Genomic DNA, 106673 nt, shown 5'->3' with positions numbered 1-106673 from the left:
GTCATATGAGGAACTAAAAGATCAAAGTCAGAAGTAAAGAGTAACCACTCTTTCCACTGAAAAATAACTAACTCTTGGTCAGCCGGGGGACACAGGCAGGAAAATGAATAAAAATTAGAACCTTGGAAAAACAGAACAAAATAGAACAAAAATATATGGCTGGAAGCTTCTAATTGCCAGCTGCTAATTTTCTGCTCTACTTATGCCATAGTTGCAAAAATAAAAACTACTTAGGGTGCTAGAATCTTCTCCTGTTGCTTTTTGAGTAACAATTAGGAAAAGAGCTGTTAAGAAATATGAATTCGCAATAGACAATTTTCATCATACACAGAAATACATGTGAAGGAAAATGTGGCAGCAAGAAAAGAACATGAATCATTCCAAAAAATCAAATTTCAATTCCCAAAATAATTTTTCTATATTCTGAGTTTTAAATGGTTAATCTTAAAGAATACTCAGTAAGACTGATATTGTGTGATATTTTGTTTTTGACCCTAAAGCAAATCAGTCCACAAAAGACACATGCTAATAAAAACAAACACTTTTTTTAATATTTGAGAAATACAGTCTATGAGAAAGGAAGTAATAAATATTCAAGACTAAATAATAGCATTAAGAAAGATAAATTTACTAAGATGAAGTCAACCACAATTTGGGTTTTCACACTTTGTCCTCCATTCCATCAGAGACTTTGATTTCATTAAGTTTGAATGAAGGTTTGATGCATCTTAGGATCATTTAGTGGAAAAAACACACTTGCTTTGATAATGGCAGAAACAGCTAGTTAACATGTCACAGCATGGTCACCTAGGCATCAGCAAGACCAGCAGTTGGCAATACACTGGGAATGGGCATTGCTGGGAACACCAGAGAAATGATAGTCAGTCACATTTGGCATTCCCTCATCTTGTCTTGAACGGTGTCCTCCATTTAGGAATGCTTCTTCTTCTTCATAGTTTCTGCCTTGACAGCCAAGCTCTTTGCACAGATGGTCAAGACCACAATTAGGATTCCAACCAGGAATGTGACCACTGGCCAAAGGAAGCAGTGCAAAAGAACAGATTCATCATGTGTACGTTGTAGCAATACATCATCTGGTCTGCAATAGGAAAGACAGCAGAATTGTGAGTAGAGAGTTAGAATCAGCCATCTATGAACCTTAAAAGATATGTTGTTTGCAACATCTCAGAAACAATGTACTGTAGTGATTTCTCTACATTTTTACAACAATCAGATTTGCAGAGAAGAAGCTAAATGAAATACAATTGATCTTGATATGTTCTTGGATATGTTAATATGGTTTGGAGCCCTGGTGGTGCAGTGATTAGGAGGCATTATTGCAGGCTGACTGTCCACTGCCAAGAGTTCAATCCTGATGGCTCAAGGTTGACTCAGCCTTCCATCTTCTGAGGTCAGTAAAATGGGAGCCGAGAATGTTGGAGGCGCTATGCTGACTCTATAAACCACTTAGAGAGTGCTCTGAAGCACTATGAAGTGGTTATAAGTCTAAGAACTATTGCTTTGCTACTGAATACAGTTCTAATTCTCATGAAATAAAAATACTCGCATGTTTTTTTAATTTAATTCCTTATTTTTAACAAATTCACAGATTAAAAACAAACTATTTCAGAAATACCACTGCAGTATATGCAATAGCTATAGTATGCAACATATAGCATAGTATGTAGAAGTATCTACTGCAATATACTTGCTGGCACCCACTGAACACAGTGCATATTCCAGGATGCATGCACACAGTTCCTAACAAAGTACAAAGTTAAATACAATATATTTCTGCAAATCAAAGTGCATGTTTAACTATTTATATGTAGCTGCTTGTATATTTAAAAATAAGAAAACAATGAATATAACAAGCATGGGAGACTGAATGTCCTTCCAAGGCATACTATGTAGCACATCATTTGGCAGAAATAAACATTTCTAAGGTGTTTAGAAACAGAATCCGAAAGAAGGATGGATATCTTAGAAACACGCTTCCAAATTAAGTATGGGGGGCCGGGAAGAGAAAATAATTTAAAATTGCCTTCATAGACCCCAAACTTGAAGATTATTGAAAAAATAAAAAACATGTGGAAATCTTAAACATGTAATGAATGCAAGAAAGATAAGGATATTTCCGAGCTAGAAGAGCAGGAAACAGTTCCAAAAACAAGAACAGAAGGGCTCCTAGCTGGGTACAGAAAACATTCAGAAGCTACAGATTCAGGTTCTACCATAAATTTATGCTGCTTCTGTCACAAATGAGAGCATCACAGTTTTTCAACTACTTATGTCAACAAGGATTTCCGCCTAGACACATTTTCCACTGTGGAAGACTTTGGGGAGAAATACTGTATCATTTTGCCCATGTATAAGTAAATATTGCTTGGAATAGTTCCAGATGCTGCGTGTCACTTGCTCTCAGCGCTACAATCCCTATGTAGCAGGACTTGGCGGAGATTGATAAGACTTGTGCTTTCTTCCTCTGTCCGCTTAGGCTCTTTCTAACCAGGAGATTATTGATCTTCTGGAAGACCACCATCCTTATAATTTGTAAATAAATAAAAATCTTGCCTGCTAGGCAAACAAAGTACATGGAATGAAGCTGAAGGAAGCTCTGATTATGTGCCTGCAAATTCATTCCTGGTCCATCCTCTATCTTCCTTAACCCCATCAACTTGCTAGTCAGGCTATTTCTTCTGGAAATAGTACTAGCACTAGATATTTAGTTTTAGTACTAGCAGCAGTTATTTATTAATATCTAACAAATCAATAGAGCATAGCTGGGCCATGAGATAAAGCAGGAGTTGCTGGTGTACTTGTAAGCTCATTTCCTCTTCCACCCCATCAACTTGTTAGACAGATATTTCTGGACATGGGAATATTGATCTTCTGAAAGACTGGCGTTCCCTAATCAGAAATTCCAGTAACTCTAAATTCAGTCAGAACATGGTTAATTAAACTTTCCATTTCAAGCATATGCCCAGGGAGCCTCAACCCTGCCCTGCCATGTTATGAAGACAAATTGATGGCTGTTTTTCTAATGGCAGATAGTGCTGGATAAAGAGACAAAATAAAAAAGTAGTCAAGGAATCAACCAATCACTGCTTTGAAACATTTCCTTATTAAAGCTGTAAGTCGGTACAATGTGCCAGCCTTATTCCAGAGACACATGAAGCTCAGTTGAGTGAGTGATCTGTGGAAACAGTGCAATTTATGCTGATATGCCTTTCCTGGTTGACTCAAGAATGGAAGAAATGCATATTAATCTTGCTACTTGAAAGTGTCTTTAGTATATCTTTTTTATGACTAAACTAGAATCTGCTCACTTCTTTAAGCAACAATACAATGTGTGTAGTTTATAACCATAGAGAGACAGCCAAGTTAAAGAGGGTTTGTGATCTTTTCACCCAGAGGCTCTCAGTCTGTATTTGAATTCAGCAGTTGGTCACCATTCAAAAGAGAAAACAACCAACTAAGATGACAAAATAAAGGTTGGCAGATGTTCTATTCTCTAAAAGCAGAACATTCTATTCTCTGAAAGCCCTTATTACAGAGGGTTCCTTTGCTGCAACAAAGTAATTATCCTAAGATGAATGACTCTGAAATGCAACATAGTGCTCTGCAGATGGTTATTATCTATTGCATTCTTTCATTTAGTAACTCTAAACAAATATTTGGGCACAGCATTTATCCTGACATAGAATAAAAGATATCAGTGAGCTATAGTACAGCTGCCAAGTCACAATGGAAAATAAACACTAGACTTAATTTGGCATAATGAGTGAAGAGATACATACCTGTCGAACTATAGTGTTGCAGAGAATGAGATAGAGAGATACAATACAAGTCTACTGGATGTGTATACAGTGGTAACTATATACTGTATGGCAAGGGTGAAAACATATTGCACTATAAGTAACCCTGTGTGAAGACTTCTCCCTCCTCCTATGAAATCTGTGCCAAGAGGCCATGCTACCTATGGTAGAGTCTCCAACCTTTTTGAGCTATAGGGTTGCTGTTGAATTCTGCATCTGTTGTGAGTGTTTTGAGGGATTGCCTGTCAACAGAAAAGCTGCAAAAATGGTCAGTCACAAAATGACCATTGTCTGAAAGACAGTCTGGCCAGGCTGTATTTGGCCAGGCTGTATTTCCAACTCAACTATGTCTAGTACATTTTCAATTATGATTTTTCTCCTGCTTCCCTTTTATAAGTTATTGTTCAGTAAAGAGGCAAAAGACTCAAATGTCATTGCCAGCAGAATTTAGATCATGAATATAAAACACAAGGAGTTCAAGACCAAACTAACCAGAAGCCTATGCAATCAATTCCAACATTGAGATCACAAAGTAATTAAGACCAAGACAATAAGCCAGCTCTACAACCAAAACTTTGTTGCAGATCATCTGTCAGCATTGTATCCTTGTTGGCTGTTTGCTTTTGAAACTGAATATTCCTGAAGGGGCTCCAAGTTCAGGAGCTTTTTTTGGGGGGGGCGGGAGAAACAGATAAATCAACATAAGGAGCACCAAAGTATACTATATACTGAGAATTATTTCAGGAAAACGCCTCATCCAGAAAAGAATGTTATTATTTGGCAAATCCTTTGACCTAAGCACAATGGAGATTCTGGTCATCTGAAAGGTTCTCCTGGATCTCTTTGTGAGTCTCAATCTCAGGACAGGAGTAGGAAAGCAACAATGGGCGTAGTTTGCATGTTGAGATTCTGTACCTGTCAACAGTGGTGTCCCCCAAGGCAGTGTTCTAGGACCAACTCTCTTCATATTCTAACTAAATGACATCTGTGATCATATCAAGAGCAACTGCGTTCTCTTCGCTGATGATGTAAAGCTATTCAACACCACAGACAATACTGCCACCCTTCAAAAAGACCTCAACTATGTATCAGAATGGTCAATCAAATGGCAACTTCAAATCTCAACAAATAAATGTTCTGTCTTACATATTGGCAAAACAAATCAGAAAATAAAATACAAGCTATAGTTAATATCTTGTTGAAGATACAAACTCTGTCAAGGACCTTGGAGTACTCATCTCTAATTATCTAAGTGCTAGATCCCACTGTAACTACATAGCCAAAAAGGCATTAAGAGTTGTTAATCTAAACCTACGTAGCTTCTTCTCTGGTAATATCACACTACTAACTAGAGTATACAAAACATTTGCTAGACCTATACTTGAATACAGCTCATCAATCTGGAACCCATATCATGTATCTGATATTAACACAATTGAAAAAGTTCAGAAATATTTCACAAGAAGAGTTCTCCGCTCCTCTACTCATTGCAGAATACCTTATGCCACCAGACTTGAAACTCTAGACCTAGAAAACCTAGAACTATGCTGCCTCCGGTCCGATCTAAATATAGTATATAAAATCATACATTGCAATGTCCTACCTGCAAATGAATACTTCAGCTTCAATCATAACAATACAAGAGCACACAATAAATACAAACTCAAGGTTAACCGCACCAAACTTGACTGCAGAGAATACGACTTCAGCAACAGTCAATATTTGGAATACTCTACCTGACTCTGGGGTTTCTTCCCCAAACCCCCAAAACTTTAACTTTAGACTGTCTACTATTGACCTCACCCCCTTCCTAAGAGGCCTGTAGGGGGCGTGCATAAGCGCACCAATCGTGCCTACCGTCCCTGTCCTATTGTTTCTTTTTATTTTTCTTATAAGTATCTATCTCATGTATCAGAAACTATGTTTATTCTTATACCTGTATCTTGTAAGCAATTGACAAATAAATAAATAAAGTATGTTGTGGGCACTGTCACAAAACAGCTAGCAAGTGGGAGGCCACCTCCATTAGTCTGTAGTGGCAAAAATCAAGAGACTCTGGTAATATCTTTTCTGACTAGCAAATGTTATTAAAAAGCATACAGTTTCATGAACTGCAGCTTGATTGATTGATTGATTGATTGATTGATTGATTGATTGATTGCCATCAAGTCAGTCTTGACTCTTAACAACCAAATAGAGTTTCTCCATGATGATCTATTCCTAATCCGATAGGTTTTCCATTGTTGCATAGTACTATAACTGAGTCCATCCTCCTTGCTGCTAGCTATCCTCCTTCTCTTTCCTTCCATCTTTCCTAGAATTACAGCTTTCTTTAGGAAGCCAGATCTTTGCATAATGGGTTCAAAGTAGGATAATTTGAGCCTGGTCATTGGCACCTTGAGTGAGAATTCTGGATTGATTTGTTTGATGATTCATTTGTTTTATTTCTTGGCTGTCCTTGGTATTCTCATGAGTCTCCTCCAACACAATACTCTTCCTATCCTGCTTCTTCAATGCCCAACTTTCACTTTCATAAGAAGTCACAGGAAGTACAGGTAATCCCTGGATTACGAGCGTTCACTTAGCAAACATTCGAAGTTACGTGGTAAGCACCCCCTAGTGTTTACAAACGAGTCCCAAAACTATGGCAACACCAAGGAAGTTGTTTACCCTTACAAACAACCATAGGGGCTCTGCAACATTCGTCTTGCACATTGCAGGCCAAAATGGAGCTTCCAATGGGCAGATCCACCCCTCCGAAGCTCCATTTGAGCCTCTGCGGGCCTCCCCTGGCATGTTGCAGGCTGGGGAGCTCCTGAGGGGAATTATTTTAGTGGGTCAAGGAGTGGGTGGTCTTAGCCAGGTGGCCTGTTCCATCACTAGACGCCCTCCATGGCCTTCCCCACCATGAAATTTATTTTATTTTATTTTATTTATTTGATTTGTCAATCGCTTACAAGATAATAGGTTTAAGTATAAACATGAGTAAGAATACAGGAAATAGATATAAATAACTGGGGACAATAGGACAGGGACAATAAGCATGATTGTGCACTTATGTGCCCCTTACGGACCTCTTAGGAAAGGGGTAAGGTCAATACCTCGTGTACACTTAACAAACCTCACGTTCGATTAGCGAATGTGTGGGCAAAAGGAGGGAATTCAAGGTACGAGATTCACTCCCATGAATCTTTGGGTTGCGAATGGAATGGGAAGTCTCTATTACATTCATAACTCAAGGACCATTACAGTCTGGAGTTGTGACCAAATTTGTTCAGCAACTGTATGAAGTTGCAACTGAATGAAATGAATGTATGCCTTGTCCTTGAAGTTACAGTTCCATAGTCTATGCAGTGCCTCCATAGTCACCTGATCAAAATGCAGGCACTTGGCAACCTGCCCACACTTACAACTGCCAGAGCTCTTTAACTGCTCCCCTCCCCTCCCCATCCCTGTCTTTTTATTATCCTGCTGAGTGGCACTCCTCGGCAGCAGTGGCAGTACTGGAGCTGAAGTAGAGGCCTAAGACTTTACATAGTTTCATCCAGCCACCACCAACCCCAGGCTTCTACTTCAGCCCCAGGGCCACTGAGCAGTCTCATCCTTTATGAGCATAGGACAAAACCCCAACCATTCGTTCCACCCTCACTGCCCTACACTCCACTCACCCTGCTACCTTGCTGCCTACCAATACTTTGCTATTTTTCTCCTATTGCTGGTGAGATGTATCCAAGCCTGGTCCTATGTAAAGCTGATGCTGGCTGGGTTAGGCCTTCTTCCCAAGGCTCCTCACACCATTCTTCAAATAACACAGACCACTGTCACAACGTTTCGGAGGCTTTCTAAAACGTCACTGGAAGGCTGCATCAAAACATGGTGGCCATTCTACAGTTTTTTCTGACAGTGTTCAAAAAGCTTCTGAACTAAATCAACATTTGATGATCCATTACCACAGCAAATTATTGAACCTACAATTAGACTTCCAGAATTTTAACTGCCTACTTCACAGGTGTGCTGTCATTCTATTGTCTGGATATCACAAGAAGGTCTTTCATGTCTCTGAATGTTCCCAAAACAATGTTTGAGGAATGTAACACAAAAGGGTGAGCCAAGTCAGGTCCTTTTAATACACAGTGTGGGTTTTCCCCCAGTTTTCAGAGCAACTGGAGATCCAGTTGACTCATCAAGTCAATTAATAGTTACACTTCTGCAAATTGAAGCAATCATAATGCTGCACCAATTCTAGAATCATCTAACTCTAGCTTGATGCTATACTTCAGATTTTGCATTGGATATTTAGTTTCTGCCAGGTCACTGCATGTCCTTTCTAAGTCTTGCCAATGCTGGCTTTTTCCAAGGCTAGCAGGTGCTCTGGGCTTCTGTAAGATTTGCCAGGGATATAAGCTGTTTCCCGCATTTCCATCTTCCCCCCAATCTGTCGTGTGGCTTCTAATGCTGCAACTGAGTCACACTGACCACCACCTTTTCCAGATGCTATTACTGCAGCCACTGCCAAGTTCTTTGACAATGATCTCATTGCAAACCTCTTCCTTTGGATATTCTTCAGTCAAGCCACTCTAACCTATCTTTTGTCAACAGTGTGTGCTGCATATGGTGCACCCAGCACTCACCAAACCTCTCTAGCTTCTTCCTCTTCTTCATGGACATTCCCTCCACCATTCCCAGCATACTAATGTCCTTCATGTCACCACTTCATGCACAGCAGTGTAGGTGGCAAACCCATTTACAGAAATGCATCCATTTTAAAGACATAAATTCAAACATTTCCCCTTTGTTCTGTATTTCCTCTTTCCAGATTTGCAAGTGACCGTTTTATTCTGGGACATTCTAATTGGAGCACAGGAACATTCTAAATAAATAAAATGTTGGTTAGAAGTTGATGCTTTACCAAGCAGTAGACTGTTTCCTCTCTTTTTTAACTTTACAAATCTTTACTTGAAATTAAAATCAGGAAAGACAAGCACTAACAAATATTGAGAAAGATGAATTATGCCTGTGAAAAAGTTGCTGTCTTTGTGTTAACCAAATTGAGGTTTGGGAGCAGAAATATCATCAATTCCTGTTGAGTTGCTAGGTTCCCCCCACCCCCACCCCAAATCTTCAAATGATAAAGGCGATGTTATGAGGAAACAGTATAGATTATGATGATGACAATGGTAATTTATTAAATTTGTATGCTGGCTGATGTTTCCAGGGTATGTTTATGTTCTTGGTTAGAGGAAAGTTGGGAAAGACCATAAATCTTAATGTAAATTTCATCCTAGGGACTTGCCATTCATTCTAGATGAATGGCATACTCATTCCAAGGAGTATATGCTGTAATCAATTAAGATTATGGTTTAGACCTCTGGAGTCCTTAAGATGCTTGTGGCTATGATCTATAATTCCACAACAGTTAGCTACAAAGAAATATAGGAACTTCTGTATCTATCTCTGTATCTATACTGAAATGGTACAGGTAGTCCTCAATTTATGAGTTCAAAATTTCCATTGCTAAATGAGATATCTGTTAAGTAGATTTTGTCCCATTTCACAACCTTTCTTGCCACAGTTGTTAAATGAATCGCTGCAGTTGTTAAATGAGCAACACAGTTGTTAGGTGAATCTGGCTTCCCCATTGATTTTGCTTATCAGAAGATCACAAAAGGTGATCACATGACCCCAGGACACTGCAACTGTCATAAATATGAGTCGGTTGCGAAGCACCTGAATTTTGACCATGTGATTATGAGGATGTTGCAATGGTCCTAAGTGTGAAAAATGGTCAGAGCTGTTGTAACTTTGAACGGTCACTAATCGAACTGTTGTAAGTTGAAGACTTCCTGTACATGGTCTCCTGCAGGGGATTGGACTAAAAGACTCCCAAAGTCCCTTTGAACTCTGTTATTCTACTCTATTCTACTCTACTCTATTCATTTTCATCTTTGTTTACATTAGCAACATCCTGCTCTTCAAGCTGTTCATTATAACTTCTTGGCCAATAGGGAAATAAGAACGTTTCTGTTTTCATTATTGTTACTAATAGAAGTATTTTAATATGTCTGGAAGACAAACTGTTGTTTGTTTTTACTACAAAATTCTGTTCCCAAAGGTCAGAAATCAATCAAGATTTATAAGGGAGGAAATGTTCTACACTCAGGATACTAACCAGGAATATACCTTCATCTATGCAAAATGTAGTTTGACTTCTAAGGAGCCAAGGTTGTATTTAGACCTCAGCCCTGATTCAGCTCAACTTTATCCTTAAATTATGTGCACAACCAGCAAAGGTACCAAAAAATAGCAGGAGTATAGAGATAATATATACAAGTCAACTCATAGATGTGTGAAGATACTTACCTGAGGTGCTGATTAAAGTAGCAAGTGAAAGGCTGAGATCCTACTTCATCTTCCCAATAAATTTGCCAGTGCATTACAATATCAGAGTTCTTCTCATTTTCCCGTTCGCAGGGGGGAATGTATGAACACTGTGGAAATAAAAGGTCATTAAATGGCGTCTTCTTAGTATGCAGCTTTTCAACTTGGCTCTTCCTTAACAGTTTTCATAATTAAATTTAAACCATATGGCTCAGAAATTCAGCAAAAAGACAAGTGAGAGATTTAAATGAATACTGTTGTGAATATTACTATTCAAGAATGGTCACCGAACACTGAAATTCTCCTATTCAAAGGAGCTGAATTTTCTCTATCTCTCCGTGGGTATATCTCTCCAGCCTCTAATTTTAGACAGTTACATAAAAAGGGGTATGACACAATAGAATAAATCTGTTAAGAACATAAGAAGAGCTCCACTATTGAGACTAAAGCCTTTCTAGGCACAAATTGAATTTTTATGAGAAACTCATAAAAACAAGGACAAAAGCTTAGTAATTACTTCCCTTACTGCATCTTAGAGCTAGGTTATGTTGTGAGTATATGCAATACAAGTAGTCCTCAACTTACGATCACAATTGAGCCCAAAATTTACGTTGCTAAATGAGAAATTTGTTAAGTGAGTTTTGCCCCATTTTATGACTTTTCTTGCTACATTTGTGAATCTGGCTTCCCCATTGACTTTTTCAGAAAGTCGCAAAAGGGGATCACTTGACCCCAGGACACTGCAACCGTCATACATGTGAGTCAGTGGTCAAGCATCTGAATGTAAATCACATGACCATGGGGAAGCTGCAACAGTCATAAGTGTGAAAAATAGTCATAAATAACTTTTTTCAGTGCCATTATAACTTTGAACAGTCACTAAGCGAATTGTAAATTGAGGACTACCCATACATTTGGTGAATAGGATTTTCTAGCATTTCCCCACATGGCCGATATAAAATAATATTGTATTCACTAAGGAACCTTCCCATTCAGTCCAGAATCTGCCTCAGATAGACAATCCTGGAGATAGACTTTCCTCTCCTAAAAATTAGTTCCTCCAGATACACAAATCTTCCCAAACAGGAACACCGTTGCTTTTTAGTAAGTCATGCCTGACAACATGTAAATCGGAGGGCTGACTGTCACCCCTTCCTGTTGGTTGGGAAGAACAAACATTTCAAGCAAAAGGTGTTAGGGAAATCTTTTGCTCCAAAGAGGACTTTTTAATCAGAGTTGTTGATTTATTTTTGTTTTAAATTGATTTATTATCTCTAGTATCTTGATGACTCTGGTAACTGTCTAGTTACTTTTTTTGTCAACATGTGCTGCAAACTCAAGTTTTGTGTTTATTTCTACTTCAAGCTCTGAGCTACAATTTCACTATGGATCTCTGACCAGTCTTCTTGCTCGTTTTTATTGCAGGCTGATGTTTAAAGAATCATTTGTGATTTTGTGCTGCTCAGTGCCTTATTTACTTGCTTGTAAAGGTTTTGATAGCTTGACTACTTAAGATTATGAGGATGTTTTCTATTGTTCTTATTTTTAATACTTTTTTTTTTAATTTTACCTTATGCTTTTCCACCTCCATTCAAAAAAAAGGAAGGGGAAGCTCTTTTCCATGGTCACCTGACTCGAAGGTATAAAAGGCAGGAGCTATAGATTTTAATTTCCTTTTTCATTACTATTAACACAATAACTATTATTCCCAGTCTACTAACTAGTATGTGTTCAGGGGTCCCTATTTGTCCCATATCTAAGGGTTAATGAGCGGGGTAGAAGATAAAGCTATCCCTTAAACATTAATGTGGTTGGTGCAATAATTATCAAGAAGCTCCACCAAAGGAGGAAAGTAAGCCTGGGAATGTAAAACATAGTAGATTTCTGAGAGAGGAAGATTGAATTCAATTTTTCAACCTAGAGGCTCAGCCTCTGGCTGATATAAATATGTATAAATATAAAACATGCCATTTTTATTTCTAATCAAAATTAGAAATTAGATTCAGAATGTGCATTAAATCTAAGAGTTGTCTTATGAAATATAATAGATAACAGATAATCAGAGTTGGAAGGGACCTTGTAGGTCATCTAGTCCAACCCCCCGCCCAAGCAGGAGATCCTACACCATTTCTGACAGATGGCAGTCCAATCTCTTCTTGAAAGTCTCAAGTGATGGCGCTCCCACAACTTCTGAGGGCAAGCTGTTCCATTGGTTGATTGTTCTCACTGTCAGAAAGTTTCTCCTTATTTCCAGGTTAAATCTCTCCTTGTTCAGTTTCCATCCATTATTCCTTGTCTGGCCTACAGGCGCTTTAGAAAATAGCTTGACCCCCACCTCTCTGTGGCAGCCCCTCAAATATTGGAAGACTGCTAACATGTCTCCCCTGGTCCTTCTCTTCACTAGACTAGCCAAGCCCAGTTCCTGTAACTGTTCTTCATGTGTCTTAGTCTCCAGTCCCCTAGCGAAGTGATATATAGTCTATATAGAGACTATATAGTGAAGTCTGGCATTATCACTCTGGCCATTTTCTGACTGAGGCCAATGAGGAATTAGCAACACTGAAGGGTTAAGACAAGGAAACCGATCTGCCACCATTTTGGGATAGTTATCATCTCTCAGTACGTCTAAGAAATAGAAAGAAAGTTGGGATGGCTGTGCAAAGAACAAACAACACATGGCACAAACCTATAGATTTAATATTTGACTTATCTGTTAACTCCCCATTAATTATAATTATCACAATAATTCCTCTGAGAACTTTTCCGCCTCATCATTAAGAATTGCTGATAAAGATGAACAACTCAAATAAAACTAGAATGCAGAGATTTTTCAGGAGCTCATCAACAAAGAGCACTCCAGAATGTCTCTTCCTTTCTATTTATCAGATGAGGAAGATTCTTGAGATTGAACATTCTGGATACAGCACAAGAAGTTGCAAATAGACAAGGCAGTGAAAAATTATATACTTTCATAGCAGACAGCTGCCTGGAACTTTCTTTATCTGGTCTCAACACCTCCACTCCAACCACCTAACAGCCAGGCCAGTCAAAGTGGCGGGCCACGGACCAGATATGTCACACGCAGGCCACGCTCACCTTGGTTCCGCAAAGGCAAAAAACGTTGCAATATGTCACGATCTGGTCCATGACGTGATTGAGTTTGACACCCATGCCTAACTGAATGAATACACTTTGTGCTTTTTGGGAGATAGTCATAGGCACCTGTGGCTGTTTAGCAGAACCAATGCCCAGTTGACTGTAACCACATGCAGCAGGCATCAGTACCGATAAACATTTATAGTGCTTATACCATATCAGTCTAGCTCAGCATTCTCTACGCTGATGAGTATGAATTGCCCTGTAAAACTGGAGGTCTGTTCCAACCCAGAAAGGTGAAATACTTTACAGTAAATGAAAATAGTAAAAATGAAAATCAATGCAAACCAAAAGATGTTCAACCCTTTGCACTCGTATACAAAGGTCACAATGGTTATTTTAATTTATCTTCAGAACTGAAGCTTTTTAATTGTACTGATTTTAAAAAAAAAGCTTTTAGGATTTTTTTTTCTACAGTATGTAGTTTAATTTTTTTAACAAGTAATATATATTGAGGACCTTGTACCCATGACAAGAGTCCAATGATGCAAGGATCAAGAAATAGCCTATAATTCTGTGATACTTGCAGGACTATATGACTAGAGTTATGATGTTGAATCAGACTACGATACTATAGAAACTGGAAGATATTTTTATTGCTCCAAGCAGTGTTTTGGAAAGATTTCAAAAGGCAGTTAATTTGGTGTTCTGTGTAGGTACACATTGTGCACAATATTAATTTAAGAGATGGTAGATAACTCCGTTGAAGAATAAAAGGGTAAGAAGATTTTTAGTATATTTTTTAGTTTTCAGATAAAGATTCCAATAAGAATTCAAACCTTTTGTTTTTTTTGTTTTTCAATCTATCCAGCTGAATAACACACAGTGTTTCTCAACTTGGCAACTTTCCTATGTGCGGACTTCAGCTTAAGGTGTATGGACTTCAGCTTAAAGCAACTTTCCGATGTGTGGACACATCATAATATGGCCAAGGCTGGGAAACACTGACATACTAGAGTAGTGGTCTTCAGTTTTCCCTAATCATACACTATGTGAACTGAACATATTTGGAGAAAGTCAACATATTTAGAGAAAACATTACTGATGATTAATGGCATATTTAGAGAAATAGGCAGCTGATTCACAAATGCATGTCTCTCACTTGACTTGCAAGTGTAAATGAATCTCACCTTGGAATTTGTTTTTAAACAATGAAAAGTGAGCACATTTTAATGAATAAATGAACTATTATACATCTAACAATGAAACAACATTCATATTATCAATACCACTAACATTTCAAACCCAGTACCTTTTAGGGGACAGTTAGTGGTGAACTGGAATGCATCCTTCTTTAGGAAGCAGAATGATCAAGATTACAGTTACTATGTCTGGTTTAGAAGCCCAAAGTTGTTGTTGTTTTTTTTGATAGTCAACAAAGCTATAATTCTAGTATCTTTCAATATAGGCTGAATACATGTGAAAAGTTCTATGTGAAAAGAATGCTGACAACGCATCAAATTGGAAGCTGGAAGTATTTGTCCCTTCACAATTCAGTGTTACATGCTGGGATGGAGGCTTATTCTTGCCCCTGAAACAAATTCTTCTATATACATGAGTGTCCCCAGAAATATACTCTACAGGCTGGGCGGAAATTTGTCACTCTGAACATTCTTCCTTGCCACCATTAAAGGTTAGCTACTAGCGTATATGCTATTAAACACATTTATGAAAAATAGTAACTTAGTCACATCAACAGAAATTTGCAATGTGAAATAACATAGCTTTGGGTCATATATTATTTTGAATTTAGATTGCAATCCTATGCTTTCATACGGGGAAATAACATAAAAGAAAGCATGCAGATGACAACATGACTAAATAGTAATAATCAGAATATAGTTTATTTTTCGAGGATTTGCCTAATTGAATTATCCCCAATGACCTTTATTTAAACAAATATAGCCTCTATTCTATAGTTAGTCTCATCCAATTAATTAGGGCAGCACAAGCCAACAGGACTACTATTTCTCTCTAACACAGGAAAAGGTAACTATTTTCAGTTCAAGGACTACACCTTCTCTTTGGATGCATTTGTTTTTGAGGTGAACTCAAAAAGTAGGAACAAATAGAACAGAAAAGTAGAGAAGGCACTTTAAAAAAATCTTTTTAAAATCCTTTCCTCCAAAAACAGGAAGGAAGGAACAGGCATGCATACTTTAAAATACTGATATATATATATATATATATATATATATATATATATATATATATATATATATATATATATATATATATATATATATATATATATATATATATATATATATATGGTTTAAAAAAACCCTTCAATGCCTCCAAGTCCTTGCCAAAAACTGGGTGAATACAATGGGAATCTCTTGGATTTGCACAAGAAAATTGCAGGGCCTCATATGGCCAGAAATGGTTCATCCCCCTTTTAGCACATATTGTCTTGTTCATGCATATGAAAACTCTTGCAGTTTATTTTCTATCAGTGCTGCCTTCTGAAAGCTTTTATTCTCCTTGCCTTTTTACTTTATTCTTCAAAGTCAACTCATGCACCTCTTAAGCTATTATTTTGCAGCCAGAACTACTTGATAAATGTAGTTCCAAGGAATGAGATCCAAGAGGCACTTGTTAATTTTTCTATTCTTTTTGTTTAGGATCATCTTTCATAATGGAAAAGGAAACCTTGACCTTAAGCTCTCATATCTCTATAAGTTTCAACTCATAATACATCTTTTTGAGGCTTTTAGATTTTACATCTTTAACTTGGCAACATAAAGAACTTCACTGGGCACTGGAAGAAAAAAGCATTATCTCCAGCAAAGAAATATTTAAAACACAAAATAATCTTTTCTTCCTCTGCTACAGATCAGAAAAGAACAACTTTGCTGGAAGGAATTTAGGATTATTATGTGTTAAATAATATCAAAGATAAAAGTGCCCATGTGAGTTGAATTTAATATTTGTTAGACAGAAATATTTGGCTGAAAATAGATTTTACTGTAGAATGTGTTATGTGGTCTTGAGATGATTCTGCTGGACCAGCAGAAGTGGAAGAAGAAATTAAGTCCTTGAAAAAAAGGGCAATCATGTTAGTCTTGTTTTAGCATTTTGAAGATTATCCACCATCTTTCCACCAGTATTTACATATATAAAAATTCTCATTTCCCCATATTTCCTAACACACACACCCTTATTATCAATCATATCCCATACATGATTCTGAAAATACATGAAACTACCAATCGCACTTCCTTATCTTACTCTCTATTTAGTGTGGTACATTCACTAAGCATTATATTTATTATCACACATGTATTATTTAGTTATTTTAGTAGTAATAATTATAAGAATACCCAATTCAGCAGTGTCTTCAGCAGTGCTACCTCTATCATATGCTCAGTAGGTAACCCTAAATCTCATTCTTTAGTACCTTTCCTTTTCTTTGATGTCCATTTTTTTCAGATCCAGTCTTGACACTCTCAAATAATACAGTCCTCCATTCAAACCGTCTCATCATCATCATTATACTCTTCACTAACCCTCTCACAACACAAATAATCAAATCAACTGAGCTCACAATTCATTCTTTTTCCATGAACGTGCATGAATTTGGGGGTCTAAGAGCCAGTAACTTTTCTGCACTTTCCTGTCTTATTCTTCTCATGTCACCTACCAGACATAAAAGGTTTTCCCTGATTACAACTGTAGCTGCTTTCTGAAAATTGATTTCTTTCTTCTATTAATATTATTGCCTGTACCACAAGATGCATTTCTAACCAAGGTAAGAATTTAACAACAATCTAGATGACACCAATTCATACTTTACAGCGTATATTTCAGCCCTTTCATTCATAACTAAACCTTTACAATCACTAGTCCATTCCAAAAAACCAAACCCTTTTCAGTCAGACCTACTATAGGCAACATATCTGTCTTCTTTTCTTTCCTTGTTCATACATTCATGCTCTTTAGTATTTCTTCCTTTAAATTCCAAGTCACGGTCTTGAACAATCAATATTTTCGCATCATTGTTTTTAGTAAGATAGAGAAGAGGTAGACTTAGTTATGTCCATGCTACTTACTTGTTTCTCCACTAGTAAAGACAGGAGCAATCAACTTGGGACCATATGGGGTAATATATCACACGACAGTCAAAGCCCAATTTTGCCCAAACAGGTTCACTTTGTTCTGTACAAACTTGGATAGCTTACTAAAGCATCTCTTGCAAGCCAAAATAATTTTTCTACCAAGAGGAAAGTATAGTGATTAATCATTTCTATTCATGTTTAGGAAAGTTTGTTGGTTTCCTGCCTTAAAATTATGCTAATGATTGTTGGTGGTGATGACAGAAGGAGACCAAATGCCCTCAGTTTCAGGATACTTACCCTTGGACTAACCCTATTATTTTCTCCTTACTTTATTTAGAGTAAACATATGTATAGGCAAATGAATTTACATTTTTATTGCAGCATTTTATGAATGCCTGATTTCTAGGCATATCAGCATTGAGGGGACACTCTGTAAGGAGGAATACACCTTAGTAGCTAGTTGCTACTGTACTTAAGGACTTCCCCCTTTAAGTAGCAACAAGCCACAGTACATAGGATAATAGATGGGGTTGGTGTCATTGTAGGCTGCTGCGTATTCTCTCTGATCATTGTCCTCTGCATTCTGCTTTGAGAAATGCAGATCTTTCAAACAGGCTTTCCTCTCTGCAAGCCATGTTCCAATCTCAATCCTTGTGTCAGATCCCTGGATCATGCCAATGATGTCAGAAGGGGGAACTGCATAGTGGATAAGAAGAGAAACAGAGGTTTGGAGAGTAAAAAGAGCCTCTACTTACCCTTCACTTGCTGCCTCTCCTAGCCTGAGTGCTTATCCAAAGGCTGGAAGAAGCGTAGTGGCAAGGGAGGTTAAGTTCTGACACCAGGTGCCCAAATGAATTTCATTAACTTGAACTGATTTTCTGTGATATCATAAGCCTATTAACCCCATTCTAGCTGCAAACAGTAACAGATCGTACTTATTTCTGGTTACAATCAGTTATAATCCCAAAGTAACCCCTTTGAATCAGGCTCTACTCAGCCTTCAGTACAGAGCTGAAACAAAACTGTTAGTGTTGCTCAGTTAGAGAGGAAAACAGAGGCAAAGGAGAAGAAATTAGTATTCAGGAATATTGTAGAAAATAGACCAGAAGAAAAGGGAAAGGTTTCTTAGAAACTGTCAATGAATACTTCAGCTTCAACCATAACAACACAAGAGCAAACAATAGATACAAACTCAAGGTTACTCATACCTAACTTGATTGCAGGAAATATGACTTCAGCAACAGAGTCGTCAATGTCTGGAATACTCTACCTGACTCTGTGGTTTCTTCCCCAAACCCCCAAAACTTTAACCTTAGACAGTCTACTGTTGACTTCACCCCTTTCCTAAGAGGTCTGTAGGGGGCGTGCATAAGAGCACCAACGTGCCTACCATCCCTGTCCTATTGTCTCTTTTATATATTTTTTAATTTTTCTTATATGTATCCATATATTCATAACTATATTTTTACTTATACCTATTATCTTGTAAGCAATTACAAATAAAAACAAAACAAAACTAAAATCAATCAATCAATCGTAGCCCGGGTGATGGACGCGTGGAAAGCCGCTCTGCAACTCCAGAAGCCCCGCAAGTTCCAAGCAGCTTTTGACCTAGGACTGCTATGCCGTTCCTTGGGGCGGGTGTGGGGAGGGGGGAAAAATACAAGTGGTTCACCCACCAACTCTAGCGAGAGTTCCGAAATTCGGGGCGTCGAGTGCCAGAAGGTGGCTTCCCTGAACTCCAGAAGTCTCCACCTGAGCCCGCTGCTAGCATAGTCCAACCCAGCAGGCTCGCGAGATCCCATCCTGGCAGCTTCTGCACCCTCCGGTACCTTAACGGGCCGCGCTGTCTGCTCCCCGAAGAGCGCCAGGTCTTTCATTCCGACCTTTTTGCCCAAGATCAGCAGACATTTGGCCAGCCCTGCTTCCCTAAGCCCGGGTCTGAGCTAAGAATACAGGGTTATCCTTTGAGATATGCCGAGAGGCAGTCCGGCCGGCCGGCGCTTGCTCCGCGCCGGGTTCGAGCGGCTTACCTTCGGGTTGCTGAGGAGCTGATGCTCGTCCGGGTGCAGGAGCGCCCGGGCGTTGGATTCGGAGTTGTTGACGTAGATCTGGAGGCAGGGGTACAGGGAGGTGCCCTTGCAGTCGCCGCCACACGTGAACGTGCACTCGAAAACCTCGCTGATCCGTTGCACCGACAGCACGGTGCAGTTGGCCGCCTTTCCTTGCAAGTCCTGCAGGGCCGGGTTGAGCCAACAGAAGCCCAAGATGAAAAGTGACAAGATCCCAGAAACGATGAGAAACAAGCCCAGCCGGATGGTTTTGTCTTCCGCTTCGGTGTATTCGTAAGCCACTCGGATCTTGGCCATCGCCCCGCCTAAGAGCCTGGAAAGCAGCGGAGCGGGGAGGGGGGGGCGTGATTGGGGACGGGGAGAGAGACTGGAAGCAATCGCAGCAATGCCTGGAGGTTGCTTTCCGCCCACCAGGAGACAAGAGGAAAACCAGCAGACCGAGGAAGAGCTGGAGCGCCCGTCGAAGAAACTCCGGCCGCTCCTTAGCGGCCGAGCCCACCTGCAGGGCTCGCTCCGGCTGGAAGGCGGCCCGGGAAGCGATGCCAGCCAGGAGCTGGCGCTCAGATCCGTTTGCGAGGCGGGCGGGCGGGCGACTGGGGAGAGAAAAAGTCAAGGCAGGGTGCGAATCGCCAAGGAAACGGCCCCTGGCCGCACCTCCTTCCTAGCGAGGCGAGGGGGCTTTCCGGCTGTCGGCCTCCTCCTCCCACCAAGCGATCGGGGCTGGCCGGGAGCCCGCCAACATCTGCCACGAGGTAAGCTTCTTAGCGGAGGCGGGGAGCTGAGCGGGCTCCGAGCTTGATCTTCTGCCCCCACCCATGGATTGCCTCGTGGGGCTGCCCATTGACAAGGCGAGAGGGTGAGCCGAGGGATCCGCTGGCGGGCCGCGACGCTCCGGCCAGCCTTCCAACGTCCGCCTCCCTCCCCACCACCCACCCTCGGTTTAGAGCGAGGGAGCAGCTTGGCTCGGGATTATCTGCTCCGGCGATTTAAGCTCCGGAAGAAGCAGTCGATTGCTTGTTTGGGTTAGGAGCCGCGAAAGGGAGGGTCCCGCAATCCTGAACGGGGCAGTGCCACCGCCACGTGAGAGCTGGCAAAGCGAGGCTGCCCGCGCACGCCGGCAGCGCGGCTCTTTTGAAGAGGTGGAAGAGGGCGGGTTAAACCTCAGGGAGACACGCGGTATTATTATTATTATTATTATTATTATTATTATTATTATTATTATTATTATTATTATTACTATTACTATTATTACTATTATTTTCTTTTCCCGCCTGCCCTGAACGGCCTCGGCCTCGCCCCCGAATCTGCAGAAGAGATCAGAACAAATGTACTTGACGCCGCTGAGTGACGGTTGCTTTCTGCCCATTTTTGCTGCTCGCAAGATGGAGTCATAAATCGTCAGACCCCCGTTTATCACCAGGCACCAAAGGTCAGGCACAAGTTATGCCACGCAGAGATGTTTTGCGAAGACTCAGCTCCCTAGCCAAGACCCTCACCTGGGAATGGTGGCATGAAAGACAGAGGACAATCAGTAGCAGAGGAGATCGGTTACCGCAATGTTGTGCCCACGACGGACCAAAGATCTCAAAGGCTTGTTTGGGAACAGATCCTCCTGGAGAAAATCTAATTGTTAAGAAGTGACAGTGACTTGATGGCCCATAATCAATCATCGTTACATGAATTGGAAATAGAACCGTTGTTGCAAAATGTCAGTGCTCAGCTCTGGGTTCAGCCAATATGCACAGCTCTAGCAATAAGTGAATACAATTAAACAAGCAAAGGTAGCTCAGGACAGAATGCCTTCAAGGCAAAAAAATTTTTTAAAGTTCAAAGGGCATGGAATCAACAGAGTAGTATAGTCAGGGAGACAGAATGTAATCCTTTCAACCCTTTGGGGGGCTCATACAAAAACCTACTTCCTCTGAAGCTTGCATTTACTTGGAAGGTAAAGCCAGAGTGAGGCTTAGGTTTTACTTACTCCTTTTTTTAGAAATGAACACTTCCTTTGCTTCTTATAAATTAAAACAAAATGGCTCTTTTGTATTGCTTCAATGATTTCACTTTAGTTTTTATTATGCCACCCCCTCTCCTGAAAAATATGGGGGCAGGGAATCACATATTTTTCTTCCAGTATCACTGTTCAATCCTGTGGAAATGTAGGCAAATTGTTTAAAAAGAAAAGCAGGAATATTCAAAGCCCATCAAGTACTTCTTTACATAACACCTAATTACATGTGGCAAGTGCTGCCATCAGAGGAGATGAATGGAAATTGTTTTCACAAGGAGCTAGACAAATTCCTGAAAGATTGGACTGTTAAAATCCCACCAGTCTTGGATTACAAAGTGTGGGTGGGCAATGGCTCAGATGTTAAAGAAGCTGAGTTTATCAGCTGGAGAGCTGACAGTTCAGGTTCCAGACCTGAGTTTACCAGCTAACCTAACAGTTCAAAAGCATGTAAAAGCAAGTACCGTGTTTCTCATAAAATAAGGCCGGGTCTTGTTTTGGTTTTTTTTTGAGCCCCCCCAAAACAGCTAGGACGTCTTTTCGGAGGGTGACTTAATTCTCCCCCCTTGTATCCTCGCCTAGAACATGCCCACTCCTAATGGGCGATCATGGTGGAGCGCGGAGAGTTCCCTACTCCCGTCAAGCACCTTTGCTGCAGACCCAAGACCGCTGCTGCTCCAAATGCACTCCAAACGGCAGTGGCTCTCCAAACATGGAAGCTGCAGCTCTAAACATGGTGGCAGTGCTCCAAACATGGAAGAGGCAGCTCCAAATGCAGCAGCTGTGCTCCAAGCGGTGGTGGTGCTCCAAACGGCGGCAGTGCTCCAAACACAGAAGCGGCAGCTCCAAACGCGGCGGCGGCATGGGCAGAAGGGAAAGCAACTGCGGCAGGTGCCGAAGGTCTTGGGTCTGCAGCAAAGGTGCTTGACAGGAGTAGGGAGCTCTCCACGCTCCACCATGATCACCCATTAGGAGCGGCTGGTGGTGAGGCATGGCTGTCCATGGGGTGCTCCTAACGGCAAGTCCCCCCTGCCCTTCCCCCCCATTTTGCATGTTTTAAAATAGGCCTAAATTTGGGGGGAGGAGCTTAATTTCATTTTATGCCAAGAAAACATGCTGGGTCTTCATATTGAGAGGGGGCGTATTGTTGGATAAACACAGTAGATTAATAGCACTTCAGAGGGTAATAGCATTCTGTGTGGTTTTGATGTATAGCCATGCTGGACACATGAGCACAGAAATTGTCTTCGGTCAAGTCTCGCTCCCTTGGCCAAGAAACAGATGAGCACCATGCCCTAGAATCAGATATTATAGATAATGAAACCTTTACCTTTACCTTGGACTACCAGCAACCTAGCTTGATACATTCCTAGATTCTACTCTTGGGCCTTGGTCTAATCCAAAAACACTGTCCTGAAGGGGAGGTAAGTTGAGAGTGTCCAACATAATGCCATGCAGTTATGGAAAAGACTATGTTCCTCATGTTTTCCTGTAATAGCAATAGCATGGTTAAAATTGGGGGAGACCTGAGCAGGATCTGCCTCCTATTGCCTTTCTCTTTATGCATTGTTGTTGTTTCCAATACTTTTTATCTTCTTTACTCACAATATTCATTCTTTTTTCATCACACATCTTCCTTTTATGCTGAGGCTGTAAAGAAAGAGTGACTTGATAAGAGAGGTATTGGGGAAAGGAATAGGAACAAAAAGCAACAGGCAGCTAGGAGGTCTCTGATTTTCTTCTTGACAACATCACTCTGATCATTGATAGCTACAGCCTACATTAAAAATTTGCAATCACTCCTCTCTCTCTCTCTCTTTCTCTCTCTCTCTCCTTTTTGCTTTCATGGGCAATGGTCCATCTGCAAAAGGAAAAAATTGCATTTGGTGGGCATTAATTGATAGATGACTTTTGAAATTATAAGCAAGAATTGCAAATCAGTTTCCTCCTACTTACTCTAACCCAGGGATGTCAAACTCATAGCGTCACGTCACAGTATCCTCATGTGATGTATCACAACTGTTTTCCCCTTTGCTTAACTGGGCATGGGCGTGGCCAGTGTGTGACGCATCTAGCCCCCGGGCCACAAGTTTGATCCCTCTGCTCTAACCTATAGAACAATCAAACAGCATCTATAGCAAATGCAGTAGTGGCAAAATTATAATACAGTGGTGTCATCATATATGGGACATATTTATGTATTTAGATATCACAGCTGGATATGACAACTTAAGTAAAACATTTGCTAAGTGAAATTGCAACTGGGCTTATCTTACTTTAGCTATCCTTTGCTTTACAAGCCTGTGAAGATTGTAAGTGTGTGTGTGTATGGGGCAGGGTGGGGGGAGAGGAAGAGAGAGAGTGGATAGCACAAACCAGACAGGAAATGATATCCTCCAGTGAGATAACAGGGTAAGTTTAACTTTGGGGGTGGGGGGAGAGAATTGAGTGGAATATGATAGCACTTTTAAGTACTTAGTGGAGTGCCACACAAAAAGTGAAAACTTCTGTCAGTTTAGAAGGCAGAATAATGGTCTTGAGTTGTAGGAAAGCAGATTCTGGTTAAATGTCAGAAAAAAACTTCTAAGGATAAGAATAGCTTGAACATGGGATCAGTTATCGAGCTAGTCAGTTTCCTTTTGCTTAATGTGTTCAAGCAGAAGCTGGATAGAAATATTTTGGGAATCCAATCCCGTACTGACCAGTGGAGTTAATTTGAACTGTCCCAGCTTAAATATTCTGTGAAATATTCTGCAGGAGTTCAACAACAGCAAGAGAGAAAAACTTAAGAATGATCAAGGGAGGAGTAGAGAGAAAGTGTCAGAATGTAGTCAGTGAAAATAATGATTTCAATGCACACATCGTTGTACTTTTTCACTGTTATAAAAAAAAATGCATAACAGTAAAATAAACTGCTTATATTAACTGTTGTTAAGTTTGATAAATGGTCAGATATTTACCTCAACTAAAATAGTCATTTATTTATATATTTATTAATATGAACCTCCTGCCAAACTGCAATTTCAAATGTGACAGGAATGCTATTAAATACATGATTGGCAATTAATGATTAATTAATGTAGTTGTAAATGAAATGAAAAAAACATTTTCCCTCCTGGAGCACACTCAGCATGCCACTCAAAGGTTATTCAAGTTCACAAGAAAAAATTGCATATTCCTATTCTAAATATTCAGTGATTCAATGATTGGTGAAAAATCATCCCGATAATATCAGACTTTAACTTTGGACTGCCATGTTTCTAATTCAGCACATTTAAATATTTAAAAGTACAACATTTAAAAAAAAACTAAGTAAAATATATTCCTTTGGTATGCATTCAGAAGACTCATTTAAAAAAAGGCCACTACAAGAGAATCCACAAGTTGCAAGATGTTAAACTTTTTACTTTAATTTACTTTTTAATCAAAGTGATTTAAACAATTCAAAGTTATTTTTAAGAATCGCTCAGCAATGCATCAATCAGTTACACTAAAGAGTTTTGATCTCAGTTGATAAATTTATTTTCTAAGACTATTCCCAGAAAAGTGCTTTACAGATAAATTGTATTAAGTCTTACTGCTAAATTAAGCTCAGTCCAAATATAGTTTGTATAGTGTACAATATTGATACTGGATGAGCACACATTAATGCTCAGAAATTGAAACTATACAAAAAATTAAGCATCCAAAATATGTGAATTGGAAAGAATTACAAATAAATATTTGATATTGCCATTTTTAATACTGGTATATTTTAAAATATGTATTTGTATTCATGCTTAAATACTTTGCTGAATGAATTACTTGTTTTGAAATTAAAACATTTTCCAGTGGTATTGTTGCCAAATAGTGACCTGAAATGTTATTTTTAATTTGCATTTTAACATCTACATTCTTGTTTTAAACCATTTTGAACCTACAAGAGTATTTTTATTTAAAAATGCTAAAAATGAAAGAAAAAAATGCTAAAAATGTATTTTAGCTTATTTAAAATATTATTTTTAAAACTGAGCCAATGATAAGGATGTTGAGTATTCACCATGTACAAAAATTTACAGTGGGCCCATTATGCAGTATTTATAAAAACTGCAGCAGCACATAGGTAAGAGCCTTGCAGTACTGCCATTGATTGGGTTTAAAGATTTGCATATTTTTTTAAAAAAATACAACCCCGTTTCCAAATTTAAGTGGGTCCATTCCAAATATACTAAGTCTATATTCAAGGCAATTTGCTTTGGTTGGTTAGAACTGTTTGAGTAGGGACGGTATTAGATGACATGTGAATCAATGGTAAATACAGCTAACTCTTTCTCGTGCTTTTATCCACAGTGGTGACTGTAAGTTTTGTCTTGGCCTGTCTGATTAAAGTGCTCACATGGAAATCAGATGATACCTCCATTAGGCATGAAGACCAGCTGGGCCAGTCACTGGGCCAGTCACTCTCTTAATCCAACCCTCCTCATGGAGTTTTTGTGGGGAAAATAGGAAAAGGAGTGTTAGGTATGCTCACATCCTTATGTATATATAAAATAGCAAGATAGAAATCTAACCCAAAAAATCATCCTATGTATTTATTGTGTTCTTTGTATAGGCATCTGCTATAACTGACTGGGTTAGGGAAAGAGAGCATGCCCTTACTTGACTAATAGGGGAGTGTTCTGCATTTCAAGAGGGTTTCAGGGATCCTGGTCTGAGATATGCTTTTATAATTATATAAAAGTGCCCATCATTTTACCTGTGAATGTTTTGTCCTTTTGATATTCCAGGGATGGTGCAGAAATGCAAGGTACCTAAAAACAATCCATGAAAAGAAGTGTTATGGCTGTTTCTTATTTTATTTGGCCCCTTAGTATTGATACAATGTTCACACCATCCAAATCCATGTCTTCAATCTTCAACACAAAAGGAAAAAGTAATATAGCTACGGTGTATAACTACACTTGATATGCAGGTGGTTGTCTTCCTGGAGTCTTCTCAATCTTCTGTTTGATCATTGGTCCTTGTTTACTTCTAACAGGTAGCAAATCATCACCTAACTGGTCTTTAAAAGTAGAGATATATAGCAATGAATCTGGAATGTACAGACTGAGCTATGTATTTTATATACTTCAATGTCATCTCATTGGGATTTAGGACAGCTGTGAGGGGGTGACTGAATCTCTCTGAACTCAAATAAATGAACTTTGGTAATATCATAATATGGCAACAACAAAGGGAGACTTACAAATAAATTCTCTTACCATTTAGACAATATAACTATGGAAAGCTGTGTAATAATGCAGAGCATTACTAAAATACTTTACTGAGTCCCACTGAATTCAGTAAGTTACCTAGAAAGTTCCTCCAGATTTAAATGAATAAGTTTCTATAGCAGAAAAGTACCAAAAGGAAATTGAGTTGACCCAAAGAATATTATAAATGCAAAGGTCTAAGTATGTGCCTTTAAGTCAGTGATGAAGCCTAGTAACTGCCTGGACAAGCCCTGGAGTTTCTTTGGCAAAAATGCAGAAGTGGTTTGTCCTTGCCTGCTTTCCACAGCTAAAATAGAGTGACTGATCCAAAGTCACCCACTGGCTCCATTCCTAAGGCAGGACTAGAACTCATGGTCTGTAAGTTTCTGCTCTGAAGACTTAGCCATTACACCAAACTAGCTCTTAAATACAAATAATATATACAAAATTATGCAAGCAGAAATTTTCTTTTTTTTTTAAGTAAAATTTTATTAATTTTCCCAAGCAGAAATTTTCAAAGGGCTCCCTCTTCCATTTTCCCTGAAATCCCCAGTATCTGCCATTTTTGAATTGAATAGGCCTGTTGGTTAGCTAACATGTTGGTATGTCTTCCATACATTCCTATGAAGAACATGAGTGTGAATATCCTGTTTTAAGAAACATGTTATTTAGATCAACTCAGCAAGTTGTAAAGATTTTATATTATGGAACAACCATTTTAAGTTTGCCAATCACATAACACTGTAAGTTATATTAAAAACTTCTAGTTTTTGTTGGTTTTATTGTGACCAGTTAAAAATGTTCTGCTTTGAGGAATATTTAAAATCAGTTTTAGAATGACACCCTTCCTGAAAATACTGATTCTGTATCTGTCTTATGACATCCCTGAGTGGAGTCCAGAGAAATGAAATATATTTAAATCCTACATAAATCAATGAGATAAGTCAACTACCAATTGACCAGAAACAATTTAGAATTAGACTGTTTCCATCAACTACAGCAATTCTTAATATGTTCTACCCAAAAGGCAACATTACAAGTAGTCTTCAACTTATGGCTGGTTTATAATAACTGTTCAAAATCATGACAGACTTTTAACAAGCTAATTTTGACTCATCCTAAACTTAGGATGCCCAGAGTCACATGATCATATTTCAAATACTTGCAACCAGTTAGGATTTATGACTGGTTGCAATGTTCCACAGTCACATGACTCTGTGTTTTTTTGGAAGGGGGGGCATTTTTCCAGCAGAAAACAGAAGACACTCATCTACTGAAAAGGCTGAATTAAAGATCAGATGGTTCACTTAAGAATCCTGTAATTCGCATAACAACCATCGTGTTTTGTTTTACCACCATAAAAATGATCAAAAAAATCAAGTCCACTCATGTGGTATCTCGACTTATGACCAAAATTCTGGGCTCTATTGTTGAGGAGAACCTGTATTAACTCCTGTATAAAATATTTAGTTTCCCATTATCTCAGTTATACTTGCTTTGTGAATCACAGCAATTAGTTGTTTTACTGCAATAAACCTCTATGAGATTTACCATATACATTATTGAGGTTTTGAATATAATAAGAGAAAATCTTCTGTTTGAAAAAAATGATAAATCAATAAGGTTTGATATTGTTCAAGTAATTTTATTCAAAATTGGTTCTCAAAAGTGCTGTTTTGGTTCAAACGTTTTTTAAGAAAAATAAATACTGAAATACAGTATTTTGCATTGCCTCATGAGTACTTTAAGAATCCAGAGAATATAGTTCTCTCAAATAGCTTTAGTTCCTAAGTGACATTGTTTATGAGGGAGTATTTTCAGAACATTGTTTATTGCATACAGCCTCTTCATTTATATTATAAATGACATTGAAACATGAAGATCTTATTCTATAGCTCTTAAGTGCAAAAGACAGGTGTGTTTCCATTGATAAAACATGTTTAGTGTAGAACAGGGGTGTCAAACTCAATTTCATTGAGGGCCGCATCAGGATTGAGTTTGACCTTGAAGGGGAAGGGAGGACATGGCCAGGGTGGTCATGGCCAGCTTGATGTCACTTGTATCAGGAGCGCTTGTGGCAGCCCGAGTACTCTGCCAGTGAAAATGGGTTCCTGAGCAGCCTCCTGCAACCCTCTGCCAGAAAAAACAGCACTCGGGGGGGAGCATGTGGCCCTTGCGAGCTCTATTTTCAACTAGGATGGCCTCCTGCAATCCTTTGCCAGCAAAAACAGAGCTGGGAGGGGGAAGCACGTGGCCCTTGCGAGCTCTATTTTCGACAAGGATGGCCTCCTGTAACCCTCTGCCAATGAAAACGGAGCCTGCGGCCCACCCAACCTCCATTTTTGCAGGCAGAGACACTGCAGGCCAGTTCTTTCATTTCCAGGGCGACCCCGCAGGCCAGATCTAAGCACCCTGCAGGCCAGAACCAGGCAGAGCATAATAGTCTAACAGCTGATTTCTTACCAAGCCTTTGGGTAAGATGTATATTCTTCTACTGTCGTTCCTATAACTGATATAACTATAATTTGGAGAACTGCCTTGTCCAGCTCTTGGTAGTTTTACTCTCTATCAAATCCTTTTAAACCCAACCATTTTATGAACATTATTCCATTTTATGGTAATGAAGAATACCTTGTTTCCTGAATTTATTTTAATCATTTTAATTTCCACCCTGAGCAAAATAAATATGGCCTATCTCTAGTTTACATATTCCCTTCAGGAAAAGCATATGTAAAATGTTAACTGCTGCAATTACTACATCATCCTTAAGCCTCTTTTTAACTTCTTTTTTATTTAACAGCCCACCTATTTTCCTGAAATTAAAAGTTTTGAAGTTCTCATTGCTTCCCTCTTTTTTGGCCGTATGCTTCTTGTTTTTCATTCCACTGTGACACCTCACACTATTCCATCAATGCTCTTTGTTCTCCTTGTTAGAACTGGTTTTCTTGGGAAGGGCTTAATATTTATAACCGCTTTTAAGAATTGGGAGCTAAGCCTCTTACAAACTTAACATCCTTTCTTACACTGTATTGTGGTTTTCAGTATTTTCCAGGTACTCTGGAAAAAAACGGCCCTTTTTCATTATTTTCTGACATAAAATGTGACTATGTTGAACTCTGCTAGCATTTTTCTCTTGAAAATAAGCTAAAATGTTAATAGCGTTATGCAGTTGCGATTCTACAATTTTTACATCTTACATTAGATGATAGATAATTCATCCCTAGATCTAATGTATATTTGTCACTGGATATTACCAATTGTAGATGTTATACTCTCCTTTATAAAGAGAAACAAAGCTGCCAGTGTGCTCTTCTCTGTCCCAGAATGAGGCAACTCATCACAACCAACTCACTGTGACTTACTTTGCCATGGCCAACTTGTTGCAGGACAATCAACCTTTCAGTTTTATTTGAAATCTTTTAAAAATATTTTAATTTTTGCCATTCATATTTCATTCTGTTCCTCCTTTTGCATCCTTACTTTAATGATTCTATTCCACCATTTCTTTGATAATGTAACTCTTGTCCTGCAGCGAGCTGGTAGCAGCGAGTTGCCCTAGACCCTCTATGATGGAAGCAGAGTAGAAAACACTAAGATCAATACTAAATTGATAATGGAGATCATACAGTGCAGTAATTTGGTGTAGCAATTATCTCTAACCACCGTTTGCAGGGCTGCTACTATCAGGATAAAATGAGGGAACACTTAGAAGAATCAATCTCTAGCCAATGAAATGCAAGATATAATGTATAAATATGGCATTAACTTATATTTTTCAAAGAACAGGAGCAGATTAAGTAAGCACAGATTGAAATAAAGGACCATACATACAAAACCAGGAGACCCAAATGTTTTATCTGTCCCAACATGTGTTAACCTATCCAAAATACCATTAAAAAACAAAAACAAAACTCTTATAAAGACAACAATCTAGAACAAGCGGCAAGCGCACTTCCTATTTTGACTCAAATATAATTTCAGACCTTAGGCATAATCAAAAACTACAATCTGGGAGGTATGCCCCCACAAACTCAAATGGAACTGATTTATGCAGACCTTCAAAATCAGTCCTATTAAAATCAAGGATCTAATAAACCCAGTTAGTTTAAATGGCCTTAAAGCCTACGTTTAGACTGTTTCTGAACACTACACCATCACCAACAAGCAATCTATCGAAGGATCAAACTATAGGCTAATTGTGTTTATAATTTCCAGATTCAGCCCAAATTGAGAAGGAAGAATTAACCTTTTTCCCTTGGTATTTTGATTTTCAAAATATTAAGTCTTTCCCATAAATACTGAAAGAGGGGGAAAATGTGTTATCTGAACCAAGTATTTTCATTAGATATAGGTTCTGGGTCTGACTTCCAAACACTGGGCTGGACTCCTCTACATTAATTAAAAATATAGGAAGGCACATGAATACTTCTCAAAACATAAACACAAACATACTTTTTAAAATCTTCAAATTATTATCTCTATTAGAAAGCACTGTAGACTAAAATATACAATTTAAAGAGGCTATGTGAATATCTTAGCAATTCTATCCTGAATATATGCCAACTAAAGTATCTCTGGAAAAAGGTGTTAAGAAAAACCAGCTTGCAAAATACTCTGTAATTCTTTTAAACAGTAGAGATAAATGACATCCACCCCTCTATGCTACATAAGTATGAGGATAATAAAAAAGAGATTGCAAGGATGGAGAGCAATATTTTTTTAAAAAACAACTACAGGATTTCTTCAGAAGCCATGGAATTAAAATACACTCCCCTGGACAGTGTCACTGGCAAACTAGTATATATAATGACTCCTCTGCATCAGATTTAATGTCACATTAAAAATAGACTACATGTAAATTTCCTACTGAAAAATGTTTTTATCTGTATTTTTCAAAAATTGTTTATGTACAGAATGAAATAAAAACATAAGGGGATATTAGAATGAACTGGAAATAAAATTAGTTTACTATTCTGAGAATATATATTTTAGAAAACTTATTTAGGGTATTTCAACTTAAGTGAAATTATATTAAACAGTAATATTAACCATCATACCACTACTCACTTGGATTACTACAATGCAGCCTTTACGGGGATGACAGAAGACTGCTCAGAAATTGCAACTGTTATAAAATGTATCAGGTCCTAGATTAAATCAATTGTATTCTTACAACATCCATTTTATGGTCATCACAATGTTTACCAATGTATTTCCTGTTGCTATTCAAAGTGATGGTTTTAACATATAAGCATTGCAGCAAGGGAGAACCATTTTCTTCACACAGAAGCAGCATAACTTACCCTTTGCACACATTCTTTCACCATCTTTTAATGACGCTTCAAATACACGAAGGGGCAAGACTGCAGGTAACATTTTTTGCTTAGAACTCTCATGTTCCGGTCTTCTTCTGGAAATTAGGCTGATGCCTTCTTTGGCAGCTTTCTGGAAGCTATTAAAGACTAAACCTGTTCCAGAGTGGCTTTGGGTAATGAATTGCAACCTCTGTGCCTAAAGTATTATGATATATTTGTGTTTTATTTAGATACCAGGTTTTTACTATGTTTTATGTTTTATGATGTAAGCTGTCTTAAGTTGCTTTTTCAGTCCAGGGGATACAAATGCAATACATTATTAAAGAAATATTAACTCGTATAAAGTTAAGGAACCATGGAAATCACTATATAATTATTACATATTTGCTGTAGGATGCAGTTTTGGTATAGCCTATTGATGCTATTAGAGCTATTCAATAATAAATAGATTGTAAACACTCTCTTACTTCAGTAAAAAGGATTAGTTTAATTAATATGGCTTTATCAAATGCTTCCAGTTTTAATTGTATTTTTCATGCAAAAACCTACTATTTTTGAAATTTTCATAAAAGATTGCTGGAACAGCTCAGTAAATACTATTTTTCTCATACATACATATTATTCACAAAATATGAAATTCAATGTTAAGTAGATCGCATGTAATAAGTTGCATGGTTGTTTGGTAAATCACTACTGTCAATTCTTGATTCCATATTAATGACAATCTAGGTAGAATTTCTTTAATTGACAGCATGTAATGCTTTATTTTGTTAGCATTAACATATGATGGATCCTGTTTTTGTTTTATTTAACCAAAAGGTTTGTAAATGTACAATATTGCAAATTAGACCACAATAAAGTGCATCTAAAGTTGTATTTTTTAAAAACCCATGGCCTTTTGAAACAGCAACATTCTTAATTAAGACACATTGCTTACTTGGACATGAACTTGTCCTGCAATCATCCCGTAACTTTAATTTTAAATAGCACTTGACTACATGAATTAAGCACACAATGGAGAAATCAATTTAAGAGATCACAGCTGTATTAATAGAATTTTTATGACTTATGTTTCTAGGTCAAGGTTGTAAATATTATGAAATTGTGAATATTTTCAGTTATTCTTTTTGAAAAGCTTGTAAATAGTAAAATGTATTTAAATAATGGAGCAACGAATATTCGCATGGTATATGTTATCAGAAATAACTGCTCAGACTAAGGAAGTGCTTTGTGTTAAATAATAAAATGACAGTTGTCTTTTTTATATTTTTATGTCTGCCAGTTAACCCAAAATACATATAAAATGTAGAATTTTATTTGCTGTACACCTGATATAGAAATATAATACTAGCAGCTGATTTCCCAAAGTTTTTTTTTTAAAAAAGCCAACAATTTTCTTTTACACTACATAGAAAAAAAAATAAAATTAAAACATTTCACTGACATTATTCTGCTGTATTTTCTTACTTTGGTAATTTCAGATAAATTGCACCAACTTTTAAGATCTGATTGCAATATAATAGCTGAGTTAAATTTGCAACAGTAAAGGGTTATACACTTTCTTCTACTCACAGTCTAAATAATATAGTTACAGTGCCTTTCACAAATAGAATGTGTTCACGTTGGTTTGGTTTTGAACCTCCAGGAAAAAAAAATCAAGCATCAAATGAAATGTTTCTCTCCTCTCAAAAGTTTAAAACATACTGACACAAAGTTATTTCAATGTGAATTTTTGGACCACCTTCCTTGATTGCCCAGCTAATCCATCCCAACTGCTTAACATACATTATTTTATTATGCTAATCTGTTTGGACATGACAACATGTTTAATCAAGCATTTAGGCTACAGTGGAAACGTATGTAACTCTTATTCATGAAATGTCTGCAGCAAAACTATTCTTCATATTAAGTGCCACAATCATTCTTATAGCTTTGCATTTTTAATACTTCAACTTTTTATATATTTTCATTGTTGAAGAAATGATATCACAATTTCAAATCAAAGTCAACACTGCAGTGAGGAGAGCTTTTCTACTTTATTACAAAGAGAAGAAGCCTTTATGTGGTCAGAAAATACAAGATTGATCTTTTTTTTTTTCTCTTCCTATGAAACGCTGCTTTTCAAACAGCCAGTGTGAATTGTCTCAGTTCACTTCGTTAAGTCCCATCACATTCACTTGGGTATGGATGTCCTTGGCTGCTGAAATCTGGCCCTTTAGTGCACAGGGCGGCATAGATGTCCCCTGACCAGCAGTTCCAGAATGTCCCGTTTTCATATATTGCATCCATGCACACCTCCTAAAAATGAGGTACAGCAGGGCAAACATTTTCCAAAATAGATGTCATATATATAATATATACACATTCGTACATACATACCTTTATTCATGTGATGTCCAAAAATTTAAAAAAAATGTACACATTTATTACAAAATCGTAACAAAGACTGGACAGTGTTTTGCTCATTCTGGAAAGATGAAGCTCAGTTAACACACAACTTTGGAAATGAACCATAAGTTGTGGCAATATCTTTCTTCTAAACAGATATTCTTGCATTAAGTTGGCGAAAACTGCCTTTTCAGAAACTGAAGGGGAAGTAAAATGAAGGAAGCAGACCTTGCTCATCTTTCCAAATGAAATACGAGAAGGATCTTCACATAAAAATGCACAAACATTTTTTTTTATTACCAAGAGTGCTACAATGAACAATGCAAATTTTATTGTCTATTTTGTTTCTTTTTTCCTTTTTTTTACATTTTGGAAACTAAGTAGTAAACTTTTGTCAGTGTACTTGCTTGTCTTTACAGACCCAAGCTTGTCTGCTGGCAAAAAAATAAAAATAATATAAAAAAAAAATCCGACCCTGCTCAAACTAAAGGAAAACGAATTATAAATTTAGTTGTTGGGCAGCACATAATTAGTAAGGCAGGACTTCAAATGGTGACCCTTTTGCATGAACCAATTGCCAGATCCTCAAAAGGAATTAAAACCGGGATGCCTGAGCCACTTCAGTTTTGCAGTTATGTTGAGTATTGTGCTGAGACAGCCATACCCCAAGACAAGAGGGAAGTCTTCAGAAGGCTTGCTGAGCAGGGTTGTAGTTGAAAGTGGATGGCAGATGAGGCCGTTCTTCTAGTTTATCATATTCCAGATGGAACTCCTACAAACCCAAATAATGATAATTATTCTACTATCAGCTAACAGGTCATTAGAATTAATGGTTCGTTATTAGTGCACATTTAACCTAAAGAAAGCATTGTTTCTTTCAAATAAACAAACATTCCCTTAGGACAGCCTTTTAGAAACTAAATTTAATGTTTAAAAAGTCACTATTTCCCTAAGTTTGCAATATGTCTTACATTTACTTTATACCAACAAACATGAGATCTAACTGCAGCTAGATTTAAAAATGAAGAATTCAAAATAGAGATTTGTGTTAATATTATAAAAATACAATTATGTGAGAATGCATTTGATTCCTGTCAGATTTTCTGAATTTCTGCATATTTTTGTCAATGACTGTTATGAGCACTTAATGTGGGACTTATAAAGACAAAATGTTTGGAGCTTATTTCAAAATTAGATAATCCAATATGATTTGTATGAAAAGTAATCACATCTTTATATTAACTAATTGGTTACACCATCTTTAGCTGTAAATATAAACAGCCAATTGCTTCCTGAAATTGGTGATCAGTCTCTCACATCACTATGTCCTATTGGCCTGGTTTTTATTTTTTATTTTATAGAGAAATATCTTAAATCAGTGACATGAGAAAATTCTAACATGAACTCCTGTTTCAGACCATGTCACTGCATTTCTATGAGGCTGAGGACTGGATTTTGACTTCACCATTCCAAACCACTGAATTTATTCTCTATTCCATTGCATTGTAGCCTTGCTTATTTATTAGGGATCACTGTCTTCTTACATGACCCAACTAACCTTCAGCTAGTGCACAGAATTCTTTGTGGAATTTTCCACAAATTTAAACTTACAATAAATTCTTCAACTTCTGAGGCAGTAAAATATATTCAAACAATGCAAGTCAACTTTCATACTTGACAATTGTGATATTTTTTATTATAGAATATAATATTTCATTTCTGCAAACTGTAACTATATTGACCAAACCAAGAAGGCAATTATTTTTCACATCTGAAATGCATATTGGATTATTTTATTTATGAAATAACTAAAATCAGCAACAAACAACCTTTACTTATCAATATATCCCCCGTGAAGCTTGGATAATATTTAGAAGATATGCAACCATTTATAAAATCCAAGATGGATGAATATTTTCTCACATAATTGTATTTATAGCTCCAATCATTTAAAAACTACTTGAAAAAAAACCAATAAAAATATTAATTGCTAGAAATTAGACAGAAGATGGTACTCTCTAAATGTAAACTTTTCTCTCTTCATTTCGGTATCCGAGATGAATCTCAATAGAAGATAATATATGTAGCTTAGAGTTGCTGAAGGCAGACGGCTCTGGTAAGAGATTTATTTTTAAAAAAATCTCAGGTTCAAGAAAAAGAATGCCTCCCTATCTTCAGTGACCCTTGTGATAGATCAGTCAATAAGAATGGTAGATATTCTGCAAGTAACTATTTATAGTATTGTTTTTACACAATCGTTATGCAAACAAAATCAATCTCCATCTTTTCCCCCTAAAAGTATTGTAAAACATTTATCTTAAGTCATACATGAAGAAGCAGAGAAAGATACAAATTGAATGATAATTAAGTAAAATGGTTTTCACTACTAAGTTGTTTCAAGAATATTACTAGCTTTTTTCCCATTGACAATATAATATTTCTATTACTTACACACAATAAGGACAATTTATTCATTTTATTAGCACAACTTATATGCCTTTATATTTCCAGAAACCGAATGGCATACTGTAGTAAGTAATAAGATTAAAAACAGAATTAAATTAATACAATCACAATAATTCAATCCAATGGACCATTATTTGGGGGTAGCCTGATTTATTAATTTCCAAATTGTTTTTAAAGAGCCATGTTTTTACAATTCTTCAAAAATGTAGTAAGAATGCAGTGGACCAATATCCCTCAGAAGGGAGGAGGCCTTCATCAAGAATCCAAATTCCCTGAAGGTGTCATTCCTTTTCTCCCAGATATTGCCAGAATAGCAAATTCAGAGATATCCTAGGCCCTAAGCAATATAAGGCTTTGTGACAATTAAGCATATTAACTTTCATCCAGAAAGTAACTGATAGCAACACAGCTCTCACAATACTGATGTGGCATGGGCACTCATAACTACTTAGTACAAATAGTTTTCAAGGTAGCTATATCTACAGTAAATTGCAACAATCCAGATGGTCACAAAGTGGCTACAAGAAATACCAACTGAGGAGGGACTACAATCAATACACAAGATGAAATTGTGCAATGTTTCTCTTAGCCCTAAAATCCACCTGCTGTTCAATAAGATTACTAGAAGCTATGACTCCAAAAGGACCCTAACTTGCAAGCCAGTTCTATCAAAGACATTCCAGAGTAAAAGATGAACTATTTCTATAATCAGCAATAACCACCCTTTGTAGGTCCTAGCCTATTTAGTCCTAACCTATTTTTCCTCCTATTTTTCCCCTAAAAATCCTCAAGCATTGGGTCTGAGTCCTTAGTTACTACATCTCTTGCCTGACTAAGGGGGAGACCCATAATGGCATATTATCAATATGCTGCTTATATATCACTCTATGCCAGCAGATGAGTTCTTCTAGTAGTTTAACGTAGATGTTATGTTGCAGGAAAGCAAGGACCAAATAATAAATTAAAAATGGCTGAAAAGTGACCTCCCTTCACTCATCATCACTAACTGGAATTGGCTACTTAGGAAGGAGGATACCCAGTGAAAGGCATGATAAATGATACCGAAAGCTGCTAAAAGGCCCATCAAGACAAATCAAACCCCTCTATCCTTATCCCATCAAAGGCCATCAATGAGAGTAAATATGGTTTCAGTCTCACATGGCAGACTGGTTTGAATCCTGTTTCTGATTCTGAATCCTGATATTGACTGAAAGAATTCTGATTGAAATCAGTTGATTTGATCTAGCCAGGTTCTTTGTAACCATGATTCAACCACTTCTAATAAATGTCCCTAAAAAGAGAAGTGTCTGAGAATGGCTAATTGCTAATTTGAGCAATGGTTTCTTGAGATGTATCCCCTTTTTCAAGTGGGAGGCATCACTTCTTCACTCAGGGATGCATTTCTCCAGCATCTTCTCATTTTCCTACACTTTAATAGATACAGCAAGAAATTAATCTATAGGTACGAGCTAATAGCACAAAGGATCCTGTTTACTTCTTCAGGGCTCACAGATGTAAATCAATCCCTGATAACTTCACAACACAAAGCTTATATTACCTCAGCTGAGTCTGCTCATCCAGTTATCTGTTTAATTAAAAAAAGCAAATTGAAAACAAAAAAATAAGCTTCATTTAGTAAGGAGTCAGGATATGTTGCTGACCCATAGAAATAAAAGATCAGTGACAATTGAAATAAAAACACAATATATGGAAACTGACCCAATAATAAATTTAAAATATTTTTCTTCCACCATATATACACCTTAATTCACCTGGTACATTTTTTTAGAACTGTAGCCGCAGACAGCGTTGCATTTTAAACTAGTACTAGTCAGCATGTCTCAGTAAATAGAGAAGCCCGCTGAATAGCAGTAATTTCTTGCAAATATCTGTAATGTGTTTTCTAAACTCCAAGCATGTTTACTAATCCAAAAGATTCCATACTCCCAAATAAGAATCTGTGATGAAATAGAGAACATGAATTTTAAAGATTTATCTTAAAAAAATACCTTCGCTACTTTTCTCCAGTTAAGACAGTCAAAGAAATAATAGGTTCCTCTCTCATATGTATTGGTTTTCATTGTTGGCTCCATGCCTGGTGCTCTGGTAATCCATACCCTCTCTTCTTTGTGGTATCTCCAGTCTCGGTTAAATCTTTCATCGTCGAATCAGGAAAAAGAAGATTCAATTAGATGGACTGATTTAAATTTCTTAAAAAGTAAAATTAGAATTATCAAAATACCTTTATCTATACAACTACATTAAGTATGTTCTATGTGAAACAATAACATATAAAAATTATACTATAACTTTCCTTGCAGCACTTAACCTAAATAAAATGGTAGGTTAACTGAAGGAAATATTTAAATATTTAAAGTGGAGTTGCTAGCCTTACAGTATATGAGAGTTTTATAGAAAAAAGAAACACTTATCAAAACTGACCATAGTGGAGTCCACTGAATAGCAGTCATTTTTTGTGAGTATCCATAATGTGTTTTCTAAACTCCAGGCATGTTTACTAATCTAATCTAAAAGATTCCATACGCCTGACATAAGAGTTCTGCACCATGTAAAGCATGAAAGAAGAAAGTCTACAAGTGGAAGGGTGTTTTTTTAATTGCATAGTCTTTGCTTGAACTTCCCATTCACATGGCAGACTACAGTAATTGGTTTTTTTAAAAGAAAAGCTATTCAAAATTTTAAAAAACATCTAAATATCTTTTATGACAAAATTCATTAAAATGTGACATACAGCTCTACTGCTGCTAATAGTTGTAATACATCTCCTCCATTCATATAATAGAGATAAAAGAGTAGATCTTCCCCGTAGCGACCAAGCTTTATTGCAGCCAACTGTAAAGGAAAAAAAGACTTTCAAAATCCAATTTAAGTTTTCCTTATGTATATTACTAAGATATGATTAAAAAATAAAAGATCTTAGAAATGAACTTATTCTTTGATATTACACATATACATCCATGTAGTTGGTAAGAGATAGAAAGGCTGCCAGAACTTCTAATTGGCTTCCCTAAATTTCCCAAATCTTTATTCTGGTACCTATATCCAATAAGAATGGTAAAACACACCAAGGAAACTCGGTCATTAGCATTAAACCTAAACCTATTTCTCAATAAACCAGAATCATGACCACCCACATAATTTAAAATTCTTGATAGTTAGGAGAGATTGAAACCAAACCTCTTAGGACTGATCTGACAGACAAACCAGTGGTAAAGACTTTCCAGTCTCTTTGACTATTCTTCTGTCACGCATTGCTAAGTAGAGATGACTAGCAACATCCATACTTGTATTATATTTGAACAGGATCTAAGACAACATTGATTATGAACCATTGTCCAAGTATATATTTTTCTTTACTGCAATAATAGAGTATGAAGTATCCTACTATAATTTACCTATTTAGGAGAATTGAATGAAGAATTAGAATTTTTTTTTACTTTAGAACTAGCTTTCTATCATATCCTTATAATTCTGTATTCCGCCTGTAGGTAATTATAATTCTGTCCTTTGATAAAATAAATCTTCTGCAAATGTAATTGTTTTGAATATTCCATTAGATTGCCATTTTTTTATATATACGCACATTCCGAAAACACAATAACACTTTTTCAGTGGAAATAGCAAAACTGTACAATATATAGATTGATTATACTATTAAAGTAGAATTTATTATGTTAATAAAAATGTCTATTCTCCCAAAATATAAACTAAGAGCAAATGAAGTGATTTTATTTAATAAAACATTTTAAAAATATAAAACTATTAAGATCCTTATATTTAAAAAAACTTCTCTAAAGTATAGAATAAATGCATACTATAATAAGAAAATGTGTTTCAGTAGGAATAATATTTAGCAATTATATATAGATTTTTCTTTAGCATTGGAAACATTTTACAATATTCATCTGAAAAATAGCTCATTAAATTAATAGTACTGTAGAATGATACTTTATTCAGGCCATTTGATATTAATACCACTATATTTACAGATTGTAAAAAACATAATTGCCTGAGTTTTTTTTATTCTACTTTATTCTGTTATAAGGGACCATAAAGTATACTCACCTTATCCCTAATGTGAATATTTGTTAAGTATTCAGAAGGAACATGGAAGTCTGAATAAGGGAATGAGATGTGATTTAATTCTTAATCCATGATACTAATTTTCAAGAATATTAAGAGTATATTAAGTTAAAAATACATGTATTAATTGATCAACCTTACCTATGTCTTGAGGTCGACAGGGTGAAGAAGCCCAAGGTGATGCAAATTTGGGGTAAAGATTTCTGTACAGAAAAAAAGATACTTAATTGCTAAAGATTATTCCTTCTCAAAATGCTGTGACTTCGAATACAAAAACAGACTATCTGTTGCACACTATCTAGCTTAAATAGATTATCTGGATCTACATTAATATGAACAATTATATAATACAATAACACGAAACTCTGATTAGAAATAGTGAGAAACTATTTAATAATATCCAATATTAGAAGAAATTTGTGAATTTTAAACAATATAGCAATATTTACCATATTTTTTGGTGTATAAGATGCACTCCCCCCCCCCCCAGTGGGTGGAAATGTCTGTGTGTCTTCTACAGTGAATGTTGCTGAAGCCCCACCTGCCCACTGGCCCCCATCCTTCGGCCTCTGCATCCCAACAATTTCCCTCTGCAACAAACAGGCTGGTCAGCTTCAGCACAGCCTGATTAGCATAAGCAGCTGATTGTGGGTTGGATCGGCCTCCCAACGATTGGCTGTTTCAGACTGCAGGGATGGTGCTACCCGGAACAGGCCGAAAAATGGGGCGTGCAGAGGCTGAAAATGGGACACTGAGGCTGAAAACGGGATGCGGAGGCTGAGAATGGGCCACATGGAGGTGGCAATAGGCAATGACAATCATTTCAGCCTGAAACAGGTGATCACCGGGAGGCCAACCCAACCGACAATCAGCTGCTTGTGCTAATCAGGCTGTGATGAAGCTGACCAGGCTGTTTGCTGCAACGAGACAAATTGCTGGGAGGCAGAGGCAGATTTTTGTTTCCTTGTTTTCCTCCCCAAAATCTAGCTGTGTCATATACTTTGGAGTGTCTTATACTCCCAAAAATATGGTACATAACATTAAATTAGAATCTAATTCTCAGTATAAAAAGAGGTGCTAACATGACTTAATTATTTTCACTAATTATATACTATAATCCTCTCTTATAATACTACCAACACTTTATTGATAATAACAAGTAACTTTGTTAGATCCAAATTAGCCAGATGAAGCAATTAAATATAATTCTACTTTGTGGTTTAATATTGTCATTTAAATTTGCCATTATGTCAATGCAACATAATATCAACTTTTGGCAATCATAATCATCACAAATAATGCAACTCATAATTTATTTTGAATTAATAAATGTACTTCTGTCATTTGACTCTTATATCTTTGAAAGAATTGAAATATTATAGACAATTCCTTCCCAAAATGAATGTATTAAGTTGATATTTCACCGTGTTACTGTTTTGTCATTAATGGTCATTACATTTTTTCCATTGTTACAACAATCAATTATTAACATACGCTATCAACAAAATATCACTCTTCTTTCATCATATTATTTTTTGATGTGTGACATTAATCATATTAGTTTTTGATTGTGACTAAATCAACATTATTTCAATATTTCAAAAAGGTATATGCTTGGAATAATTTAAAACATGAATGAAAATTTTGTCTATTAATCTGATATAAACTTAATTGGATCAAAGAAATAGTGCAAACCTACCATACCTTTGCAAAGCCTTTGATAGTCTCATGTTATTTATAAAGTAAAATATGAGCACAATAATTTTTGTTGAACTCACAGTTGGCTGAGAAATTACACACAGAAAATGCCCATTAATAATTTCATTTCAACTTGGAAGAAAGTCTCATTGGAGTGCTACAGGACTATTGCTTGGGTCCTGTACTATTCAACATTTCTATCAATTAACTTGGATAAGGGAGATGGGAAAATACTTAGCATGTTTGTAGATCATACAAAGCTAGGATGACCAGAACCAGAGGGTGAAAACTGCAATTCAGATGCAATGTAACAAATAATTTCCTAACTGAATATATTGCCAGCTAGTGAAAAAGGCTATATATATTAAGTGATTTTGTTTTTATTACTGGTCTTTACTCAGAGGCTACATAATCAATTGTTAAAAAATGTTCTAGTGCAGGGGTGTCAAACTCACGATGACGTGTTGTCATCAACATATCACAACTTTTTCCCCTTTGCTAAACTGAGTGGGCATGGCCAGCGTATAATGCATTTGGTTTGTGGGCCGCGAATTTAACCCTCCTGCTCTAGTGGATTATGAATTGAGTAAGGGGATACACTGTTTCTATGGTTAGAATGGAAGCTTCATGATTAGCAAGCCTGAGTTTGAGATCTGAATACTACAGGGCAGGGTTAGCTCCCACCACCTGCTCCAGCTTCTGCCCAGTTAGCAGTTCAAAAGCATATAAAAATGTGAATAGATAAATAGGTGCTATTTTGGTGAGGACCCATGTGGCGAAGGGAGAGGAGCCTCCATTTGGGCATCCTGCAGGCAATGGGGAAATCAATGGCCAATAAAATCAATGGCAGTCCTGGTAGCTGCTTCTAAGTCCCATTGGCTGCCAAACATCTACTACAGGGGTTTCGAACTCACATTGTCACGGCGGCATCATGTGACGTATTGCAACTCCCCCCCTTCACTGAATTGGCCGTGGGCGTGACCAGCACATAACGTATCTGGCCTGCAGGCCGAGTTTGACAATCCTGATTTACTGTCTCAGATGCAGTAGGCTCCAGGCTTTTCGTAAAATTGCCTATGCTAAGTAATGCACTGAGTAGAAAGTTGAGCTAGATCAGTGGTTCTTAACCTGGGCGATATCAGTTTTCAGGGGGGGCGATGGAATGAAAAGGGGCCACATGGGGATGAAGGAATTGAAGGGGGGCGATATGGGGGCAATGGAGCGAGAAGTTTTGGGGCACTTTTGAGACTTTTTTCGTACAGTGAACCGCTGCATATCTGTCGTACAAAAACATCAGATCGCTCGCTATTAGTGGATTGAACTGTGTTTTAAAATGTTCCTCCAGCTAGCTTCAGTACAGAATGCCATACATATGTGAATACACATCACTCATCTTCATGTGCGTTGCGCAGCAGCCACTCTACCCATTAAATTTGTCTCTCTGATTTTTGTTGCTTTCCTTCTGTAAAAATTTTGTCTTTTTAACCCTTTTTACACTGTGCATGAATATATATTTACCTTGAATCTTAATTTAGTTTCAGAGTTTTCGTCTTAAAATTCTTAGTTCCTGCATTGAGCTTTGTTCTTATGCCCTTTTTGTATTTCATTTTGCGTCTTAAAATTCACTTGTAATTAAATCATTAAATGTTACTTTTTTTCTGGGCATTTCATTTTCTTGCAATTGAATTTTGTTTTCAGTGGTCATTGCATTTAAGTGTCTTGAATAAATAAGATAATAATGAAATACGTGTATCACAAATTTTGGGAATAAAATGATGGGTGGCATCAGAATTTTTCACACAGTTGAAATATGGAAAAGACTGGAAATAATTACTTGCATTGATATGGCCTGATGACAATTTTAAAGAAAACAAAAAATGTGTTTACATAAATTGAAGAATTATTTCCCTGTGTTGTGATTGAGAGGTTATGTTGGGGAAGGGGGACGATGATAACATCCTCAATGGCTCAAGGGGGTGATTCTTTCAAAAAGATTAAGAATCACTGAGCTAGATGACTGTAAGTTCCCCACCAAACCTTTTGGTTTTACATTTTGGGGATTTAGCAATCTTTCTGTAACCAGGAATTACATGGCTGAAAAATCACAGAAAATGTAATAAAGATGAAAAGCAATATTACTGTGATTGAATTCCCACCTTCCCCATATCTGTCAATTTATTTGAGTTTTGAAAAATGAAAAGCCGATTTTTTAAAACTTCTCTGGGCTCCAACCTGCAAAAAACTTGTGCTATTGGTCAGTTAACCATTGAATATCAATTGCACAAAGCTGGAGACTACATGTGACTTGTGAAATATGAACTGTCCCCATTATACGTAAATTAGACTATATAAGCACTCTTCTCTCAAAATAATGATAAACTAAGCATTTAATCATGGTGCTGCAGTGGTTAGAATGCCGTATCGCAGGCTAATTATGCTGACTGCCAGCAGTTCAGCAGTTCGATTCTCACCAGCTCAAAGTTGACTTAACCTTCCATCCTTCTGAAGTCGGTAAAATGAGGACCCAGATTGTTGGGGGCAATATGGTGACTCTGTAAACCTCTTTGAGAGGGCTGTAAAGCACTGTGAAGTGGTATATAAGTCTAAGTGCTATTATTGTTGCTATTTGTATAGAAATATGATAGAAGACTGATTACTTTTTCATTCCACAACAGCTTATTTAACTACACTGCTCAAAAAATAAAGGGAACACTTAAACAACACAATGTAACTCCAAGTCAATCACACTTCTGTGACTGTCCACTTAGGTAGCAACACTGATTGTCAATCAATTTCACATGCTGTTGTGCAAATGAAATAGAAAACAGGTGGAAAGCATAGGCAGTTAGCAAGACATCCCCAATAAAGGAGTGGTTCTGCAGGTGGTGACCACAAACCACTTCTCAGTTCCTATGCTTTCTGGCTGATGGTTTGGTCACTTTTGAATGCTGGCGGTGCTTTCACTCTAGTGGTAGCATGAGACAGAGTCTACAACCCACACAAGTGGCTCAGGTAGCGCAGCTCATCCAGGATGGCACATCAATGCGAGCTGTGGCAAGAAGATTTGCTGTGTCTGTCAGAGTAGTGTCCAGAGCATGGAGGCGCTACCAGGAGACAGGCCAGTACATCAGGAGACATGGAGGAGGCGTAGGACAGCAACAACCCAGCATCAGGACCGCTACCTACGCCTTTGTGCAAGGAGGGACAGGAGGAGCACTGCTAGAGCCCTGCAAAACGACCTCCAGCAGGCCACAAATGTGCATGTGGCTGCTCAAATGGTCAGAAACAGACTCCATGAGGGTGGTATGAGGGCCCAACGTCCACAGGTGGGGGTTGTGCTTACAGCCCAACACCGTGCAGGATGTTTGGCATTTGCCAGATAACACCAAGATTGGCAAATTCGCCACTAGCGCCCTTTGCTCTTCACAGATGAAAGCAGGTTCACACTGAGCACATGTGACAGACGTGACAGGGTCTGGAGACACCGTGGAGAATATTCTGTTGCCTGCAACATCCTCCAGCATGACTGGTTTGGCAGTGGGTCAGTAATGGTGTGGGGTGGCCTTTCTTTAAGGGGCCACACAGCCCTCCATGTGCTTGCCAGAGGTAGCCTGACTGCCATTAGGTATCGAGATGAGATCCTCAGACCCCTTGTGAGACCATATGCTAGTGCGGTTGGCCCTGGGTTCCTCCTAATGCAAGACAATGCTAGACCTCATGTGGCTGGAGTGTGTCAGCAGTTCCTGCAAGACAAAAGCATTGATGCTATGGACTGGCCCGCCTGTTCCCCAGACCTGAATCCAATTGAGCACATCTGGGACATCATGTCCCGCTCCATCCACCAATGCCATGTTGCACCAGAGACTGTCCAGGAGTTGGGGAATGCTTTAGTCCAGGTGTGGGTGGAGATCCCTCAGGAGACCATCCGCCACCTCATCAGGAGCATGCCCAGGCATTGTAGGGAGGTCATATAGGCACGTGGAGGCACACCACTGAGCCTCATTTTGACTTGTTTTAAGGACATTACATCAAAGTTAGATCAGCCTATAGTGTGTTTTTCCACTTTAATTTTGAGTGTAACTCCAAATCCAGACCTTCATGGGTTACTAAATTTGATTTCCATTGATAATTTTTGTGTGATTTTGTTGTCAGCACATTCAACTATGTAATGAACAAAGTATTTAACAACAATATTTCATTCATTCAGATCTAGGATGTCTTATTTTTGTGTTTCCTTTATTTTTTTGAGCAGTGGATATAAACTGCTTTTTCCCAATATGGTTAGGCAATTCATACTGTCATCTGATAGGTAATATTAAATTCAGTGTAAACCAATAAAAAAAGAAATATTGAAACTATACATGAAAAATATAAGGCTTTATAAACTTTTTCTGCAATGCAAATAATAAGCATAGAATATCCTGTCAACAGCTGCAGAAATATATCATAAATTTGTGTTTTTTCTGAAGTGCTAGTTTTTTTTATGAATACTATCCCTGATTTATTACAATCTTGTTGAATTACATATTAACATCCTGAAGCATGAATGCATATTTTACACTAATTGTATTTTTAGTTCATCTTAGTAAATATTTTAGAAGTGTGGTTATTCAAGAATAAGTAACTATAGCTAGTAATTTACATTAAATAATGATATATTAATTTGAAAACACTTACTCAGGAGAATTGAGGTTGAGACCTAAAGTTGTCAAGTCACTTCCTAATGCAAGATGTACCATACCAGGGTCTGTCTCTGCTGCCCTGATGAATGTTAACAAACCGATCATTCCAAACTGGTCTGTCACCATCCCTTGTGGAATGTTGGTAACCCGACCTAGAAAAACATAAATAAGAGTATTATCTAATAATAGAGAACCAGTGTCATCTGAAACATTAGTAAAAAAAACAAAAAACCAAGTTTAGCAAGCATACCATCGGGTAACACCTGAATCCCCTTTTTCTGCTGGTTATTGTTTTGCGTTGTTGAACTTTTATCTCCAGGAAATTTTGGACCATCTGCACTAGAAGATGTTTTGCCTGATGTATTCAAATTCTGTTAAGAGATATAAAAAAAATCAATATAAAAATTGTAAAAAAGATACATGACTATCTAATTTAGTTATCAGGTGTTTACAAAATACCACACTCCAGAAGTTTCTCTCAACTCTTATGTTTGTATATTTATATAAGCTTATGAAATAAAATTATCAATGTATCAACACATTGTTAGTAACAAACAGTTTGCCCATTATGTACAATTCAAAGATGACAATAGATAACATATTGTCTGGGATCATTAGTATTTTTAATGACAATAAATTAAACTTCAGTCCTCCCAATATTAGTTCTGATCAGAGAGACTGTGTTCAGCCATTTGACATATAGGTTTCTAATCTAGGTTCTGTGCAAAGCCACGTGCATTTTACTAGCTAAGATAGACGTGCCAAACAGACAGAGACTATGACTAACCACTTTAAATTAGTAAGTATGATTGAGGACTCCAAACACCTTACATTTACATGTTTTATATGTACTGTATTAGAACTTTAAATTGAGAAATATTAATACATTTATTTATTTATTTGCAGACTCCCTGAAAGGATCTTGGGGACTCACAGAAGTCCCCAGTCCACAGTATGAGAACTGCTACCCTAAAGCATTTCTCTGAATGCTTCCCTTTAATCAGAAGTGAAGCAAATGGAAATTGGGCAAATTTCCATTAACAAACACAGCACTGCATTTGAAGAATGTTGTCCCCAACTTTGTTAATTACTTCTGTTATTCAATATGGTTAGACAAGGACTAGTTCGCTTTGTTTGTTTCCCATCATTTTTACAAATAACTCAAGGTGGCAAACAAATCCACACACCTTCCTCCTCCCATTTTCTCCACAACCCTCTGAGATGGGTTGGACTAAGACAGTGTCAATGGCCCAGTTCCCCAGCCAACTTTTATGACTAAGGCTTTCACCCATGATGTAACTGCCTTCTTAAAGAAGCATGCGTGGATACATGTGTGTGCATGTGTGAATTGTTCTCTCTGTAAATTAAGACAAACTTACAGGTTTACTGTCATCATTACTTGATGTTGGATCTTTGTAGTTGGAGCCTGGTAATGCTGGAAAATCTTCATTGTGTATTGAAAAGTCCTGGGTTTGCTCATTTGCTGGTTTTGTTACCATCCCAACTATATTGGGAGATAAATACATCATACTGAATTATTTAAATTGTAATTGCTATAATTTCCATTTTATTTCAATTTATTTGTACTATTTTATTATTATGGATTTTAATTTTCATGTTGAAAGTAAGGCTTAAAACATTTGAAAATTAAAAAGATAGAAACTGAGTAAATGAAATTGTACAATTTGATAATTAAAATTTTCTCTAGCATATGATTTTACTTTAACAAATATAGAAAAAGTAAAATATCCATTTCAAACCTTCTATTTGTAGAAACAATAATGAATTTAGAGGAATATATTGATACTATTCAGATTTTGAGTTCTTTAAACATTATTATAATGTTTAGCTATGAAGCTAACAAAAATTTTAAAGAAAAATATACAATTAATGTAAATGTGTAAATTAGGTTTTAAAAGGCACTAGCAGTTGATTATTTTTCAAAACTGTTTGGTTACATTATTACAATATACCAAATTGTACTAATGATTTACAATAACTAAATGAAGGTATAAAACTGTAAGAAGAAAATACAGTATATGATTGAACCACTAAAACTAATTGTATCTAAGATCAAAGGTATAGTTTATGCATGCACACGGGATATACAAGATAGAGGCAAATGGCTATATTAGCCCAGTCCCCACATGCGGAACCTCAAGAGGATTGTGTGAAAGAATCTTTTCTTATTCTAAAATTAGCTTGTCTTGATTCTAAATCTTTGCCTTCTGTTACTGTTGCTTGTGGAGAACAAGAAAAACTATATTTACAGTACCTTTTAGTATTTCATATGCATTACAATAATCTATTAATAATCTTAATCTATTCTGGCCTCCTATATTTATCACCACCAGTCAATACAGCTATACCATGATAACTAGGACATCTAGACTTGCCTCCTATTGCCTTTCTGACAAGTTCCTGCATTTTATTTTATTTGTTTTGTTTTGTTTTGCAAAGAAAACTTTTGCTTTTCCACTGTCTCCTTCCTCAGGCTGAAAGAGTGACTGCCTCAAAGTCACCCAGCTGGCTTTGGCCCTAAGGTGGGAACAGAACTCAATGTTCTGTTTCTAGTTTTGTGCCGTAACTAGAACACCAAACTAGTTTTCTTGGTGCTGGTGTCACCTTTAAAGTTGTTGTTGACGACCTTTAAAGCCCCAAATGGTTTGTGGGGATTATTGACAGAACCACCTTTTCTCACTCATTTCTATGTGTCCTGCATTCTGGCAGGAAAGACATGCTGTGAGCACCATCGGCCAAGGAGTATCAGACAGCAAGATCTTGAAGAAGATCCTTTTATGTCATTGCATCTGATTTCTGGAACATCATTTCTTATAAGATTAAGTTGGCCTCCATCCTGCTGGCCATTTGTAAGGCCCTGAAGATCTGGTTCTATGTTCAAGCCTTAGGTACCAGATATGTGAAAGAGCCCTTATAGTGGTTGTGTTGAAAGATTTTTATGATTCTTGGACATCTGTATGTTTTATTTTTGATACATTTTAGAAATGTATATACACTATTTTTATTTATTTAAAAATTGGACACCACCCAGAGGCATGTGAGATGGGAAACTGTATGAATCAAATAAATAATTGGGTGATAGAAAATTGTGAGAAAAGGTAAAAAGAGTAAAGACACTAATATAAACCCTCACCATTTTATACCTATCTGTTCAAAATTCCAGTCAATTCTATACATTTATTATCAGCAAACAGGTTTTGGGATGGCAGCTAAATAACCTACAGGGAATTTTCTTTTAGGAACCCTTTATTTCTCAGGCAAAAGACAGATTAAATAATCACAACAGGAGGCCAAAGTTTAAGTTTAGCAATAGCTGTTATTAATACTTAAGATATCACATGGTCAATGCTGCAAAGACATGAGATTCACACTCACCATAGGGTGCCCTTCCAGCTAGAGGGTTTATTAATGGAGTTGGATTTCCACTTCCTTCCCTTCTATTTCTGTCGGCTAGTGCTGGAAAGTCTGAAAGATCTAGTCCTGTAACATTTTCACTGCCATCTAAAAGAAAATATGTTGTTTTCAAGTTTATAAATGTCCAATAATGTATCTGGAGAACCATGCATTCATATCATAAATAGACAATTCTGTAGAAATTTAATAATTATTATATTCCTTTTCTTCCAAGTTACGATACCTGTAACTTGGGAGAAAGAAGACAAGAAGTAGAGGAAAGAGAAGGAAAGAGCAAGTAGTGATTTAGCCCTTTAAAAGAAACAAGTTTAAATGATAAGTATTAGCCTTATGCAGTATCATGCACATGATACTGAAAACAGGAGAGTTCAAATATGCTTATATCTGCAGGAAATCTATCTATGCCAAGAGTCAGAGGTCCAAGAAATCTCTGTCCTATCTTGCTGCCAACTTCACTTGTCAGAAGATGGTAGAAAGAACAAACGGGTATGATATCCCAGACATAATTCTTACCAACAGGGAGGAATTGAAGAAGTGAAGGTGACAGGAACCTTGAGAGAAAATGGCCATGTTATCCTTGAGTTCATGATATCAGGGGGAAGAGGAATAGAGAAGAGTCAGACTTGTATACTGGATTTCTTGAATTCAGACGGAAGGTAGGAGGGATCAGGCTTGAAATCCTGAGGAGAAAAGTGTCTGGAAAGAATGGGAAATCCTACTAAACAAGGTACCGAAGGCACAATTATAAAAAAATTCGTACCAGAAGGAAAAACTGAAGACATCTTAAGAGAACATGTGGATACATTTATACTGTCTAAATGCTGAAAAGAAAAAGGGGTATGAATACAAAGTGGAAGGAATGGTAGTAAGTAAGGATACAAGGTAGTCAGCAGAAACTGTAAGGTATGTTTCAGAAAGGCTAAAATGCAAAATGAGCTAAGGCTTGCAAAGAAATACTTCAAACAACAAAAAGGCTTTTTGGAAGAGGTGAGGTGTACATCAGAAACAAAAAGGCAAAATAAGGTCTGCTGTGTGCAGAAAGAGATAAATTGGTGATGGATGATGGACAGAAGGCAGAATATTTTATGTGTACATTTTCAGAAGGGAAATTAGGCCTTAATTGGCCATTTAAATTAGATTGGAATGTAGTATTAAATGCGATCTATGGTAGACAATGTGCTTTTCAACATTTTTAATAATAACCTAGATGAAACTGAGGGAATAATGATCAAAATTTCCAATATGACAAAACTAGGAAGAATGTCAAATACTTCAGAAGAGAAAGAGAAGATCTAAACAGGTCTGAACACTGGATCAGAAATACAGGATGAAATTTAACAGGAAGAAATGTAAAAACTTGCACCTGAGAAAGGCACAAAAGTATAAGATGGGAAAGTTCATGTGAAAAAGATCTAATTGATATATTATATAATCTAGCTGTGTGATGAAGTGTTGCTGAAAAGGTAAATGCTATATAGTCCAGATCAGGAAAAATAATTTTTCCACACTACTGTATTTTGCATATTTCTGGGCATCACGTTTTTTTTTTAAAAAGACTGATACATGGGAGTGCATCAGTGAACACTAAGATGATGAAAGCACCAAGCCCTATGAAGAACAGTTAAAAAACTGTGCATGTTTAGCCCACAGAAGAGAAGACTGAAGTATATAATAGCAGTCTTCAAGTTCCTAAAGAGGAAATCTATCATTCTACATTCAGACAGGATCTAAATCAATGACCTGAAAGTACAGGAAAGGAGAGTCAGATTAAATATTACAAGAAATTTCCTGGCAGTAGGAACTGTGAACCAGTGGAATAGCTGCCCCAAGAAGTGGCATGTCCTCCTCGCTGGAGGCAGGATAAGCATCTGTCCATAAGGCTTTAGCAGATCTGAACTGAGTGGGGCATAGAAATAAATGATCTCAATTAACCTTTCCAAATTTATGAAAATTAACAAATACTTGTGATCCAAAAACTATTCACCCTAGGCTTTTCTGTTCCGGAGTAGTGTGAGAAGATCTACTGGCTGGGAATAAGCAGACACTTTTTTTTTTTTGCTTATATTGTAGATTTAATTGTAATTTGTATTTGCTTTTAGTTTTTTTTATTGTATACTGCCCAATAACATGATCAAATGAGTTGGGCAGTATGATATGTATCTAATAAATAAACACAAAAAGCCTATGATTCCAGCACTGTTACACTCTGCTTCATTCAGTCTTGCAGTTACTGTACATCTATGACAACATATGAATTAGTGGATTTGGTTGATAATTAAAACTGGAGGGCAAAGGATATAAGGGGCTATGGAAAAACTGGCAGAATCACCTCTTTCACTTATGAAAATGAAGTCTACTGAAGACCATGAATATCTATACAAATACTAAGAAAGTAACATAAAATACACACACAATAAGCTTCAAAATGAAACTCTAAAGAATGAGGATTTAAAATAGGCTTACCTGTTCCATTAAAAATATTACTTGATAAAGAGTTATTCATTCCAAATGCCTGATTCCTATTCATTCCAAATCCAGACATGCTAACATAAACAAAAGAAAAGAAAAAAGAAAGTTAACATATATCCTCTAAATAATCCTCTAAATAAATATAGATCACCTTAGTTTGATCTACAGGAGATGAAAAAATTATACATAACTAGCATGTCACTCGTATTGTCTATTTTTTATATCTTCACTCCTCCTCAATTGATCAGTTTAAACATAACATAAAAGAATAGCTTGCTTGATAATAGTGCCAACCAGCAATAAATGGGGGTCATATGGTTGGTAGCAAATGTTTCTCATTTGTGAATAAACATTCTGGCTAAAATAGGAAGTGAGTTACTGGCTCTGTTTTATAAATTGGAAATAATCTAGGCTGATAACCCATCTATGAACTCTTAATGATTATATCCCAAACACAGATAGGAGCCTGATGGAAGAGTCAACCCATAAATGCTATCCAAGAATTATAATCTCACTACTGCAACCTTTAACAGGAGATAGCTGCGCATTGTTATGTTAATGCCCCCAAAGATGCCATGAAATATAAACTGAATTGGATATAAAACATTTAAAAATGAACACTCTGTGTATTCCAAGGCCATTGTTTGAAACAAACTGTTATTTAAAAAAACATTGGGCTGATACTGCTGATCTGTAACAAAACCGAATTGAAAGTAAAATGCAGCTCTGATGATCTATAAAGCATGATCAATCCAACAAACTTTTAAGAATCAAAGAGATCCAAAACTTCTTCCTGAAGTTACAACAGTATATATCATCTTGTGTGTCGCAATCTTTACATGGTTTACAAACAATAAAGATACTTCCTTAATGTCACATCTCATAATTCATAAGCATAATACTATTTCTACTTTGTCTTTCTTCCTGTTTCTCACTGTCACTGTTTGTTTTTTCCATTTAGTCCTTTCTTTTTTATACGCAAAAACAATTCACAAGGAATATACCACTAGGTATATTTGTACCACCTATGCTTGAGAAAGGACTTAGCCATGAATATAAGAATATATGCTTATTAATATGCTGTCTATAACAGATGAGATGCAACAGAAATATTAATCATTTAACTGAAAATGGATCTTTAATTGGTAAGTTAGAGACTCTTGGGAAAAGTACGAGAAACAGGAATAACTCTAACACCATTTACCCGTTTAGTTGAAACATTGTATTTGATACAGATATTTTCCTAAACAAGTATTAATAGTTGCTATTTTCAGTCAACAAGTAACCAAGACTGATACACTGAGTTAATATAATGATGGGAAAAAACTGCCTTTTACTTAAGGGATCTAAAAGAAGAAAAATTAGACCATGAATTCCTATTTAATATTTGCTTTTTTTTCTACAATCTTTTAAGTTCGGATAGGAAAATTGTAATTTAAAAGAGAATCTAATCCAAAACAGGCTTCAGAAGTCACATATGACATAGCAAATAATTTTGGAAAGAAGATTAGTTTGTAAGACATAAGGAGTTTACTCAGAACTAAGGATATATCATCCCAGTGATGAAACAATCATAGCAAAACACAATTTATTTGCCTGCGGTACATCTTGAAATATGCTCCACTTTATCAGAAAAGTAGTGTGCATAGGAATGGAGAGAAATGAAAACAGAAGCTCTTTGTGTAACTGAGTGTCCTTCATATAACACAGGATATACCACTCTAAATTTATCATTACCTGTTCACAGTAAAAGGTTGTCGAGAGGGTTGTTGCTTTGGCATACAAATTATGCTGGGTGAACTTCGATTAGGACTGCCTAAACCTGAACTGCTCATGCTGTTTGTCCTGCTTGGAATTCCAATGCCCTGGCCAACCTGGGAGTGGTTCATCATATTCCTAGGATTCATAGGCAATATACCCCTGAAAAATATGATGCAATAATATCATTATTTCTACTTTGTCCAAGCCAATCATTTCTAGGGTAAGTGGACATTTTTATACTCACATGAAATGAGTCATTTTATACTGAAGACCACCAGTTGTCCATCTTTTTCATTTGTATCAACTGAGACTGGTAGCATTTTTGAAATTTCAGATTTACATTGAACTCCAAAGTTCAATTAAGCTCAGATATTTTTTAAAAAAATATTAGTGATCAAGATTCTTATGCTCCACGAAAGCTCTAAACGGACTTGGAAAAATCAGTATGGGCTTATAGGCCAAAGCTGCAGTTCTCAGACTGCGCACTATGGTGTCCCAGGATGCGGCAGCAAACACTCAGGGATATTTCATTAATTAATAAATAGAACTATTAGTAAGTTCACTGGAGGTCCCTAAGCTTCTGTTAGGGCCACTGAAATTCAAGAAAGCCCCAGAACCCCTAGGCTAATGCACCAAATTACAATTCCTACTGAATTTGGAATCCTGAAGAATCACAGAATATCATCAAATAATGCCAGTAATAACAGTTTCATTTGCTATATAAAATTATTTACTTAAATGTATTTTATTTTTTGTAGTAGAATCAATATTGCATTAGAAGTTTTTGCTGTACACATTCACAAAGCAGAAGCAACAATCCAGGAAACAAATATTTGGTTTATTATTTCAAAAATATCTAGAATGTAAACTACTTCTAAGAAAATAAAACGGTATAATAGAAATGTCCTGGAAAAGTATTTGTTATCAATAAATACCTGCTAGGAGATGGAGGCGTGTGAAGTGACATTGTTGGTACCCCTGTTGTTGGTGTTACGTGGCTTGGTAACTGAGTGCCTTGTGATAAGCTGCGATTTAGCTGAGGGGTATTGTTGCTCATCCCCCTCATTGGAAGGCCTAGTGCACCTATTGAAAAAAATTCAGAAGGAGAATGAATGGAGAGAATTAAGGGATAATCTTATCTGTTTGCTTTAACAATCAAAAACAATATCTTAATAAATATCAAAGGAAAATTTAGACAAGCAGACCACCATTTTATAAAAACAAGCATTTAAATTCACTATTCTCAATTTCCAAACTTTACTTTTTATTTTAAAAGGTTAATGAAAGGATTTTTGAGTAGGAGAATTATGGATCGAATATGTAGTTTGCAGGTTTTTCCCAGAAACACTTGAGAATCAAAAAAAAAAATTTTAAGTGAACAAATCCAAGTTAAATAGCTTCTATGTGTGGAAGAATTCCCTAAACGTCTTAGTCAATAATCTGCTTCATACAATTTAAAACATTAATTAATTGTTGATTATCAATTATCAACAATCAATTGCTGAAGATCAGAATAGTTTGCAGAGTACATCACAAGTTTGCATTTCCAACATTTGTTACTAGATATGACACTTACACTTATACTCCAAGTACAATCACAGCTGAAATCTATGCCAATTTACTAAACAATGACAGTAGACTTGCATCAAATATATTATTGTGTACTATTAATTAATTCAATGGTGTCCATCTGCAAGTGGAATGGATATTGCTGGCATAATGGATTTTTTTCTATTTTCCCCTTAAAATAATTCTTCAGGGAGCTTCTGGAGAGGGGAAAGGCAACGGGAGTTATAAGATGGGAAGAAACAAAGAGAAAGGAAGAGAAACAGATGTGAAATTCCTCTTCCCCTATGTCTCCTGAGTAATATGAGTAGGACAGTGCTGTTTTTGTCACAAATATAAAGATTTAGTTTTGATGCAAGCTATGCTTTAAAATCTTAAATTACAAAGGCCAAATGAAGATTTCCTGGAGGGATCTGAGATTTTTTAGCTTATGTATCATATAGTCTGCTTTTTGGAGACAAAAAATAATAAACAAGGCAATATACATTTGTGATCCAAAACTACATTTGAATTTATGTAATAAATCAAACTATTCATATTAATCAAAAGCTACAGAAATATATAAATTGCTTTCTTAAAATATTTTAAAAATATTCCTTCTTTCAGTTTTCTTATGTATTAAATATATGAAAGAACTCTATTTATATCCATGCGGGATGCACACCCATGAGTTTAAGACAGAAAGATCACATGAAAATATTAAGAACAGTAGTAAATAGAAACATCTACTATGTTGCTCATTCTAATATAAGCAATTCTTTTGTAACAGGACAAAGAATTTAGAACTGGGCTTCAAGAACATATTTCAAAAACAGGCTTATGCAGAATATGCAATTGAAAAAAAGAATGGCTTTTTATGCTCTATTTTAAGTCAACTATAAAGTACTGTTTAAGGTAAAACTATAGACAATTTATACCAATACAACAAAGGATAAATAAAATGAAACGTTTATCAAAGCTGAGGTAAAAAGGACTAAAGCTAACATGATTTGTTTGAAAATTTTATATATACATTGGGGGGATGATCAGGCAGGCAGGCATTTGGTATAATGAAAAACATCATGCATATTACCATCTCCCTAAATGAGAAGGGAGCACTGCCAACGATATTGTCTAAAGGGACAAATTCATTCATCTGTATCTAATAGTTCAGCTCCCCAACAGCTTAGGACAGCTGCTACAAATAAGACTATTTTTTGGAGAGAAAAAAAAAATCGTAGAGCTATTGCTTCATATGTCAAATCATAATTTCCCCTTGAACGCTCTGACCAGATTTTCTATTCTCTGCTAATCTTGCATGCAGTTCACAGGTCTGAGAGAAAAAGGCAAATTTCTAAAACATACCACTACCATGCTCTCCTACACATAATCATACAAATAGAGACATTTGATTATGTCCAACTCTAATGAAGAAAACCTTCAGTCTCACACTTCAATTAGAGAGCCATCTAGGATAGTTGCAGACTTAATAAAGTAGACAGAAATTCTTAAATAGAAGCAGAAGTAATTTAGGAGCAGTTTAAAATTTACCCATATCTAGAAACATTTCTGACTCATTTTATTATAATGAAGGAGCCAACCAAATAACCTAGGTATTGATCGTTTTTATTTAAAATCCAAGAAGATGTTGTCCTTCCAAAAATATAATTTACGAATATTCCTTCTGTAATTAATAAAAGCTTGCTATTTATTTATAGGGGGGAAAAACTACTGCCAGATAAAAGATATCTAAAGTTTTTGTGAAATACTAATTTGGCATAAACTGAAATAGCAAATTAGATGAGGTCTAAAACAGCAGTCACCAACTGGTGGGTCACGAGAAGATGTTGGTGGGCCGCAGAGAAATCTCACCCCCCCCCCAAGGCAATTAATTCAGGCTGCGCAGAAACACAAGGCTGCGCTGCCCACATAGCCCGCGGGAACCCTCCCCACCCACTCACTCCTTATCCGGTAAACTTGCCTGCTAAATTGCTGTTTTTCCTTTTTCCGACCATCATCTGTTCTGTTGTGCCGGGACATTTAGATTAGCTAGGAAGCAGGAAATGATTGGATTTCTTGCTTCCTAGCTAGTCTTTAGATCCTCGGCTCTGCTTTTAAGTGTACAGCCGAACCTCCCTTAGGACTGAAGGTTTGCTTGCAAGCAAATTCAGCGCAGACTCACGGCAAGCAAATTTGAGAGACTGAGCTTGCCAATGACAGATGGATAGATCACTGAATGATTCTGTGAGCAACTCAATCTGCCTGCTTTGCCTGATTTTGGGTAAAAGTTGCTCTTTTTTATAAAAAATTCAATATTTACATACATGGTGTGTTATGAGTTAATTTCGTGAGTTTGCTCGCTAGCATATTTTATGTGACAGACTGAGTTAGCCAATGGCAGATAGATTTCTGAATGAATCTGTGATTCTGTGAGCCACTCAATCTGTCTGCTTTGCCTGATTTTGGGTAAAAGTTGGCCTTTTTTTATAAAAAAATCAATATTTATATAAATATTTATAATATTTACATACAAGCCACACTCACAAATTAGGCCACACCCACAGAACCAATTAGTGGTTCCTGGGATCTAAAATTATGAATTTGGTGGTCCCTCAGGTCTAAAAGGTTGGCGACCCCTGGTCTAAAACATAGTCCAGTACTATTATTATCTATTCTTGAGTAACTTAAGTGATAAGAACCTAATATGAGCAACTGAATATTTCATAAAAGTGCTAAAATTTAAAAAGCTATTTATGAATTGTTCATTTTGAATGCCCTCAACTGAAACAACAACTGCTTGCAAGCATATTATGAGAAAAAAAGTTTGTATATTTTAAGATGCGCTTATGCTGAATTAAGGATGTACAAAGCAATTAAAAGGGGTATTTGCATGCTACCATGAGCAAAACATCTGTCCTCAAAACACAAAAGTAGTAGCAGTTTTTGGAACACTTCTGCATCTGCTCTGAAACTTATTTCCAGTTGTCTGCATGTGTACACACAGAACACTTCTGCTGACAAAGCAGAGCAGCTGACTATCATACATATGTACAGTTAACCGAAGACAGTTTCAAAGCAGCTATGCAGGACCTCCAAAGACTCTTTTTAAATACTTTGCACAGCCTTTAAAAACTATATTAATAGAAAAAAAGTCTAAATTGAATGAACCTAATTTAAGGTAACTTACAAATACATACAACCATTGGCCTATTATAAAAATAGATTTCTTACTTTGTTGCCCATATAAACTTGCCCCAAACTGAGACAGCTGACCTGATGTTGATGGTGATGCCAGCATCTAAATTGGAAATCAAACGTAAAAAAAATAGTCAAGGATAGAATATAGTGGTTATAAAATATTAAACACTTTAAAGACAAGCACTGAAACTTTTTAAACACTGGTATTATGGTGTTATATCATGTGACAAGAAGGGACTTTTAAGTTATACCAAGGAGCATGGTAGCCATAAAAATTGAGTGATCTCATTTTCTCTCAAGCCAGCTCACTTCAAAAGGTTGTCATTGTAGGGAAACATGAGGAGGAAGGAATGTTTGATGTTTGCAGTCTTCAGTTATTTGCAAAAATAATAAAGGAAGAATACAAATAAAGTGTCTAATGGAATTATGTTCCATATGCCCATTGCTGTAAAGAAGCTGCAGTCTGTTCTGTCCTTGGGGTTTCCTGGACATTCAGGAAGCAACTAGTATCCAGTTATAAATATCACTTTCTTGACCAAAGTAGAGAAAGAATGATGGCCAGCCAGCTACATATACACTCAGAGAATTATAATTTCAGTTTGGCTTAAGGCTTCAAATCATCAGTTCAGGTAACTAAGGAAATTTAATACAGGTAGCTCTCGATTTACAATAGTTCATTTAGTGACTTTTCAAGGTTACAACAGCATTAAAAAAGTGACTTATGACCATTTTTCACACTTACAACTATTGCAGCATCTCCGTGGTTCATTCGATCAAAATTCAGATGCCTGGCAACTGACTCAAAATTTATGAGTTGCAGTGTCCCACAGTCATGTGATCCCCTTTTACAATCTTCTGACAAGCAAAGTCAATGGGGAAGCCAGATTCACTTCACAAACCCAATTTAACAACAGCTGTGATTCACTTAATAACTGTGACAAAAAAAGTCATAAAATGGGGTAAAATTCACTTGACAAATATTTAGCTTAGCCACAAAGTTTAGGGCCCAATTGTTGTCTTAAGTCAAGGACTGTCTGGACTGTAAAAATCCTTAGCTAACCGAACTCATTACACAGAAATAATACAAATGCTACATTTAGATGTTTTAGATATCTTAGTTGAATTTTGTACTATTGTTGCAATTGTTACTTGCAGTGGCATTATAGGAAAGGAAGTCGAGATGTTGTTTGCAGCTCTATTTGTAGGACCACCACTGGAGAGCATTTGATCCAAAACTCCCTCCCCTTCTTCCTTGTATCTATGCAAAGCCACTGGGAAAAGTTATCCAGCAACTGAGAACCTAGTATCCTAAGTTATACAACCCTGCTATACTTTTACAATTTTACAGAGTGCTCTGCTGTTATAAGAGTAAGAGCAGTAATTATAGCACTTAGCAACAACACTTAGATTTATATATCGCTTCATAGCACTTTATGGCACCCTCTAAGCAGTTTACAGAGTCAGCATATTGCCCCCAACAATCTGGGTTCTCATTTTAACAGCCATTTTACTGAAGGATGGAAGGCTGAGTCAATCTGGAGCTGGTCAGGATCCTGGCAGTGGCAGAATCAGCCTGCAACAATGCATTCTAATTACTGTGCCACCACACTGTATAGTAAAACTAATTGTGTCGGGGTGGTGGTGGTAATTCTGTATAGTATTACAAAAACCTGCCCTCATTAAGCCTAAACTTTAAGATTAAATGTAATATGCACAAAAAACTTACATCTTTTTCTGATCGATGTGGGAACATCGATGACTGGCTGTAGTACATATTTTCATCGTGGTAGTCACTGTCGACCCCCTCTACAAACTTCTTTCTTGAAGCACCAAACATGCTGTTTGTCACCTAGATGATAATATAGAGCATTGTTTCCTTTCATTATTTATAAAATAAAAAACCCTAAGTATTCAAGTAGCATAGATTATATTTGCATACATTTATGCAGGTTTAGTATGATATATAGTAATGCATTTCTGTATGTCTTTACGTATAAACAAACTTTCAGGTTTTGAATTCAGATTTACTCATTTCACCTCTCTAGAAATTAGTTTTAATTATAATGGAGATAAACAATTCAGACTTCATGATTCAATAGTTACATAACCATTGTTCCAGTTTTAAAATGAATGATAAACAATAGCTAAACTAAAACTGGAAGCAAAACCTTAAGAAAAATTGCTGAGGAACATAATAGAGGAGAAAGGAAATTCAAAGCTTATGCATATAATGGTATATGATTCTGATCTTCAGTTTAGAACTGTCAATAAGTTTCTTTCAAAACCAAATTCTACAGTAAGAAGCAATTTAATTCTTTAACTACAGTTTTTAAAATTACTCATACTTATAGCATTTAAAAAAAACGTCATATGCAGTTGTAGGCTATTTTACCTTTAATATTTGGTTGGTTGCCAGATTTTTACTACTTTTAACAGCTTGTCTATATTGCGTTTACATTGTAGAACTATATATTTTTCAGAGAACCTAAGTTACTAGACAAGCATCACATATAAACACGTATAAATAATTGTACCATCTTATGTTCTTATAACAACCTATTGAAGGTAACTTATCACATCAACTTTGCTGATCATTAATGGAGATACGTGTGCCAATTTTTACTCAGTCATAGTAACATTTTACCAAGAAGGTGCATGTTAATATTTGCATATCTGTAGTACCACAATCAGAAAACCAAGTCATGGAGACAATGCCTACAATAGGATAATTCCTTTTGTGCCCAGTCCTATGACATTGAGTTTAACTGAAGGCATTGTTTTTTAACTTCCATTTTATAGAAAGCCATATCCCATCCTCCTCCAATATATTTAACTAGTGTTCTCACTTTATGATTACTACATCCTACTGCACAAATGTAATTATCGCCTACAAAAGGAAATGCTTAACAGACTACAGGGATTATCTTCTTCTTTATTCTAACAGGGCAAAGTAACGAGGAGAAATCTTTAATGGCAGGGATGAAAATCAGGAACAACAAAATACTGTCCTGAATATATTAAACTAGAGAGAACATCCCGTAACAGATAACTCTTTCCTCTTGCTTATAATTTGGGAACTATCACAACTAATGCCAAGCGTTAGACACAAGGTAGAAAAAGTTATATGACATTTTATTCAGTTATTTGAATTAGAAACAAGCTGCAACTGCTCCCATATATACAGCCTTGATACACAGAATCCCATTTCCATTCTATCTGGTTTATTAGATTTACATTTCACCTTCCTTCAAGAACTCAAGGCATCATACAGTGCTCTGGTCTCCAATTTTTCCCCACAGCATATTCCTATGAGAAGGCTGGGTTGAGACTTAGTAACTAGCTCACACGCACTCACTCAGTTTCTTTGGCTGAGGACTTCAACCTTGGCTTCTTCGGTGCCCATTTCATATCTTTGTCAATAGAACACAATAACACTTTATGACAGCAGGTAGATGACTTAGTTGTCAGTAGAGCCCGACACTTCATCTAACCACTAAGAATGCGGAGACCAGAAATTCTTAAACCAAAGAATGCCACGTTATGTTAACACCAGGTATGAAGTCAGAAATATTAGAGACATTATTGAATCAAGTTGTATGAGTTGATTGAGTACTGTAATTTATTTATCATTTTACAATCTACACTGTGCACAAGATTCTTATATGACAATGGATATTTTCAATTAGTGGCAGAAAAAATACATTTTCACCATAAAAGTAACTAGACTTACATCTGCAAACGGAATTAAACCTGTATCCTATTTCTAAGAAATTTTATGGGTTGTGAATCCAATACACTTAATATAAAAAAGTTGATCTGTTTTATCTTACACACCTGAATAATATATACAGAATACAATTAGTGGCCCCAAAATTGTAATTTAATATATAAAGATAATTTGCTTTATAAGGGTAGCCATTAGGCAGTCTGTACAATATCTGAAATGTGCTATAAGTAAAAAAAAAATCAAATCTGGTACAAACCTGATACAGATAACAATGAGAAAACACTATCATTTTGGAGAAATAACCTTACTGAATGGGAGAAAGTATTTTCCTTGTTATATACTTTGATTTTGTTTCTCTTGAAATAATTAAGCTACATTAAGGTAGCTTACATACTCAGCTCCTAAATCAAGTCATAATTAATGCAAATTCAAATAATATTTGATATAGTGCAAATTTATACCAGGTAACTTCCTTTCCTTCTCTCCTTCATTTCATTTATGTGCCACCCATCTTGTCAAGAGATAAGTTTGGACAGTTTACAAACATTAAATCTACTACACATTAAAATAATAAAGCAAAAAAAAAACCCAACCCTAAAGATGGGGAGGAGGGGAACACTAAGTAAATTTAATTTTAAAATTCAGTTAATGAAGCCAGTACATGCACAGTTTTGTTTGGGATTTTGGACACTGCTAATCTTTATATATGCAAATTGGAGAAGATTCCTTCAAATGAAAACTAAACAATTTTTTAAAGAAAGAAATCCATTATTATATTAGAACAAAAATCTGATATAATTGAACAAGAATGTATTGTTAGAAACACTTAAAAAGGATGTTAGATTGCCTGACTATGGTTTGTTGTTCATTTGCTAGTTTGTCTTTGATTCTTTGCAACCCTATGGACCAGGCCCCCCCTGTTCTCCGCTGTCTTCCTTAGTTTGCTCAAATTTATATTCATTGTGTCAATGACTCTATTTAACCATCTCATCCTCTACCTGCCTTCTCCTTTTGTCCTAACTACAGTAGAATGTATTTATTTTTATTTGGCTTTCTACAACTACTCTGAGACTTTGTTAATTATATGTTTCAATTGTAAGTACATTCGTATTATCCTTTACTGTAAAATTTCATTAATATATTTTTTCCTGAACACAATCACTCTGCTAAACAAATAATTCCCACAACACTGTCCAACTATTTACTAAGTCTGCATTACTATCACTATTAATCTTCTCATCACTCCTATCACCCATTTCTTCCCACTTGCGACTGTATGACTAACTTTGTTGCTTGTATCCTTATGATTTATATTGACTGTTTCCTAGTATGATTTGATTGCCTATTTGTACCCTATGACTATATTAAGTGTTGTATCTTATGATTCTTGACAAATGTATTTCTTAAGCACCCAGACAAATTCCTTATGTGTCTAATCACCCTTGGCCAATAAAGAATTCATTCATTCACTATAAAAGAAGTATACCTAAAACTTTTTATTTCTTATTTTCATCAAGCTGGAACCTATTACCATATTTTCCTTAGAAATATTATTTTGAATAGTGCAAATTGCAATGTGACCATTTTAAGGGATTTATTAACTGTACTAACTGAGATTTACCTGCATCTTATTTTTATAAATTTAATCTTTACAATTAAAGTTTTTTTTACAGTGAAAATGATTTCTTAACCTATCAATTTTTGTATGTTGCTTTGGACTGGCTTGATTTCTTATGTTTTAACTTTATACTCCCAATATTTTCTCAAATGTACTGCAGATTAGATTCTCTTTTACAGTAGAGGTAGACATATAACAAACAATCCCTGCAAATGATAAAACTAGGCAATAGTTGTATGATTAGGTGATCAATAAAATAAAGCTGAATCCTAAAATGGTAGAGGCATTGTAAACTTGTAGTTTATGGGCCTGGAAAATTGAAAAGCCTTTGTCTTTGAACAGGGATGCAATCTCTCTGAAAGAATAAGTGTACAGACTAGGTAAATTTCTGAATGTATATTTATTACTGAAGATATAGGTGACATACATTGTCTGGAATGCATTCAGCAATAGTAATCTTTAGTAACATTTTAGAGTCTTGTAATACATTCTACCTAGGTTTGTCCTTGAAAATTATTTGAAAATTTCAAGAAACACAGAATGCAGCTGTGAGATTATTTCTAGAAAAATCTTCAGAAACTATATAGCACTGGTCTTTAAAAAAACTCTATTACCTCATGTAGACATTTCTATGTCTCCTAGTTGGAAGAAATATGTCACTCTTTTGTTTTGCTACTCTGGCCTTGAATTTCCCTTTTTTGACAGAAACATTCTATTCTAGATGAAATTTATCTTTTTACCCTTGCATTTGGGATTTAGCCCTTGAAATGTCTCTTTGTATTACTTCTTGATTGTTTTTAATTAGTTATATATATTACAGAATTTTATTCTTGTAACTGACCACATTTGGTTTACGGTATTCCAAATAAATAAAATTAGAAAGTAAATATAAGCACTTTTGTCCCAATTACTAAGAATCAATACCTTTAAAGGCAGCTTCTGAAATGGGAGTTTGTATAATTACCTGAGAACGCCTTTTCTATCTACGCTGCAGGAGAGTCCACGAATGGGATATGACTCCTCCCTCTGACTTCATAAAAAGCCTGCCACTATAAAAAGCCAGCCCCTAGCTGGCACACCATTTTTTAGGCAAAGGTTCTTGACAGACTTAACGTGTCTCTGGAAGATAAACAGTGAAATGGGTGGGGCTGGACTCTCTTGCAGCGTAGACAGAAAGAGCATTCTCAGGTAATTATACCAACGCCCATTCTCATCCATGCTGTGACGAGAGTCCAGGAATGGGACATACCCACGCCTGCATGTCCACGGGAGGGCCAATATCTGGTTCAGTCACTCTGACTGTAGTACCACCTTCTGAAGCACCCTCCATCCAAGAAGCCTCAACCGAAGCGAAGGAATCCAGGCGATAATGCCATATAATGCGAAAGGGACGTCCAGGTAGCTGCTCTGCAGATTTTCTCCAGCGAAGTTTGAGTAGACCAGGCAGCAGAAGTTGCTGCACTCCTAGTGGAATGGGCTGTGACGTTCTTGGGAACCAGCAGGGACAAAGTTTGGTAGGCCTTGGAGATGCATGTTCTAATCCACCTATCAATTGTCGATGAAGCCATCTTGGTCCCCAAGGAAGTGGGATGAAACGACACAAACATGGCCTCGGATTTTCGAAAAGCAGTTGTCCATTGATGTAGATCTGGAGGGCCCACCTTACATCCAACTTATGCCACTTGTGCTCCAACTCATGTTGTGGTGTAGGACAGAAATTTGGTAACACTATGTCCTGCGCCCAGTGGAACTAAGAGTTTATTTTAGGAAGAAACATAGGATCTAGCCTTAGAACCACCCTGTTCTCATGGAAAACACAGATCCTGTCTGATGGAGAGAGCCACTAGTGCTGATACTCTCCTGGCAGATGTAATGGCCACTAGAAAAACCACCTTAATGGTCATCAATTGGAGAGACACTGATCTAAGAAGCTCAAAAGGGGGACCCGTAAGGGCCTGCAACACTTTAGGGAGGTCCCATGTGGGAAAACTATGTACAACAGGAGGGTGAAGGTTAGCCGCTCCCACTCAAGAACCTATGTACTGAAGGATGATGGGATAAGGAAGCATAATCTTCCCAGGATAGAACTGACGGCGGAAAAGTGTTAGGTGCGAGTCCCTGATCTAGCCCATCTTGAAGAAAGATTAACACATCCGCAACAGAAGCCAAAGAGGGGTCTAGTACCGATTTAGAGTACCAGGAACAGAAGACCTTCCAGGTAGCATCATAGATGCGGGCGGTGGAAGGTTTTCGGGAAGCCTGTATAGTATCAATCACCTGTCAGGGAAGTTGGAATTCCTCATAGATTGCCGCTCAAGCACCAAACGGTTAAGCGGAACTACTGAGGATCCAGATGGAGCAAGGCTCCCTGATGCAGAGAGATCCTGTTGGCCAGGATCCTCCATGGCTGGGCTACAGACAGATTCACCAGATCTGTGAACCAGAGACTCCTGGCCCAATAGGGTGCTAGGAGAATTAGCTCCGCCCTTTCCTCGAACAACTTCCGAATTTCAGCCGGAATGATGGGAAGAGGGAGAAAGGTGTAGAGGAGCCCTGGGGGCCAGATGCTCCAAAGTGCATTGGTCACCTCCGCTCTCTGGGTTGGAAATCTGATGAAGAATCTGAGCATTCTGAGGAGTGGCAAAGAGATCTACTGCTGGAGTTCCCAATCTGTGGGACAAAGCCAGAAACAATGAAGGGTGGAGACTCCACTCCAACTGATTGACTCTGGACCGACTCAACCAGTCAGCCTGAATATTGTTGACCCCCGAAATGTGGTCTGCCCTGATGGATAGAAGGTGTCTCTCTGCCCACTCTCCAGCGTTCTGCCTCTCTCATCAAGGCCCTGGACCTGGTCCCCCCTTGCCTGTTGACATGGGCCTTCGTAGCCACATTGTCTGTCATGACCAAAACGTGGCAACCCACCACCCTGTTCTGGAAGTGTTTCAGGGCTAGGAAGATGGCCCTGAGTTCTACCCAATTTATGAGGCATGCCCTGTCTATCTGACAGGGCCTTGAGCTATCTCGCCGGATAGATGGGCTCTCCAGCCATGAAGACTGGCATCTGTGGTGAGCAGGATCCTGTCTGGCTTCTTGAAGGGATGACCCCGCCAAACTGCCTGAGACTGCCACCATCTGAAGGACTGAAGGACCTGTAGTGGGACATGGACCCTGATGGAAATGTGGCTGGTGCCAATGCATGAAATCATCTTCCCCAGGAGTTGAGACAGGTGAGACAAGGGAACATTGTGCTGCCGCCCAGTCTGGAGGATGGACTCGTTGAGGCTCTCCCCGCGCTCCGGTGAGATGAAAACCTTGCAGCATGATGTATTGATGATCGCATTGAGATGAAGCAGCCTGGTCATTGGGGAGAGGTGGCTTTTCTTGAGGTTCATCAAAAAACTGTGGTCTCGTAAACACTGCAACGTGACATGAAGGTCGTGATGGGCAGAGTGGACTGACTGCGATTGGATCAAGATGTCGTCCAAGTAACACTGGACCCTCACTGATAGAGCTTGAAGCAAAGCCGCCAATGCTGCTAAGATTTTTGTGAAAACCCCTGGGGGGGGCCACAAAAGACCAAAGGGAAGAGCCCGGTACTGGAAATGCTTGTTCTGGTAACAGAAACGGAGAAACTGGCGGTGAGGCCAGATAGGGATATGGATGTAAGCCTCTGTGAGGTCAATGGTGGAGAGGAGGTCACCCTCCCGAACGCTTTCTAGTATGGAATGCAGGGTTTGCATCTTATCCTGTATGGGATAAATCTGTTTAGGAGTTTAAGATTGAGGATGGCTCACCACCACCCCGAGGCCTTCGGGATCATGAAGAGAGTAGAAGCTTAATCCTCATTGATCCATTGGAACCGGCTCTATGGCTCGTATGTCGACAAGATGTTGAATGGCCAATTCCATGAGGGCCCATTTGGAGCCATCCCTAGGCGTAGGACAGCAAACAAAAAATTGTGGGGTTGGAGAAAGGAACTTAAGCCGGCGGCCCAACCTCATGTCCTAAGCACCCAGGCGTCTGATGTTGACTCCTCCCACCTGGGGGTGAAAAAAGCCAAATGGCCTCCGATGGGAGGTGAAATGTGGCATTCACAACCTCCTCCCTCTCAAAAGGGCCATTTCCAGGAGCCTGTTGTTGTCTGCCTGAAACCTCAGGACATTGACCTGGGCGAGGAGGAAATGTCCTCTGGCCCCTGGAAAATCGAGCGGTGGATTCAGGTCTGAAGGAAGAAGATTGATAGAACGGCCCAGGGCGATATTCCAATCTCTTCCCCACCGATGAGAGGACCTTCCTCTTTTCCTTGGTTTCTACCAAGTATGGCTCTAGGGCATCGCCGAACAGTCTTTCTCCAGCACATGGGGCAGATGCTAACTTCCATTTCCGCCATGAATCGGACTTCCAATTTCACAGCCAAAGGAGCCATCTGGCCGCCACTGAGGAGGCCATGGCTCTTGAAGCAAACTAGGCTGAATTCAATGTAGCGTCCACCATGAATTCTGCCGGTATAATTATCTTGTTGAGATCTTGATGTGCCCTGAAATCGGTGGCTGGGAGCCTCTCCTACAGTTGGTGTAGCCAGTGCAATGAAGATCTTGTGAAAAACGAAACTGCTGTAGATGCCGATAGCCCAAGCCGCTGCCTAGTGGGTGCGCTTGATGATTTGCTCAGACCTTTTGCCCTCTGCCTTAAGCACATCCTCTGGCTCAGTGGGGGTGCCTGATGAAGAGAACAAGACTACCTCTGGGGCGTCCACTGAGGAAACCAGCAGAGCGTTGACCAAGGCCAGGCCCACGTTATAAAATTACCTGTCGTGTGATGAAGGACAAGGCCCCGACCCGGGAGGCTACACTGCTCCACCACTAAGTCAAGGAATATCAGTGGGGAAGGGAGTACCTCAGTATGAACCACTGGCTTGGAGAATAGAGAGTCACTGTGCCTGGAAGAGGACACCTGTGATTCTGGAGCCCCTCCTCAGGGGTTAGCTGGGCCGTGACCAAAGCTTTGTGCAGAAGCGATTTAAATAATGAAGGTTTAAAAAACGCTGCTGGAGGAGGGTGATCAGATCTAAATTCTTCCTCCTCTGACATATTAGGATTTCTGACCTCACCTTCCTCCTCCTCAGAATAAGAGGAGCGACTGTGTTCAGAAGGGTTGGTATAATCCCTCTCCTCATCCTTGCCACAATCTGATTGGGTAGGCTGGAAACTGAACTGTTGTCTGGGAAGGCCTTTGTGGGATGAAGAGACTGCTTGGGACAAGTTAGGAAACAAGGACTGTCTCCCCCTGGTGGGCGAAGGAGTTGTTGAAACCCCTCAGCCAGGCCCTGCCTTATGGCCACTGAGACCATTTCCCTGATGTTATGAGGCCTATTCTCTGTGGGGGGTCCAATGGACACAAGCCTGCAGCAGTGGGAGTGAAGGTTGCCTCAGGCCTAGGCCTGTGGCTCCCTTGGAATATTTGACCTATGGGAAAGGAGGGACCAGGGCCCCAAGCTGACTGTCTAATTTGCTCAAATTCTGGGGTAAAAGCTCTTCTTTCACCCTCTCTGGAGACCAAGCTAAAAGGTGGTTAGAGAGCTGGGGCATCCCTCCCTTATAGAAGCCTCTGGGCAACCCTGTACCTCCCATGGATGAGAAGCCTGCTGGATCTGGTCTCTCATCTGTGCCAATGTCTTTGCAAACTGCTTTTCCAGAGCAGCATGCCTTCTCTTCACAGGCCTGAGCTCTGATCTGGAAGTCTTTTTGGGAGCTCAGGGCCTTGGCTCTGATCTTAGCAGCAGCATCTCTATTGGCAGAATGGCCTCTTTGTCTTCGTTTCTTCCTCATAGGGGCTTGAGAATCTTAGGCTTCTTCTTGGGGTCAATGACTTCCCTCTCCTTTCCACAAAACAGCAACACAAGAGGTGCTGTGAGCTCCCCCTGTGGTAGTGCTGTGTGTAGCGGGCGCCAGCTGAGCTGAGGGAGCTGTGAGACCCAATTAGGGAAACAAATTGGCCACCTGACTTTCAAAATGGCCACCTGCCATGTGTGGCAGCCCTGGGATGGTTGCACTCCCTCCGTCGCTCCTTAGGCTCTTACCAGACCCCGAGCGATTAGCGATAGCCAGAAACAGCCGCAAGGCGGCAGGGTTGAGCTCCAGAGTCAGCTGTGAAGCAGCTAGATTAGCAGCTCATTTGCACGATCTTTGGGACTGTGTGGGAGGCTCAGCAGGACGCTCCCCGAGCCCGCAGTTCCTCAGTGAGGCAGCACCGAAATCTCGGTGCTGCAGGAGAGCAGATCCCTGCTCTCCTGTGTTGTAGCTCGAACCAGAGCCCAGGAGCAGTAAGAAGCCTTGAAAAAGAAATCGCTGTTGCTAAACTCTTTTTAGCTCAATATTACTCCTTCCAGAGACAAAGATCCAAGACAATAAGCTGAGTCAAAAAGATGGCAGGCCAGCTAAGGGCTGGCTTTTTATAGTGGCAGACTCAGCTCTATGACATCAGAGGGAGGAGTATCCCATTCCTAGACTCTCATCGCAGCGTGGATGAGAATTAGTAATACTTTCAGGAAGGTACTCAGCTTATAATGTGAGCTACTCAACGGTATGAAACTCACATAGGAATTCCAATTACTTTTACATGTAAATAGTAAGTACAAGTGTTTTGAAGAATACTGAATCCATGCATTAAATACTGTCCTGCCAAGGAAAGAATGAAGCAATCTTTTCCTTGATCAAATATGGAAACCAAAGTGCTTTGATCTTTGCTAGTTTTCTCAGTTTCATGAGAACATTTCTTCATTTCAGTTACTGAAACAATGTAATCTCAAAAGATAATTATAATTCTTGCTCACTTGGATTTATGATTTTTAAACCACAATTCTGAGTATCTTTCCATTTCCTTCAATATCCAAAGTGCACTTATATATACTCTGTTCAATGGAAAAACTCTCCTCATTGTAGAGAAAAATTAAGATTTCAATAAATCTATTAATTGTATTAGTGAGCAAAACTGCCATAGCGTTCAGCAATCTTTTTACTTCCAGATTATATATAAATGGATTATCAACTTTTGTAAACAGGAAAAGCCCCTGAAAACCTAAATATCAGTAGAAATTATCCAACCATATTAAAGACATATCAATACACCAATACTATCAGTTCAATGAAAAAATACTAGTGACGATGGCAATGAAATCCTGAACTACACTAGATAATAACCGTCCTGGAATTGGTACTGATTCCTTAGAAACTATGGGAAGAGAGAGAAGCAATGAACCTGTCAGCTGGACCCTGAAAACCAAACAAATTGCTACCATGCCAAAGACATCTCTATCTCTGCACTTACTTGATTTATGTTCTTTTATTTTTCAAGTAAATAGGAAACTACAGTGCTGCAAAGCACAAATCCAAAGAATACTTATTTTTATTTTCAAGAATCGGACTGGATCCCCAAATAAACTTGAGGCATTTTTTAAAAAACCATCAATGACAGGCCTGTGGCCCAGTACTATACTTGAATTCTAACCACCTGCTGCCCCGCAAAATGAATTTTAAAAGCATCCAACAAGATTCAAGGAAATGATGGGGCATGATATTATTATTTAATTTTCTGGTAAAAGGGCACCATGTGACTTTCATCCCATCACAGCAATTGTTTTGTGAGAATGCCCATACATGTTATCAACACTTCAAACAAATATTAGGCCAGAAAAGCTCAAATACACTGATCCCAAAATCCTTTATCAATCTCAATGACTCTTTATCAATTAAAAATTTTGCAGTCCTATAAATATTTGCATTTTGTGACAACTGTGACTCACGGCCTCACCATTATGAGGATGGACTAGGCAATATGCCAGACATTGATCTGCATTTGAAAACTATTTGAAAACTGTAATTAATCTAGACTGAAGCTGCCTATATGCTGGTGGAGAAAGGCTGTCACAACCATGTGACAATAATAACACTAGTTTTATTTATTTCAAATTTTTATTATTTTCATTATACTATTTCTATAGTGGAAATATCTTTATTTTCAGGCATTGCTTTTAAGTTAGTGCTGCCCAAATAATGTAATAAATGCACACAACTGAATTACATATATTCCAAATTGATATTTATCCTGATCAAAGACTCAGAGTGGTTAAAAGAACCAACATGAATTATCATAATTCCCTTCCACAGCTTTCAGGCCTATGATGCTGTTGCATTAAATATCCAGGTAGCTATGGCTAGAAAAACTTCAGCTCAAGTATTAGTACCAGGTAAACCCTCAAATCTACAGTTACAAAGATAGATTTATCAAGATAATTATGAATTATCCAATAGAGCAGGAGTGTCAAACTCATGTCGCCACAGGGTCGCCACGTGACAGATAGCGACTTTTTTCCCCTTCGCTAAACCAGGCATGGACTTGGCCAGCACGTCATGCATCCGGGCCATGAGTTTGACACCCCCTGCAATAGAGATGCAAGATCTTCTTTCTCCAAATTTCTCCAGATTAGCTAAGTCATTGAGGCAATAATTAAAGATCCAGTAAAAACAAGTAACCACTTTGGAAGTAGCTTCTCTAGTGTTGGACTTGCCAACCAAGCCAATACTTCTTTCAAGGCACTACATAATGTGTGTGATATAACTACTGTAAGCAGCTAGGATATTTCTGGAAAAGTCTGGACTGCTTTGGAAGAAAAGCTGTTTATACATAATGAATTCTCTCTGAAGAAGTTATAGATAAGAATCCAAGTTAAATAGGGTAAAGCGTGCTCATGATTAACCTCGGGAAAATATCCATTTCTATATTCCAAATTAGAGAAGAAAAACTAGTATTGCAAGACCAGAATGTTAATTTCCATTCCCAGTCACTCTTCCCTGACCAACTATGATGTGCAATATGAAGCTACTGTTCTGCTGAGCAAAATATATAGGGGAGGGGAGACTTTTTTTAAAAAAAAGTTGATACCAATTTCACCATTTATCAAATTCCCTGCAGTAAAGGAATCATCAACCCTTGAATTTTAGTGAATATGACTAGGCAATTAAATGTTAAGATTAAAATAAATATTATCTTGAAAAATTGGCATTTGGGAAAGTTTAAGCTTTTCAAAATACCGTGCAAATAATGCTGTAAGCGTTAAAATTATCATAAATATTACAATTAATTGTCATGTATGATTTACTGAGAATGCAAACAGCAGCAAATAAAATATTACCAATTCAGTTTTAAGAGAGTTAATTTTTAGTACCATAGCCTTAAGATTAAATCTATTCCAGGAGCTACAGTCCTATTTGGATCTCATTTTTTCAACCATACATATATTTAACACAACAAATAAATATATAACAAATTTATCTTATTATTCCTAAACTTCTTCAAATGTTTAGCAAAAAAAATACTTATCAACCACTTAAAAATCTTGCTAAAAGAATCACCTAACACACACTAGGAAAATATCTACCTACCTAAAAACTGTAATTTTGCCCATTAATTTTTTTGTCTGTTGAAGCAAGCAAGCTTTGATGGACACTTCCTGTAAATGAAGTAGATTGAGTTATTAGAAAAGTTGTGTGAATTCACAACATTATCAAATACAGTAAGTTTTATTTTATTAAAGAAATCAAACATCCAACAAGCCCAATTTATTTTATTGAACTCTGAAAGTACAACCCAAAACACTAGAACAATTTCAAAACATATGCTATTTATTCATTTGTCTTTATTAATCTGTTTCAAATTTAATCACCAAAGGTTAATTGTACTTTTCTTTTTCTTAAAATCTAGTTTAAAGAACTCTCAGACTTCTAAATCTGTTATTTAGGATGCACTTGTTGTCACTTTTAAAAAACTTTTCCTATCTTACAGTATCACTGAGGAATAACTCTACATGTTGCTGTTGATTTGATTGGCTCAATATAAATAATTTATAAATACATAAAGTGCAAAAATACTATTTAATGCAGGTAGTCCTTGATATATGAACTCAATTGAGCCTAAAATTTCTGTTGCCGAGAGACATTTTATAAGTGAATTTTACCAACATTGTAATTGTAAAGTTGTGAATCACTGCAGTTGTTAAGATAGTAACAAAGATTCCCTGTTGGTTTTGTTTGTCAGAAGGTCACAAAAGGTGGACCCTGGAATGCTGCAACTGTCATAAATATGAGTCAGTTGCCAAGTGTCTGAATTTTGATCACATGAACATGGGGATGGTACAATGGTCATAAAATGTGAAAAATGTCATAAGGCACTATGTTCTGTGCTGTTGTAACTTTGAATGATCACTAAATGCACTGTTATAAGTCAAGTCACCTGTACTGGATAATTTACTTTCTCAATTTTTTCCATTTAACTCTCCATTCATAAAGAATGTTAAAGATTGTACTATGCTTGTTATGCAGCTTATAAAGCAGGGGTGTCAAATTCAAGGCCCGTGGGCCAGATCCGGCCCACTGGATACCTAGATCTGGCCTATGTGGCTGCCCTGGAAATAGCAAAGGACTGCCAGCAAAAAAGGAGCTCGCAAGGGGAGGGCTGTGCGTGGCCCTCCCAAACTCTGTTTTCACTGGCGGAGGGTTGCAGCAGGCCTAGCAACCAAAAATGGAGCTTCTGCGGGCCGTGTGTGCCCCCCCCCAAAGCTCTATTTTCATTGGCAGAGGTTTCAGGAAGCTGTCCCAGCCAAAAATGGAACTTGCAAGGGCCATGCGTGGTCCCCCAAGCTCTGTTTTCACTGACAGAGGGTTGCAGAAGGCCGTCACAACCAGAAATGGAGCTCAGGAGCCCTTTTGCTGGCACAGGTGCCCCCAACACAAAGGATGTCATGTTGGCCACACCCACCCTAGCACCCAAAGTCAAACACAAACCTGATGCAACCTTCAACAAAATCGAGTTTGACACCCATTCTTTAAAAGGATGCAAATGACCAGCTGTCTACAAGGAATATAAATCCTTCCATTCTCCACTATCCTGTCAGTGCTGAAGAAGCTTCTTGGATAAGAAGCGAAACATCTTCAAAAGAAAAAATGCCAGTTGCCTCCTGAAAAAAACACCTTTGGGACAACTATGACCTGGATGATTGAGAATCTCTATAGACTTTAAAATTGAATAAAGTAGCAATGCAGGGAGCCCGTTGGTGCAATGGTTAGTCTGGTCTAGAAACCATGAGACTAGTCCTTCCTTAGGCATGAAAACCAGCTAGGTGACTTTGAGCCAGTCATTCTTTTTTAGCTCAACCTACCCCACAGAGCTGTTGTAAGGGAACAGGAGGCAGGAGTATTGGGTATGTTCACAACCTTTATATATAAAAAGATAGCATAAAATGTAGTAGTAGTAGTAGTAGTAGTAGTAGTGATGATGATGATGATGATGATGATGATGCATATAAACTCATAGATACCATATAATAAAATTAAGGTTCAAAACGTTGTTTCATTTTCCTTAAATTGTAAAACAATGTAGAATAAATGATCTTGTTCCAATGCAAATAACAAGTCACATACAATAATTGATTCTTGAGGAAGATTTTTAAATGAGTCTCCAATGAGTTTTTGGAATTATTAATTCTAGGAACTGACCATGAATATGAGGTCAGCAAAGAAACTTGAAATGTACAGCCTCCTGGAGCCCAGAAAAGCCAGCACCGAAGCTCCGGGGCTGGAGGAGAGCAGATCCCCGCCCTCCGCGGTTGTCCAGGCTCTACCAAGTCACCTGGAGCTTCTGTAGCCATGTGGAATCTCTCCTTTCACTTTCGCTTTCTCTCTACGCAGCCGAGATACTTCCTGTTTCATGACAAGGAGCTGAATCAAAAGGTGGGGGCTAGCAACAGGCTGGCTTTTATAGGCTTGGCAGACTCAGCTTGATGATGTAGGAGGAGTTTTTCCCTATCCTGGACTCTTATAACATCGTGGAGGAGAATGGAGCATTTTATCGTTTTCATTTTCTATTGTCATTTTAGCTCCAGAGAAAATCATGCTGCTGTTAATTATTGTGATATACAAAATAACACTATATATTTATAATATGGTAAGAGATATTAGGACATCAAAACATGATGGAATTATATGTAAGACAAGGTAATAAGTTTTTACAAGGAAAGTTTTCTGAGATATCTCTGGTTGCTATGTGAGCTGAACAATTTCATGCAACATAAATAAACAAGGTATGTTATTTTAAAAGATTTTAGAATTGACATTTAATTGATTTTGCTGACAGATTATAAAACTTTTATATTCCTCTGAAAGAAATTACATTCATCCAATTTATACTGATTTTCTCAAGAAATAAATACAAAACAAAGTTTATTGTAAATCAATATGTCAGACTTGCTATGGGGGGGGGGGGATTCTATGATTAGGATAATTTAAAACATTACTGAAAATAAAAATGGCCAATTTTATAATGTTCTTTTACAAACACATGGTTTGTTCTGTGTTAATTCTTCTGGTCACATTTTGAAAAAGATGTAACAGAGCCGGGGGAAAAAAACAAGTGGCCAATCTAAATGATCAGGGCTTCGAATACTTCTTTCTGGGATGGAAAGGATGTTTGAGACTATACCTTGGGGGCAAAATAACCAAATGGAGACATAATAGAGAAGTTTAAAATCATATATGGGGTACAGAATGTAAAAAGAGAAGTTTTTCTATTTTCAAAAGACTAGGAATAGGGCTACCCAACAAAGCTGATTGTAAGGAGATTTAGAAAAGAAAAAGAAACTATCTATTTACACAGTGTATAACCAATTTGTTGAAAACAAGGTGTAGTAAAGACCATTGGTTTTAAAAAGAGAACTGGTTAAGACCGTGAAGATTTATAGAACTCAGCCTCAATCTTATCTTACACTTGTAATACTTAGAAGTGTAAGATAAGATTGAGGCTGAGTTCTATAAATCTTCACGGTCTTAACCAGTTCTCTAAGTATTAATTTCAATGGAACAGTAGTGGGGAAATGTCTCCACCTCCTCCTTTTGAGCATACAAGAAGCACATGACTAGCCACTGTGAAACAAAGCCAAAGCTGGACTTAAAATAGGTCTTGGCTGCATCTAATACAACTATTATGTTCTTCATCCATAACACAGTCATATTCAAAAACACAAATAAAATCTCAGGCACTGAAAAAGTATTCAATGAGAAAATATTATGAAAATGTTGTATCTTTTGTAATATTTTCCTTCAGTTAATCCTTTTGTTTTAGAATTTAAGCTGTGTTTCTAAAATCTATTCCTTAATTTGAAAAAAATGCTAAATAAAATACTAATTACTTCATAACCAAATATGAGCAATATTCAAGAGACCAGGATTTTTTATGATAGAAAGAAGATTCAGCTTGCTTCTGAAGTACAAGGTTGAGTGTGATTCTATTATCTGAATATATCAAAAATAGAAGAGAAAAAAGGAAGTATATAAGAGGATCCATAGAACAGATGCTTCATGTAACTGTGTTACAAAAGCCCAAGTCAAAAACCCTTCAAAATTTACTAGTTTGTGCTAATCTGTATAATAGAAATCTTAGCAATTTATCATGACTTCAAACTAATAAAATGGTCTAAAACTGTGGTGGTGTAGCGGTTAGAACAACAGATTCCTTCATTGTTGAATACAGCATACCTGCAACTATCTCTAAAAGATGCTATGATTACAAAGCTACATTTGTCATATATAAATAATATGACTAGCTTTGAAAACTTTTACAGCAGAAAGAAGAGGAATTATTTCCACAACAACTACAAAGCCTTCAGCTTGATAGAACATCTTCAACAATGATAATCTTCTGGACTAGCTTTGAGGATTGGAGGAATGGGCATTATCTTAAGAGTCATATTCTTCCTACCTGAGGGTTCATTTTCATTTGGGAACAGAAATGTTGGGTCCACAGGAGCTTGAATATTGGATGCTACAAGGTTAGGCACCTTTTGTGCTGCACAAATACATGAAGCTGCCTGGAGAGGTCCATCAGCATGAGGTGAAAGATACTCAATTATATATTTTCAACTTAAGCCACACAATGATGCAACAAAGGCCCTGATCTGTTGTTTGGGGACTATGATAACCTGGGCGTTGGAAAATATATTCTGGCTAAAATCTAGTAAAATGGACTGAGCTGGAAATACTTTCATACTAGATGGAAAAATTTCCATGGAAATTTTTAGTCATCCAGGTCATGTTTGTCCCAAATATGCTTTTTCAAGAGGCAATTGGATTTGGGTTTTTTTGAAGGCATTTCGCTTCTCATCCAAGAAGCTTCTTTAGCTCTGACTCGATGCATGAGGAATGGAAGGATTTATACTCCTTGCAGACAGCTGATCATTTGTGAGAAAGTTGCTGAGGCCACTTGAAAATTTATCTGTGTCCTCAGGATGACCTGATTAGTGCAAAAGGGTGTGGATCCTTCTTGGACCTGCTGAAAAGACTGTGTTGTAGATTGGAGACAGATTAAGTTATATCCATCCGCCTCTGCTGAGAGAGGGCAGTTCAATTTTGACATAGATGGCCTCTTTGACCCCTCTTTCAAACCAATGGTCCTCTCCTTTCAAAATGTGGACTGCTGAATTTTGTCCTAATGGGTTTGTTCTATGTTGTGCCATGTGTTTATGAAGTGCTTGTTTTGTTTCAGACCTGCACATCTCACTTCATTGTACTACATATAACATGTTGCTCAGTTTGTGTCTGGGTGTTTTATCCTTGGGATGGACAAACTTCTGCCTTAGTTTATTCTTGGGTTTAAAGTATGGATGTATGTTGTGTTGGCTTAAGATCTTCCTGAGCTTTTCAGATATCCCTGCAACGTATGGAATGACAGCATTGCTTCGTTTATTGTTCTCATCTTTGTCTGTTATGGAGGAGCTCCTGCTGGGTCATTTTTAGGATTTAACGAAGGCCCATTTGGGACAGCCATATGTTCTGAGGGCTTCCTTGATATGTTTTAGTTCTTTTTTTCCCCCCCCATTTTTCTGGTAGGCACACCTTCAGCTTGGTGATGCAGGATTCTGATAACTCCCATTTTATGCTCCAGTGGGTGATTAGAATCAAAATGTAAATATTGATCTGTATGTGGAGGTTTTCCATAAACTTCAATATTAAGGCTTCTGACTTCCTGCATGTGTAGATGGAACAATCACAGTCCTGGGAGTTCTTCTGGATTCAGAGCTATTGCTGGAATAACTTGTTGGAATAACTTGTGCAGCCAGAAGAGCATTTGCACAATTACATTTTATATGCCAATCTGGCAAGGGCATTCATGCCCTTGTCAATTCACAGCTGGACTATTGTCATTTGTTCCACATGGAGCTGCCCTTGAAGATTATTAATATTAGATGACTTCAATTTTCATCTGCTAGCCTCTGGAACTTTCTTCATTAGTGGGTTCATGTCCTCCAGAGCAGCGGTCGCCTACTGGTGGGCTGCAGCCCACTGGTGGGCCATGAGAAAATTTTGGTGGGCCGCAGAGAAATCTCACCCCCAGAGCACCCCCTCAAAGCAATTAATCCAGGATGTGCAGAAACAGAAGACTGCTCAGCCCAGATGGCCCGCAGAAACCCTCCTCACCCACCCACTCCTTACCCGGTAAACTTGTCTGCTAAGTTGCTATTTTTCCTTTTTCCGACCATCATCTGTTCTGTTGTCCCAGTTTTAGATTAGCTAGGAAGCAGGAAATGGTTGGATTTCTTGCTTTCTAGCTAAGCACAGCTGAACCTCCCTTAGGACTGAAGGTTTGGTTGCAAGCAAATTCAGTGCAAACTCACGGCAAGCAAATTTGAGACTGAGCTAGCCGATGGCAGATAGATAGATCACTGAATGATTCTATGAGCAACTCAATCTGCCTGCTTTGCCTGATTTTGGATAAAAGTTGCTTTTTTATATAAAAAAATTCAATATTTACATACACGATGTGTTGTGAATTAATTCTGTGAGTTTGCTTGCAAGCAAATTTTATGTGACAGACTGAGCTAGCCAATGGCAGATAGATTTCTGAATGAATCTGTGATTTTGTGAGCCACTCAATCTGCCTGCCTGCTTTGCCTGATTTTGGGTAAAAATTGCTTTTTAAATAAAAAATTCAATATTTACATGCATGGTGTGTTGTGAGTTAATCTTGTGAGTTTGCTTGCTAGCAAATTTTATGAGTTTGTTTGCAAGCAAATTCTATGTGACAGACTGAGCTAGCCAATGGCAAATAGATAGATTTCTGAATGAATCTGTGATTCTGTGAGCAACTCAATCTGCCTGACTGCGTTGCCTGATTTTGGGTAAAAGTTGCTCTCTTTTTATAAAAAATTAAATATTTATATATTTATAATATTTACATACAAGCCATGCCCAGCCAGTCACATGATCACCAAGCCACATCCACAAATTAGGCCACGCCCACAGAACCAGTTAGTGGTCCCTGGGATCTAAAATTATGAGTTTGGTGGTCCCTGAGGTCCAAAAGGTTGGCAACCCCTGCTCCAGAGCAACCACTGGCTTGCCTTAGGTTACATGTGCAGTCCTAGTTTAGATCTTGTTTTTGAGCAACTTTTGCTCAACCTCTGCTTGGTAAAAGGTGAGTTCAAAAAGTCTGAGTGAGAAAAAAGACAAATAGGAGACTCTATACTATTTTAGACAAATGGCTGTCCAGGCTCCTCTTAAAAAGCCTCCACTGTTGGAACACTCACAACTTCTGAAGGCAAGCTGTTGCAATAGTCTAGATGCTGTGATGGGTCTACATCTAGAAATATTAAAATTGTGCAAAGAATGGTATTCCCTGGGATACTCTATGGAAGTGAAAGTTAGACTTTGAAAAAACAGGATATTGACCCTTTTGAACTTATTTATAGTTCTCAGTCAAGACATAAATGACTAGCTTGAGCTTCCATGGCTGACACTGGATTAGTACCTGAGACTTCCTACTTTAGTCCAGCATCTTAACCACTATAGCATTAATTACTATAACCATGAAGATGCTGGACCAGAGCAGGAAGCCCCAGGTTCTAATCCATCCTCAGTCTTAGAAGTTCATTGTATGACCTTAGGCCAGTGACTACTGAATTGCTCTTGTAGGGATAAACTCCTGCACTCCTGCTCCTCCTAACATAATACTTTCCCCTTCTTTTTCCTAGAGTCCTTAAACATTTAAACTCAGCCTTCACTTCTTCTCCATTATCTAGTCCTTCACTACATAAAAACCCTGGCATAGGACTTACATGGCCTCAACAATCCAAATATAAATGAGAAACAATAACTGATATATATTATACCGAAGTATGTTTTAAATCACTTAACAACTGAATTTACAGCAAATACCTTGTCTACATCCTCAGACTGCAACAGCTGAAACTTACATAAATAGCTTGGACAAATCTTTGAAGTTTGACATCCAAGCCATCAAAGAGATAAACTGTTTCATTTTCAAACTATTAGACAAACCTATTCTTATTGTAGCAGATCTTCTACACACCATGGCCCCAATAATGGAACATTTATATGTGAACTGGGATCTAGGTATTCAAAGCAATATTCACAATTATAAAAGTTCTTTGCTTTGAAATGGGGCATTGGTCCTACCTGATATGCTTCTCAGTGTGCTGAGAGAGAATCCAAAGAATGGGTTAACTCCGCCTTTCTGCCCAGAGACTGAGTCCTTTTAAACTTTGTAGCCACGTCTCTCCTGAGACATGTCCCAGTTTTAATGAAGGCGTAGCAGTTGACTTGACGCATTACTGATCTTGTTGTCTACTCCTGGACTCTGGACCAGACGGTTGCCAGGGTGGGTTTAGATTGTCTCAGCACACCAAGACGGAGCGTATCAGGTAAGGCCAACACTCCTCCAGTATGCTGAGCAGAGAATCCAAAGAATGGGACATACCAAAGCCAGCTTGTCCTAAGGCTGAGCCGCAGTCTGTTCCTGAGTCTCCAGGCCTGTGTGTACCTTCTGGAGAACCCATCTGCCAAAAGCCGCTTCAGCCACAGCAAAAGTATCCAGCTTGTAGTGTCTGATGAACGGGGACGGTGAGGACCAAATCACTGCCCTACAGACTTCCTAAGGGAGCACTATGTCGCCCATGTGGCTGTCATGGCCGTGCTCCTGGTTGAGTGGGCCGTCACTCACTGGGGCAATGGGAGAGCATGAAGCTCGTATGCTTTGGCGATGCATCCACTGACCCACTGTCAATGTGTAACCTTGCTACCTAGAGTACAGAAGGCTGGAAGGACATGAATAGAGGCTGTTTTCCTAAAAGGAGCTGTTCTTTTAATGTAGATGTGGAGGGCCCTCCTGACATCCCAGGCGTGCCACTTCTTTTCCAGGGCATGGGTTGGGCCCAGACAGAAGTCTGGCAAAAATGATTTCCTGTGCCCTGTGGAATTACCCTTGGGAAGAAAGGAAAGATTCAGATGCAGAACAACTCTGTTTGAATAGAATACACATAAGTCATCCCTTATGGAGAGGGCCACCAGCTCTGAAATTTGTCTGGTAGAGGTAACAGCCATGAGGAAGGCTACCTTGCAGGTGAGGAAGCACAGGCTGGCCGCCCTAGCAGCTCTAAGAGCGCCAAGGAGAATGCCTGCAAGACCTTGGGTAAGTCCCAGATGGGATTTAAGTTTGTTGTTCCTTTAATGAAACTGTGCACAATAGCACAACAATTGCTCTTTAAAAATTATGATTTAAATTGAGTTGATTTAAATCAAGCCTTTTTACTAGTGATTTAAATTATGATTTTAATAAAGATTTTAATCGATTTGATTTAAATCAAATCCACCCTGCTTGAACTTGAATATTATGAGATGAAAGGCTGTTTTAAAAAATAGAAAAAACAGCCTTAAACTATAAGATCTCATATTTTTCACTGTACATTACAATAGCATAATGTATACTTCTGTTATGAAAGATTTATATGTGTTATAATTTCATTATTTAGCTTCTTTGAAATAGCATATAATAAACTCTTCAGAATAGTACTGAAATTTACCTTCCAAATTCCACTGTTAAAAAGCAGTTTTTTTAAAAAATATATTTTTAATTTTTATTTTATTTTTATTTGTTTACAAGATAATAGGTATAAGTAAAAAAATAGTTATGAATGTATGGATTCATATAAGAAAAATAAAAAAATATTAAAAAAACAACAGGACAGGGACGGTAGGCACATTGGTGCACTTATGCACGCCCCCTACAGACCTCTTAGGAAAGGGGTGAGGTCAACAGTAGACAATCTAAGGTTAAAGTTTTTGGGGTTTGGGGGAAAAAACCAGAGTCAGGTAGAGTACTCCAGACATTCTGTTGCTGAAGTTGTATTTCCTGCAATCAAGTTTGGTGTGATTAACCTTGTCTTTGTATCTATTGTTTGTTCTTGTATTGTTATGTTTTTATATACTATACTTAGATCGGACTGAAGGTGGCGTAGTTCTAGGTTTTCTAGGTCTAGAATTTCGAGTCTGGTGGCATAAGGTATTCTGCAACGAGTAGAGAAGTGGAGAACTCTTCTTGTGAAATATTTCTGGACTTTCTCAACTGTGTTAATATCAGATACGTAACGTGGGTTTCAGACTGATCAGCTGTATTCGAGTATTGGTCTAGCAAATGTTTTGTATGCTCTAGTTAGTAGTGTAATATTACCAGAGAAAAAGCTACATAAGATTAGGTTAACAACTCTTAACACCTTTTTGGCTATGTAGTTACAGTGGGCTCTAGCACTTAGATCATTAGAGATGAGTACTCCAAGATCCTTGACAGAGTTTAGATCATCAACAAGGTCTTGACTATTCAGCCTGTATTTTATTTTCTGTATTTTTATTTTCCAATATGTAGGATAGAGCATTTATTTGTTGAAATTTGAAGTTGCCATTTGTTTCACCATTCTGATACATAGTCAAGGTCTTTTTGAAGGGTAGCAGTATTGTCTGTGGTGTTGAATAGCTTTACATCATCAGCAAAAAGAATGCAGTTGCTCTTGAGATGTTCACAGAGGTCATTTATGTAGAGTATGAAAAGAGTTAGAACACTGCCTTGGGGGACACCACTATTGACAGGTACAGAATTTGATAGGACGCTCCCAATTTTGACCATTTGTTGTCTGTTTGACAGGAATGCTTCTATCCAGTTATGCAGGTGTCCAGAGATACCATAAGATTTTAGTTTTAGGAGTAGTTTGTCGTGTACCACTGAATCAAAGGCTTTACAGAAGTCTATGTAGATTGCGTCTATTGCTTTGCCCTGATCTAGTTGTGTAGTCCATATGTTTTTTCAGTGTAAGAGTTGCAGATTATAGGAGAGATTTTTCCTAAAACCGAATTGTTTATTAGAGAGTAGGTTGTTTGTTTCTAAGTGGAGGATGATAGATTGGTTAATAATTGATTCCATGACTTTACAGGTGATGCAGCATAAAGAGATTGGTGTGCAATTTTCAACTAGGCTGGGGTCTCCCTTTTTGAAATGGGGATGACCATGGCTTGTGACCATAGTTTTGGCAAGGAGTTGGTCCTGAAAGATTTTTCAAAGATTATGCTTAGAGGTTCGGCTATGGCAGTGGGTAGCTTTTTTAAGAAGTAGGCACAGATTCCATCCGGTCCAATAGATAGAGATGCTTTTAGATTACGTAGTGCTTTTTCAACATTGTCTTCTGTAAAATCGATATGTATTAGATCATTGTAGTTGCCTGTGGTTCGACTAGGAAACACTGGGCATGATCCATTGATGTTTACAAATACTGAGCCAAAGAATGTGTTAAAGAGGTTGGCTTTAATAGTGTCGTCATTGTAGTCTTTACTATTAGGTCCTTTCAGGGGTGGGGTGGACCTTGAGTCTTTTAGTTTGTTGCTTACAAAATTGTAGAAAGCACAGGTGGAATTGGTACGTAGAAGGTTTTCTTCTTGTTTAATGTGATAATTGGTGCATTCAGTTTTTATCTGGTGGCATAAATTTTTGTATCAGCTTTTGAAATTGGCAACATGACCAGATTTGTTTTTCCGCCAAAGTGATTTCTTTTTGGATTGAAGCTTCCTTATTGTTTTGGGTAATTTGTTTTTTCTAGTTTTGGGAGTTGTTAATGGTACTGGTAATGTGAAAAATAAATTTCATATTACACAAATTAATAACAATTACATTAAAAGACTCTTAAAACACTAAGTAGCTACTTTTTACATTTAGACAAATCACATCAGCATTTCCTTAGAAAGTAAAATAAGATTCTCTTGTGTTGGAAAAGTAATAATATATTCTTTTTATCTCTAGACAAATGGGAGTTTTCAGGCAGTTTAAAATGCTGCAAAAATATGTACGTAATCTCATGTATTTAAACTCGGACCAAGGAACCAATACTTATGACTAGAATCTTAAGTTCACCTAAAGAGATGGCTCAGTGAATTTGGAAGAAGATACAAACATAAAAAGTACCATTAAACTAGGTCTCCTAAATATTGAGAACAGAAGAAATATTTGAACCATCAGGTATCTCTGTATTGTCTGTTTTCACTATGCCTTCAAAACAATAAAGACAACATACAATATACCTTTCTTGTATTTTTAAAATTAACAGTATAATGGCTGTCCATTCAGAATATCTAAAGAACCAGAATCCTCTTTCTATGGAAAACCTGCTCCAAGCCTCTCGAAGAGAAAAAAACTCAATCCAGGGGGGTAATTCTTCTACAATTTTAACTATTCAGAACCCTTAAAGAGCGGTCTGAACACGCTGAGACCGAGTGAAGAACTGGGGACCGTTACCAGGGGGTGTATCCTCAGTTTTCAACTCGGTCTGCAGAGCTATGAGACTAGCGACTACTCATCCTGGATTCTCCCTTCGGTTCAGTGGAGAAATGCTCTTCATCTGTAGATGTAAATATATCTTATATCAGACCAAAATAGATATAAATTGTTTAAAATACTACTCAGTGCAAGGGGAATAAATTTGTAAAAATTATGGAATTTCATTGACATACTTAGAATGCTAATACCTTTAAATTACTTTAAGCAAAATTTAGGTTTTTAGCACCAATTAGATACAGATAATCCTTGACTTACAACAGTTCGTGTAGTGACCATCTGAAGTTACAATGACACTAAAAATGATTTATGATCATTTTTCACACACATTTCACTACCCTCATGGTTATGTGTTCAAAATTCAGACATTTGGCAACCAACTCATATTTGTGACGGTTGCAGTGTTCTGGCACAGAATGTGATCAAATGTGATCATTTTGGACCATCAACAAGCAAAGTCAGTGAGGAAGCCAGATTCCTTAACAACCATCTTACTAACTTCAGTGATTCATTTAACAACTATAACAAGAACGACCATAAAATGGGGAATCATTTAACAGATGTCTTGCCTAGCAGAAATGTTGGGCTCTATTGTGGTCCTAAGGGCCCTATATATAAAATCTAGGATATGCTTCAGCTTATTTAAATCTAAATTATGGTTATTATAATAATATGGTGTTTTTAACTTTTCTGACCTTCCACTTTATAATACTGTGTATTTTGCTTTCAAGATAACTGATCAGACTGAAAAAAACCCCTACAGGAATAAGTAAAGTTACTATGTCTCCTCCCATAGCAGGGTCAACAACTCTACAGTATTGGATTCCTACTGTACATAAAAGGCTACAAGGTACATTTAGCAGATATTGGTATAGAAGTATAATTTTGACCTTTACTCACAAGATAAACCTATCCTTTGGGACAGCCTTAGCCTGAAAATAGCACTGGGGAGAATAAAGTCCAGGACAATTAGTCATATAAATCTGCATTATGAGCTTATTATATTGTTTGCTAAACATATGATTTATTACAAGAGGAATTTGGATTGCATAAAACTTCAAACCATATCTTTATTATTAAATTTATCATACCTTGATTTCACAATTCAGTCTTTTTTTTTTTGAAAACAATTTTATTGTTTTTTTAACAAACAAACAAACAGACAAAACATAAAAACATCAGCTCTCATCCGTACTTATGTACAAACAGTGTGTTGGTTGGTTCATCAGTTTTGTGCATTCATTTCGTAGTCATATTTACAATTACCTTACATAATAAGTCTTATTATCAATCCAAACTTATATATCCTCATATCATTATAAAAAAAAAGATTTGACTATACTTTTATTCAATCATGCCTTATAACTATGATTAAAGTAGTTGGGAGGAGCTGGCGCCGTGACGATACGGCTTGCAATCGAGCTCTTCGATTGCAGCCGATATCTTCGTTTCCGGCCGGTCCAAACGGACCTAAACCGTCCCGTAGGGATGGCAATTGTGAAGAGCATACCCTGTGGACTCCGGGGACACCGCAAAGTCCCTGGATGACCCGGGAGAAGCTCTTTTTGCTGGCAGCGGAGAGGCAGCCCCCATGCTGCTATAGTCGGGGCAGCTCCAGAAAGGAAGAGATCGAAAGAGAAAGTCTGTCGGTTGGGTGAGAAACTTTTTTTTTTTTAATTTTTTGAGGTTTGAAAGGACACTTTGATTGCTAGAAGAAATCTGTGTGATTTTTGACAAAACTGATCAAGCGGCGTTTTTTTAAGGGAGACGTCAAAGCGAGGTTTTATTTTTTTTTTATTTTTCTTTTTGCTATCGGACTTCATTGTTATTTACTGGATAACCGGACTGTTCCTTTTTATATATATATATTTCCTATTCTCCCTTTGGATTTTTTTATATTTTATTTTTTTTAAGGCTAGAGGCTCCCTTTGGTTATTTTTTTTCTTCTTTTTTGTTTTGCATATATGTGTATATACTTCTTGCGGTTTTTTTTTTTTTTAAATTATGCTGTCCTGAGAGGAGGGGGGAAAGTGAGAACTAAGAAACTTTGTAACACTGCCAACTAGAGGCTTGGAAATATTTTACTTGAACTGGAGAGAGATGTGAAAGACTCCTTCTCAAGGACATTTCTTGATAAGATAGAGGGAAGAGCACAGTAGAATATTATTACAGGTGCTCTTCTGGATTTCTGTCTACAATTAAATGTTTATGGCTTGGCTTTGAAGCTTGTGGGAAAGGGAAGGGAGTCATAATTAGAGCCTTGGACAACTAAGCAAAGTGCAGTGTATTGTTTCTACTTTCTTTTTCTAATCTTTTTTTTAGTTCCGCTACCCCCTCTACCAGCATTATTGTATATTTTTATTCTAGTAAGGTTTTTATTTTTAATTTTTATTTATTTTCAAGGGGAAGCCTTTGAATTTTTCATTTTTATTTTATTTTGATTTTTTTCTCTCTTTTCCATTGGGACTTTTGCTTTTCTTTTTAATGTATACTTTGGACTATCTTTTTTCTTTTTTTTTTCTCCTTTCTCAATTGAGATTTTTTTGGCTGCATTAAGGTGTGGAATTTGAAGAAATTCATTCTATTTTTTCTTTATTCCTTTCCCTCTTTTTTTATTTTGGATTATAATTGGCCACTTTTTTTTCTAATTGGATTAAAATTTGAAAGAATTTGAAGATTTGGAACCATCTAAAATGAGTAGGAAACTTATACCTTCGGGTGCTTTTGTGTCCACCTCTGCCTCCCCACCATCTGGACAACGTCCAATTCAGGCAATGTTAAAGCAAGATAAAGAAAAAGAACAAGAAAAAGTAACCTTACAGATGATCATGCAAGGAATTCAAGACCTTAAGATAAAAACAGATACCATCGAACAAAGAACAGGGAGGATGGAGGAAAAAGTGGAAAATATTCAACAGATGATGGCAAAGTATGAGGAGAGACTTTAAAAAGTTGAAGAAGGGGGTAAACGAAGAGAGGAGAAGATTGGAAATATTGATAACAGATTAACAGTGATTGAACAAGAAAAAAGTGGGATGCTGAAGTGGGAGATGGAGAGGTCAGAATTTTATCTTAGATTTCAAAATATAGAAGAAGAAAAAGGGCAAGATTTGGCTGCGATAATGATAGGAATCTTGGCGGACGCCTTGGAAATAACAGAAGAAAAGATGATGGATGGAATAGATGAGATATATCGAGTCTTTACAAGATACGCGATGAGAAATAATCTGCCCAGAGAAGTTCATATCAGATTTACTAAAAAATCCATGAAGACACAAATTTTACAAGCGGCAAGAGAGAAGACGTTGAAATATAAAGGCAAAGAAATTTTGGTCCTAAAACAAATACCTAGAAGAGTGAGAGAGAGGAGAAGAGAATATCGACTTCTGACCAAAATGTTATTGAAAAAGGAGGTGAATTACAGATGGTTGATCCCAGAAGGATTGATGTTTACATGGCAAGAACAGAGATATAGAATTGATTCAATTGAGAAAGCAGAACTTTTCTACGCAGAATTTTTTGGAGGGAGAGAAGAAGAGGCAGAAAAAGAGATTTCATTAATTGAATCTCAAGAGGAACAAATGGAGATTGGAAAAGAAGAAGGCGCAGTAGGTGGACAGGTGGATATTAAAGATCAGCTTGAATTAAGATCCACGAGAGCGGCTAAATCTAAATATAAAATACAACCATGGAAGAGAAAAAACTGATTACAATAAATATAAATGGACTGAATTCAGCTGCTAAAAGAAGGAAGATTTTTCATAAATTAGGGAAATTAAAGTTTGATATAATTTGCTTACAAGAAGTACACATTAAAAAGCAACATGAACAACTGTTAGTACAACCAAAATTAGGGAAATTGTTTACTTCTTTGACCCAATGTAAGAAAAGAGGAGTGGTTTTATATATTAAAGAGGCTACCCCAGCAAAACTGATTTATGCTGATGAAGATGGGAGAATATTAATGGTGGAAATAATGGACAATAGAAAGATACTTTTGACTGCAATTTACGCCCCGAATGATAAACAAGAAGAATTTTATAAAAAAACTACATTTGAAAATAACTGGACTGGACTATGCTAATATAATTATGATGGGAGACTTTAACAGAATTGTGGACAATAAATTGGACTATATAGCAACAACGGCAAAGCACAACAGAAAGATACTTCCTAAATCTTTTTTTAAAATGATAGATGAACTAACTTTAAAAGATATATGGAGAGAAAGAAATGCTAAACTTAAGCAATATACTTTCTATTCAAATAGACATTTATCATGGTCCAGACTAGATATGATTTGGATCTCAACAGATTTAATATCTAGTGTTCAAGAAGTAAATATTGAAACAAGTACTTGGGCTGATCATAACCCATTGACAATTAAATGGAAGGGACAAAAAAAAAGATCGAGACAATTCAGTCTTAATGCAGTAGCAAAAATTAAAAAAAAATTCAATTACTATTAGCATGAGTCTGAAGAGTGCTATGATTATGTGTATAGATAATACTCATCCCATAGCTACAATTGAGTTTTGGTCATAAGTCAAGAAACCATATGACCTGACTTGATTTGATGACTGTTTTATAAAGCTTGTTAAGCAAGTCACCATGGTCATTAAGAGAATGATCATTATTAAAAATCTTCACAAAAGCAAAAATAATCACAAAATTCATTCACATGACCTGGAACATTGCAATCAGACATAAATGAGTCAGTTGCCAAGAACTTGCTAATATGGACTTAAAGTGATTGATATTGTTTAAATATATGAAAGTATCTTTAAATTATATATTAAAAACTTTATCATATGAATAATTACTGTTTTATAAAGCAAAGGGGGAAAATAATTACTCTTCAATGTTGGAAAAACAATTTGCACCTGCAGGTTTACATCCTGAATGTCTGGTGTGTGTTCATTTTATTTTGATAAGTTAGTTGTCTATCAATGTAATACAAGACCAATCAATATTATTTTGTGCGGTCACAGTTTAATGTGTTAAAATACTAGATTGAATTACTCCTTGTAGGTAATATGCTTTTTAAAAAAATTTCTAGCCTTTTTTCCCTTTCTGTACATTAATTAAGATGATAAAACAGCAAAATTGGAGAATCTTAGTAATTGTCTACTTACTAAAATACAATTTCCCTATCTATTTAAATTCTAATGAAGAAGAATGGAATTCCACTGAAGAAGAATGAAGGTTATCAAACAGAACCAAATTAAGAAATCTGCTCAAGACCAGAATTGATAGATGTGGGGGTTCTCAATAATTTTATGTAAAATTAGCTGATTATTTATATCCTATTTCATTCCAGCAAACAAAATTTACTTATTAAAGACTAGATAAATAAATAAAATGAGATAAATAAGAAAAATTCTGGTCTAAACAAGTTTAATAAGTTTAATAAATTTCCAATTTTGAACTTCTGCTAAGTATCACCTTCAAAAAGCTTCCAGATGATTTTTATCATTTGACCATATACATTTTATCTTTGAATTCCTCCATTAGATGAAAAAGATATAAGTACCTAAAAAAGGAAAAGCAACAAGAGATTATGCTTTACATGTGCTTTACCATCATGTTACTGAACATTTCCAAATTGCACTTTTAGAATCTAAAGATGTTTATATTTGGCGATTTTAGACATTACTTTTTTCCAACATTTACAAATGTTATTTAAAAGATCCAGTAACAGAATAGGCGTTGGCTTACCTGAACGCAGTTTCTCAGCATGCCTTGGGATAATCCACACATATGGGTTGAATCTGCCTTTCTGCCCAGAGACTGAGTCATCCATCTTTGCCACACCTCTTCTTGTCCGGGCAGGAAGCCCCCTAGCCTGTCGCAACGAAGGTGAAGCCATTTGACGATCTTCCTGTGGCGTTGGCTCTGCCTCCCACCTGGACACTGGAGCAGACAGTTTACAGGGTGGGAGTGGATTATCCCAAGGCATGCTGAGAAACTGCATTCAAGTAAGCCAACACCTATTCTCCAACATGCCTTTGGGATAATCCACACATATGGGACATACCAAAGCTGGCAGTCCCCATGGGCGAGAAGACTAGTCCTGTGCACTCCCGTCTGTATGCACTCGCGGTAGCACTCTTCTTCCATAGGCCGCCTCAGCTGAGGCGTATGTGTCGAGTCTGTAGTGCTTTATGAATGGAGACGGGGAGGACCATGTAGCCACCCTGCAAATGTCCTCAAGTGAGGCCTCCATTGCCCAAGCAGCTGTGGTAGCTGCGCTTCTGGTCGAGTGAGCTGTTAGCCATCTGGGTGTTGGAAGAGTCTGGGTCTCATAGGCCTTAGCTATACAAACCCTGATCCAGTGGTCTATAGTTGAAGAGGAGATTTTAGTGCCCATTGAAGATGGCTGAAATGAGATGAACAGAGCCTTGGTTTTACGATATGTTGATGTATGTTTGATGTACCTGCGAAGAGCCCTCCGAACATCCAATTTGTGCCATCTGTGCTTTCTGTTGTGTGAAAAGAGCAGGGCAAAAGTCGGAAAGAACGATTTCCTGAGCCCTGTGGAAACGAGAGTTTATCTTTGGGATGAAGGTGAGGTCGAGGTGCAGGACAACCCTGTTGTTGTGGAATGTACAGAGGTCTTCCCTGATGGAAAAAGCTGCCAATTCTGATATGTGCCAGGCCAATGTGATGGCCACTAAGAAGGTGACGTTGAGCATTAAGAACCGCAGGCTTACAGATTGAAGAGGTTCAAATGGGTCCTGAGTAAAGGCTTGTAATATTGTCGACAGCTTTCAAGAAGGATATCTGTGGAAGTTTAAGATTGATAGCTCCTTTGAGGAAGGAGTGGACAACTGGATGATGAACTAAGGAATTCCTCTTCCCATAGTGCAACACGGTGGATAGGGCTGCTACCTGCCTGCATAGCGTACTAGGAAAGAACCTTTTGTCGAGAACTGTTTGTAGAAAGTCCAGAATCTGTGGCACTAAGGCCACAGTCAGGTCTGTGCCCTTCTTGCTGAACCACTGATGGAATGCTTTCCTGGTAGTGTCATATATTCTGTTTGTAGAAGGCCTCCTGGAGGCTTGTATTGTTTTGATGACATTTCTGGAAAAGTTATCCGTCCCTCGGGATCCTCCTCTCAAGTGCCAGGCGGTCAATTGGAGCCACTGAGGGTCTAGGTGTTCCAAGACCCACTGGCTGAGAGATAGCCTGCCCTGAGGGATCCTCCAAGGGCAGGACACTGACAGGCTCACCATGACCATCTGGGCCAGTGGGAGAGATCAGGATGATTTCTGCCTGTTCTAGAAGTACTTTCCTTATCATCCCAGTATGAGGAGAAAAGGAGGGAAGGTGTAAAGGAGACCCTTGGGCCGGCGGCTGCGAAGGGTGTTTACCCTTTCTGTACCCAGCAACAGGAATCTTGAGTAGAATCGGGGAAGTTGGGTGTTCATTGGAGTGGCAAAGAGTCCCAAATCTCTGAGCTATGTCCTGAAACAGATCTGAATGGAGATGCCACTCAAGAGTTGTCCACCCTGGTCCTGCTTAGGTAATCTGCCTGGACATTTGCTATCCCCAATATGTGCTCTGCCTTGACTGACAATAGGTGAGCCTCTCCCATGTTCCCAGTTGCTGCGTTTCGGACATGAAGGATCTGGAGTGTATCTCTCCCTGACAATTGATGTGTGCTTTGGCCGCCATGTTGTTCGTTAGGATCAGTACGTATTGGCCGGTCACTGTGCTTTAGAAGTGTTTGAGAACTAAGTGAATGGCTCTCAGTTCTAACCAGTTTATGTTGTGTTGAAGGTCCTCTGTGGACCATTGACCCTGTGCGAGCTGAGACTGTAGATGGGCCCCCCATCCCAACAGATTCGCATCTGAAGTGACTGATGCGATTAGGTTCTTTGACTAGGGACTCCTTGGTGATTGCTGGGGAAACCCACCACCTGAGGAATCTGAGGACATCCGACTGGAGTCAGACCCTGACGTTGGAGGTGCTGGTGCCTGCCCTCTGAAATGGTAGGAAGAACCATTGGAGAGGCCTGGCGTGCAATTGGGCCCATGGTACTATGGCTATGCATGAGATTAATTTTCCCAGAAGCTGGGAAAGCACCACCAAGTGAACGCTTGATCCACTGTGACATGTGCGATGTTGTCCTGATGCTCCTGGGATAAATATACTTCACATAGATTTGTGTCCATCACCACACCCAGATGAAGGAGGCGGGTGGAGGGTATTAGCTGGCTTTTCTGGAAATTGCTTGAAAATCCGTGGTCTTGTAGAACCTGGATTGTGTAAGTCAGGTCTGATTTGGCTTGTTGGCTGGAGCTGGACTGGATTAGGATGTCTTCCAGAGAGCACTGGATGCGCACTGGAATTGTTCTGAGGTGCGCAGCCAGTGCTGCCAGCACTTTTGTGAAGGTCCTGGAGCTGTGACAGTCTGAATGGTAGGGCCTTTTATTGATAATGGCCCACCGCATAATAAAACCTCAGAAACCTCCGATGGGAGGGGTTGATGGGGATGTGGAGGTAGGCCTCCATCAGATCAGTGGACGTTAGGAGATCGCCCCCCTCCTCTCCAAGATGGACTGCAGAGATTGCACATTGAAACTCTTGTATTCTAAATGAACATTGAGCTTTTTGAGATCCAGGATCGCTCTCCACCCCCCCACACTCCCGTGGACTTGGGAACTACAAATAGAATGGAGCAAAACCCATGCCCCCTCTGGTCCTGGCTCGATGGCCTGGATGTCCAGCAAATGCTGGACCGCTGTGTCCATGAGCTTTCTCCTTATGTGGTTCTTGGAGGCTGGACAACGGGTAAAGGTCCTCGGAGGACTGGACACAAAATCCAGGGTGAGACCAAATCGCACTGTTTTCAGGACCCAGGAATCAGATGTGATGGTCCCTCATTGGTCTGCAAATAGGGCCGCTGGCTGCTGATGGGAGGAAGGGTCCATCAGTCATTTGGATCGATGGTAGGGACGACTTCCTGTGCCATGAAAGGGCTGTTTAGACTGAATCTATTGTTTGTTTCTATCTTGAAATCCTGCTCTATTTGTGGGTCAATCTGATCTGGGCTGCTAGGACCTTTGGAATTGCAAGAATTCCTGGCCTGAGTCTGAGGAACGAAATGGCTGTCTATGGGTGTAGGGAGAAGCCCTCTTATCAGACCTCCTGGTAAGAGAGGAGAACACCTTTCTCTTGACTTTATTCTCAACTATGAAGGGATTTAAGACCTCTCCAAATAGAGAAGAACCCATGTAGAGGGAAGAGCCCACTTTCCATTTGGGTCTAGCATCTACTTGCCACAGTCATAGCCACAGCAGACGACGAGAAGTGATGTTGGAGGCCAGGGCCCTGGAGGAGAATCAGGCTGCATGCAGGGAGGAATCAGGCGCAAATTCAGCAGCCACCACCAGCTTGTTGACATCCTGATGCATTCTGATTTCCTCAGGGGTAATGCTAGCCTGTAACTGGCAAAGCCAGAGAAGGGATGTCCTAGTGAAAAAGGAGGTGGCTCCAGCTGCTTTAACCACCCAGGTGTTGGCCTGGTGTGTTTTGCCAAAATTTTGTTCCGCCTTTTTGTCCTCTGTCTTAAGGGCCTCTGCTATGTCACCTGATATTGCAAAGGGAGAGGCCAAGGACGCCAAAGGTTCATGCAGAGGGGGAAATTGAAGTGATTCAGAGAGAGGAGCCATATTTTTTAAAAAATTATCATTGCCCCCCGGAGTGGGGAAGAATCCAGGTTGTGCCCATTGTCTCTGAACTACGTCCAAAAATAACTTGGGACAAGGAATCTCCTGATGGAGAATTGTAGGTTGAGAAAAAAACCTGCTGTTGGGTCCCTGAGTATCAGGTGAATCAGTTGGTATAGTGGTATAGTGGGCAGAGGATCAATTTGTGCAGTGGTCCTAGCCTTGTGGAGGAGGGATTTAAGCAGTCCTGGGCTAAACAGACCTGTGAACGGGGGTGGATCAGGTGACAGGTCCTCATCTGATAAGAACCCCTACTTCCCCTGGATTTCCTCCTCCCTCCCAGATGCCCTGCTTCTAATGGAGTGGGCTGGAGAAGCCTCCATCTGGTGCCTGGAAAAAACCATGGAGGCCTGGTATTGCACTGGCTGCAATGGCTGAGGATCAGATCTTGGGGAAGAAGACTGGCTTCTCCCCCTCAGGGAGAAATGGCCTGAGCAATAAGGATCTTCAGATCCTCTAATGATTCAGAGGCCACCCTATTTGCTAAGCTCATCCCCGCTGCAGCTGGAGTAAAAGTAGCCTCAGGTGTTCCAGTCCTGTCTCTGATCTGCAAATCTGCAGGACAAGGAAGCATGCAATCGAAAGGAAATCTCTTAAATTTTGATTTCCTCAGCAGGAGGGATAAATTCCTGCTCCCTATCACCCTCTGGTGACCAAGCCCTAGGAACTGCGGGTTCCAGGAACTGTGCTAAAGGCTGCTGGGGGAGTGGGCTAACAGGCCCTGGATGGTTTGCTTGCTTCTGAGTTCTGAAGGACTGCTTTTCCAATGCTCTTTGCCTCCTTTCTTCTGCTCTTGTGGGCTTTCTGGAATAAAGAGCCTTTGCCTTTATCTTGTTATCAGCCTCCTTATTTGCAGATTTGGCCTTCCTGGGACTCTGCTTGGATCGTTTTGCACTCGTGGGCTCCATGCTGCCTTGGTCAGCCATGCTGCTAATGCCCAGATTGCACGAAGGAGAGCTTTCTCAATCCTCCAATCCTGCTGCTCCAAGGGGAATTCCAAGCCTGGAAGCCTTCCCTGGGCTGTGGCAGTGGCGGCCCTACCAGTCTCCTGGATAGCCTGCACAACACACCATGAGGCCAAAATGGCCACCGCCTGCCCCCAAAATCAGCTGGAGACCTTGAAAATGGTTTGTATGGAGCTACCCAGTTAAGCCTGGGAACTCCACAACATGCTGGGGGCAATCGCAGCTTCAGTGCCCCCCCCCCAGGGGTAGGGGGTCATTTTGGGGCTCCCCTTGACTGCCTGGCCTTCAATTGGTAGTTCGGGGGGTGCAAAAAATGGAACAGGCAGAAGTTCCAATTGCTACCTGTTTACAAAGATTTGGATACTTTGAGGGAATTTTTGCAAACCTTTGGGAGAATCTGCACTTTAAACTGCTGCTTTCTGCTGAAATTGTTGGAGCCAACCTTTGCCACATCTCTATAGGGCCAAGACTGAGTCGTAACTGGGGCTAGGGGCCTTCCTACCCCAACACGAAGAGGTGTGGCAAAGATTGATGACTCAGTCTCTGGGCAGAAAGGCAGATTCAACCCACATGTGTGGATTATCCCAAAGGCATGCTGGAGAATTACTACATTTTTGATCTAAATCTTTGAAGATATCTGCAGCAATACAAAAGTCATGTAATTTTAAGTCACTAAGTATTTTACTCTTCACAAGTAGTTTTTTCTTTTATTTTTTGCACTTTAGCCTCAAATAAAAAATGAGAATATTTCCCTCCTTATTCTCATATTTCAAATATTTACTGAGACATCCTTAAAGAGACAGTGTTTACTTCTTTGAAAATGTACTTGTTTCTATAGGTAAAACATTACATTTTCTACCGTAGTTTCAAGATTCTTGTTTATAATAACGGTTTACATCACTGTTAGCTCAGAACATAGAAACACAGAAAACTGACAGCAAAAATAAACTCAAAGGAAGACTTGATAGACCATAGACTATCAAGACCCAGTGGTCTATCAAGTCTGTCTTTGAGTTTATTTTTTATATTTTTTGTCAGACGATGGACATATGTGTTTTTCCCAAGTATGTTTAAACTTAGTTACTGATGATTGGGCCTTTACCTACACTGGAAATTGGTTCCAAGCTTCCACTATTCCTTCTGTGAAGTAATACTTTCTAAAATTAATTTTGAACTTCCCTCTGTCAGTTTGAGGTTATGTCTCTGAAGTTTACCCAATGCTTCTTTAGCAACAGTAGGTCATAGGATTCCAAAGATAAACACATGTAAGTATAATCAATTTTAATATGAAAGCTAAGGATATTCGTACATATTGCTACCTGAAATATACATACATTTGGCTCAAACATGTTAATATTACAAGTCAATGTTAAACTGTAGATGTGTGCAGAACTGTGTAGGAATATTGAAAAAGGAAGATTTTTAGGCTGCTATATAATATATACGTACTCATATAAATATTTTCTATATAGCTCTGTGACGTCAAAGTTCATATTTACTGGGCATGCATTCTTAGATCTCATAGATATATTCAATGAGATTGTGCAATACATCAGCTTCAATTCCAAAAATGTGTCTCAGTGTGTGGGAACACAAATGTAGTACATTTCTAAATTCTTAAATTTTAAATTTTTCAACATTGTACTGTAATCTGTGGAGATCAGTCATATTATCCTAAGAAAAAATGTAGCTACTTCAAAGAATCAGGGTAGAATAAGGTGCTCTAAAAACAATCCCTATTGATAATATCAATGAGACACAAATATAAATAAGCAGTTACTTAATATCTATGAGATGTCTCAAACACATCAAAAGCTTTCGTAATTACTGCTCATAATTACTAATTACTACCAACCGGCCTTCCATTGAGGACCTGTATACTGCACGAGTCAAAAAGAGGGCTGTGAAAATATTTACAGACCCCCCCTCATATCCTGGACATAAACTGTTTCAACTCCTACCCTCAAAACGACGCTATAGAGCACTGCACACCAGAACTAGACACCAGAACAGTTTTCTCCCGAATGCCATCACTCTGCTAAAAAAATAATTCCCTCAACACTGTCGAACTATTTACTAAGTCTGCATTACTATTAGTATTACTATTAATCCTCTCATCCTTCCTTTCACCCATCTCCTCCCACTTATGACTGTAACCTTGTTGCTTGTATCCTAATGATTTTTACTGACTGTTTCCTAGTATGCTGTGATTGCTTACTGTACCCTATGACTGTTATTAAGTGTTGTACCTTATGATTCTTGACTCTTGATGAATGTATCTTTGCTTTTATATACACTGAGGGCATATGCACCAAGACAAATTCCTTGTGTGTTCAATCACACCTGGCCAATAAAGAATTATATTCTATTCTATTCTACTGCTATTCTTGTGCTTCATATACTTTCTTGGATATAAGCAAGATTGTTAGCTATCTTTAGTAGCTGCTTTTTGATCAGCAGATTGTATTTTCGTAAAAAGATTCTTTCTACTGATTTCTTCAAATCAAAGGAATTGAAAAAAAGGCTAGGTAGGTGGTGTCACGTGGCAACTCATCTCTGAGCCAATATAAGGCAATCGTTTAACCCAGTGGTCCCCAACCTTTTTGTACCAGGGACCAGTTTCATGCAGAAACACTTTTTCAAGGACCGGGGGGGGGACACGACCGACACTTTTTCAAGGAGGGGAGGGGAGGAGTCCGAGTTTGGTGGTTTGCTTGCAGACGTTTCATTACCTGACTAGATAACACCTGATGTGGTTACCTAGTTGGGTAATAAAACGTCTGCCAGCAAACCACCAAGTTCAGGGAGCGCCAATGCCTCCTCATTGCAACCCTGAGCGACAGATATTCTCTTCTATTGGGACATTTAAAACGGAGGGTTTCAGCTGCAGATTCAGGAACTGCGCCGGGCTGAGGAGCGCCTTCAAAACTGAGCGCTAGGCGGCGGCGGGCCGTGGCTGTCTCCGCGGCTCAGGACAAGTCCCTGCAGGATGGCTGAGAAGCCCCGCCTCCCTCAGCCTCATCCCTCAGGTGTCTCCCTCCCTCCCTCCCTCAGCCTTATCCCTCGGGTGTCTGCCTCGTTCCTCTCTCAGTCGCTCTCCCGCTCCTCCACCAGCCCAGGAAGAAACTGCTTCAAAGAAGCTGGTGGCTTTTCCTGTCGGCGCAGCTCCTCCGAAGCGCCCGTTCACCCCCCACCCCGCCGCCCGCGGTTCAATCCAGTGCTCCGTTCTGCCTGCCTGCCTGCCTTCGTTTCTGGTTGTTTTGGAGCAGCTTCGGCTGAGTAAAAGAGGCGAATAGTTATTATTCCCAGCCAAAGCTACTCCGAAACAACCAGAAATGAAGGCAGGCAGGCAGGCAGAACGGAGCACTGGATTGAACTGCGGGTGGCGGGGTGGGGGTGAACGGGCACTTCGGAGGAGCTGCACCGACAGGAAAAGCCACCCTGCTGGCTTCTTTGAAGCAGTTTCTTCCTGGACTGGTGGAGGAGCGAGAGAGCGACTGAGAGAGGAACGAGGCGGGAGGAAACCGAAGCCACTGAACCGGAGAGCAGGACAGGCTTTGGTTGCTTCCTCCCTCCCCTTCTTTTATTTGTGTCCTTGATCCCTGATCCCAGCAGCATTTACCAAAGGTGAAGAAAGCCACCATTTTTATTTTATTTTTATTTTCTTTGTGGCCCGGTACAAAATGGTCCACGGACCGGTACCGGTCCGCGGCCCGGTGGTTGGGGACCCCTGATTTAACCCACTGAAAAATGTTCTCTTCAGTCTTCAGGCCCTACAATTTTTTTAGTTCAGAAAGGACATCCCTTCATCATAGCTACCTTTCAAACCATTTCTATAGAAAGTATAATAAACTTCAATAAATTAAATCAATTTAAATAAAATTCTCCAGATTTCTAGTATTTTTAAAAAGTAAATAAACTTTAAAGATACATTTCTTCTTTTTTGAAATGTAACTGTTAAATTTATGCTAGCTTTCTGAAAAAAATATTCTGATTTTTAGCATTGAAATATTATCAGTTAAAATATGAGTATTTTAGTAAGTTAAAAAAGAAAGATTGGAACTATAAAAGCATGATTCACATAAACTGTAGTTACCACTGGGATCTGCCAAAGCCTTTGTACACTAGATTATTAAATGTAGATAAGTCTTCAATAGAAGTCTTTTAAGTAGGAAAACTACATATGCAACTGATCACATGCAGAACATCACGTATTTTTCAACTACCTACAAATCAAGAATCAGGTTAGAATACCTAATCATGAAGTTTAATAATACAATATTTCTTCAGAAATTTAGCAATAAACCAGCTCACTATAAGCACTATAAACATTGTAAGATTAGTTAACCAATACTTCAAAACTGCAATCATACACTGAATTACTTGAAACTAAGTTCTATTTATCTACTCAAAAAAATACAAGTAATATACTTGATCAACTAACATACTTTGCCAAATGCAACTAATAGAGAAGCAATTCAAAACATCAAAAGATATTTTTCTTTAATTATATGTTAAATTTTGATGTTTCCCATTTTCTAATCCCAATATTCAAATAATCTTATCTGCTTTATACTCAAAATTATCTCTATTGCATCAAATGTATTGTAGAACATTCTAATCAATTGTTTTTCAGTTACATCATTTGCAGCATCCCCATGATCACATGATCAAAATTTAGATGCTTGGCAATTGACTCATACTTATGACCACTGCAGCTTTCCAGTGCTGTGTGATCACTTTTTGCAATCTTCTGACAAGCAAAGTCAATGGGGAAAGCCAAATTCACTTAACAACCAGATTACTAATTTATCAACTGCAGTGATTCATGTAACAGTTGTGCCAAGGTCGTAAAATGGAGCAAAACTCACTTAACAAATTCTCACTTAACATAAATTTTGGGCTCAATTGTGGTCATACGTCAAGGACTATCTGTATTAAATATTCAATAGTTAAATGTCAATATGAAAGGAATGCACAATGCATTTATTTTATGTTTTACTAAGGCAAATGTCTTATTGATTAGATTCACAACTTGCAATATGCTTTAACATAATTTTTATATTTTACTTACTGTGTGATCCTAGCTATAGTAGCTGGTTCTACAAACCATGGATAAAACAAATCACAGAGACCATGGTATTCAAGTTTAATTTAAACAATGAGAATTTAAAAATATGTATCTGAACAGTTGAAATAAAGTCATTTTATATTATCAGTAATTACATCTACATATCCTATTTTATTTATTTATTTTATTTATATTGCCGCCTATTCGCCCATGGCAACTCGAGGCAGCTTATAACAATGTAAAATCATATTTAAAACAAACAATAAAAATAAAAACAATAAAAATTAACAAAAAGAATCAAATAAATTAATAAAGTACAATAGAACAAAATTTGGGAAAACAAAAAACAAAACAAAGCAAAAAACCAAAAGACAAAAAAACTAAAAACCAACTCCCACCCACTCATCCTGACGACAGCAGATCACACTAGCCATTTGATGGGTTCCATCCCTCTCTGGGTTCCCCAGGCCTGTTGGCAAAACCAGGTCTTCAGTACCTTTCGAAAGAGTATTAGTGAGGGGGCCATTCTAATCTCTGGGGGAATGATGTTCCAGAGAGATGGAGCCAAAACAGAGAATGCCCTTCTTCTGGGTCTCACCAGGTGTATCTCCCTAGGGTGGGACCCACAACATTCCCTGCCTCCTCGCTCTAATGTGTCGAGTAGATGTCAAGAGATGTTTTCTATAACCCTATTATAGGAGAAACAACTTTTTGGTGTCCCAATACTACATTAACATTTGGAGGGACACTGACACTGAGAGCGGTATTACAAATGGGTACAAATGAGCAGTAGTTTTTAATTCAATAACATTACATTAAGCAACACACATTTATGTTGGATCACTAAGTTTTAATTTCTTTAACTTGGGTTTGTCAATGACAACTGGCTAGTTCCAGGCAACATACAAAAAAAAGTATAGTTTACACATAACAGTGGGCCTTCTCTGTTTTGGCACCCAGGTTGTAGAATCTTCTTGTCCTGGAATGACAATGGTCCCATCTCTTCTAAGTTTCCAAAGATCTCCACAGATGGTTACACTTGCAGATCTGGGATTCCAAAGGACTGATAAAGGTTTTAGATATTATTTTGTTGTACACTGGCCAGTCTCATTTGTGAGATAGGTGAGTGTATAAATTGCATAAATGAATAAATAATACACAAAACCCAAAAAATAAAGCAAGCTATTATGTCTTATCATGATCCTGTATTTCTTAACCGAAGAACTTAACAATTTGAGTGTTCTATCACTATTAACACCAAACATTTAAAATACTAATCAATCTTTGTACAGTACTAAATTATTCCTCAGGTATCTGACATTGCACTCAGCTGTCACAATAAGCCAGAAAGATTATGAATTCTGACCATAGATTACTCAAGGTAAGACTTGGTGGAAAAAAACGTGTACAATCACTCAATCTACAGAAAAGCCTCAACGAAAAATCTATGTTTACAATATAAAAATATCCAATAAAAGTGTAAAATATAGGAATGCATTCAGACAAATTATAAAATATGAGAGCAATTTAATCAATAGTTGATGTTCACTAATAATTTTTTGAAATGTTGATAGTTTTTTATGTGTTTATGAGTTCTACAAATGGATGCATTTTATAAATGGGTAGAAAGCCATGTTCTATTCTCCTCCCAACTATATGTAATGAATTGATTTGAGAAACTGCTCAAAGTCACCCAGCCAGGTTCCATGCCTAAGGCAGGACTGGATTCACTTTTCTCATTTTCTAGTCTAGTACATTAACTGCTACACTAAACTGCTTTTAAACTATTAGAGGTCTAAGGAAGGGTGCTTAACAATTTGCTTCAAATACTGAAAACGTTTACACCTTACAGCTGAAAAATAGTAACCACAGAGTCTCTGTACCTGTCTAAAAGTAGAGATGTTCTCAAGGTATATGTTCAAAGTTTAAAAAATAGACTCCAAATTATCAACCATCATTCCCATTTTCCACTACATAGTACCAAAGTACCATAGTGACCAAAGTTTTAAAAACTAGTGTTGTGATTTTTAATCAGTTTTTCAGTTTGACATTATGAGGAAACCCTGTTTGTGGTTTAGCTACTGGGGGAAGGGGAAAGTTTAAGCAAGGAGAGAAGAGTTGACTGACTATACATTTCTCTACAAATGCTTTGCTAAGTATTTACAAACTATAAAGCAATTCATAATTAGTATTACTTACACCTCACACTTCCTGGAAATTAAATAAAGACAGCAAATTGCTGTTAAGAATACAGTATGCTCCTACAGGTACTTTGGAATTCTAGTTTACATATACAAGGTACCAGCTTTTGTGAACTGCAATCCATTTCTTCATTTGCAACAATAGTGTCTTTCCCCAATAGCAAAACAACAACTGCATAGCATTCAAGTAATCAGTTGTCTAAGATATTTTGATACTCTTGAAAACTTTCCAAGAGTTTAAGAGGCAAAAACTGATATTAAGAACACTACATGACACATGCTAATTGTAATTTTTAAAGGCATCTTATTATTTAAAAGTGTGGATAAGGCTCATATAAAATACAGTAATTCAGTCGTCCGCAGAACTACTACAATGTAGGGAGCAAATTTCTGTTATACACAGGGTATCAATCTTTACATACCTACCACATAAGAAAAGGATTACATCATGGTTTAACCTAAGTGGATGCACTAAACAATCTCTCTCACCAAAACCTAACTCCTGTTCACTAAAATGTGACAAGTCTGATCACGTCCCTACATGCAGCAACAATGCAAACAAAGGATCGCTTTGCATTTTGCAGTAAGGAAGAAGAAAATATATTAAATCTGCCCATTTAAGCGTACTCCAGTATCAGCTTATCACAGAGGAGCTGCAGTGCTTATTTGCAGAACGAATGCTTTCAAACCAAAACAAGACCTTCAACACTTCGTCCCGAATAAAAAATCGAAACCGATCAGCTAGAAGTTTGTCCTACAAACATTGCTGGGCCGGAAAGAGATTTTTTACAGCTGCCTGACGAAGTTCTTGAGGCAACAGGGTCTAAAGGCAAGGAGTTATGGGCCTTTTTCACCGGGAAAACAGGCCCGAAAGTAATACTCCACCTGCGAACCAACACTCTCTCTCACACACCCACACATATGGGAGAGTGGGTTCTGCACTGTCCGTTTCTTACCCCGAGTTTCAGGCATCAGGGGGAACGCGATGCTCCGACGCGGACCCCGAACGGCGCTCGCACCCCGGCGGCATAAAGGGCAAGGCGAGAGACAAGTAGGCCGAGCGCTGCCTCTGCGAGCGATGCAGACGAGAGGAGGCTTGTGGCGGGAAACGCAGCTGGGGGGCCGGAGCAGCGGCTAAAGCGGGACCCTCAAAGCCCCGAAATGCGCGGCTCTCCTATGCTGCCTCCCGCGGCGGGGCCTCCCCTCTGCTGCCTCCCGCGGCGGGGCACCGAGGAAAGGCGGGAGGAGGCAGACGGGCTGGGCCTCGGGGCTCCTGCACTCCCGTGCTAAGCGCCGCGCCACCGCCGCGACGTGTTCCTCCCCCTCCTATTTCCCTCACACATCTTCCCCCCCCTTCTCGCTCCCTCACAGAGACAAAAGCAAACGGAAACCGAGGAGGACGAGACAGACCGCAAGGAGCCCAAACCGCACCAGGCCCGACCGAAGCCCTTCCCCGGCCGCCCGCGGATTCCCGGGCAGATTCGTAGTTGGGCCGCAGCAGAGGAGGTGGTAGTGGGGGAAGAATAATAGGGCCGAACTCACCGCATGAATTTTCTTGTCCCGAGGATCCAAGATGGCTGAGCACCCCGCACGGAGGATGCTGGGGGAGCGACCTTTACCCTCTGACCCCACCACTGCCGTCGTGACCCAGCCGCCGCCCGGCAGCGACTACGGGACAAGCGGGAAGACAGACGCGGTAGGCCGGCCTAGGACTGCTTCTCCGACCGAGGACTCGCTCCCGCCGGGGCCCCTGAGAGAAACGAGGCGGCCGGCCGGCCTGCCTGCCTGCCTCGCGCGCGGCAGGATTCGAGATTCGTTCTCGCCGCGCTTTGCCCTGCCGGAGCGGCTGGAAACGGCGA

General features: G+C 38.2%; 2 protein-coding genes and 1 long non-coding RNA gene across 12 annotated transcripts; 1 reads left to right on the top strand and 2 right to left on the bottom strand.

Moving 5' to 3' along the window:
* Window positions 1-529: 529 nt before the first annotated feature.
* On the bottom strand, window positions 530-20571 carry KCNMB4 (potassium calcium-activated channel subfamily M regulatory beta subunit 4). The gene is made up of 3 exons (XM_026703501.2): window positions 19444-20571; window positions 10179-10306; window positions 530-1099 (listed from the first exon to the last, which is right to left on the bottom strand). Exons 1-3 carry the CDS (start codon window positions 19777-19779, stop codon window positions 931-933), a joined length of 633 nt encoding a protein of 210 aa, XP_026559286.1. The 5' UTR covers window positions 19780-20571; the 3' UTR covers window positions 530-930.
* On the top strand, window positions 20096-21534 carry LOC148125589 (uncharacterized). The gene is made up of 2 exons (XR_015743816.1): window positions 20096-20234; window positions 20793-21534. It is a non-coding gene; the product is annotated as an uncharacterized LOC148125589 (long non-coding RNA).
* A 12516-nt stretch (window positions 21535-34050) lies between these two features.
* On the bottom strand, window positions 34051-106402 carry CNOT2 (CCR4-NOT transcription complex subunit 2). 10 transcript variants are annotated; one of them, XM_087934447.1, is made up of 17 exons: window positions 106357-106402; window positions 92287-92374; window positions 74568-74635; window positions 61506-61628; window positions 59813-59879; window positions 55972-56119; window positions 55013-55195; window positions 53270-53349; window positions 50768-50893; window positions 48751-48875; window positions 47622-47742; window positions 47367-47523; window positions 41133-41194; window positions 40974-41023; window positions 39640-39740; window positions 38897-39041; window positions 34051-35193 (listed from the first exon to the last, which is right to left on the bottom strand). In XM_087934447.1, the coding sequence occupies exons 4-17, from the start codon at window positions 61614-61616 to the stop codon at window positions 35107-35109; spliced, it is 1563 nt and encodes a 520-aa protein (XP_087790573.1). In that variant the 5' UTR covers window positions 61617-61628; window positions 74568-74635; window positions 92287-92374; window positions 106357-106402; the 3' UTR covers window positions 34051-35106. The 10 variants fall into 10 exon arrangements, with proteins under 10 accessions (XP_087790573.1, XP_087790576.1, XP_026555341.1 ...); XM_087934450.1 differs by having other exon boundaries at window positions 59855-59879; XM_026699556.2 differs by lacking the exon at window positions 92287-92374.
* Between the last annotated feature and the right edge of the window lie 271 nt (window positions 106403-106673).

This window comes from Pseudonaja textilis, chromosome 5 (genome assembly GCF_049901715.1).
Source record: "Pseudonaja textilis isolate UNSWEBS1 chromosome 5, rPseTex1.2, whole genome shotgun sequence".
In the NCBI taxonomy this organism is placed as follows: domain Eukaryota; kingdom Metazoa; phylum Chordata; class Lepidosauria; order Squamata; family Elapidae; genus Pseudonaja; species Pseudonaja textilis.
The sequence above is the reverse complement of the archived record's forward strand: the minus strand, read 5'-3'. Positions and strand labels throughout refer to the sequence as shown.

Excerpts from the sequence above, each read along its gene's own strand:
- KCNMB4 (XM_026703501.2), bottom strand. The coding sequence starts at position 19,779 with ATGGCCAAGATCCGAGTGGCTTACGAATACACCGAAGCGGAAGACAAA. Across the intron at positions 10,307-19,443 it reads AGCTCCTCAGCAACCCGAAG|TGTTCATACATTCCCCCCTG; the intron begins GTAAGCCGCTCG and ends TTATTTCCACAG. Across the intron at positions 1,100-10,178 it reads TACTTTAATCAGCACCTCAG|ACCAGATGATGTATTGCTAC; the intron begins GTAAGTATCTTC and ends TTCCTATTGCAG.
- CNOT2 (XM_087934447.1), bottom strand. The coding sequence starts at position 61,616 with ATGTTTGGTGCTTCAAGAAAGAAGTTTGTAGAGGGGGTCGACAGTGAC. Across the intron at positions 56,120-59,812 it reads AAGTTTATATGGGCAACAAA|GTGCACTAGGCCTTCCAATG; the intron begins GTAAGAAATCTA and ends TTTTTTCAATAG. Across the intron at positions 41,024-41,132 it reads CTGTCGACCTCAAGACATAG|ACTTCCATGTTCCTTCTGAA; the intron begins GTAAGGTTGATC and ends TCCCTTATTCAG.